Source organism: Aquarana catesbeiana, linkage group LG03 (genome assembly GCF_042186555.1).
Source record: "Aquarana catesbeiana isolate 2022-GZ linkage group LG03, ASM4218655v1, whole genome shotgun sequence".
Lineage (NCBI taxonomy): Eukaryota > Metazoa > Chordata > Amphibia > Anura > Ranidae > Aquarana > Aquarana catesbeiana.
In genome coordinates this window covers 236,968,889-237,113,067 of record NC_133326.1, presented here as the reverse complement: position 1 = coordinate 237,113,067, position 144,179 = coordinate 236,968,889, and positions in this window count along the sequence as shown.

The window sequence follows — 144,179 nt, the reverse complement described above, 5'->3', positions numbered from 1 at the left end:
CTTTGTAATGGTGTTACTTCATACCACTTTTTGCCTTACAGACCCTGTTTTTTTGGATACGCCAGAACCAACATGCATCCCTTTGAATAACTTCAAACCAGGCTCAGAACAGTTAATGTAACTTTACTGGACAAGATGCAGCATAACAGTACAATATGAACACATCCTTGTCCCTAATCGAACTACAGTTGTGCCCAATCATACCTCCATGAGGTAATAGTCCATGCTGGTATTCTCCATGGCTTGGATGTCCTTCACAAATCCTGGTGCCTTCAGCTGACTGCAAGGCGCAACAGTCCCGATACTGCAAGCTGCATGAGAGAACAGAACCAATCAACCAAGAGCCCTGGACCTCAGCTTTCCCACTTTTTATAGCACAAGTTGGCTGGCTGGGAACAAAAAGCCAGGGAACTGAATACACATGACCTAACCCATTCCCCCAGCCTGGGCCAGCCGCTAACTTACTGTAATACCTGCTTACAAGCTTTATTCCCTTATTTTTGCATTAATTTGAGATCTTCTGCTGTAAAAAGAAAGCAAAGAGCTCACATGACCATTCTTGTTCTTTTCTTCTTTCTCAGGACTGGCCTGTGGAGCCAACTGGAGCAAACAAATCAATATAGCAATGTCCACTCACCAGTGATTGAAATTTAGCAGAGATCATTAACACAGTAAATCCCCCAAAAAATATATACATCAGTAGCTGTGTTGGCTGCATTGGCTGAATATACCAAGTTGATTGTTCGATCAACTTGGGTACAGCCAGTCTGCTGGATTTTCTTGTGATTATTGCAAGCAGCTTCTATAGCTACTAGCGATAATCACTGTCTTTTCCCGGCGGACAATGGAAGAGCGGGAGGAATTCTCACATCAACATTATCTGCGTTGATGGGGGAATCGAGCAAATCTCTTTCCTGCAACCCATGGTTGCAGGAAGGAAATTTGCTCAGTGTATGACTGGCCCAACTGGAGCCAACCAGAGACAGTCACTGTTTAGGTATTAAAGGACCATTTGAGTTGCGGCTGCTTGAATACAATAACCAGTCGTGGTAATTCCCCCATTAAAGCTGTTTGCCATGGATGGAGGAATCTATTCAATTTCTCTAGTTCAGTCCATGGGCTGAACAAGAGAAATTTGTGCATGTATAACTAACTTTACTCCTACCTTTACTCCTGCAGTAAATCAGCCTCAATATCTCTCCATCTTCCATATGCATGTGTGTGTCTAGTTGTCTTGTTTGCACAATTTCTTAATTTCCCCCCATCTAAATTTGTCCCATCCCGGCTGCTTTAAGATTGCGCACGCCCGTGCAACAACGATAAACAACATAAATTTTACTGTCCATAGGCGATGTTATAAAAGCCTTTACAGGCTAGCACTTTAAATTTACAGAGGTCTGGTGCTAGAATTACTGCCCATGATCTGACGTTTGCAGTGATACCTCACATGAGTGGGACGATCGCTGTTTGCATGCATGCATAAATGTCATTTTTGTTTCTTTAGAAAAGTCAGACCCCCCCAGGCACTATATTTAAAGACATTTTTAATTTTTATTGTTTCACTTTAAGCATCATTAAAATCACTGCTCCTGTAAAAACAATATTTTTAAAAAAAAGTCATGTCCCTCAGAGCAGTGGTCAATAACTTGCATATAAGCTTTCAAAATGGGGGCTTTTGATTTTTCAAGTTCGTGTCCCAAAAACTTTAATAGAGTTTGCAGCTTTGCTCTGAACTTTTTACGTGTTCTGGAGTTCTGGTGCGAACCGAACAGGGGGGTGTTCGGCCCAACTTTATTTATGAATAGCCGATCAAAGCCGATTCCGACTTTGCATGGCTGTCCGGCCAGCCAGCGGTTGTGCCAGCTGGTCGCTCAGGTCTCCTGGTGGGACGAGGGAGCCCTAGAGAGCCATGGAAAGCGGCGGGAGAGTGGGACGTCCCCTCCCACTGCTTGTAATAGCAATCGAGCGGCTAGTAAGCCACTCCAATTACCATCACAAGAGAGCCTGACTGCCATCTCTAAAAAACGATACAGAGGTGATGCCTGGCATCATCCCGATACAGGCACGACCCCCCTGAAAACTGCCACCCAAGGCAAACGCCTTGTTTGCCTCGCGATTGTAATCCCATCAGGGGGGTACCTGAGGTGGGCGGGAGCAATCTCCTGGAGGGGGCGGCAGGTGCAGGGGGGTGTGTTAATGAGGCCAGCTGTTGAACTACTTCCTTCTAATGCAGGGGTGTTAAACTGGTGGCCCTCCAGGTGTTACAGAACTCCAAGTCCCATAATGCCTCTGCCTGTGGGAGTCATGCTTGTAACTGTCAGCCGTGCAATGCCTCATGGGAATTGTAGTTCTGCAACAGCTGGAGGGCTGCCCATTTGACACCTGTGTTCTAATAGTTTTCATGTCTTAAATACCAAGACAAATAGCAGGAAGTAATGGAGGAGTTTTCTATTGGAGTCACTGGAGGCTAAGGTAGAGGTAGAGGTAGGTGGAGGTAAAGCCTGCTCTAGAATATAAAGAAAGCTTTTTCTTTTCAGTGTAGCACTGCCCCCTTGTGGGATGCTTAGAATTGCATGTTCGTCTGCGCCACCTTGACCCTGTGAACTTTACAGCCCTCCTGACACTCTAGGTTCAGACATGTTGTGTATACCTTTAAATAACACACTGACACAAGGCAGATTGATTAGTTATCTCAGATTTTACTTAATCAAGAGGAGAGACTTCAAAAAGGGTATTAGTCAGCCAAATCTTGGATAAACAGCCAAGACTCGGTTGAAGTCCCTAAAGCAATGAAATGACAGTTTGAAATGACAGATACATAATATAAATCCACACAGAAATAGACAATAAATTAATGTATCTCTAAAAAGGCTACTTGATGCTGTTAAGGATGGGTGAACGGTTCGGCCTGAGCATAAGTTCGGGCTCAACTTTGGTTGTTCGGATGTTCTGCGAACACCGAACAATATGCGGTGTTCGGGGCAAATTCGAAAGCCGCCGGGAACACCGTTAAAGTCTATGGGACACTAACATGAAAAATCAAAAGTGCTCATTTTAAAGGCTTATATGCAAGTTATTGTCATAAAAAAAGTGTTTGGGGACCTGGATCCTGCCCCAGGGGACATGTATCAATGCAATTTTTTTTTTAAACGGCCATTTTTTCAGGAGCAGTGATTTTTTTAATGCTTAAAGTGAAACAATAAAAATGAAATATTCCTTTAAATATTGTGCCTGGGAGGTGTATGCCTGTAAAGTGGTGCATTTTTCCCGTGTTTAGAACAGTACCGCAGCAAAATAACATTTCTAAAGGAAAAATTGTCATTTAAAACTGATCGCGCTGTAATGAATTGTCAGGTCTCGGCAATATAGATAAAATTCATTGAAAAAAAGGGCATGGGTCCCCCCCCCCAGTCCATTACCAGGCTCTTTGGGTCTGATATGAATATTAAATAATATGCGTGGGGGTCCCCCTAAAATCCATACCAGGGCCTTCAGGTCTGATATGGAAATTAAGGGGAACCCTGTGCCAAATTTAAAAAAAAATGGTGTAGGGGTCCCCCCCAAAATCCATACCAAGGGGAACCCTATGCCAAAATAAAAAAAATGGCATTTATCTGAGCATGCAACCTGGTAGGCCACAGGAAAAGAGGGGGGGGGGGCGAGAGAGCACCCCCCTCCTGAACCGTACCAGGCCACATGCCCTCAGCATGGGGAGGGTGCTTTGGAGTAGCCCCCCAAAACATCTTGTCCCCATGTTGATGGGGACAAGGACCTCATCCCCACAACCCTTGCCCGGTGGTTGTGGGGGTATGCGGGCGGGGGGCTTATCAGAATCTGGAAGCCCCCTTTAACAAGGGGACCCCCAGATCCCGGCCCCCCCTATGTGAATTGGTAATGGGGTACATTGTACCCCTACCATTTCACAAAAAAAGTGTCAAAAATGGTAAACACAAGAGACAGCTTGGGACAAGTCCTTTATTAAAAAATTAAAAAACAAAAATGTCCAGCGTTGTGAATTCACACCACCCGAGGCCCCGTGGCTTCCCCGTGGCATCAGAGGGAGGCAGGGTCACCCGTTTATGTCACCAAGTGGTCCTGCCCTCATCTATATAAGAACTGTCACCCAGAAGAAGCGTCATTCGGCGGGAGCCTCCCATTGAGGCAGAACTTGTCCCAAGCTGTCACTTGTGTTTTTTACCATTTTTGACACTTTTTTTGTGAAATGGTAGGGGTACAATGTACCACGTTACCAATTCACATAGGGGGGCCGGGATCTGGGGTCCTCTTGTTAAAGCAGGCTTTCAGATTCCGATAAGCCCCCCCGCCTGCATACCCCCACAACCACCCGGCAAGGGTTGTGGGGATGAGGCCCTTGTCCCCATCAACATGAGGACAAGGTGCTCTGGGGGGCTACTCCAAAGCACCCTCCCCATGTTGAGGGCATGTGGCCTGGTATGGTTCAGGAGGGGGCGCTCTCTCGTCCCCCCCTCTTTTCCTGCGGCCTGCTAGGTTGCGTGCTCGGATAAGGGTCTAGTATGGATTTTAAGGGGGACCCCTACACCATTTTTTTTAAATTTGGTGCAGGGTTCCCCTTCATTTCCAAATCAGACCTGAAGGGCCTGGTATGGATTTTAGGGGGACCCCACAATTTTTTTTTTAATTTTGGTTCGGGGTTCCCCTTAATATTTATACCAGACCCAAAGGGCCTGGTAATGGACTGGGGGGGGGGGGGGGGGGGCAATGCTGTTTTTCTCAATGAGTTGTATCTATATTGCCGAGACCTGACAATTCATTACAGCCGCGATCAGTTTTTAAAGACAATTTTTTTCTTTAGAAATGTCATTTTGCTGCGGTACTGTTTTAAACACGGGATGCAGCACTTTACAGGCATACTATAGACACTCCCCAGGCATGATATTTAAAGGAATATTTCATTTTTATTATTTCACTTTAAGCATTAAAAAATTCACTACTGAAAAAACGTCAGTTTTTAAAAAACATTTTGCCTTGATACATGTCCCCTGGGGCAGTACCCAAACACTTTGACAATAACTTGCATATAAGCCTTTAAAATTAGCACTTTTGATTTTTCATGTTCGTGTCCCATAGACGGAGTTTGTGTGTTCTTCCGAATTTTTTGCCTGTTCGGTATGTTCTGGTGCAAACTGAACTGGGGGGGGGCGTTCGGCTCATCCCTAGTTGCTGTCTATAATACCACTGCTAAAGGGGAACCCCAGGTCGGCCTACTATTCTTTAATCCTAATGAGAGATGAAGTAATATAGGTAATAATGGTGCGTTCCCTTTAACCACTTCAGCCCCAGAAGAATTTACCCCCTTAATGACCAGAGCATTTTTTGCGATACGGCACTGCGTTGCTTTAACTGACAATTGTGCAGTCTTGCGACGTTGCACCCAAACAAAATTGACGTCCTTTTTTTCTCACAAATAGAACTTTCTTTTGGTGGTATTTGACCACCCCTGAGGTTTTTATTTTTTGCGCTATAAACAAAAAAAGACCGACACTTTTGAAAAAAAAAAAAAACTATATTTTTTTACTTTTTGCTATAATAAATATCCCCCAAAAAATATAAAACAAATATTTTCTTCCTCAGTTTAGGCCGATGTGTATTCTTCTTCTACATATTTTTGGTAAAAAAAAAAATCGCAATAAGTGTATATTGATTGGTTATAGCGTTTACAAAATAGGGGATAGATTTATGGCAGTTTTATTATTAATTTTTTTAGTAGTAATGACAGCGACCTGCAATTTTTATCATGACTGCAACATTGCGACGGACAGATCAGACACCTTTGACACTATTTTGGGACCACTGACATTTATACAGCGATCAGAGCTAAAAAGAGCCACTGATTACTGTGTAAATGTCACTAGCAGGGAAGGGGTTAAACACTAGGGGGCGATCAAGGGGTTAAGTGTGTTCCCTCATTGTGTTCTAACTGTAGGGGGGATGGGCTCACTAGAACATGACAGAGATTACTGCTCTTGCTCACTGGGAGCAGTAGATCCCTGTCATGTCACTAGGCAGAACAGGGAAATGCCTTGTTTACATTTGCATCTCCCCGTTCTGCCTCTCCGTGCAATGATCGCGGGCCACCGGCAGACATGGAGTCCGCGGGACCCGCAGGCATACTCGTGCAGCGGGCGTGCGCCCTCTAGCCTGCAGTGACGGGGGGACATAGGGATACACCCATTTGCACAGCCATGCTATTCTGCCGATGTACATCGTCGTGCAGCGGTCGGCAAGCGGTTAAATAGCAATAGGATAACAGTGTTCAGAGATACAAGGCCTTGCGATTATCTTCACCGGCAGCTGGAGCTCAAAGAAATCTAAATGTGGCACAGTGATATAAAGTCAAGGTAAAGCAGCTGGGTCTGACCAGTAGTAATCCTTAGGGTAATCCAGGTATAAGGTGTCTGTATACAGTGTCCTGTGGAATATACTAGTGGCTGATACTAAATTTGTGGGCAGGTGCCCTCTCACCAATTTGGAGAACAGTGTGGGAACTTCCTGAAGCGCGATCCAAGTAGATTCTTCCTTCTGCACACGGGCTGAGATGGTGGTCTGGCTGCTGGAACAGTGAGTTGTCCAATCCTGCTATTTACAGTGCTGCTGTGGAGGTTCCCCTTGTGTAGCAAGTGGCGTTGGCCCTGCCTGGGCAAGAGCTGGTAGCGCCATGTTGCCGTGTGGTATGCCGCAGTCCTCTCGCACAACAGCAAAGGGGGTTTTTACTTGATGGAACTCGGGAAGCAAGAGAGCTTGGGCCTGGTCTGCCGATCCCTTTATAGCCTCTCCCAAAGTTCTCTTCCCTGGAGCAAATGGCTTGCTGGGAGGTGCAGTTCATGAATAGTTCTGCAGATCAAGGATGACTGTTCAGGAAACGACAGTTCCCACAATGCTCTCTGCTTGGCTCAGGAGTATGCTGCATGTAATCCGAGCCCAGCACTAGGGGAATATAGAGACAATCTAAGAAGGCAGACGATAAGTCTGCAGTGCCAGATAACTGTAGTTCGCTGTCGGCTACATCAGCAACAGGAGACATTAATGGTATATTGGTACAGAGGGAAGCTGGAATTTAGAAGAAAAGAAAAAAAGGTGAACTTAGCCTTGAAAGCCTTACCTTATTTGTTCCCTTTCCTCTGTATTGTTGTTGCCTTGTCATCATTTTACTGTAAATTGTAAAGTGCAACTTGGCAGATATTAAAAAAAAGGTTAAACAAGTTAAAATATTTCTTGGCTCAACATCACAAAATTGATTTTTTCTTTTCAGTTCAGAAAAGGATACAAATGACAAGTTTCCTGAAAGCCAAAAATCAGCTTCTACCTAGTTTCACTCATTGGGGTGTGTATAGCAATCTTTTGTGCAGTGCTCTGAAAATGTATTTATTTCTGTTATTGTTACAAAGGCCAGGCTGTGATCCATACAGTATCAGCTCTAAAAAGCCTTGATTCATTAACTTCCCCATAATTAGTTCAGTTCTGATGTCTTGATAAAGATTGTCATTAAACACAGCATGGGCAATGGTAGGCTGGAGAAAACAAAATGCACAGTGTAAACATATTATTGTTATTGATGTCAATATAAAAGTTCCCTTGTGGCCAGGATGCGAGTTGTTGCTTACCCTTAGCTGCTGTGGGGGGGGGGGGGGGGCGGGCGCACAAATATATACATTTCTGCTGTGGGGGTGAGAACTGTTTAATATGTATAGTAAAACCAGGTTGTGAAATGTAAGATCATAGATTCAGTTTCACATTGTTTTTCAATCATTTCTAGCCTACTTCTATTAACTGCTTGCTAGTGGTTGTACTGCGAGCAGGTGGTAGCTCCAGGCTGGGAAACGTACCTGCATGTTGTGGCCTTTCTTTAAGGTTTGGAGCGCACATGCGTGCACCCCGTGCCTGCAAGTTTGGCAGCTGATTTCAGCCAATGATTTTGGCTGAAGTTAGCTGATCGGCTGTGGCCAATTACGCGAGTTCTGAATTTACAAAAACACAGACCTCTGTGCACTGAGGACAGCGATATGGCTTTTTCTAAACAGACAGTTACTACAGTAAAAGCAGCATGCATTACACTAGGATGCACCAATACCAAGTATTTGCGCGAGTATAGGTACTCGAGCAAATGCTCCCAATACCAAAACTGATACTTTACGATTGCAATTTGCGTCAGTAGAAAATGAATGGGCACAAATCGCACTGCAAAGAATCAAATGCGATTTGAAAAGGAATGCGGTGCGATTCCTGTCTGAATTGCATGTGATTTCCCCCACTGCTCCTGTGTGTGTTTGTGTATAGAAAAGGATGAATGCCATCTAGTGGGCAGTTTATTAAAAATTTTAGAATACTCAGTACATATCCGGCCAAATGCAAAATCTGCATAAGTGTCCCAGTCCCGCCGATGATAGCAAATCACGGCTGCTGGAGGTGCTCCCAGGGCTGGAGGAGATGTAGAGATGGTCCACCCCCAAGCTGACATCACTTGTGCCCTGTACGCACAGGGTGCTGGAACTTCTGCTTAAAGCGGAGTTTCGCAAAAAAAAAAAAATTTAGATGTCAGCAGCTGCAAATACTGCAGCTGCTGACTTTTAAAATAAGGACACTTACCTGTCCCGGGGTCCAGCGATGTCGGCACCCTCTGTCCTCGGGTGCTGCCGCCGCCATTCTCACTGAGGGAATCAGGAAGTGAAGCGTTGTGGCTTCACTGCCCGGTTCCCTACTGCTCATGCGCGAGTCACGCTGCGCGTCTATACTGGTCCCCGTTGTGTTGTGGGAACTGTGTATTTCCCACAGCACAACGGGGGTGGGCGGGGAGTCTGCGGCTAGCTGCGGCTAGCTGTACCCGGAAGTGGGTGCAGATACCTGTATTATACAGGTATCTGCACCCCCCTCCCCCCCTGAAAGGTGCCAATTGTGACACCAAAGGGGGGGAGGAATCCGATGAGCGGAAGTTCCACTTTAGGGTGGAACTCCGCTTTAAGCACCTTGCCCCTATGTTGATGAGAACAAGGGCCTGCAACCATCTGTGGGTGAGGTGCTTATCAGAATCTGAAAATCCCCTTTAACAATAAGGAGACACCCAGATATTGCCTCCCCAAGTGAATGAGTAAGGAATAAATAGCACCCCTATTCGTTTACAACAAAATGTGAAGTTAAATTAAAGACACACGGTTTTTGGCAAGCCCTTTATTAAAAAAAAAGTCCCACAATGTACATTTGCCATAAATCATGTTGTCCACCAAATCCCCATTTGGTTTATTCCTGCCAAATAACAGGTCCAATGGTATAAATAAAGGCAGGGGGTCTCCTAGGACACATCACTAACCAAATATGGGCATGACCATATTTAGTCAATGACATCATGGGATGCCAGCCCTGATTCAACAAGTCATCAAACAAACAAGTAATATGTTGAAGCCCATAAATCAGTTCCTTCATTTGGCAAACAGTGATGGTCTCCCGTTGTGATTGAGCATTGTCAGATGTTTATACTGAAATATAAACAGTATTATATTTATGGAATTATGCAAAAATCTATGGTTTAGGAGATTTCCATGTCTTTCCACAAATCAAAAAAAATGTTTTTAAATTTGTTTATCCATGCTAGTTTGAAGACAAGAATGAATACAACAATGTGCTAAAATATACATATTTCTAACTAAAAATTCAGTGTAACGTAATATCAACTATAATTGGTGATATTACAAAAAGAATATACCTTCAATTATCAATTATATGGGTAATACAAATGATGAGAAATTTTACCACAAGTTCTTGTTACAAACACTTCATGACAGCTTAGTAAATAGTTTTCCGTGGCTTTACAGACTATGTAAACAAACTAGGTGTTGAATTTAACACATTTGATTTCTTCTCAAAACAAAGACCTTCAAGCTTCAAGGGGTTGTAAACCCTTGTTTTTTGGATTTGATTGACAACAGCGGGAGCCAAAGGCTGCACTGCTATCAATCTATCCAATCAGGACACGAAACACCAGCTAGAGCTGGTGTGCTCGTTCCTGGCCGGCGAAAGATTGGAGTCAGGTAGAGAAAAACGGGGGTTCAGGGGGGCTGCAGCACCACAGAAGGTTTTTCACCTTAAAGTGGATGTAAACCCAATGTCATCCTTTCTAAACTACTGCCATAGGGGTTATCTATAAGGATATACATGCCTCCTGCATGTATCTTTACCTGTCAAATGTCTCCCCTCTGTCTGTTAATAGACCCGAAAAACTGCAGATTCTGTGGGTGGGTCTGTTGTCTGGAGCTCGGTGGGTGGAGTCGTGATGTCAGTAGACTCCCCGCTCACCTCTACACTCCCCTTGTCAATATGCATTTTCTCCTGTGTATTTCTAACACTGAACTTCTGCTATGATCTCTAACATCCAGTGAAAAGACAGGAAAGTAACCACATGACTTCAGCATGCCAAATCATGCTGAGGTGTGGAACAGCCAATCCTTGCAGAGCTGCTGAAGAAAGGAGTGGGAGGGTATTAAAAAATAATGCCTGTGTCTTAGGCTGGTGCACGAGATATGTAAATCACCTGTCACTCACAGCAAGGGGGAGGATTTTCTCAGCTTGTCAAGATTTATCTCACTGAACAATAAAAGAGGATTGCTCAGAGATGGATTAACTCTCTGTGGCAAGACTGGGTTCAAATGATAGGAAATCTTATACTCTACAGTATGATAAAAAAAAACATTTTCGGGTTTACATCCACTTTAATGCATAGAATGCATTAAGGTGAAAAACCGTGAGGGTTTACAACCCCTTTAAACCTCTTTTACAGTATATGAACAATTTTGTTAACCATATACAAACTTGTTAATTTAACCAAGACTCATTTTTAAATAAGAATACATTTAAAATGAATTTATTTTTAAACACATATCACGATAAAACTGCTGTACAGACTATGGTATTAGCTTTTGAAGAGACATACAAAAATGTGTATTTCTCTTAATATTTGGAATATAATTATATCATGCTGCAGGTAGAAATAACACAATTCCAAATGCTATGCCGTATATTTAAATGGTTTCATTTTGTATATGCAAAAACAATTCAGTTTTCCAAAAGGTAAAAATAAAAGATTAATACTTTACCAGAGATTAAGACTCTTTTGTTTTGAGATATATCGGCTGGGTGTCCCAAAGGATATCTTTTACCCTCATTGCTACATCTCTCCGCTCTGTTTTTCTCCTCTCGTCTCCCCGTCTCAAGATTCCCTTTGGCTATGTGTCTCCAACCCAGGAATGGGTGCGGAAATGCCTTTAACACCGTAAGTGATGCCAAACACGTCATTTCCTGCCCAAAAATCTATAGGGGCAATATAGTGTCCTTACACATAGTTTTCAGTAGTGGCAGTATAGGATTAGAAATTGATATTATTAAATGTTATTTTATATGTCAGATTCAATTTATGTATGACCCTTGACTTAGGCTTAACAGAAAACTATAACATTTCTAGAGCTCTCTTATGTGTCAATTTCCTAGGCTTCTCAGCTCCTATTGAAATATATGTGTTTGAGAAAATATACCCCACACAATTAGCTCATGTTCTAAATACCTTGTGAGTGAAGTCATGATTCTGACTAGAAGCATAACAGCTATTCATGAATATTCTCACTAATAGAACTCCTAAACACACCAACTCATATACATTATCTTAACCATATACCTTTCGTATACCACTTTCCATGATTAATTTTCTAATAGGTAATGAATATGTATATGAATTTTATAAAACAGATAGTTTTGTATGCATTCTTTCATTTCTGAGCATGCGTAGTCTTGCTCTTGCGTTTTTTTCCGGACAAAAACCATACTAATTGAATGAAAGTCGGACTTTGTGTTCACGTTCGATTAAAAATTTATAGTCTGCACATCCAGCTTTTGCCGTACGAAAAATCGGAATTGGCTGTCAAAATCACCATACTAACGAACACAACTAACTGAATGAAAGTCGGACTTTGTGTTCACGTTCGATTAAAAATTTATGGTCTGCACATCCAGCTTTTGCCGTACGAAAAATCGGAATTGGCTGTCAAAATCACCATACTAACGAAATAACGTCCGATTTTCTTATCGTGTGTACGGGCCTTAAATCTAGTCCAATATACTAGCCTGAGACTCTATGGGTGAGCACCTCTTGATCCAGAAGCATAGGTGTGCACAGCCTATTGCATTAAGGTGTGCACCCCAAAGCTCAAACACATGTGTGTGTGTGCATGTGTATATATACGTACGGTGTCAGTAGAGCAGAGGCTGGTGTCAGTAGGGCAGCGGATGGTGTCAGTAGGGCAGAGATTGGTGTCATTGGTTTTTATTTTTATTAATTTATTTTTAATTATTTTTTACAATTTTATTTCTTTTATTATTTATTTTTTTCACCATTTTTTTAGGAGCCCTGTTAGGGGGCTACAGGTTGAGCACCCATGTCCTGCAGTATGTAATTTGGGCATCTCAGAACTTGGGTGTAGCATTTTCTCTGGACATATTTTCAACATTTCTGTAAATCATATGGATGAGCTTTCAAATATTTTGTATCTTTGCTTGCTACTACAAATGGACACCGCAGTGGCTAAGTGGTTAGCACTTCCACCTAGCAGCACTAGGGTTGTCGGTTCGAATCACAACCTGCTCACAGTTTGCATGTTCTCCCTGTGCCTGTGTGGGTTTCCTCCAAAGACATGCTGCTAGGTAAATTGGCCTTATATGAATGTGAGTTAGGGACCTTAAATTGTAAGCTCCATGAGGGCAGGGACTAATGTGTATGTACAATATATATGTAAATTGACAGCACTATGTAAGTACCTCTAATAAATAAAATAACACACTAAGTATGAAATCTGTTAGTTCTATCATTTCTAGTACACTTGTCACTGTACTACTGGGACTACTTTTGCTGCTTACTGTTTGCATTTAGAAAGATGGCAATGATGGTTTAACAGTTGTAAAATGATACCAATTTAAGGGACCTCCTTGCAGTTCAAGTCCATTCTAATGTTTAATTTGTGTTCACTGTACCATGGGTCTGATTTGAGAAGTCAGTTGACCTTTTTCCATCCTACTGCGGTGTCATTCTCATTAAATAAACTGCAGTTACAAGCACAGTGGTGGCAACAGCTACATGAGAGGAGGGTTCATTTATCATCACAATGTAGAAAATAGAAATGGTCTACAGTATTAGATCAGTATACAAATCTGAATCTGGCGAATTGTGTTCTGTGGCAGGATATTTTTTATTACTGATAAACATCAAACATTTTTATGTATGTTAATAACCATCAATATATTACAGGAGCTGTTTTGGATAAACTGCAAGAAAGGCAAAGTTAGATCTTATGTTAATACATTTATTATGATTGCTTCTTAAACTATATTTAAACCAAACTGGATGGGATTTGATTTACTAAAGCACAGTGTATCATAATTAATGTCATTTTACACAGTATACTGTTTTTTTTTTTTTGTTTGCATCTTATTACTACTGATCGTCTCCAGCCTCTTTCAGCCACTTCCTGCCTACATGTACTCGCTGCAATGTCAGCTGCATATATGAAGGACAATGGGAAACCATGCCTTCCCTATTTATGTGTAATGGAAAAATCCTGGAAGTCGCAAATCTCTGCAAAACCCCGTAAGGAGGTGTATGACCGCCTCAGCCCGGGCTCCAACCAGGCCACACCCCCAATGAGTATCATTCCGCCCACAGAGCATAGTCGTGGGGATTCCCTATTTAAGTTGGCACATTCACTTATAGTTTCCACCAGTGGCATGTGTGAAAGCATGGATAATACAGAAGCACAACTTGGAATCTATCATTGCCCCATAACAGGGAGTAGCTGAACAAGGATCTTCATGGCAGGATCACCTGGCATTATTTTTGTAGCACCCGGGTCCTAAACACGGCTGCTAATAAATCTAGTTGTGCTAGAGTTGAACTTGAGGATCTACAGTAGGATACTGCGAGTTGAGCTTGAGGATCTACAGTAGGATACTGCGAGTTGAGCTTGAAGATCTCCAGTTGGATACTTGCGAATTGAGCTTGAGGATCTACAGTCGGATACTGTGAGTTGAGCTTGAGGATCTACTGTGGGATACTGTGATTTGAACTTGAGGATCTACAGCGGGATACTGTGAGTTAAACTGGAAGATCTGCAGTGGGATTACTGAGAGAGAAGTGGTTGCTATAGGAGACAGCAGTTGCTACAAGATACAGATTGCTGCATTCAGCTTAAAGGCCCCTTTTCTGTATCGCTGTCTGCCTAGTTCCATTTTTGTCTGTGGAGTTTGCCTAATTGCTATTGCATTTGCCTAAGGGTGTCTTGCAACCTAACCCTCTCCCCCACCGTTCCTGTTCATTTTTTACAAACAGTGACAGGTGCCCAATCTTTCCACCTTGCACCACACCCACTATGCCTAGTAACCTGCACCCTGAGGAGGAATGTCAATGTCAAGGAATGCCCTTGGAAGCTGGGGAGACCGCTACATTTTAATGAAAGCTTGAAAATGTAAAATGTTTGAATGCACCTCAGAAATTTAATTTACATATTAAAGCTTATATAAAATTCAAGTGGTTGGGTTTAGAACTGGGTTGAGTTTAGAACCTTCTAATTCTAATTTTAATCTTATACTGGTCTCTACATTAGTAGATTCCAGCACACTGCAATTTACCCAGGTTCACATTGGAGCGATTTGGCATGCGATTTGACATGTCAAATCGCATGCCAAATCAGCGGCAATTGCTGCCAATGGCACCGTCCGAATCTTCTGTCCGTATGCACTTCATATTTTGCACATTATGGCAGGGAGGACTCCACTGCTGCCTTTTTTATGTACAAGCGCTTTTTATCATTCTTATCATGTAAGTGTAATTCTTCTTTTTAATAAATCATTACTTTTACGATATCACACTATGTGGCTCTTTCTATATCCTTTATGAGCTACACCTGGGACGATTTTTGGTCACTTCTGGAGAAGATACAGCCTCACGGAACCCCTGTGATCTCTTCATGATGCTAATGTCTTCCCACTATTGCCAGTGAGCAATACAAGTTGGTTTGACCCTCACAGTGTATACTGTTTAGGGTTCAAACCCTCTGGTAAGCCTTCAGCTATATTATCTGAGTGATTTGCACGGGTGTGAAGACACTATGGTGTGATGCACTGGAGTTGATTTATCCATACATTGTTTACCCTGGACATGTTGGAATTGCAATAAATTGGTCATCTGTCGTTTACTTAGAGACTTTTGTGGCCTTTAGCCGGTGAAGGTGGTGCTTATATCACTCAACAGTGGTGACATATTCAGTTCTTCATTCACGGACTATCCTATAATACATTATATGTGTTTGTATTCATGATTGTAATGTGAGATATTTTATTATATTTTCTGTCATACTGCATACAGGGCACTGGCTTTATATCCTGCCATTTTGCAAGTGCCTCAAATCTTTCCTTTAGCGCTACACGTTTGGTTTATTTTTTGATCTATTGGGCAATTATTCTTATGTTGTGTTAGCAGCTTCAATATTTGTGAGTAAGCGCAAAATTGCCATTTTGGTTTTTTTTGATTTGCACATTATGGCAGACTTACCTGCCAAGGTGGCCCCTCCAGTGCTGTGGCAGCCTCATCAGGAAGGAAGGAACATTTCTTCCAGACAAAAATAAGCTATTATTGCAGAAGAGACATAACAAGATTCTTTTGCTGTAAAAGCCTACCTGCCAGCAATGTTTTGTAAAATGGATTTTAGATCTACCTTAACTTCATGGCGCTCGGTCACAGTAGATTTACCAAGACCAAACAGCAGCTGCAGACTAAAGTTGCCACCTCATCCCTTTAAAACTGAACACATATTAATTACACAGGTTCTGTGGCTGATTAAGTGGTAATTAAACTCACTTGGTGCCTTATCTGCATTAAATTAGCCTCAGAACCTGTGTAATTCATACAGTATCTCACAAAAGTTAGTACATCCCTCACATTTTTGTAAATGTTTTATTATATCTTTTCATGTGACAACACTGAAGAAATGACGCTACAATGTAAAGCAGTGAGTGTACAGCTTGTATAACAGTGTAAATTTACTGTCCCCTCTAAATAACTCAACACACAGCCATTAATGTCTAAACCGCTGGCAACAAAAGTGAGTAACCACCCCTAAGTGAAAATGTCCAAATTGGGCCCAATTAGCCATTTTCCCTCCCCGGTGTCATGTGACACATTAGTGTTACAAGGTCTCAGGTGTGAATGGGGAGCAGGTGTGTTCCATTTGGTGTTATTCCTCTCACTCTCTCATACTGGTCACTGGAATTTCAACATAGCACCTCATGGCAAACAACTCTCAGAGGATCTGAAAAAAAAGAATTTTTGCTCTACATAAAGTTGGCCTAGACTATAAGAAGATTGCCAAGACCCTGAAACTGAGCTGCAGCATGGTGGCCAAGACCATTCAGCAGTTTAACAGGACAGGTTCCGCTCAGAACAGTCCTTCCCATGGTCAGCCAAAGAAGTTGAGTGCATGTGCTCAGCGTCATATCCAGAGGTTGTCTTTGGGAAATAGACGTATGAGTGCTGCCAGCATTGCTGCAGAGGTTGAATGGATGGGGGTCAGCCTATCAGTGCTCAGACCATACACTGCATCTAATTGGTCTGCATGGCTGTCGTCCCAGAAGGAAGCCTCTTCTAAAGAGGATGCACAAGAAAGCCCACAAACAGTTTTCTGAAGACATGCAGACTAAGGACATGGATTACTTGAACCATGTCCTGTGGTCTGATGAGACCAAGATAAACTTATTTGGTTCAGATGGTGTCAAGAGTGTGTGGTGGCAACCAGGTGAGGAGTACAAAGACAAGTGTGTCTTGCCTACAGTCAACCATGGTGGTGGGAGTGTCATGGTCTGAGGCTGCATGAGTGCTGCCAGCACTGGCGAGCTACAGTTTATTGAGGGAACCATGAATGCCAACATGTACTGTGATATGTTGAAGCAGAGCATGATCTCCTGCCTTCAGAGACTGGGCCACAGGGCAGTAATCCAACATGATAATGACCCCAAACATACCTCTATAATGACCACTGCCTTGCTAAAGAAGTTGAGGGTAAAGGTAATGGACTGGCCAAGCATTTCTCCAGACCTAAACCCTATTGACCATCTGTAGGGCATTCTCAAACGGAAGGTGGAGGAGCGCAAGGTCTCCAACATCCACCAGCTCCGTGATGTTGTAATGGAGGAGTGGAAGAAGACTCCAGTGGCAACCTGTGAAGCTCTGGTGAACTCCATGGCCAAGAGGGTTAAGGCGCTGCTGGAAAATAATGGTGGCCACACAAAATGTTGACACTTTGGGCCCAATTTGGAAATGTTCTCTTAGGGGTGTACTCACTTTTGTTGCCAGTGGTTTAGACATTAATGACTGTGTGTTGAGTTATTTTGAGGGGACAGCAAATATACACTGTTATACAAGCTGTACACTCACTACTTTACATTGTAGCAAAGTGTCATTTCTTCAGTGTTGTCACATGAAAAGATATAATAAAATATTTACAAAAATGTGAGGGGTGTACTCACTTTTGTGAGATACTGTATGTGTTTGGGTTTAAAGGGATGAGGTGGAAACCCTACTGCAGACTCAGCAATGTAAATAAAGGTTGCTGGCTTGCATTTAGGTTTGGGGCGTGCATGCATGCACCCCCTGCTGCCCTGTGCTGTGTCCAGTCACAGTGTGTTTTGCAAGCAGGTGTCAGCCAATGATTTATGGCTGAGACCTGTTGATCGGCTGTGTCCAATCACAGCACAGAGTCCTGTGTGTTTACAAACACACAGGACTCTGTACACAGAGCAGTGATCTGCCTGTTTCTCCTCCCTGCAAAGCAGGTAAAAGCAGCACGTATTACGCATTACACTTGTTAGGTGCACAGTTAACCCCTTGATTGCCCCTTGATGTGGTGATGCACACGGTCACTGTCATGGCTGCATTTACCGTATCACCACTACCTTACTCCCAGTAATGGTATAGGCTCCCATTGTGCACCTAGCACGGACATGCCTTAACCCTCTCTCTTCTGTACCTGTGTACAGTTTGAGGTCCTTGGTGATGCAGATCTGCTCCCATTAGACGGATCGCTGTTGAATAAGTGCTGACAACATCTTCCTCACTGCAAAAGGCTATTTCACCTGCCTCATGTACATGCTTAACAGGCTGCTTGTGAAACCTTCATTCCCCTTGGTAACCACTTGCTTGGATTTTTAACAGGCTGCTTGTGAAACCTTCATCCCCCTCGGTAACCACTTGCTTGGATTTCCTCTGTGTTTAACTCTTATGAAGCTGTCTTCATATCCCAATGTTCTTTATTTGAATCACAATGTAGACTATCTGTGTGCCAGTTACTTGCATTGCACCCCTTTAGTAACTTGAGTATCTAAAGCAAAGTCAACATTTCAAAGCTTGAGTATTTAAGGCTAAAGTTTCAAAGCTTTACTGAACAAATTAACATGAAGACAACGACTATCCAAAAATGAGAGCAAACACGTTCCTAACATACATATTACCTAACTACGGCTTACTACTTCCCCAGCATACTTGCCCAGGTTAAGTCCATAATTGGATGAGTCCATAGTGGCTTTAATCCTGATTTTGGTAATTCTCTGGTTCTCCAGGCTCCGATAACGGCATATCAGCGTTTCAGCCCTGCATTCCTGGGCTCCAACCGACTCCAGCTATTTCTTGTTCTTTATTTTCTTTCTCCCCTCTGGGCACGGACCCTCTGTTCTTGAACCAGTGGGCTGGACCCAGCAAAGCAGAAAACCAGGGAACACAATTAACTTTTTGCTTCCCGAGACTGGGGCAGTGTAACTGCCTACACCCCCCCCCCCCCCAACACGCAAGCCAGCAAGCCATCCTTGGCTGCATTACACATCCCAAAAATGTACTGGCCATATAATGTAAACAGTACAAAATTACCGAAATTAAAAACAACATATTTAGCATAAGAACAGTATTCAACACTGCATAGAAACACAACAAAAAGTCTATTTAGCGTAGTAATCTGGATCCAGGAGTGATACGACTACTCCTGTAACAGGGTGGGTACCTCAGATTCTGTAGATCACTGGGAAACATCTGTAGGGTTTATCGATTTTAACCTGGTCCATATACAGTATGTCTACCTGTGTTGTATAACTTGTACTTTGCCTCAGTGTCCTCATTCTGCTTTTTTTTAAAAGTTCTCTGGTATGCAGGTATGCTTCTCCCATACAGCTTGGCCGCATAATTTGGGCTGTTCTTCCTCCAGTTATTGGAATAAATCCTTAGGACATATGGGAACATACGGTCATACACCAGCATGACTTACTTCTCCATGTAATGCTCGAGCAGGGCTAGTCAGCTGATCCTGGCTTGGAAGTGCACCTGTCATGCAGTAGGTAGGCATCTGGTGGGTACAGGTACTTACGCCCTGTTCGTTCCACCACTCTGGGTCAGATGAAGGGGAATGAGGATACGGCACTCAGGGCTTCAGAGACAGTGGTAACTCACCATTCAGGTCAAATATCAGACTATCCTTCGAGATCCCCTTGGACTGGTCTTGAGCATGCCTGGCTTGTAAAATTGTCGGGTCTCGTCAGGTGGAGAATAGTCCAGCATGGGAGAGATTCATATATATGGCAACGGAGGGTCCAGAAAAGCAGCACTGGTACCGTCTTGCCGTTCTGCTGCTGGTGTTCCTCAGTTGAGAGGAGATGGCAGCTCCTCTAGCAGAAGCTTGTGGGGGCTTTGTTGTATTTCCTGGCTGGGTACAGGTGCATTGCAGGCCAGCAGCTTGACCCCAGAAACCGTGGGGGGAGGCATCCCTGATATCTTGTCATGGCTTGGCTTCAGGATCTTTCCTGGAGGTTCAAACGTGGATGCATCTCCAGGTTTCAGGACCACTCCTGGGCAGGTTGTCAGGCCCAATCTCACAGCTGGGTTCTTCTTCTAGCATCCACTGAAATAACAGGACACCACAGATGCTGCAGTGGGCCCAAGGAGAGAGTATGTCTAGGCATCTCTTGCATCCTGGATCAAAGGCTCAAAACTCCTCTCAGGTGTCCGACTGGCTGAGAGCTAACCCATAGGCAGGCTGTTGCTGTTTTCCAGTGTCTGTCAGCGTTGGCACCTGTTTCCATGGAAGCTGGTGACTGGCCATGGTGGCTGGTAGCAACGTTTTGGGGCATCTGCACGTCATTCTGCCCTTTATCAGAAAATACGCCAATCAGGAGATGGAGCCTCATGCAGGAGCCAAATGGAAAGCAGACATGTGTTGTTCATGTTCATGCTCTTTATTTTCTTTCTCTCCTCAGGGCACAGACCCCCTGTTCATTTTGTAATACACAGAACCAGTGGCCCGGACCCAGCAAAGTCTGCCAAGCAGAAAACCTGGGAACACAATTAACTGTTTGCTTCCCAACAGGGGCAGTGTAAACGGGCAGCCATAACCTCTACCTGGCTACAAGCTGAATATTTATAATAAAGGTCTGTTTGCAGCCCTAGTGAGGATTGGATAGTTTACGGCCAGTTGATATTTGGGGTTCAGTGTTACTCCTCTGTGAATAACAAACCTTGTTTTTTTTTTTGTTGTCCTCGCTAAGATATTCTAGAGAAAAGCAGAAGCGTTGTGAGAAAAATCATACATGCATGATTATTCCTAGTGTATAATATTTAAAACTAGTTTTAAGATAACATGGTAATGTGCTAATTATAAAACCAAATTATATAATAGTGAACACACAGGACATGTAATAGAAAAATAGATGCCTTGTTAACCAGGCTCTTTAGGGAAAGGATTGCATAGTCTTCATTAATATGCATCTCATAACTCATTTTATGTGTCTGGCCCTAGGTGTTTGAAGGAAATAAAAGAATTCAGTTTGACATAGGGAAAGACAAGGACATTTTTAACTCATTCATATTACTGTCAGTGCAGATGAATTGGATGTCTGCTCTTGGGCTTTTAAAGTTCTGTTTCTAGAGCAGTGGCACATGGGCGTCACCCCCCCCCCCCCACCTCCCCCTGCTAGTCATAAAAAAAAAAAGTGGTCCTTTAGGTGTGTCCAGGTCCTGGACACAGCTGTCTATGGGATGCTGCTTTTAGCTGATTCGTCTATGTTTAGGGATTGTTCGGGGGCAAGGGATGCGCCCGCCAACACTCCCACTCTACAATGATTTGTCCCTTTGGCTCCTGTGCTGAGCTATATGCCTTGATGTGTAATGCGGAGCTATACACCCTGATCTGTGAGGCTTAGCTGTATACTCTGTCCTGTGATGCAGAGCTGTATACTCTGTCCTGTGATGCAGAGCTGTATACTCTGTCCTGTGATGCAGAGCTGTATACTCTGTCCTGTGATGCTGAGCTGTATACTCTGTCCTGTGATTCTGGGGCTGTATAATCTGTCCTGTGATTCTGGGGCTGTATACTCCTGACACTATGGGTGGAAGCAAGTGGAATACATGGGACAGAGTGGGTGTATTCTGTAAGGGGTGGGGCTTATCATAAGTGGGAAGGGTCAAAAATGAAGGGTGGGGTCTGGCGCCCCCCCATCCTAGAACTTCACCAGCCACCAGGCTCCATGGCATTTTTAAAGCTCTAAACTCATATACTGCAAACATCCCTTTCAGTGCAACTTTACAGACTGACATTCATTTAAAACAGCATTGGCCAGTATGCAATAATGGTGAAATTACAAAACAAGTGAAATGTATTTTCTTTTCAAGGATCTTGAGTTACATAGTTAGGCTGAAAAAGATGCATTTCCAGCAAGTTACACTAAAAACCCCAAATTTGCAGCTATTCTGGAAGATGGTAAATATCCTTTGCCATGCGCTATACAATTCTTATTAGGCAAGCTTTGTGCAATCTCCTTTGGATTTACCAAAATGTAATGTAACATGAGATTAAATCTAAACAAACCATTCAAGTTGCAGCAAAGTAGGCAGGCTCTTGATCTACACTGTTGTTAATAGATCCAAAGGAGATTGTAAATATGATTGCATAGTGGTCAACTTTATGGAGCATTGTCCAGTTTTCTCTACCAGGTGAAACGTTGCTGATCACCAAAAGCAATTAGGCAGCTCACTTGATCACCATTTGTCATGTTATTTTTTCTTTAGCGGTGACATTAAAATGAACACCTTTTCATTGAGTTTACTACATGGAACATTAATGTTTTCATGCACATTGATCATAACTCAATCAAACTCCCTTAAAAGAGAAGTATGGGTTTTCCTTCTTTTAAATTTTTTATACTTACCTTGGTGGATGGAGCATCAGACTGATGCTGCAGCTGTCCCCCGGCGTCTCTGCACTGAGAACCGAGCCGCTGAACAACGCTAATGGCTCGGTTCTCACTCTTCTGCGAGAGGAGAATCATGGCATCTGGCGGATCCAGACTTGGGAAGTCAGGATGACACGCTGCCTCAACTGATGGCAGTGACGCCAGCGGAGGGTGGACTTCAGACTGCTCTCTGCTGAAAATGGGTCGCAGGAGTGCAAAATGAATTGCACTCCTGTGACCCTTAGGAGAAGCCCAGCCTAAAAAGCTCAGGGTGGACTTCTCCTTTAATCACCTCTCAAAAATTAATAAATTCAGTTTCAGTAATCTTTCTTTGTAGCTGAGATCCTTCATGTCTACTATTTAGTTGCCATTTTCTGCGTTCATTTCTAGTCCTTTGTATAGAGAAAAGATGGGGGGAATTTACTAAAACTGGAGCACTCAGAGAATCTGATGCAGCTGTGCATGGTAGCCAACCAGGTCCTAACTTTAGGTTGTTCAATTAAGCTTTGACAAGAAAAGCTGGAAGATGATTGGTTCCTATGCAGCGCTGCACCAGATTTTGCACTATCCGGTTTTAGTAAATCTCCCATGATGTGTCTTTCTCTACCTCCTTCTCGAGTCTATGCCTCTTACAATAAATATTCTTTCTTGCTCTAGATGCTTTGGATTGGCTTTCGAGGATTTAAAGCCTATTATCTAACAGGGCATCTAGATAATTCTCCATCATCATAGTAGTTATACTATCAATAGATTGTAAGATGCATGTGTAGGAATTTGCTGTCCTCTACTGTCATCTGCTAATATCACACTGTAATGTAAAATAATGTATGTCACTTCATGATTTGAGGGTTGTTGAAAAAAAGATCCTGGAAGGAGGAAGTGGAGAGAGAGAAGGTCTCAGCCACATGTCCTGTCCATGCTGCTAATACCAGTTTAGAAGAGACGATTATGCCAGTATTTCTATGTTCTAATAGTTTAACTACAGCTGCCCATAGCTTCTTGAGTGTACTGCTTCATTCTCGTGACAAACACAGCATCTCTGTCCTATCACTTTCTCACATGCACAATGCTAGTTAACTAGGACTGCGTTCCAGACTGGTTGAGTAATGGCTGGAGGGTCTCCTCATCACTGCAGATCTTGTGTTCAGGTCCCTGACACAAAGACAGACACTGCATCATCCTCAGTGCTCCTGCAGTGAGACTTTGCTGCAACATTCATCTGGAGGTATCTCTGTAAGTAACAGTGTATACTTGGGTATATGCGCACTATTCCACCAGATCTCCTATGTGGCCCTTTGCTGATAATATCTTTTTGCACATTGGATGTATGCACTATTATTAATCTTTTCCTATATAAAGCTTGTACTATTTCCATACTGGTGTACATCTTTATACTTATGGTTAATATTACATGCCGGTTGCAGTAATTCCTCTGCTTCCAATTTCTTTGATTAGAATACTGGTTAATTTCCCAGGAAGGGAATCCCCTCTGTTTAGAGGGGGCCTGCCCTGGGTGGAGGCCATCAATTCCATTCTTCCACTTAGCGAAGGTTCTGGTTCTCTTATTTATACAGTTTAGTGCAATATCCTGTTTGGGGGGGGGGGTAATTTCTCATAATCCCCCAAAAGAGGGCTAACGTGCATCTTTGTAACCTAAAAGTGGGAAAATTTTATTCTGCTCAACAAAAACCCTATTTTTACAGTAACTACTCAATCAGTCAGTGTGTGCAGGTCCCTGTGTCAGTTAGTGACAACAGCAAGGACTGTATACCACTATATCGTTTTGTGTCATCTGCAAACAGATTATTGATTAAATAGCAAGTGCAAACATCGTGTGAAATACCTCCTATTATTTAACACAGATTCCCGGTAAAAAGTAACATCCACATGGAGTTTGAGAATCCAAAAAAAATGAATGTTGAATGTTACTGCATTTCAAAAAGAGATACTCTCATTTTATTTAGCAACAGCAATATACAAAGAATACATAACTTTTCAGTTGAGCTTTTCCCCCTTCATCAGATGCTGCTCAAATAGTGACACAAAGAAAGCTTATAATGTTTAACAAGCAAGAGCATGCTCACTGCGTTCACCCCTGAGCTGTATTGGATTACTTTGTAAATTATCTTGTTATTGTTCTTGCTTGTTACTTTTTAAAAGCTTGCTTTGTGTCATTATTTGTGCAGTATCTGACGTAATAGCTCCCCTGAAACATTATGCCCTATGTGTCTGCTGCATAATAAGATGATGGGAGCTCTATTCATTTGAAACACAGGAAGTCTTACCATTTATTATTTAAAGTGTTACTAAACCCACAACAGTAAAATCAGTCCATATATGCAGTAAAGTAAAGCAAGTTATACTGAGTTTGAGCCTGTCGCCTCTGATCCTCCCCTTCTTTTACTGCCCCCAATCCATCTGCTGATAGCACAGAGCCTTAGAGGTACTCTGCACATGCTCAGTTTGATGTGTATTGCTAGAGAGTTTTTTGGGTTTTTTTTGGGAGGGTGCATGTGATCAGCACAGGGCCAATCAGCACTGTCCAGACAGAGGGTCAGGGATCATACAGCCTTGTAGGACAGTCAGAGGAGAATGAAAACTCCTCCTACAAGCTTTAACCAGTACTTGGCCGGACACTGATAGAATCACAAGACTGCTATATACTGCTGATGAGAAAAGGTATTTAGCAGTTTATATTTACTAAAATAATTGAATTTCTATGTTCTGTGTACTGTGGGAGACTAGATATATGAATGCAGGGTCCTGGGTTTAGTAACGGGTTCACACTAGTGCGAATTGGATGTGGGTTTCCCCACATCCAATTCGCATGAATTCGCATGACAGGAGATTGTGACCGGCTCTCTATGGAGCCGGTTCACATATATCTGGGGCCGTTTGCAAAGAGTGTGTCTTTGGCTCAGTTTCAGGGACAAATTCAGGCAAAAATTTGGCCCTGATTTATCCCTGAAATAGAGAACAGGGATGCACCGGACCCCCTGTTGCAAACCGCATCCGGCAGCAGTGTGAACCAGCCTTAAGGATATCTCCATGTACAGACATTAGACTTTCCATTATGTGTATATTGCCTAAATTGGAAAAGAGGAAGATAGTTTGTGTATGTATGAATGTAAATTAGGGAGTTTAGATTGTAGGCTCCTTGAGGGCAGGGACTGATGTGAATGTACAATATACAGTATCTCACAAAAGTGGGTACACCCCTAACATTTTTGTAAATATTTTATCATATCTTTTCATGTGACAACACTGAAAAAATTACACTTTGCTTCAATGTAAAGTAGTGAGTGTGCAGCTTGTATAACAGTGTAAATTTGCTGTCCCCTCAAAATAACTCAACACACAGCCATTAATGTCTAAACTGCTGGCAACAAAAGTGAGTCCACCCTATGTGAAAATGTTTAAATTGGGCCAAAAGTGTCAATATTTTCTGTGCCCACCATTATTTTCCAGCACTGCCTTAACCCATGGAGCATAGAGTTCACCAGAGCTTCACAGGTTGTTGCCCCTGGAGTCCTCTTCCACTCCTCCATGATGACATCATGGAGCTGGTGGATGTTTGAGACCTTGCGCTACTCCACCTTCCATTTGAGGATGCCCCACAGATGCTCAATAGGATTTAGGTCTGGAGAAATGTTTGGCCAGTCCATCACCTTTACCCTCAGCTTCTTTAGCAAGGCAGTGGTCGTCTTGGAGGTGTTTTTGGGATCGTTATCATGTTGGAATACTGCCCTGTGGCCCAGTCTCCGAAGAGAGGGGATCATGCTCTGCTTCAGTATGTCACAGTATATGTTGGCATTCATGGTTCCCTCAATGAAAGTAGCTCCCCAGTGTCGGCAGCACTCATGCAGCCCCAGATCATGACACCACCATGCTTGACTATAGGCAAGACACACTTGTCTTTGTACTCCTCACCTGGTTTCCACCACACACGCTTGACACCATCTGAATCAAATAAGTTTATCTTGGTCTAATCAGACCACAGGACATAGTTCCAGTAGTCCATGTGCTTAGTCTTCTTGTCTTCAACAAACTGTTTGCAGGCTTTCTTGTGCATCATCTTTAGAAGAGGCTTCCTTCTGGCACGACAGCCATGCAGACCAATTTGATGCAGTGTGCGGTGTATACACAGGCTGACCTCCCCACCCCTTCAACCTCTGCAGCAATACTGGCAGCACTCATACGTCTATTTCCCAAAGACAACCTTTGGATATGATGCTGAGCACGCCCACTCAACCTCTTTGGTCGACCATGGCGAGGCCTGTTCTAGGTGGAACCTGTCCTGTTAAACCGCTGTCTTGGCCACCATGCTGCAGCTCAGTTTCAGGGTCTTGGCAATATTCTTATAGCCTAGGCTATCTTTATGTAGAGCAACAATTCTTTTTTTTAGATCCTCAGAGAGTTCTTTGCCATGAGATGCCATGTTGAACTTCCAGTGGCCAGTGTAAGAGAGTGGGAGCGATAACACCAAATTTAACACACCTGCTCCCCATTCACACCTGAGACCTTGTAACACTAATGAGTCACATGACACCGGGGAGGGAAAATGGCTAATTGGGCCCAATTTGGACATTTTCACTTAGGGGTGGTTACTCACTTTTGTTGCCAGCGGTTTAGACATTAATGGCTGTGTGTTGAGTCACATGACAACGAGGAGGGAAAACTACTTTACATTGTAGCAAAGTGTCATTTCTTCAGTGTTGTCACATGAAAAGATATAAAAAAAAATATTTACAAAAATGTAAGGGGTGTACTCACTTTTGTGAGATACTGTATGTGTAAAGTGCTACATAAATTGATGGCACTATATAAGTACCTGTAATAAATAAATAAGATAGTGGATTAATTTCCATTTTTAGATAAATGAGAAATGTGTTTGTTTTTAATTCACTTTGTCTGGAGTAGTTTTGGAGCTGCAGTAAGGTTGTCTACAGTTGCTTTTAGCTGCTGTTTGTTTAGGTTCTAAAACAAGCCAGTAACTGCAGCTGAATTACCGGAGCCAATCCAGTGCCACATCCACTGTTTGCCGCAGTGCACTGCATTACCTCTCTCATTGGGACACCCAAAGATGTCCCAAGTCTTTTATAATCCTATAGTGTATACTATGAAAAACTAAAGTGCCCCGTGCTGCTAAAGTGTTCGGGTTTGGCTGGAGGAAAAGGTGGCATCCCTAACTCCAACCAATATGTCAACTCCACTGAGTTGGAACAGACATGAAGGCAGATTATAAACGTAACTTACTTACTTTTACTCCAATGTTGATCATAGGAATGCTGTAAAGCACTTATTCTTATTCTTATATCTTTCCAGAGTGTATGATCTGTCCAGGGCTTTTTTTTCTCAGATAATAGGTACAGGAACCCACCCTCTCTGTCCAACTCTCCTCCCCAACCATGCCCAAACTCCGCCCCAACTAAGTCCCAACCACACCCAAACTCCGCCCCAACTAAATCCAAACTCAGCCCCAACCACACCCAAACCACACCCCCAGCCATACCTTCCTTAGAGGAGAGAATTACAGCGGCACCAAAAAAATTTAATAAGTTAAGGCTTAGAACTCTGTATCACATAAGGCAAATCCCCCAAATCCCCCCCGCTCCCCTCTCATCACAAATCCCCCCAGCTCCCCTCTCATCTCATCACAAATCCCCCCAGCTCCCCTCTCATCTCATCACAAATCCCCCCAGCTCCCCTCTCATCTCATCACAAATCCCCCCAGCTTCCCTCTCATCACAAATCCCCCCCAGCTCCCCTCTCATCTCATCACAAATCCCCCCAGCTTCCCTCTCATCACAAATCCCCCCCAGCTCCCCTCTCATCACAAATCCCCCCAGCTCTCTCTGTACAAATCCCCCCAGCTCCCCTCTCTGTACAAATCCCCCCCAGCTCTCCTCTAATCACAAATCCCCCCCAGCTCCCCTCTCTGTATAAATCCCTCCCAGTTCCCCTCTAATCACAAATCTCCCCAGCTCCCCTCTCATCACAAATCCCCCCAGCTCCCCTCTCATCACAAATCTCCCCAGCTCCCCTCTCATCACAAATCCCCCCAGCTCTCCTCTCATGACAAATCCCCCCAGCTCCCCTCTCTTCACAAATCCCCCCAGCTCCCCTCTCATCACAAATCCCCCCAGCTCCCCTCTCATCACAAATCCCCCCAGCTCCCCTCTCAGCACAAATCCCCCCAGCTACCCTCTCATCACAAATCCCCCCAGCTCCCCTCTCAGCACAAATCCCCCCAGCTCCCCTCTCATCACAAATCCCCCCCAGCTCCCCTCTCATCACAAATCCTCCCCAGCTCCCCTCTCTGTACAAATCCCCCCAGCTCCCCTCTCATCACAAATCCCCCCAGCTCCCCTCTCAGCACAAATCCCCCCAGCTCCCCTCTCATCACAAATCCCCCCAGCTCCCCTCTCAGCACAAATCCCCCCAGCTCCCCTCTCATCACAAATCCCCCCAGCTCCCCTCTCATCACAAATCCCCCCAGCTCTCCTCTCAGCACAAATCCTCCCAGCTCCCCTCTCATCACAAATCCCCCCAGCTCCCCTCTCATCACAAATCCTCCCCAGCTCCCCTCTCATCACAAATCCCCCCAGCTCTCCTCTCATCACAAATCCCCCCAGCTCCCCTCTCTGTACAAATCTCCCCAGCTCCCCTCTCATCACAAATCCCCCCAGCTCCCCTCTCATCACAAATCCCTCAGCTCCCCTCTCATCACAAATCCCCCCCAGCTCCCCTCTCATCACAAATCCCCCCAGCTCCCCTCTCAGCACAAATCCCCCCAGCTCCCCTCTCATCACAAATCCCCCCAGCTCCCCTCTCATCACAAATCCCCCCAGCTCTCCTCTCAGCACAAATCCTCCCAGCTCCCCTCTCATCACAAATCCCCCCAGCTCCCCTCTCATCACAAATCCTCCCCAGCTCCCCTCTCATCACAAATCCCCCCAGCTCTCCTCTCATCACAAATCCCCCCAGCTCCCCTCTCTGTACAAATCTCCCCAGCTCCCCTCTCATCACAAATCCCCCCAGCTCCCCTCTCATCACAAATCCCTCAGCTCCCCTCTCATCACAAATCCCCCCCAGCTCCCCTCTCATCACAAATCCCCCCCAGCTCCCTCTCATCACAAATCCCTCAGCTCCCCTCTCATCACAAATCCCTCAGCTCCCCTCTCATCACAAATCCCCCCAGCCCCATCTCATCACAAATCCCCGCAGCTCCCCTCTCATCACAAATCCCCCCCAGCTCCCCTCTCATCACACATCCCCCAGCTCCCCTCTCTGTACAAATTCCCCCAGCTTCCCTCTCTGTACAAATCCCCCCAGCTCCCCTCTCTGTACAAATCCCCCCAGCTCCCCTCTCATCACAAATCCCCCCAGCTCCCCTCTCATCACACATCCCTCAGCTCCCCTCTCTGTACAAATCCCCCCCAGCTCTCCTGTCATCACAAATCCCCCCCAGCTCTCTCTCTGTAACACCCCCCCAGCTCCCCTCTCTGTACAAATCCCCCCAGCTCTCCTCTCATCACAAATCCCCCCAGCTCCCCTCTCATTACAAATCCCCCTAGCCCCATCTCATCACAAATCCCCCCAGCTCCCCTCTCATCACAAGTCCCCCCCAGCTCCCCTCTTATCACAAATCCCCCCAGCCCCCCCTCATCACAAATCCCCCCAGCTCCCCTCTCATCACAAACCCCCCCAGCTCCCCTCTCTGTACAATTCCCACAGCTCCCCTCTCATCACAGATTTCCCCAGCTCCCATCTCATCACAAATCCCCCCAGCTCACCTCTCATCACAAACCCCCCCAGCTCCCCTCTCTGTACAATTCCCACAGCTCCCCTCTCATCACAAATTTCCCCAGCTCCCATCTCATCACAAATCCCCTAGCTCTCCTCTCATCACAAATCCCCCCAGTTCCCCTCTCTGTACAAATCCCCCCAGCTCACCTCTCATCACAAATTCCCCCAGCTCCCCTCTCTGTACAAATCCCCCCAGTTCCCCTCTCATCACAAATCCCTCCCAGCTCACCTCTCATCACAAATCCCTCCCAGCTTCCCTCTCATCACAAATCCCCCCAGCTCCCCTCTCATCACAAATCTCCTCCAGCTCCCCTCTTATCACAGACCCCCCCCCCCCACACCCACACACACTCTTTGCCAGGTTTCATCTCTGCACATACCCCCCACACACACAGACTTTTGCAGTGCACTCCTCTCTAAATGAACTCAGTCTCTGCAAACATTCTCCCTCATTTTCACAGTGACAGGTCCCTCACCTCTTCTGCCGTCTCCGCTCTCCATGGTATGTGCAGGATTTTCTTTTTCCATCACACTAAGGTGGACCGGAGAGCTCCCCCTACTGTAGCACAGAGCTGAGGAGGTGTTTCAGGGCTCTTCGACTCCGTGCTAGTCTGAGTAGCAGCGGCAGGTAGGGATGGAAGCCCCCCCCCCACCAAATCACTGCAGCAGCTGAAGGTGGGGACCTGAAGCACTCACCAGTGATCGAGGGCAGCAGCCCTGAGTACCCAGCACTAGAACAGAGAAGCCAGTAGAGCAGGGATATGCAATTAGCTGACCTCCAGCTGTTGCAAAACTACAAGTCCCATCATGCCTTTACCTCTGGGTGTCATGCTTGTGGCTGTCAGAGTCTTGCTATGCCTCATGGGATTTGTAGTTCTACAGCAGCTGGAGGTCCGCTAATTGCATATCCCTGCAGTAGAGGAAGTGCGCTGTGCAGAAAACTTCCTCTACTGGCTTCAGTATTAAATGACAGGCTGAAGAGGAGAGGGCTGCCAAAGATTCCGGAATGCAGTTCTGGTGAGTTCCGGCAGAAAAAAGCCCTGGGTCTAGCCAATTCCACTTTTGTTCTTTAACTTTTTCTGGCTGTTAATGCTTATAGTTCAGAACTGCTAATTACTTCCGGCCACCTGAAGGTTTGCATTGTCCTTAATTCTAAAGCCTAAACATTTTTTACCTTAAAGGGGATGTAAACCTTTGTGTTTTTCACCTTAATGCATCCTATGCATTAAGGTAAAAAAACACCTGGCAGTGACCGGCCCCCCATTTTACTTTCCTGAGCCCTGAACTTGACCCGGCGGGGTTCTCGGCTCTTGATTGGATAGATTAATAGTAGCGCAGCCATTGGGGGGGCGGGGCCGAGTCCTGCATTCATGTCTATGGATGCCGAATGCTGGACTCGGGAGCGCGTCCGCAAGGTAACCACCTAAGGGAAGAGCTTCCCCTAGGGGGTTATCTGATGCGGGGAGGAGCCACGAGAGCCGCCGGGGGACCCCAGAAGACCAGGTTCGGGGCCACTATGTGCAAAACGAGCTGCACAGTGGAGGTAAGTATAATGTTTGTTATTTTAAATTTAAAAAAAACGAACCCTTACAATCATTTTAATGCATTCCTCACATTAAGGTAAAAAAAAAAAAAACACTTTTACTTACCTGAGCCCTTCATTCAATCCAATGCTGTGCACGTTTGCAGCTCTTCTCTCCCCTCACCTCCAGGTTTCGCTGGCTTTGCTGGGGCACCAGGCCATTGGCTCCCACTGCTGTCCATCAAAGCCATTGACGAGGGAGTGGGTCAGAGTCCTGATGTCTGTGTCAAAGGATGCAGCAGCGGGGCTCGGGAGCGAATATGCACAAGTGCCCCCATCGGAAGCGGCTTTCCGTCGGTGCACTGAACATAGAGGAGGAGTGCCGACAGGGGACCCAGAAAGACGAGGTTTGTGACCGCTCTGTGCAATGGAATTGCAGGTAAGTATAGAGATGTTTGTTATTTAAAAAAAAAATACCCTTACAACCACTTTAATTTTGTTATTCTCATGAGATGGTTTGATAGTGGATTTTTTTTTACCTTGTGTTCATAGGCGTGCACAGGGGGTGTGCCTGGGCACACCCCAATCACTACGTGCAGTGCAGATTCTCCCTACTGCCCAGGTTTTTGGCTGGCTTCTGCTGACTGCTGTGGGGGATGTTTCAGGATGGAGAGTGGGAAAGGAGCTAGTAAATATGTAATTTACCAGCGCCTTCCTTTTCTAAATGAACACAGTGAACACACTCGCTTACTGTGTTCATTTATAACCGAAGCATAGTAAACTGTAATTACTATGCTTCAGTTTGTGAATGAACAGGAAGCCACTCAGCACAGAACACTTCCCATTCATTCACTGTCCCGTGCAGCTGAGGCTTCCGAAAAAGGCATGTGTGTTTGAGCTTTAAGGTGCACACCCTAATGCAATAGGCTGCGCACACCTATGCTTGTGTTACTAAACCCAGGACCCTGCATTCAATGTATCTGGTCTCCCACAGTACACAGAACAAGGAAATGCAATTATTTTAGTAAATATAAACTGCTAAATACCTTTTCTCATCAGCAATATATAGCAGTCTTGTGACTTCCATCAGTTCCTGGCCCAGCACTGGTTAAAGCTTGTAGGAGGAGTTTTCATTCTCAACTGACTGTCATATGAGGCTACATGACCGCTGATTTTCTGTCTGGAGAGTGCTGATTGGCCCTGTGCTGATCACATGCACCCTCCCAGGAAAAAAAAAAAAACAAACTCTCTAGCAATACACACCAAACTGAGCAGAGTGCCTCCCAGGGCTCTGTGCTATCAGCAGATAGATTGAGGACTGTGGAGGATCAGAGAAGACTGGATCAAACAACCTTTTTACACAATGCAGAGGATTAACCCCTTAGGTTGCACAGTGAGTATAACAAGCATGCTTTACTGCATATACACACTGATTTTACTGTTGTGGGTTTAGTAACACTTTAACCACTTGCCGACCGCCGCACGACTATATACGTCGACAGAGCGGCACGGGCAGGCAAAAGGACTTACAGGTACGTCCTTGCCTGCCCGCGGGTGGGGGGTCCGATCGGACCCCCTCCCGGTGCCTGCGGCGGTCGGCAAATCTCCCCCGGCGATCGGTGGTGAGGGGGAGGCCATCCATTCGTGGCCCCCCCCTCGCGATCGCTCCCAGCCAATGGGATCATTTCCCTGCCTCTGTATTGTACACAGAGGCAGAGGAAATGATGTCATCTCTCCTCGGCTCGGTATTTTCCGTTCCGGGCCGAGGAGAGAAGACTGCAATGTGAGTGCACAACACACTACACACACAGTAGAACATGCCAGGCACACAAAACACCCCGATCCCCCCCCCGATCGCCCCCGATCCCCCCCCAATCACCCCCCCCTGTCACAAACTGACACCAAGCAGGTTTTTTTTTTTTTTTTTTCTGATTACTGTATTGGTGTCAGTTTGTGACAGTTACAGTGTTAGGGCAGTGAGTGTTAGGCCCCCTTTAGGTCTAGGATACCCCCCTAACCCCCCCTAATAAAGTTTTAACCCCTTGATCACCCCCCGTCACCAGTGTCGCTAAGCGATCATTTTTCTGATCGCTGTATTAGTGTCGCTGGTGACGCTAGTTAGTGAGGTAAATATTTAGGTTCGCCGTCAGCGTTTTATAGCGACAGGGACCCCCATATACTATCTAATAAATGTTTTAACCCCTTGATTGCCCCCTAGTTAACCCTTTCACCACTGATCACTGTATAACCGTTACGGGTGACGCTGGTTAGTTTGTTTATTTTTTATAGTGTCAGGGCACCCGCCGTTTATTACCGAATAAAGATTTAGCCCCCTGATCGCCCGGCGGTGATATGCGTCGCCCCAGGCAACGTCAGATTAGCGCCAGTACTGCTAACACCCACGCACGCAGCATACGCCTCCCTTAGTGGTATAGTATCTGTAAGGATCAATATCTGATCTGATCAGATCTATACTAGTGTCCCCAGCAGTTTAGGGTTCCCAAAAACACAGTGTTAGCGGGATCAGCCCAGATACCTGCTAGCACCTGCGTTTTGCCCCTCCGCCCGGCTCGGCCCAGCCCACCCAAGTGCAGTATCGATCGATCACGGTCACTTACAAAACACTAAACGCATAACTGCAGCGTTCGCAGAGTCAGGCCTGATCCCTGCGATCGCTAACAGTTTTTTTGGTAGCGTTTTGGTGAACTGGCAAGCACCAGCCCCAGGCAGCGTCAGGTTAGTGCCAGTAGCGCTAACACCCACGCAAGCACCGTACACCTCCCTTAGTGGTATAGTATCTGAACTGATCAATATCTGATCTGATCCGATCAGATCTATACTGGCATCCCCAGCAGTTTAGGGTTCCCAAAAACGCAGTGTTAGTGGGATCAGCCCAGATACCTGCTAGCACCTGCGTTTTGCCCCTCCGCCCGGCCCAGCCCAGCCCACCCAAGTGCAGTATCGATCGATCACTGACACTTACAAAACACTAAACGCATAACTGCAGCGTTCGCAGAGTCAGGCCTGATCCCTGCGATCGTTAACAGTTTTTTTGGTAGCGTTTTGGTGAACTGGCAAGCGCCAGCGGCCTAGTACACCCCGGTCGTAGTCAAACCAGCACTGCAGTAACACTTGGTGACGTGGCGAGTCCCATAAGTGCAGTTCAAGCTGGGGAGGTGGCAAGCACAAGTAGTGTCCCGCTGCCACCAAGAAGACAAACACAGGCCCGTCGTGCCCATAGTGCCCTTCCTGCTGCATTCGCCAATCCTAATTGGGAACCCACCACTTCTGCAGCGCCCGTACTTCCCCCATTCACATCCCCAACCAAATGCAGTCGGCTGCATGAGAGGCATTTTCTTTATGTCCTCCCGAGTACCCCTACCCAACGAACCCCCCCAAAAAAGATGTTGTGTCTGCAGCAAGCGCGGATATAGGCGTGACACCCGCTATTATTGTCCCTCCTGTCCTGACAATCCTGGTCTTTGCATTGGTGAATGTTTTGAACGCTACCATTCACTAGCTGAGTATTAGCGTAGGGTACAGCATTGCACAGACTAGGCACACTTTCACAGGGTCTCCCAAGATGCCATCGCATTTTGAGAGACCCGAACCTGGAACCGGTTACAGTTATAAAAGTTACAGTTACAAAAAAAGTGTAAAAAAAAAAAAAAAAAAACACAAACAAAAATATAAAATAAAAAATAATAGTTGTCGTTTTATTGTTCTCTCTCTATTCTCTCTCTCTCTATTCTCTCTATTGTTCTGCTCTTTTTTACTGTATTCTATTCTGCAATGTTTTATTGTTATTATGTTTTATCATGTTTGCTTTTCAGGTATGCAATTTTTTATACTTTACCGTTTACTGTGCTTTATTGTTAACCATTTTTTTGTCTTCAGGTACAGCATTCACGACTTTGAGTGGTTATACCAGAATGATGCTTGCAGGTTTAGGTATCATCTTGGTATCATTCTTTTCAGCCAGCGGTCGGCTTTCATGTAAAAGCAATCCTAGCGGCTAATTAGCCTCTAGACTGCTTTTACAAGCAGTGGGAGAGAATGCCCCCCCCCCCATCGTCTTCCGTGTTTTTCTCTGGCTCTCCTGTCTCAACAGGGAACCTGAGAATGCAGCCGGTGATTCAGCCAGCTGACCATAGAGCTGATCAGAGACCAGAGTGGCTCCAAACATCTCTATGGCCTAAGAAACCGGAAGCTACGAGCATTTTATGACTTAGATTTCGCCGGATGTAAATAGCGCCATTGGGAAATTGGGGAAGCATTTTATCACACCGATCTTGGTGTGGTCAGATGCTTTGAGGGCAGAGGAGAAATCTAGGGTCTAATAGACCCCAATTTTTTCAAAAAAGAGTACCTGTCACTACCTATTGCTATCATAGGGGATATTTACATTCCCTGAGATAACAGTAAAAATGATTAAAAAAAAAAAAAAATGAAAGGAACAGTTTTAAAATAAGATAAAAAAGCAAAAAAATAATAAAGAAAAAAAAAAAAAAAAAAAAAAAGCACCCCTGTCCCCCCTGCTCTCGCGCTAAGGCGAACGCAAGCGTCGGTCTGGCGTCAAATGTAAACAGCAATTGCACCATGCATGTGAGGTATCACCGCGACGGTCAGATCGAGGGCAGTAATTTTAGCAGTAGACCTCCTCTGTAAATCTAAAGTGGTAACCTGTAAAGGCTTTTAAAGGCTTTTAAAAATGTATTTATTTTGTTGCCACTGCACGTTTGTGCGCAATTGTAAAGCATGTCATGTTTGGTATCCATGTACTCGGCATAAGATCATCTTTTTTATTACATCAAACATTTGGGCAATATAGTGTGTTTTAGTGCATTAAAATGTAAAAAAGTGTGTTTTTTCCCCAAAAAATGCGTTTGAAAAATCGCTGCGCAAATACTGTGTGAAAAAAAAAAATTAAACACCCACCATTTTAATCTGTAGGGCATTTGCTTTAAAAAAATATATAATGTGTGGGGGTTCAAAGTAATTTTCTTGCAAAAAAAAATAATTTTTTCATGTAATCAAAAAGTGTCAGAAAGGGCTTTGTCTTCAAGTGGTTAGAAGAGTGGGTGATGTGTGACATAAGCTTCTAAATGTTGTGCATAAAATGCCAGGACAGTTCAAACCCCCCCCAAATGACCCCATTTTGGAAAGTAGACACCCCAAGCTATTTGCTGAGAGGCATGTCGAGTCCATGGAATATTTTATATTGTGACACAAGTTGCGGGAAAGAGACAAATTTTTTTTTTTTTTTTTTTTTTTTTTGCACAAAGTTGTCACTAAATTATATATTGCTCAAACATGCCATGGGAATATGTGAAATTACACCCCAAAATACATTCTGTTGCTTCTCCTGAGTACGGGGATACCACATGTGTGAGACTTTTTGGGAGCCTAGCCGCGTATGGGACCCCGAAAACCAAGCACCGCCTTCAGGCTTTCTAAGGGCGTAAATTTTTTATTTCACTCTTCACTGCCTATCACAGTCTCGGAGGCCATGGAATGCCCAGGTGGCACAAACCCCCCCCAAATGACCCCATTTTGGAAAGTAGACACCCAAAGCTATTTGCTGAGCGGTATAGTGAGTATTTTGCAGACCTCACTTTTTGTCACAAAGTTTTGAAAATTAAAAAAAGAAAAAAAAAAATTTTTTTTTTGTCTTTCTTCATTTTCAAAAACAAATGAGAGCTGCAAAATACTCACCATGCCTCTCAGCAAATAGCTTGGGGTGTCTACTTTCCAAAATGGGGTCATTTGGGGGGGGGGTTTGTGCCACCTGGGCATTCCATGACCTCCGAAACTGTGATAGGCAGTGAAGAGTGAAATCAAAAATGTACACCCTTAGAAATCCTGAAGGCGGTGATTGGTTTTCGGGGTCCCGTACGCGGCTAGGCTCCTAAAAAGTCCCACACATGTGGTATCCCCGTACTCAAGAGAAGCAGCAGAATGTATTTTGGGGTGCAATTCCACATATGCCCATGACCTGTGTGAGCAATATATCATTTAGTGACAACTTTGTGCAAAAAAAAAAAAAAAAAAATAATAAATTGTCACTTTCCCGCAACTTGTGTCAAAATATAAAATATTCCATGGACTCAACATGCCTCTCAGCAAATAGCTTGGGGTGTCTACTTTCCAAAATGGGGTCATTTGGGGGGGGTTTGTGCCATCTGGGCATTTTATGGCCTTCAAAACTGTGATAGGTAGTGAGGAGTAAAATCAAAAATGTACGCCCTTAGAAATCCTGAAGGCAGTGATTGGTTTTCGGGGCCCCGTATGCGGCTAGGCTCCCAAAAAGTCCCACACATGTGGTATCCCCATACTCAGGAGAAGCAGCTAAATGTATTTTGGGGTGCAATTCCACATATGCCCATGGCCTGTGTGAGCAATATATCATTTAGTGACAACTTTTTGTAATTTTTTTTTTTTTTTGTCATTATTCAATCACTTGGGACAAAAAAAATGAATATTCAATGGGCTCAACATGCCTCTCAGCAATTTCCTTGGGGTGTCTACTTTCCAAAATGGGGTCATTTGTGGGGGTTTTGTACTGCCCTGCCATTTTAGCACCTCAAGAAACGACATAGGCAGTCATAAATTAAAGGCTGTGTAAATTCCAGAAAATGTGCCCTAGTTTGTAGGCGCTATAACTTTTGCGCAAACCAATAAATATACACTTATTGACATTTTTTTTACCAAAGACATGTGGCCGAATACATTTTGGCCTAAATGTATGACTAAAATTGAGTTTATTGGATTTTTTTTAGAACAAAAAGTAGAAAATATCATTTTTTTTCAAAATTTTCGGTCTTTTTCCGTGTATAGCGCAAAAAATAAAAACGGCAGAGGTGAAAGTAGACACCCCAAGCTATTTGCTTTGAGGCATGTTGAGTCCATGGAATGTTTTATATTTTGACACACGTTGCGGGAAAGTGACAATTTTTTTTTTTTTTTTTTGCACAAAGTTGTCACTAAATGATATATTGCTCACACAGGCCATGGGCATATGTGGAATTGCACCCCAAAATACATTTAGCTACTTCTCCTGAGTACGGGGATACCACATGTGTGGGACTTTTTGGGAGCCTAGCCGTGTACGGGGCCCCGAAAACCAATCACCGCCTTCAGGATTTCTAAGGGTGTAAATTTTTGATTTCACTCTTCACTGCCTATCACAGTTTCGGAGGCCATGGAATGCCCAGGTGGCACAAACCCCCCCCAAATGACCCCATTTTGGAAAGTAGACACCCCAAGCTATTTGCTGAGAGGCATGGTGAGTATTTTGCAGCTCTCATTTGTTTTTGAAAATAAAGAAAGACGAGAAAAAACATTTTTTTTTTCTTTTTTCAATTTTCAAAACTTTGTGACAAAAAGTGAGGTCTGCAAAATACTCACTATACCTCTCATCAAATAGCTTGGGGTGTCTACTTTCCAAAATGGGGTCATTTGGGGGGGTTTTTTGCGACCTGGGCATTCCATGGCCTCCGAAACTGTGATAGGCAGTGAAGAGTGAAATCAAAAATTTACGGCCTTAGAAAGCCTGAAGGCGGTGCTTGGTTTTCGGGGTCCCGTACGCGGCTAGGCTCCCAAAAAGTCTCACACATGTGGTATCCCCGTACTCAGGAGAAGCAACAGAATGTATTTTGGGGTGTAATTTCACATATTCCCATGGCATGTTTGAGCAATATATCATTTAGTGACAACTTTGCGCAAAAAAAAATAAAAAAAATAAAAAATTGTCTCTTTCCCGCAACTTGTGTCACAATATAAAATATTCCATGGACTCGACATGCCTCTCAGCAAATAGCTTGGGGTGTCTACTTTCCAAAATGGGGTCATTTGGGGGGGTTTGAACTGTCCTGGCATTTTATGCACAACATTTAGAAGCTTATGTCACACATCACCCACTCTTCTAACCACTTGAAGACAAAGCCCTTTCTGACACTTTTTGATTACATAAAAAAATTATTTTTTTTTGCAAGAAAATTACTTTGAACCCCCAAACATTATATATTTTTTTAAAGCAAATGCCCTACAGATTAAAATGGTGGGTGTTTAATTTTTTTTTTCACACAGTATTTGCGCAGCGATTTTTCAAACGCATTTTTTGGGGAAAAAACACACTTTTTTAAATTTTAATGCACTAAAACACACTATATTGCCCAAATGTTTGATGAAATAAAAAAGATGATCTTAGGCCAAGTACATGGATACCAAACATGACATGCTTTAAAATTGCGCACAAACGTGCAGTGGCGACAAACTAAATACATTTTTAAAAGCCTTTAAAAGCCTTTACAGGTTACCACTTTAGATTTACAGAGGAGGTCTACTGCTAAAATTACTGCCCTCGATCTGACGTTCGCGGTGATACCTCACATGCATGGTGCAATTGCTGTTTACATTTGACGCCAGACCGACGCTTGCGTTCGCCTTAGCGCGAGAGCAGGGGGGACAGGGGTGCTTTTTTTTTTTTTTTTTTTTCTTTATTATTATTTTTTTTTATCTTATTTCAAAACTGTTCCTTTCATTTTTTTTTTAAATCATTTTTATTGTTATCTCAGGGAATGTAAATATCCCCTATCATAGCAATATGTAGTGACAGGTACTCTTTTTTGAAAAAATTGGGGTCTATTAGACCCTAGATTTCTCCTCTGCCCTCAAAGCATCTGACCACACCAAGATCGGTGTGATAAAATGCTTTCCCAATTTCCCAATGGCGCTGTTTACATCCGGCGAAATCTAAGTCATAAAATGCTCGTAGCTTCCGGTTTCTTAGGCCATAGAGATGATTGGAGCCACTCTGGTCTCTGATCAGCTCTATGGTCAGCTGGCTGAATCACTGGCTGCATTCTCAGGTTCCCTGTTGAGACAGGAGAGCCAGAGAAAAACACGGAAAACGTTGGGGGGGGGGCATTCCCTCCCACTGCTTGTAAAAGCAGTCTAGATGCTAATTAGCCGCTAGGATTGCTTTTACATGAAAGCCGACCGCTGGCTGAAAAGAATGATACCAAGATGATACCTAAACCTGCAGGCATCATTCTGGTATAACCACTCAAAGTCGTGAATGGCGTACCTGAAGACAAAAAAATGGTTAACAATAAAGCACAGTAAACGGTAAAGTATAAAAAATTGCAGACCTGAAAAGCAAACATGATAAAACATAATAAGAATAAAACATTGCAGAATAGAATACAGTAAAAAAGAGCAGAACAATAGAGAGAGAATAGAGAGAGAGAGAACAATAAAACGACAACTATTATTTTTTATTTTATATTTTTGTGTTTTTTTTTTTTTTTTTTTTACACTTTTTTTTGTAACTGTAACTTTTATAACTGTAACCAGTTTCAGGTTCGGGTCTCTCAAAATGCGATGGCATCTTGGGAGACCCTGTGAAAGTGTGCCTAGTCTGTGCAATGCTGTACCCTACGCTAATACTCAACTAGTGAATGGTAGCGTTCAAAACATTCACCAATGCAAAGACCAGGATTGTCAGGACAGGAGAGACAATAATAGCGGGTGTCACGCCTATATCCGCGCTTGCTGCAGACACGACATCTTTTTTGGGGGGGTTCGTTGGGTAGGGGTACTCGGGAGGACATAAAGAAAATGCCTCTCATGCAGCCGACTGCATTTGGTTGGGGATGTGAATGGGGGAAGTACGGGCGCTGCAGAAGTGGTGGGTTCCCAATTAGGATTGGCGAATGCAGCAGGAAGGGCATTATGGGCACGACGAGCCTGTGTTTGTCTTTTTGGTGGCAGCGGGACACTACTTGTGCTTGCCACCTCACCAGCTTGAACTGCACTTATGGGACTCGCCACGTCAGTGCGGGTTTGACTACGACCGGGGTGTACTAGGCCACTGGTGCTTGCCAGTTCACCAAAACGCTACAAAAAAAACTGTTAGCGATCGCAGGGATCAGGCCTGACTCTGCGAACGCTGCAGTTATGCGTTTAGTGTTTTGTAAGTGACAGTGATCGTTTGATACTGCACTTGGGTGGGCTGGGCCGGACGGAGGGGCAAAACGCAGGTGCTAACAGGTATCTGGGCTGATCCCGCTAACACTGCGTGTTTGGGAACCCTAAACTGCTGGGGACACTAGTATAGATCTGATCGGATCAGATATTGATCCGTTCAGATACTATACCACTAAGGGAGGTGTACGGTGCGTGCTTGGGTGTTAGCGGTACTGGCGCTAACCTGACGCTGCCTGGGGCTGGTGCTTGCCAGTTCACCAAAACGCTACCAAGAAAACTGTTAGCGATCGCAGGGATCAGGCCTGACTCTGCGAACGCTGCAGTTATTTGTTTAGTGTTTTGTAAGTGACAGTGATCGATCGATACTGCACTTGGGTGGGCTGGGCTGGGCCGGGCGGAGGGGAAAAACGCAGGTGCTAGCGGGTATCTGGGCTGATCCTGCTAACACTGCGTTTTTGGGAACCCTAAACTGCTGGGGACGCTAGTATAGATCTGATCGGATCAGATATTGATCCGTACAGATACTATACCACTAAGGGAGGCGTATGCTGCGTGCGTGGGTGTTAGCGGTACTGGCGCTAATCTGACGCTGCCTGGGGCGACGCATATCACCGCCGGGCGATCAGGGGGCTAAACCTTTATTCGGTAATAAACGGCAGGTGCCCTGACACTATAAAAAATAAACGAACTAACCAGCGTCACCCATAACGGTTATACGGTGATCAGTGGTGAAAGGGTTAACTAGGGGGCAATCAAGGGGTTAAAACATTTATTAGATAGTATATGGGGGTTCCTGACGCTATAAAACGCTGACGGCGAACCTAAATATTTACCTCCCTAACTAGCGTCACCAGCGACACTAATACAGCGATCAGAAAAATGATCGCTTAGTGACACTGGTGACAGGGGGTGATCAAGGGGTTAAAACTTTATTAGGGGGGGTTAGGGGGGTACCCTAGACCTAAAGGGGGCTACCACTCACTTCCCTAACACTGTAACTGTCACAAACTGACACCAATCAGTAATCAGAAAAAAAAAAAAAAAATACTGCTTGGTGTCAGTTTGTGACGGGGGGGGGGGTGGTTGGGGGGGGATCGGGGGGCGATCGGGGGTGTTTTATGTGCCTGGCATGTTCTACTGTGTGTGTTTGTGTTTTGTGCACTTACATGTCTTCTCTCCTCGGCGCTGGAACGGAAACTGCCAAGCCGAGGAGAGATGACATCACATCCTCTGCCTGTGTGAAACTACACACAGGCAGGGGAGGATTCCGATTGGCTGGGAGCGATCGCGAGGGGGGGGCCACGATCGGATGGTCTCCCCCTCGCCTCCCAACGCTCTCAGTGAAATGCTGACCGCCGCTGGCACCGGGGGGGGGGGGGTCCGATCGGACCCCCCGCCCGCGGGAGGCAGATCACGTACAGGTATGTGATTCTGCCTGCCCGTGCCATTCTGCCGACGTATATATGCGTTAGGCGGTCGGCAAGTGGTTAATAGCCGCTGTCTTGCCAAGAAAGTTCCCCCAGCGGATAAGGACCCCCCTGTACTGTGCATGCGCTGCGCTTGCACAGTACGAACAACTCGGAGCCGCCGAAAGTCTCCGAAGTTGAACAGCTGATCGTCAGCTCTACACGGCGCCTGCGCACTACATTCTGCCTTGAGTCCAGGTTCAAGCCCCACCATCCAAGTGGACATAGAGTTAGAATAAAAATATGCCAAACGAAGCGAGGCTGTGCCCGAAGCGTGGCGAGCGAAGCGAGGCCGCGAGGAGCCCTGTTACAGGCGCCCTGTACAGCTGACTCACAGGTGTTCAGCTTCGGCTATTTTCGGCGGCTCGTACTGCGCAAGCGCTGAACCTGCTCAGTACAGGGAAGTCCTTATCCGCCGGGGGGAACTTTCTCGGCAGAACACCGGCACTAGTGCTAGCACTTTTAAATTACTTTTTTCTTCTTTTAGAAATGTAATTTTGCTGTCACACTGTTCTAAACACGGGAAACACATGCCACTTTACAGGCATACTATAGACACCCCCCAGGCTCGATATTTAAAGGAATATTACACTTTTATTGTTTCACTTTAGGCATTATTAAAATCACTGCTTATCATTGATACATGTCCCCTGGGGCAGGACCCAGGTCCCCAAACACTTTTTATGACAATAACTTGCATATTAACCTTTAAAATTAGCACTTTTGATTATTCATGTTCGTGTCCCACAGACTTTAATGGTTTTCGCACAAATTTTTTGTCTGTTTGCATGTTCTGCTGCGAACTGAACAGGGGGGATGTTCGGCCCATCCCTAGTTATCATTGAGAATCATGGGGTACAATTTGTCAAGCAACTCGGAGGTCCAAAGTCGCCCAACTGTGAAACAAGTCATATATATTTTAATAGAAAGGAGCTCTCATTTATACTTGCATTTACATCAGCAGAACAAATGCAGGAAGTGATGTGTGCACATGGGCCAGAAGCAAATGTGTGGGGATGCCAAACAAATCAATGAACCCCACCCACACCAAATCTAACTACCACATCCGCCCCGCATTGATTAAGCACAAGTACATATCATACCCTTATCCGGAAAATGAGTAGCACCTCCTCTTTGCTAAAGAGGGACCTCGCCATGTCCACCTAGATGGAGATCCTGACCAGCACAGGAAATTCCGGGTGATTACAATGACTTATTCCTGGGTCAGAAGGCGAAACCACACTCTTTTGATCGCTACTGCGAATATTTGATCGCAACCACAATTAGAATTTTATTATTTTTGTTTATTTGCAGATATGCAAATTTGTATTTCTACGTATGATATTTAAAGGCGTTTGATAAGAAATGGTGTCCCTGGGTTAGCAGCAGGTGAATGACAAAAACAAAAGGCCCAGTTTGAGCCCTGGTTCACACTGACAGAGGGAGGAACTCGTTAAGCTGAAATCACACACTTTCATTCCTGCATGTCAGTCCTGACTACAGGGAGAATTTCAGAGACATCTGTGCAGGTTTCTGCACTGATATCAATACAAATTGCACCCCAAAGTCGCACCAATTAAAACAGTGCAATTGTCACCGCTTTGACATGTCAAATCACACCAATGTGAACTAAAGCTGACACATACAACACTGCCTATCCACCATCTGAATTCATTACCTGCAATTCTCCACAGCTGTTATATATAAAGATTCCACCTTTATCATTTACTTGCAGGTGTGTAGAAGCCTAGGTTTACATTTGAGCGATTTGTCATGCGATTTGAGAGATCAAATCGCATGACTATTGGCAGCAATGGTACTGTTCCAATCGATGCAACACCAATTTTGTGGCGCCGCACCAATTTGCTAAAGTAGTTCCTGCACTACTTTTGCTGATTTCAGGTGCGACATCAATATACATTTGTGTATGAAGCCACACGGATGTCTATCAAGTAGCACCTGAAATCACGCTGACCTTGCTACTTTGAAATCGTGCTACTTCAAGTGAAGTAGCGCGATTTCAAAGTAGCACCAATGTGAACCAGGGCAACATTTTTTTTTTTGGTGCACAAATACATATTGAAATAAAATATATGTGATATTGCACTTTCCCAAAACCACCACCCACAAAAACTAAAGAGTAAGAAAAGTAGAAGAACAAAAAACCCCACCACAACAAAGCTCAATAATGTACTTTTATTTTACCAGCAGAAAAAAATATAAAATGTACATTCATTTATTAGCTTCAAAAAAATGTGGACAGATATATGGTGCTACATTTAGCAATGGGATTTTAAGGGCCCTGCTCATAGGAGCTTACAATCTAGAATTTGACAAAACCTTAGAGTGGACACAGCTTTAATTTCAGTGTATAATGGGCAACACATCACATCTGCAAGATTATAGAAACATACTTAACAGTCATTCTTACAAAGCATTCCAACATAATATTACAAAAAAGACTTATTCAAAACACCCACCACCAGCCCACAATCCACACATACATACATTGATGACCATGTTCTGCTGGAAGCTGCATTTCAGTGTACACGATTAAACAACGAGATCAAAAAGAGTAGGTCAGCAGATGCTTCCAAAAGATGTTTGCATGATCAGACAGAAACAATACACGCACAACATTGACAGCATGGCCACATAAACCCACTTTCGATTGAAAAAAAAAAATGCACAAGAATTTCATCAAATATCCCTAGTTGGGCATTTGGCCAAATGAACCCCCCTACTGCAGGCCTTTATATAAGAGAGGTTGTATTGTTAGCACACTGACACACCCAATAGAAGTACACACCCACGAGTATCGTTCAATCTGTCTCTTCGTGTATGTCTAAAGTGATTGCACCTGATGGGCAGGAAAACATAATACTATTCGCAACTGTGTTAGCCCTTGGCTATGTGCATCAAATCTCCAACTACAAGACAAAGATCAAAGTCCATTTGCATCCACATAAACAAAGCAACAGTTTTCTAAGCATATGTACCCGTGCAGTGTAAACCCTAAAATTTGAAATGTCCAAGTCCCTGGGCATGATTAGTGCTAATAAACATTAACATCAGTCCCTGGCTGTAATGAGCTTCCAATATAAAGTCCAAAATTAACTTTCTTACATTAGAACCTATTTTGACAGGGGACAAATTAAATGCCAGCATGTCTTTGGATTGTGGTGCGAAACCCACACAAGGAGAACATATAAACTTCTACACAAGGATTAGCATGTTGGGGAATTGAACTAACATCCCGGGTGCTGCTAGACAGAACTGCTACCCACTTAGCCACCAGGCAGCCTCACACATGTTCTCTGCATCTCTGTGGTGTGAACCAGCCCTAAGTCCATAGCCATGCTCAGTGTCACAAGCAATATACAGTATATTGGCCTAAGTATTGGGACGCTGCCTTTAAAGCACATGAACTGTAATGGCATCCCAGTATTAGTATTGGGTTCAAAACTCATTTGGCCCACCCTTTGCAGCTATAACAGCTTCAACTCTTCTGGGAAGGCTGTCCACAAGGTTTAGGAATGTGTCTATGGGAATGTTTGACCATTCTTCCAAGTGCATTTGTGAGGTCAGGCACTGATGTTGGACGAGAAGGCCTGACCTACAGTCTCCTCTCTAATTCATCCCCAAGGTGTTCTGTTGTGTTGAGGTCAGGACTCTGTCCAGGCCAATCAAGTTCCTCCACCCCAAAATCACTCATCCATGTCTTTATGGACCTTGCTTTGTACACTGGTCCAAATGATTTGGTGGAGGGGGGATTATGATATGGGGTTGTTTTTCAGGGGTTGGGCTTGGCCTCTTAGTTCCAGTTAAGGGAACTCTTAAGGCGTCAGCATACCAAGACATTTTGGACAATTTCATGCTCCCAACTTTGGGGGAACAGTTTGGGGATGGCCCCTTCCTGTTCAAACATGACTGCACACCAGTGCACAAAGCAAGGTCCATAAAGACATGGATGAGCAAGTTTGGGGTGGAGAAACGTGACTGGCCTGCACAGAGTCCTGGCCTCAACCCAATAGAACATCCTTTGGCTGAATTAGAGTAGAGACTGCGAGCCAGGCCTCCTCATCCAACATCAGTGCCTGACCTCACAAATGCACGTCTGGAAGAATGATCAAACATTCCCATAGACACACTAAATCTTGTGGACAGCCTTCCCAGAAGCTGTTCTAGTTGCAAAGGGTGGGCCAAATCAAAATTTAACCCTACGGACTAAGACTGGGCTGCCATTAAAGTTAATTTGTGTGTAAAGGCAGATGTCCCAATACTTTTGGCTAAATAGTGTATCTGGAAAAGACTTACAATGGTGGTGAAACCCTCCTACACATAAATACTATATTTAGACATAGTTGTAGGACCTGGGAGATGAGACATCTTCTCTACATGAAGTTACATGGTTGGGATTTGAACCCAGACCCTCAGAGATACTAAGCAGAAGTTCTAACCTCTAAGCCACAGAGCTGCCACATGTGAGAGCTTCCTACACATAAATACACATAAAAACACATAAATACTGCATTTCTTTGGACATACAGGTGATGGAATTACATTACTCAAGAGTTATTCTTCTTGATTTATTCTGTGATATTTGGTGTTCTTTTGTGGGTGAGAGTAGAATATTACCCTCAAATTTTTGGGAATTACATTTTGATTTCTGATGCTGGTACACATATCACATTTTTTGGGCTCAAATTATGAATATTTGGAAATAATAAAAACCACAACAAATTGTGATTCATTTTAAATTTGCATCAGCAATGGTATTGTTTGTGCTTTGTAAAGACACCTGTGTGAGTTTGGGGTAAAGATTGTTGTGAGATTGAGAGTAACAAGTGAAAGTGACAGAGAAAAATATATTTTACCAAAACATCAAAACATTCCACATTCTAGTATTCTTAAAAAACAAAATAGTTTAAGTAGAAGCAACAATGTTGCAAAGGAAAATTTATTTCAGAGAAAGATACATTTCATCTCAACATTAAAAGGTTTTTTTTTTTTTTTGTGAAAGAATTGTTCCATTAGAATCAATGACTGAAACTTGATTTGGACTAGAATAGAGCAGATTTTCACTTCAAAAAAATGCTCTCTAATTCTCTGCTCTCTAGCTCTAATTTTGGTATTTACTATAGCTCTGGGTAAAAAAGACACTTGAGTTAAATGAGAGTTATTTTCAGGTCTGAGCATGCTCAGTTGTGTTGGCACCTAGTTGTCCAAAACGGGGAATTTTTCACTTCTCAGACTTTTAAAGATATTTCAGTGTACAAATCACTTTTTCACACAGTTTAAAAGCAGATTATCTTTAAATAATATACCGCATATTTCAGTACCATTTAGGCAATTGTATCATGCTCTAAACATTATTTCCATGTGCACTACTCCAGGTTTTAGCAGAGTAAGGGTTTGGGCGCTATTTGTTTTCAGGGAACTATAGTAAATTCGATTTTGGGAGTATTTTCTCACCAGCGCTATAGTGAATACTGTTTTAGCGCTAATTAGCGCTAATTACCGCCGCAGCTCTATAGTAAATGACCCCCTATGTATTGCTTGTGCATTTTGCACTTTAAGCACTTTTACACTGTGTTGTAGTATTTTATTTAGATTATCTATTTAGAGTGAGTGCATTTTAGTAATACATAAAGACTTCTTACTGTGCATGTGCTTCCCAGTGAGCTATAATGGCATCTGCCAGGTTGAACTCCCATGAGCATGTGTGTGAGCTACATCTTCTCTGGCCAATCAATCAGGATGACCAACCATGGTAAAAGTATTTGTCCCTGGTGAGGGAGATTGTGAATGTCACATCTCTGGAGAAGAGGTAAATATAGTTCCACTTTAAGTTCTTCTATACAGTATGCTTGGCAAAAATTGCTATTTCTATGTATGCTTGTGTTTTGTATGCAAACAAAATAAAAAAAAACAAAAAAAAACACAAAACATATGTACAGTAGGTTACGAGCATAATCTGTTCCAGAAGCATGCTTGTAATCCAAAGCACTTTTACAGTGGGGATGGAAAGTATTCAGATTCAATTTTTCACGCTTTGTTATATTGCAGTCATTTGCTAAAATCATTTAAGTTAATTTTTTTCCTCATTAATGTACACACAGCACCCCACATTGACAGAAAAACACAGAATTGTTGACATTTTTGCAGATTTATTAAAATAGAAAAACTGAAATATCGCATGGTCCTAAGTATTCAGACCCTTTGCTCAGTATTTAGTAGAAGCACCCTTTTGATCTAATACAGCCATGAGTCTTTTTGGGAAAGATGCAACAAGTTTTTCACACCTGGATTTGGGGATCCTCTGCCATTCCTCCTTGCAGATCCTCTCCAGTTCTGTCAGGTTGGATTGTAAATGTTGGTGGACGGCCATTTTTGGATCTCTCCAGAGATGCTCAATTGGGTTTAAGTCAGGGCTCTGGCTGGGCCATTCAAGAACAGTCATGGAGTTGTTGTGAAGCCACTGCTTTGTTATTTTAGCTGTGTGCTTAGGGTCATTGTCTTGTTGGTAGGTAAACCTTCGGTCCAGTCTGAGGTCCTGAGCACTCTGGAGAAGGTTTTCATCCAGGATATCCTATACTTGGCCGCATTCATCTTTCCCTCAATTGCAACCAATCATCCTGTCCCTGCAGATGAAAAACACCCCCACAGCATGATGCTGCCACCACCATGCTTCACTGTTGGGACTGTATTGGACAGGTGATGAGCAGTGCCTGGTTTTCTCCACACATACCGCTTAGAATTAAGGCCAAAAAGTTCTATATTGGTCTCATCAGACCAAAGAATCTTATTTATCACCATCTTGGAGTCCGTCAGGTGTTTTTTAGGCTTCCGTCGGGTTGACATTCTACAACTTTCTCGCATCTCCCGACTGCATCTCTGGAGCTCAGCCACAGTTATCTTTGGGTTCTTCTTTACCTCTCTCACCAAGGCTCTTCTCCCCGATAGCTCAGTTTGGCCAGACGGCCAGCTATAGGAAGGGTTCTGGTCATCCCAAATGTCTTCCATTTAAGGATTATGGAGACCACTGTGCTCTTGGGAACCTTAAGTGCAGCATAAAATGTTACGTAACCTTGGTCAGATCTGTGCCTTGCTACAATTCTGTCTCTAAGCTCTTCAGGCAGTTCCTTTGACCTCATGATTCTCATTTGCTCTGACATGCACTGTGAGCTGTAAGGTCTTATATAGACAGGTGTGTGGCTTTCCTAATCAAGTCCAATCAGTATAATCAAACACAGCTGGACTCAAATGAAGGTGTAGAACCATCTCAAGGATGATCAGAAGAAATGGACAGCACCTGAGTTAAATATATGAGTGTCACAGCAAAGGGTCTGAATACTTAGGACCATGTGATATTTCAGTTTTTCTTTTTTAATAAATCTGCAAAAATGTCAACAATTCTGTGTTTTTCTGTCAATATGGGGTGCTGTGTGTACATTAATGAGGAAAAAAATGAACTTAAATGATTTTAGCAAATGGCTGCAATATAACAAAGAGTGAAAAATTTAAGGGGGTCTGAATACCCACTGTATATCAAAGCGAGTTTCCCCATAGGAATTTGTTCCAGTGTCACTGCTAGTGTATGCAGTACAGCATGTGGCCAGAGGTGGGGGGGGGACACTCAGAGACTCTCGGAGACCACTTGGAGATGCTCAGAGACACTCACACACTTGAGAAAAAACAGCTTGTATTGCGAAACGCTAGTAAACCGCGTTACTCGCAATCCGAGGTTTTACTGTACTGGAGAACAGTTTAATTAAAAAAATTCCTTTCTCTTGAGACTTAAGGCTGTAAACCTCACGCATGAAATGTGAACAAAGCATATTCCTCTATAGTGTGCACTTGTCTCACTTAAGTGCATGAAGTCTCATTTCTGTCTGCTGCTTTGTTCCTCTGCTATTTGTATGGGTCACTTCTGACGCTTTTTCCTGACACCAAAAGAAAAAAGGTGACAGAGGAGGGACCTTCAGCATACAGACTGTGATTGAAAACCTCAGCTCTTTACTTGTGTGCTGTGTGAAGGGGGTGTGTCCTTTCCCTCCAATTAGCTTTCAGAGCTCTCCCCACTGAGCTCTGCAGAGTGTATTTTCAGCTCTCCCCCCACTGTTTTCTGAAAGCTGAGACAAGCTTTTTAAATTCTAGCTTTTGAATGGATGTAGAGAAGACTGTAGATTAACACGTACAGCTTACAGTATGCAGTAGGATTTGTTTAATCTCTGTGTATCACCTGAGGCCAGTCACTTCACTGGGTATATGTAAAGGTTTACAATCCCTTTAAGGCTGGATTCACACATGTCCTGTGCAAATTGTATGCCCCTTTTTTACTGCAAATAAAGAAAGCATTTGTTCAGTGGTTTAGGTGCATTTTTGATGCTGTTCTGATGTGAATTTGCAAGGCTCTGGACCACCACAGCTGTGATTTCAGTGCTGGCCAATACATAATAGGTAAAGGATGTCAACTCATGTAGCAGGAGAGAAATCCATACTGAAATCCTGAACTGAATCCTTAACAGAATCCTGAACCGAACCCTGAACACAACTGGACACATATGCGATTCAAAAGCATTCCAATTGAGCTCCATGAGCCTGTAATTCGCACCTGAACCGCACTGAAATGCTCACATGTAATATGAATCAGATGTGGGTCGAAAATGCATCCAATTTGCATGATGGGAGCCTAAGTGTGTCATTTAAACGTTCACGTGTAGCATCATAATAAAGGCATATTTTGTACATATGGGACTGTACCATATGTATGCTGTCTTTCCTGTTTCAGCCACACAAACCTTTCAGTACCATTTTGCCACTTGTACTGTTTACTTTTGGACACAATGGTTTTATATAGTGTACCAAAGAGCGCTTCAGGTCTTTAGAATCGAGTTAGCAGTAGCAGCTCCAATAGTGCTATCCTGAAAAATATGACCTGCCACCACAGCAAGTCTATGTCCTAATCCCTATCTCCCAGGTAAGGCAACCAAAATCAAATTTTGTAAGAAATATCTCTAAGGGGGGCGTGGCTTAGCAATGGCCATGTGAAGAAGCATTTCTGAGGAGCTCCTGGCTTCCCCCTTCCTAACCCGCACAAAGACGGCTACTTCTCTCCTCTCTGAGGCATGCCCACTTACAGGAGATATAGGACAAGAGCTTCGGTAGGCAATAATCCGAATTCCACCCCATGGAGCAGTATAAGGAGCTATTTTAGAGACTCACAGAGGAGATCTCCGGGCGCCATTGCTGCAGCGCCTCGTGTGCACATCTTATCCGAGGCGGACTCACCTTCTTTGCCTGCATCCCCTCCTGTTTCCTCGAACGGCCACCCGAATTCCACTAGAGACTCTCTCCCCAACATGGCTAACCACCCGAGGCAGATGAGAGAAATGCCTGACGATCTCCGGGCCATTCTCCAGGCTCTACCTACTAAGGCGGATTTTGAGGCCCTTCCGTCTAAGTCAGACATAGAGACTCTTATACAACGGGTGGAGGAGGCCCACGCCAGAGACATACAGGAGATACGGGAGGAACTACAAACGATCTCTAACAGAGTGGAGGCAGGTGAGGGATCGGTCTCTGCCCTCACACAGCGGATCGCGGCCCTGGAGCAGTCACAGGAGGCACAGGCAACCACGGCAGTGGATTTACAGCTCCATTTAGAGGATTTGGAGGACCGCAGCCGCCGTAACAACTTGAGGCTGCGGGGCCTCCCGGAGGCCACCGGAGCGGAGGACCTGGAGGCAACTGTAACTGCCATCTTTCAGGGGGTCCTAGGCACACCGCAATTGTCCATTGAACTGGACCATGTACATCGGACACTCGGACCCAGATCATCAGACCCAGATAGACCTAGAGATGTCCTATGCAGGGTACATCATTACACCCAGAAGGATCTCATCCTCCGTAAGGCCTGGGAGCAAGGAGAAGTGTCGTTCGATGGCGCCGAGATTAAAATCCTTCCGGATTTGTCCAGAGCTACATTGCTAAGAAGAGCAATGCTCAAACCGGTCCTGGAGTTGGACAGAAGGCAAGGCTGCACGTACCGCTGGGGATATCCCCTGGCGGTTACTTTCAGGAACAATACGACCTCCTTTACCCTACGGTCTCCCTCAGACTTGCTGGCCTTATTCACTTTCCTGGGGTCTGACCCGATTGAGATCCCCAACTGGCTGACACTAGTTCCTCACCCCGCAGGAAGACCGGGTCTCTCCGCTCAGCGACACCTACCATGCCGTCAGCAACGCTCCAGCAGGAGATCGAGAGCCCCTTCCAACGAGGGTACACGTGAGTCTTAACCTAACCTAGCTATTTAAGACAAGACTACTTTCAAGCCCGAGCATGGCAGAACTCTATTTCCCGTAGAACCTTTTGCCTACGGATTGAAGTGATCCCCTCTATGCTTGAATGATTGACATTGTTGTTCCCGCTGACCCTCAGGCAGTTAAAAGTAGTGTGCCCGACCCCGGGAGACGTTCCTCCTATGGAGTTCATTTATATTTTACATACCAGGTGAGGGAACCAGGAACTTTAAACTACAGCAGACTTGCAACCCCCAGCACTGTATACTGGGCGGGCTTGGAAAGAACATGTTGGAGCTCTGAAAAATTTCCCGGAACAAAAGGAGATCTACAAGACCTCTTCCCTGACCCGTCCCTTGCCTGATGTACACTTCTGCAGACTGGCTCGGTGTTGTTGTCTTGAAACATCTGCCTGTGGGAGGATCGTAGCATACAGCATGACAATGATAACTGCTCCATACCTGACAAACTCAAACATGGTATTGTATGCTGACATGGTTAATATGCTCTGAGATGGAAGTCCAATTGACACAGGCAGAGTTCATTGAGATAGGGGGAGGGACGGAAGGGGACGAGATACGGACAAGCTCTTTTCCCACAAGGAACAAGCAGCGAGGTGGTCTCCAACTATGCAGGACGGTCATCCTGATCGTAGAGGGATGGGGTTGTCTGGGGGCGAGGGGGAGCAATGTGATGACTAACCACCAGGACTCCCCTCCTTTAGGAGATGTGAGTCTAAATAGCATACATAGGGGACGAGGAGTGCAGTTTTAAGTTGACCCTGTTTTGATTTTTTCTTTGGTCTCAAATTTTTAAGCTGTCACCAGGCTTCTACATTAAGATCTAAGGTCATACTATATAAGGCGAAGTGTTGTTATGCTCGGGTAAGATCATTACCAGTTTTATATAGGTTACATATTGCATTATAGTTGCTTATACCGAAGTTGTAGCTAAAAGGTATGAACATGCCATTCACCCACAATTAGTTATCAAAGTCGTCTTCAATTTAATTATGACATATACAGTTCCATAGCGGGACGGGAAAGGGGAGCCAGTGGGTTTATCCCTGGCTATTCCTTTCCACAACCCCACCTAGGCCAGCGCTCGGTTACCAGTTAGTACTGGTGAGCGTCCTAGCACTATTGTGCTACTGACATAGATCACTCTTTATAGAGTCTATAAGTGCGAGTTCGCATTTACTAAGAAATTTTTATCATACCTCTTGATTCTTACCCCCTTACCTTTCCCCTGATATCTCAGCCTTTCTCTAACCCCTCTCTTCCCCTCTGTCCGCCTTTTATTCTCTGAATCTTAACCCCTTGTAATTAAGGGGCAGCATGGAGGCGGTGAACATACTCTCACTGAACACAAAAGGTTTGAATATACCAGAGAAAAGAAAGATGTTATTGCATGACTTAAAACACCACAGGACAGACCTAGCATTATTACAGGAAACTCATTTCAAAAGCAGTAAACTTCCCGTTTTGAAAAACAAATTCTTTCCACAGGCGTACCACTCCACTAACGGTCTATCTAAGACCCGTGGAGTGTCTATATTAATTTTGCATAGAGTCCCGTGGAAATATACAGATATAAGATCAGACCCAGAGGGAAGATATTTGTTTCTTAAGGGGGAGATCGGGGGAGTGCAGGTGACCCTCGCAAACATTTATGTGCCCAATTGTCACCAAGACCATTTTATTCATAAAACTATGGAGACCCTCCTAGAATTTACAAGTGGCCACCTCATAGTGGGTGGGGATTTTAATGTTTCATTGATCCCGACTGACGATACTTCCTCAGGGAAATCATCAGTAACACCTACCACTAGGAAACGAATCTCCAAAACATTACACAGAACACAACTGATTGATGCTTGGAGACTCCTTCACCCGACTGAACGCGACTACACTTTCTACTCAACTCCCCACAAACTCTACTCAAGGATCGATTACTTACTAGTCCCACATGCCCAATTACACGCCCTCCGTGACGCCAAAATAGGGTCAATTACTTGGTCCGACCATGCCCCGATTATGCTAACATACGCACTGACAGAGAATACCACTACTAGAACCAAAACTTGGAGACTAAATGAAAGCCTACTACAGGACGAAGAAGTACTAAAAGATGTATCTACAGAATTAGATAATTATTTCAAAACCAATACCACCCCGGACAGTGACCCCGGAATTGTTTGGGAAGCCCATAAGGCAGTAATTCGCGGAGTTTTAATCAAACACGGAGCACGCATTAAACGAGAGCACACAAGGCAGATTACATCCCTCCTACATGACCTACACCTAGCAGAAGCAAGACACAAACATGCCCAGACAGCAACCGGGGAATCGGAACTATTACAATTAAGAACTAAAATAACCGACTTAATGCAATTTAGAGCAAAAGCCTCGCTTCAAGTATGCCGCAGGGTAACATACGAATCCGGCAATAAATGCGGCAAACTGCTCGCCAACTCATTGAGAGAACAGACCATGGCAAATTATATCCCACATATCACACTACCCTCAGGACAGAAAGTCTCTCACCCACAGAAAATAGCTTCTGCATTTAGAGAATTTCACTCTATAACCTGCAAACACCACCCACACCACCACTGCAGATAGACGACTATCTGCAGAGGTCTGATATGCCTCAATTATCCGCGGAATCCAGTGAGTTGTTGGAGGAACCCATTGCCATAGAAGAAATACAGAAAACAGTTGCGTCCATGAAGGTGGGCAAAGCCCCGGGCCCGGATGGCTTTACTGCCCAATATTACAAAACCTTGTTACCGGCCTTGGGAGAACATATGCGGGGATTCTTCAGCTCACTGGGTTCTGGATCACATATTCCTAGAGACACGTTGATGGCCCATATCACGGTAATCCCCAAAAAGGGGAAAGACGTGACAGCTTGTGGGAGCTATAGACCAATCTCACTACTTAATCTTGATCTCAAGATATTTACGAAAATTCTGTCTACCAGAATCCAAACATATCTCCCTTCCCTGATCCATTTGGATCAAGTTGGTTTCGTTCCCACAAGAGAAGCCAGGGATAATACCATAAAAGTGCTCAACATACTGCATGTAGTGAATCAAAATAAGACCCCCTGTATTTTCCTCAGCACAGACGCGGAGAAGGCCTTTGACAGGGTGGATTGGAATTTCATGACTTCAGTCCTGAGACATGTGGGTCTGGGGGACAGAATGCTCAACTGGATCAGCTCGGTTTACGAGGATCCCACAGCTCGGGTTCGTGTGAATGGAGTACTGTCGGATCCCTTACTGATCAGGAATGGTACCCGTCAGGGATGCCCGCTGTCGCCACTTCTCTTCGCCCTGTCATTGGAACCCTTTTTGCGGACCGTGCGTGCTCACCCGGATATCACCGGAGTAACTATGGGAGAGACTCAACAGAAAATAGCGGCTTACGCAGATGATATGTTGTTCACACTTACCAATCCAGTAGTCTCTGTTCCAAATCTATTACAAGAGTTCCGAATCTATGGCAACCTTTCCAACATGAAGATCAATTTTACCAAATCGGTTGCCATGGGTTTGGGAATACGCCCACGTACCCTAACGACCATTAGAGACAGCTTTAACTTCAAATGGACCACTACAGCCATTAAATACCTGGGCACGTATGTCCCCCCCAAAGTGTCACAACTATTTGATCTGAACTTCCCTCCTCTATTATCCACAGTTAGGACTTTACTCACAAAGTGGAACAAAGGGTTACACTCTTGGTTCGGTAGATGTAACATCCTTAAGATGTGCATACTCCCGAAGTTTCTGTACTTGATCCAGGCCCTACCGATTCATATACCTCCCCACTACTTTAACCAAACTAGTGCCCTTTTCTCAAACTTCATATGGGCAAACAAAAGACCCAGACTCAACAAAAGACTAATCACTCTACCTAAGATATTCGGAGGCCTGGCGGTTCCAGACCTTCGTAAGTATCAGCAGGCGACCCACTTAACCAGATTGATTGACTGGATACGACACAAACACACTAAATTATGGACTCTATTAGAGCAGACCCAAAGCATAATACCTTTAAATAGATTGCCCTGGTGCCATAGCTCATTACCACGTATGTTAAAGAATCAATCATCCTCTCATTGGCGTTACATCAAGAATATGTGCATCCCTTTTCACTCATGCAAAACTAACATCCTCTAACTCCCCACTACGCCCGATATTGGGTACACCAGATTTCACTCCGGGTTACATGGACCCAGTATTCAAATCCTTGTGTGAAAGGGGTTACTCTCAGTCCTCACACTTTTCGGTGAATGGGCAGTGGCCAACGGTAGAAGAGCTCATGAACCCAGCAGGGCAGTACTGTCTGGACTTCTGAAGGGCACTTCAACTTAAACACTATCTTAGCACATTACCTGCCCCTGAGGGCATTGAACAAACCTTGACGACTTTTGAAGCTCTGTGCACAGAGGAAGGAACCTTACCTCACGCGCTGTCGGCCACCTACCATTTGCTGATTACACCACCGGAGAATCACCAAATTCCGGCGTTGGGTGCATGGGAGAGGGACATGCATTGTACATTCTCACCACGACAAAAACAGAATATAATCATCTTTACGTTTAAATCTTCAATCTGTACAAAGATTCAGGAAACAAATTTCAAAATACTCTCTAGATGGTACAATACACCCACAAAACTGCAAAGATTCTTTCCGTCCACGTCAGGGCTCTGCCGGAGATGTGGAGGAGATCGGGGTACGATCCTTCACATTTTCTGGGACTGTCCTCTATTAGAACAATTCTGAAAGATCATACAACAAACGATACAAAATTTCACAGAACGCCCCATCCTGTTGGACCCTGGCTTCTTCCTGTTGCATGCGACTGATATGTCGAGCAAAAAATACAAAAAATCTCTGCTTAAACATTTATTGGATGCAGCAAAATCATGCATCCCACTATTATGGAAGTCCATAAAACCTCCTACCACAGGCATGTGGATTAGGAAAGTAGAGGACATAAGGAAAATGGAGGATCTTATCCTCACAGCCCGTCCCAAAAGTGAATTTTATACCAAAATATGGTCTCCCTGGTTGATTTATATTTTCTCAAATGAAGGTCAGACTCTTTTGAAGAGTGACTGAAGTCACATTCCTGGTTCGGTGTGATACCTTGACTCATTGTGTGGGGGTGTCGCCGCCTCCATGTGCTCTCCACCCTCCTCCTTCCCTCCTTTCTCTTCTCCACCTCTTCCCTATCCTCTCTATAGTTTTCTGTACTACAATTTCATTTTTATTTTTCCTTTAGATAACCTTTTTTTTTATTGTATAAAAAAAAGAAAACAGACGGGAGGAAGGGGTTCCACAGATAAACTTTTAGGATGGCAGAAAAGTTGATTACTGTACCCATTGAATTGCAGAATGTTAAAGGTTATGCAGGGTCTGCTGACCCAGTAGTATTTTTCAAGAGGCTGCGTCCTTAATCCTTATTATTATACTTGTTAATACTGTGGGGCATTGCCCTTTCTTGTGTCTAAATAAAAGTCTGATTTGAAAGAAATATCTCTAAGATAAGGAGAAGAAGCTAGCCCAACTACTAAGGGCTCATTCATACCAGAAGCCATGCATTTTGGACTTGTCTATGCAGTGGGCATGCATTAAGAACTGCATCCCACTACATCTGGTGTCAATGGGCCCCATAAGTTGCAAGGTAACCTCTTCACGCCGAGTGGCTGCATATATGTGGCCCTGTGTAAACCACTTACTGTGCTGAGAGTGCACTTCCTGCACGCTCCCAGCAGGGTAGCTGGTGGTTACTGGAAAGCACCAGATGCATACTAGCAATCAGGAGCTTTCCGATCATGTGACTGCTGTGACAGCCAAGCGCAATATTCCCCACGCATGCATTCAAGAAACTGGCTGTTCAGTAATGCTGGGTGCTGTAACGACCATAGGCTGGAAACCGTGGAAGATCAGAGTGAATAAATGTCATCAATACACCAATGATTCCTCAGAAGGGTCCAAAGCTTTATTTCCGTGGTCACATGATAAACATACAGGGCCCCTTAGTCAAGCAAAGGACAGCCACAGTGGTCACGTGACCCGAATGCCCGCCTCCGTCTCCCGTTATTTAGAACCCTTAAAGGGCCGGGAGGCGGCTGGTGGGAAGGGGTTAAACATTCGTTATGTTGTTTTTCAGAGAAAAAGTTAACATACACTTATACAAAGGTATAACATAGACAAGACATGACAGTTGGCAAAGGCATCCAAATAGGGAAACAATCTAACATCTATTGTTTGAGTATTCTTCAAATGCCTCCAACTGTTGGAAGTCAAGGAATTAACAATCAGACAGCTTCATAAACCTTGTTTGATTACTATTGCTTTATGCTTAGAAACCAACACCAGAAGTAGTCTAGAAATTACTCTCCAGGCCCTCTCAATAAGATAAACAGGAACTTTTGACCAACTTGACTGTTTATGTGACAGCTGAGGTAAGGTAGTGCCTGAGGATCTTATCATGGTGTTTGGACCTTCATCGTTACTCAGTTGTCCATGTGAAGTATCAAATACATTTTCAGTGAAAGTTTTAGCACCTATAAATTTGTCAGATGAAGTTATGAAAAAATACATGCACTAACTATTGCCCAAACACTAGTTTTGATTTTTGGAGTATAAATAAATAAAGAGTTGCACTAATTTTTAAATGAACATTACCTATCTCATAAATCTAAGTTTAATTGTGACAACTGCCAAGGGTGTTAGCAGTGGTGTATTTAGGATTTGTGCTAGCCCTAGGCCTGACTAAACTCCTGCACCCCCTAATTTAAATATGATTCACCCCTTCCTGTCAAGGCCACACACCTTCCTTTTTGAAGACCTGCACTGTCATCTTCATTGGAGGAGGACAGAGGGACACCGTGGGAGGAGGACAGAGGGACACCGTGGGAAGAGAACAGAGGGACGCCGTGGGAAGAGGACAGAGGGACGGCGTGGTAGGAGGACAGAGGGACAGCGTGGTAGGAGGACAGAGGGACGGCGCGGGAAGAGGACAGAGGCATGACGTGGGAAGAGGATGGCATGGTAGGAGGACAGAGGGACAGCGTGGTAGGAGGACAGGGGGACGGCGCGGGAAGAGGACAGAGGCATGACGTGGGAAGAGGACAGAGGGATGGCGTGGTAGGAGGACAGAGGGACAGCGTGGTAGGAGGACAGAGGGACGGTGCGGGAAGAGGACAGAGGCATGACGTGGGAAGAGGACAGAGGGACGGCATGGTAGGAGGACAGAGGGATGGCGTGATAAGAGGACAGAGGGACGCCGTGGGAAGAGGACAGAGGCACGATGTGGGAAGAGGACAGTGGGACACCGTGGGAAGAGGACAGAGGGATGCTGTGGGAGGAGGACAGAGAGATGCCATGGGAGAAGGACAGAGAGATGTCATGGGAGGAGGACAGAGGGACACCGGGACACCACGGGAGGAGGGCAGAGGGAAGCCGTGGGAAGAGGACAGAGGGATGCCCTGGGAATAGGACGTAGGGATGCCGTGGGAAGAGGACAGAGGGATGCCATGGGAAGAGGACAGAGGGATGCTGTGCGAGGAGGACAGGGGGATGCCATGGGAGAAGGACAGAGAGATGCCATGGGAGGAGGACAGATAGTATATAGTGTAAACTATACACAGACCTCAGATCAGCAGCGCGACTCTTGCACTGAAGTCGTGTCCCTCCTCTGTGGCTCCTCCTCCTGGCTGTGTACACTAGAACATTGTAGCCAAGGAGGAGGAAGAGTGTGTGCTGCTGTCAGTGGGGAGAGAGGTGTTGGCTGCTATGGAAAGCCGATCACCGCTTGCGGGACCCCGGTGGCAGATGTCCCGGGTGTCCACGCTAGCGCACCCCTGTCTGGACAGTTACCGGAGCTCAGTGTCGGAACTTGTTGAGGCACTGGGCTCCGGAATTCAGCTGTACTCCCCTGATGGTGGCATTGCTGCGTGCGGGAGGATGGTGCAGGCGCTTTTTTGCCACCCTCTTGCAAAGTGTTGGCCTAGGCCAAAACACAACACTGGGTGTTAGGGTCACTGGTGGTATATTAGATATTCTGTCAATGTGAAATACTTAAAAATCACTTGGTGCCAATCGCTGTAATCTGACAGAGGTGAAATTACCTCAGTTACTTTATGTACTTCAAGCTGGCAATGGCATACCATTTCTGAGCTTATTATTATTATTTAAGGTACTTGTATAGCGCTGTCAATTTATGTAGCACTTTACATATACATTGTACGTTCACATCGGTCCCTTCCCTCAAGGAGCTTACAATCTAAGGTCCCTAACTCACATTCATATACTGTGGCCAATTTAGACAGAAGCCAATTAACCTACCACCAGGTCTTCAGAGTGTGGGAGGAAACCCGCAAAGGCGCAGAGAGAACACACAAACTCCAGGCAGGTAGTGTCATGATTGGGATTCAAACCAGCAACCCTTTTTACTGCTAGGTGAGAGTGCTACCCACTACACCACTGTGCCATTTGCATTTTGCAGGAATAGCTGTGTAAAACATTACAAATAAGTGCCTATACTGTTTAAAATCTAGTAATGTCTCCCCCTGCTCTGCACATGCTCAGTTGCTCTCTATTTTAGGCACTGCTGAGTTTGTAGAGGCTGATCTGTTGACAGCCTTAAAGCTTAAACCCTCCTATCCTTTACAGCCAAGGAAGCTGCTTCTGTTTGATTTGCAACTGCCATGTTGCTGCAGATGTGATCAGTTATGATACCAGCAATTTAATTAATGGTTTGACAGTTTGGTTGAGGACACAAGCAAATGTGACAGTTAACATTCCAGGAATGTAACTGTTTTTTGAAAAAGGCAAATTGATGGGTTTAGTTCTACTTTATGATTTACTGCAAAATGGCAGCCTCCAGCAAGAAGAAACAGGAACAATTCTGGAGGCAATTTACAGTACACACTAATTTTGGTAGCATAATTAATAATGTGGAATGTATGTTCCTTGCTAAAGAACATTATTTTTTTATCAAGCTGTTATGGGTAAAGTTCTGCTTTAAGTCAGCCTGACTATCTAATATTGGTGAGTGTAACTTTTCAAAACATGTTTATTTAAAAGCAACTGACAGACTGTTTGGATGATACATAATAGAATCCACGTGTGGTAGAGTGCAATGTATATTTGTGTATACATAAAGATATATTTATATACCTTTAGAACAATTACAGTACATACAGATATGTTATACTAATCCTAAATTATTTTTCTCCACAGCTCCTCTAAAATGAATTTGTTGAAGGAGAGCCCAACTCTGGCGCCTTCATTTTTACACTTTCAAACCCTTGTACATCTGCCAAATACCTAGTTGTCATCATAGGCTGTGCTTTGTGAACGGCAAAGCACAGAGATGGTGCGGAGGCATATCCCCGGAAATGGTGCCTGTCATAGACACCTTTCTGATGTGACGGGGAGCCAGATTCCTGGATAAGATAAATACAGCTTAGAGAGAAGTATTCAAGTAAGCAACCACTTAACTTTTCAATGGCAAAAGAACAAAACAGTAAGGGGTCAAAAAGTATAAAATGAAGGTCATTTAGGTGCACTTTATTTTATTTTTATTTTATTTTTTTCAAGCAATGCAGCTGCATGCTGCAAGGAAACACTGAACAGGCGGTCAGGCAAAACGTGAATGCTGCACTTTGAGAAACCCAAACTTAAAAAAAGCCTTATGAACAGAAGGCAAACAACAGCCTACTTTTGTTTAAAATGAAGCCTTGCAGCAAAAATGATAACAGCAGTTTAATCTAAAATTTGGCCGATCAATTTACAGCAAAAAACAATATATCTCTAAAATCAATGAAAACCTAAAAATAATACCTCCTGGAACAAAAGCCCTCTTTTTAAAGGGAAGCCTCAGTGTGAAGAAAAATATAAAATAAGGGCCCAATTGACAGAAATTAAACATCAATATACCCCCAAAATACTGCCCTGCCTACCCCGAAACAAAAGCCTTATGGCATAAAATTAAAAAAAAAGGTTTGCTATGGCTGGTTCAGCTGTTTAAAGTGGCCACTGATGGGTCTCCATACAGAGCTGAGTTGTCCAAAATGCAGCAGGGACCATGGCACTCTGATTCACATGTTGTGGCGCTGCCCACAATTACATAGGTATTGGGAGTCCATCCTCAACATTATGAATCAGGCATTTCAAACTACTCTTACTCCTGACGCCAAATGTTGTATTCTGGGTATTGTCGATGATGTGGTGGCAGATCAGTTTAATAGAGAAGCTGTCTCTAGGGTATTGTTTCAGGCACACAAAGTAGTGATCAAAATGAGAACGGTAGCTAGTAGGGTACCAACATCCTCATTCAAGATGTACTCATAGCCTATCAAGGTATTGTGATATACATGAGAACAAACCACTAATACAGAACTTAGATTTAGGTCATATATATTATATATGATGTTCTAATGTGATTTCTCTGTTGTAGAAAGTAATTTCCTTTCTTTAATGTGTATGCACCCCTGAAGAAGAAAATCTAATTTGAAACGTGTTGGTTGTTCAGAATTTTCCATCCTCTGTTTTGGCAATTCCAACTTGAGTACAGTGTCAAGAACATCGTTCCATCATTTTTAACCACTTAAGGACCGGAAGTATTTTCTCCCTTAATGACCAGGCCATTTTTTGCGATACGGCACTGCGTCGCTTTAACTGACAATTGGGCGGTTGTGTGACGCTGTACCCAAACAAAATTTATGTCCTTTTTTTTCCCACAAATAGAGCTTTCTTTTGGTGGTATTCGATCATCTATGCGTTTTTTTTTTTTTTGCACTATAAATAAAAAAAGACCGTCAATTTTGAAAAGAAAAAAACAATATTTTTTTACTTTTTGCTTTAATAAATATCCCCCAAAAAAGTAAAAAAACGAATTTCTTTCATCAGTTTAGGCCGATATGTATTCTTCTACATATTTTTGGTAAAAAAAACGCAATAAGTGTATATTGATTGGTTTGCCCAAAAGTTATAGCGTCTACAAGATTTATATGTATTTTTATTATACATTTTTTTTTTTACTAGTAGTGGCAGTAAACAGCGATTTTTAGCGGGACTGCGACACTGCGGCAGACAGATCGGACACTTTTGACACTTTTTTGGGACCATTGACATTTATACAGCGTTCAGAGCTAAAAATAGCCACTGATTACTGTTTAAATGTCACTGGCATTGAAGGGGTTAACACTAGGGGGTGATCAAGGGGTTAAGTGTTCCCTAGGGAGGTGTTTCTAACTGTGGGGGCAGTGTAGTGACTGGAGGAGGAGACAGATCGCTGTTCCTAATCACTAGGAACAAACGATCTGTCTATTCTCCCCTGACAGAATGGGGATCTGTCTGTTTACATTGACAGATCCCCATTCTGACTCTCTCAGGAGCAATCGCGGGTGGCTGGCGGACATTGCGGCCGCCGGCCACGCGCATCGGCTGTGGTGCGTGCCCCCTAGTGGTCTTAAAGTGACCGATGTACCATGGCAGCGATTCGCCCAGGCGAGCCAACCTGCCACAGTATAACTGCGGTGGCTAGTCTTTAAGTGGTGAAGATGTATTGTAATGTTTTATACAACTTGTATTAATAAAGATTTGTTAACTTTTATGCTATTTAGAAATACTTTTCATTCACTTGATACAACAATGACTCAGTACTGTTAAAGTCACACTTTGAGGGTTTTTTCTTACACAAAGTAGTGTTGCTCTATTGGAAAAGCACCTCTCCTCCTTCTCTTAAAGAATGGCTAGAACATATGATAGAATTACTATCAGATTTGAACGGGTCCTTTATCAGCATAGGGGATGCCCGGCTAAATTTGACAGGGTCTGGTGAGCATGGCTGGATCTCCCTGGCCTAGCTCCAACTGATCTGGTCTTAGATATATTCTTAGGTTGACTTGAAGGGATATAAGGGTGAAAGTGCGGAGGCAGTTGCTGCCACTGCCTGTCTCATCGAGAAATGCAGCGAAAATGGGTGTGTTATCCACCCTATGTATATCGTAAACAATGCGTAAAGCCTCAGTTAGATCATAAGTGAAAGTCAAATGTCAGTGCCATCATCCCAATTAGGTACACTTGAAGGGATATAGGGGTAAAAGTGTGGAGGCAGTTGCCGCCACTGCACTTAGGTTGATGCTTACACACCCTATTCAATGTACACTTCTGTTTGTAGGCTTAGTTACTGGGAGGCATGGTACATATACTTGTGTGCACAGGTGTGCGGCTGCATGTGTGTAAGGTTCTCGTGACTTTGCCACAGGAAATGGGCTTTGACAGTTTTTTAGACCCCGTCATTCGATGTCTGGTCTCTTTTATGTACTGAGTGTTCTGGATAATGTATTTTTTTGCATTTGTTTAAATAAAGTTTTCCTTGATAAACAATAATAAAGTGACCACTGAACTGAAATCAACCACAAAGTAAAGGTATAGGCAAATAAGCCCACAATAATAAGAAAAAAATGCAGCAAATGGGTTGATTGCCCGAAGAGTAGCAATCAGATTTAAAATACAGTTTCTTAACTGACCCTAATGCTTCCCTTCACAGTTTATCGGCTTTCCTTATCCTTTCCCTGTAACATAACAAGGGACACATTATTTGCCATTACTACCCAGCTGAGCTAAGTTCAAAGGCCTTTGCAGTTCATTATGGTTACAAAGACAATGGACCGGGATTTTTTAACCCATGATAGTGCTGAACCCAATCATCATCCGTGGTAGTCGCTTGTCATCATTTCGCAGCCTATAAGGATTAAGTAAATCAAAAGGTAACACTCAGTGAATGATATCACATAAAAACATTTGACTTCTGTTAAGACATTTGAAGGCTAAAATTATCATCTTTTGAGGCAAGCTGTGTTTAAGGTTTGGTGGCTCTTTAAAAAGGAAAGACAGATTCTGGTGGTAGGGGACTCAATTCTTAGAAGGACAGAGAGGGCAATCTGTAACCAAGACCTGAAGCGCCGAACAGTATGTTGTCTACCGGGCGCTCGGGTTCGGCACATCAGGGATCTTGTGGACAGATTACTGGGAGGGGCTGGGGAAGACCTGGCTGTCATGGTGCACGTTGGCACCAATGACAAAGTCAGAGGCAGATGGAGTGTCCTAAAGAACAATTTTAGGGTCTTAGGAGCTAAATTGAGGAAAAGGACCTCCAAGGTAGTGTTCTCAGGAATACTACCGGTACATCGAGCCACACCAGAAAGGCAGAGGGAGATTAGGGAAGTAAACAAGTGGCTGAAGAGCTGGTGTAGTAAGGAGGGGTTTGGGTTCCTGGAGGACTGGGCCGACTTCTCAGTCGGTAACCGGTACTATAGAAGGGACGGACTGCACCTAAATGAGGAGGGTGCAGATCTGCTGGGAATGAAGATGGCCAAAAAGTTAGAGGGGTTTTTAAACTAGGCGATGGGGGGGAGGGACCAGAGACAGTGATAGCCAGGGCAGAAGATATTCCAGAGGGTAGTATTGGGGGCATTAGTGGTAGGTTAACCAAAGCACAAAAACACAAGGTGAGTATAGTAGCAAGTCCTAGTTGCAATCTTGAAACACCCAATACGAGGACAATATGCGACCGGTCTAAACTATGTGGCATGTTCACCAATGCCAGGAGCATGGCGGACAAGATGGGTGAACTAGAGATACTGTTGTACAAGGAGGATTTGGATTTTGTGGGAATTTCAGAGACCTGGTTCAACAGCTCTCATGATTGGCTGGCAAACATTCAAGGGTATACCCTATACCGCAAGGATAGAGAGGGTAAAAAAGGGGGAGGGGTATGCCTATATATCAAGAATAATGTACAAGTGAATATGAGAGATGACATCACTGAGGGGGCTAGGGAGGAGGTGGAATCTTTATGGGTAGAGCTCCAAAGGGATGAAGCTAAGGGGAAAATAATACTGGGAGTATGCTATAGGCCCCCTAACCTGAGGGAGGAAGTGGAGACGGATCTCCTATCACTATTGGATTAGCAGCAAGGATGGGAAGTGTTATCATAATGGGGGATTTTAATTATCCAAACATAGACTGGGCGGAGGGAACCGCGCATTCATTTAAGGCTCGCCAGTTCCTTAGTGTCTTGCAGGACAATTTTATGGGTCAGATGGTAGACGCACCAACTAGAAATAAAACATTACTAGATCTACTGATTACCAACAATACAGAACTGATAACAGATGTGGAAATACGGGGCAATTTAGGTAACAGCGATCACAGGTCAATTAGTTTCAGTATAAATCACACAAATAGGAAACATGAAGGGAACACAAAGACACTGAATTTCAAAAGAGCCAACTTCCCTAAACTACAAACCTTGCTAAAAGGCATAAATTGGGATAAAATATTAGGAACAAAGAATACGGAGGAGAGATGGGTTTGCTTTAAGAGCATATTAAATAAGGGCATTAGCCAATGTATCCCATTGGGTAATAAATTTAAAAGAGCGAACAAACATCCTGGATGGCTTAACTCCAATGTAAAAATGCATATAAAAGCAAAGGAGAAGGCCTTCCAAAAATACAAGGTTGAGGGATCATCCTCAGCATTCAGAATTTATAAAGAATGCAATAAGAAATATAAGGGTGCAATTAGGATGGCTAAGATAGAACATGAAAGACACATAGCGGAGGAGAGCAAAAAAAATCCCAAGAAATTCTTTAAGTATGTAAACAGTAAAAAAGGGAGGACAGACCATATTGGCCCCATAAAGAATGAGGAAGGACATCTGGTTACAAAGGATGGGGAGATGGCAAAGGTATTGAATTTATTCTTCTCCTCAGTCTTCACGAGTGAATCGGGGGGCTTCAGTAACCAAAACTGCAGTGTTTATCCTCATGACACAACACAGGAAGCACCTACATGGTTAACAGAGGACGGAATTAAAATTAGACTTGAGAAACTTAACATTAATAAATCACCGGGACCAGATGGCTTGCATCCGAGGGTACTTAGGGAACTCAGTCAGGTGATTGCCAGACCATTGTTCCTAATTTTTACAGACAGTCTATTGACTGGAATGGTACCAGCTGATTGGAGAAAAGCCAATGTAGCACCAATATTTAAAAAGGGCCCAAAAAACATCCCTGGGAATTACAGACCAGTTAGCCTAACATCAATAGTATGTAAACTATTGGAGGGGATGATAAGGGACTATATACAAGATTTTAGTAATAAGAATGATATCATTAGCAGTAATCAGCATGGATTCATGAAGAATCGTTCTTGCCAAACCAATCTATTAACCTTCTATGAGGAGGTGAGTTGCCATCTAGATAAAGGAAGGCCCGTAGACGTGGTGTATCTGGATTTTGCAAAAGCATTTGACACAGTTCCCTATAAACGTTTATTGTACAAAATAAGGTGCGTTGGCATGGACCATAGGGTGAGTACATGGATTGAAAACTGGCTACAAGGGCGTGTTCAGAGGGTGGTGATAAATGGGGAGTACTCAGAATGGTCAGGGGTGGGTAGTGGGGTTCCCCAGGGTTCTGTGCTGGGACCAATCCTATTTAATTTGTTCATAAACGACCTGGAGGATGGGATAAACAGTTCAATCTCTGTATTTGCAGACGATACTAAGCTAAGCAGGGCAATAACTTCTCCGCAGGATGTGGAAATCTTGCAAAAAGACCTGAACAAATTAATGGGGTGGGCGACTACATGGCAAATGAGGTTCAATGTAGAAAAATGTAAAATAATGCATTTGGGTGGCAAAAATATGAATGCAATCTATACACTGGGGGAGAACCTCTGGGGGAATCTAGGATGGAAAAGGACCTGGGGGTCCTAGTAGATGATAGGCTCAGCAATGGCATGCAATGCCAAGCTGCTGCTAATAAAGCAAACAGAATATTGGCATGCATTAAAAGGGGGATCAAATGCAGAGATAAAACGATAATTCTCCCGCTCTACAAGACTCTGGTCCGGCCGCACCTGGAGTATGCTGTCCAGTTCTGGGCACCAGTCCTCAGGAGGGACGTACTGGAAATGGAGCAAGTACAAAGAAGGGGCAACAAAGCTAATAAAGGGTCTGGAGGATCTTAGTTATGAGGAAAGGTTGCGAGCACTGAACTTATTCTCTCTGGAGAAGCTTGAGAGGGGATATGATTTCAATTTACAAATACTGTACTGGTGACCCCACAATAGGGATAAAACTTTTTCGCAGAAGAGAGTTTAATAAGACTCGTGGCCACTCATTACAATTAGAAGAAAAGAGGTTTAACCTTAAACTACGTAGAGCGTTCTTTACTGTAAGAGCGGCAAGGATGTTGAATTCCCTTCCACAGGCGGTGGTCTCAGCGGGGAGCATTGATAGCTTCAAGAAACTATTAGATAATCACCTGAATGATCGCAATATACAGGGATATGTAATGTAATACTGACACATAATCACACACATAGGTTGGACTTGATGGACTTGTGTCTTTTTTCAACCTCACCTACTATGTAACTATGTAACTATGTAACTATGTAAAATATTTGTGGTAATAAACCTTGGTGTACTACAACTTCTAAATAGCATGACATTGACTGTATTTGAAATAACCTTATGGCATATGTGTGATATGTGCTTTAAACCATGGAATCTTTTGGGAATTCACCTCCTGTTATCTCTTTGTTGTACCAGAAGGACTATTTCATTTAGAACCTCTATTGTATGTTTGTCTCTGTAATGGTTTTACATTGTAATTCAATGTCTCTTTTTTGAATGGACAGCAAACTTAATTATGCGGAAAAGGTAGATAGAATTGTGACATTTTTAATGGTACATTCCCTTTAGTTAGAGGATAATGAAATGACACGGGCTGGGGCAAAGAAATGAAAAGAAGATGTTGTTACTGAAATAATACAATGCTCTACATAACTAGGTGCTTTTGTATATATTCACCTATTTTCAAATGTTCTGTTAGGATATTTGATGGGTACATGTCTCACAAATCATCTCACCTTACAATAAATTAATAATGTCAGTGTCTTCTGTAGTGAATACAAGAGCAGCCATATATATTTTATAAATACATATATATATGCAGTATCTCACAAAAGTGAGTACACCCCTCACATTTTTGTGAATATTTTATTATATATTTTCATGTGACAACACTGAAGAAATGACACATTGCTACAATGTAAAGTAGTGAGTGTACAGCTTGTACAGCAGTGCAAATTTGCTGTCCACTCAAAATAACTCAACACACAGCCATTGATGTCTAAACCGCTGGCAACAAAAGTGAGTAGACCCCTAAGTGAAAATGTCCAAATTGGGCCAAATTAGCCATTTTTCCTCCCCGGTGTCATGTGACTTGTTAGTGTTACAAGGTCTCAGGTGTGAATGGGGAGCAGGTGTGTTAAATTTGGTGTTATCTCATACTGGTCACAGGAAGTTCAACATGGCACTTCATGGCAAAGAACTCTCTGAGGATCTGAAAAAAAAGAATTGTTGCTCTACATAAAGATGGCCTAGGCCAGGGGTAGGCAACCTGGGGCCCTCCAGCTGTTGTGGAACTATATTTCCCACGGTGCATTGAAAGGCTGGTAGTTACAATTACTCCCAGGGGCATGATGGTACTTGTAGTTCTGCAACAGCTGGAGGGCCCCACCTCTGGCCTAGGCTATAAGAAGATTGCCAAGACCCTGAAACTGAGCTGCAGCACTGTGGCCAAGACCATACAGCGATTTAACAGGACAGGTTCCACTCAGAACAGGCCTCACCATGGTGGACCAAAGAAGGTGAGTGTGTGTGCTCAGTGTCATATCCATAGGTTGGCTTTGGGAAATAGACGTATGAGTGCTGCCAGCATTGCTGCAGAGGTTGATGGGGTGGGGGGTCAGCCTGTCAGTGCTCAGACCATACGCCACACACTGCATCAAATTGGTCTGCATGGCTGTCGTCCCAAAAGGAAGAATCTTTTAAAACCAGTTTGATGAAGACAAGCAGACTAAGCACATGGATTACTGGAACCATGTCCTGTGGTCTGATGAGACCAAGATAAACTTATTTGGTTCAGATGGTGTCAAGTGTGTGTGGCGGCAACCAGGTGAGGAGTACAAAGACAAGTGTGTCTTGCCTACAGTCAAGCATGGTGGTGGAAGTGTCATGGTCTGAGGCTGCATGAGTGCTGCCGGCACTGGGGAGCTACAGTTCAATGAGGGAACCAAGAATGCCATCATGTACTGTGACATACTGAAGCAGAGCATGATCCCCTCCCTTGGGAGACTGGGCCGCAGGGCAGTATTCCACCATGATAACGACCCCAAACACACCTCCAAGATGACCACTGCATTGCTAAAGAAGCTGAGGGTAAAGGTGATGGACTGGCTAAGCACTATACCTTACTGAGCATCTGTGGGGCATCCTCAAACAGAAGGTGGAGGAGCACAAGGTCTCTAACATCCACCAGCTCCATGATGTCATCATGGAGGAGTGGAAGAGGACTCCAGTGGCAACCTGTGAAGCTCTGGTGAACTCCATGCACGAGAGGGTTAAGGCAGTACTGGAAATTAATGGTGGACACACAAAATATTGACATTTTGGGCCCAATTTGGACATTTTCATTTAGGAGTGTACTCACTTTTGCTGCCAGCGGTTTAGACATTAATGACATTAATGTGTGTTGAGTTATTTTGAGGGGACAGCAAATTTACACTGTTATACAAGCTGTACTCACTTTTATATATATATGTAAGATTGCTTTTTTCCTCCATTCATAATCGGAATCTGTGGACTAAAGGGAACCTATTAAGTTCCACAACTAACAATACTGGTAAAAATGCAGGCACAAAGTGGCATTTGGCCTATTCTTGAAACTCTGTAACCCGTACTTCTTTGTGTGTGTTAGGGGAGGGGGTGTATCTGGGGACTTCCCCTCCCCCAACCTGCAGACCGACACAACCACTGGACAGGGTGGTGGGGAAGCAACCCTTGTCCTCATCAACATGGGGACAAAGCGCTTTCCCCCTGGCAAGACACCCTCCCCATGTTGAGGTCACATGGCCTGCTTTGGTTCAGAAGTCAGAAGGGGCCAAGCTGCATGTTAAGATGAACGTTTGTTATGTATTTAGATTTTTTTTTGTATTTTGTCTGCATCGGGTTCCACCTTAAAATCCATCCCAGACATAAAGGTTCTGGTAAGGATTTCAGGGAGACCTCATGCTGATTTTTTTTTTGGCATAAAAAGAGAAAAGGGCGCACCAGCCATGTGCATTATCTTTTGTAAAACATTTATTAAATAAAATGATAAAGGAAATTACTCACAAGCAGTAAAAAATCATGTGCCATAAACCTTGGACATCAACTTGCAACAAGTGGTATAGATGATGAACAAAACCTTCCAAAGGTGTTTCCGAGGAATATGTACACTGCCCGCTTACGCGTTTCGAAGGGCTCATCCCTTCTTCATCAGAGCTCAGCAGTGAACCCTCCTTCAGTAGGCCCTGTATATATATAGTAATGAATGCCAAACAAGCCCAATCAACGGATGGGGCGGGGCACATAGGGCTTCTCCCTTCCTGGGAGATCCTCCCTCCTACATTCTTTGCCTGTACAAACAGATAGCCCATCATGATTTAAAAAATGTATAAATATAATAAAAATGGAAATAGATTGATGAATAAATTCATTACTAGATATAGTAAAAAGAAAAAAGAAGAAAAAACTGGTGAGTGTCGCTGTATTGTAATGCAGTTAAAACCCAGCAGGGGCTAGTCATAGGGGTGCATGTTCAGCAGTGATAGATGTGTGCATGTGTACACACACCTGTATATATATATATAGAGAAAGGGATATGTGGGCACAGAAAAGTGCAGAGTGGCATGGGGTAAATGCATCTGTTAGGCAAGAAGGAAAGTTCATGTTATTAGACTTATATATAAACAGAGATCGACACTGTACCTTACATGTTCAGTACACCCTGATCGCTTAAAAGCTGTAATGTGTGTGGAGAAGAGCAGCTCGCCGGTTCCATCTGGATGTGTATTAAGTGTTGGAACGCACGCCAGTGCGTTTGCGTTCCAGACAGGAGGAAGGGGCGGTGCGCGTCATTTCCTCTGTGCCCCCTGCCGCTTACCGATGACGCAAGCGGCAGGGGATAGCGCGGCGCCATGCTAGTAGAGGCAGACACTTCGAGGGGGCGAGGCCAGCACAGTGTAGACCACGGGCCCGCCCCGCAAGTGACTACACGAAAGCACTTCACAGACAAGCCGGCCGTCACACACTAAGTCACGGGGGCTGCTGCACACTGACAGGCAGTGAACACACACATATCTATGTCACAGATCTTTACCAAAAGTCAATAGTGACTAATGGATAGTAAACAGCTTGTATAGTGTTATGCTAAATAGCATTTAGGACTGTCAGCGGTACTAGTAGTACATGTATATGTGTATAGAGATAGATGCACAATATAACAGGATGCACAACCCATATGCCCATCTGCACATTGCATAAGTGCCCACATTACTGTAAACCATGTGGCACCTGAGGCAACAAGGAAAAATTATTATATAAATGAAGGACTAATCCAGGCCAGACCAGAGTGTATGAATATTTTAAAATAATGTAATTAATTATTATTAAAAATTGTTATAAAACAAATTATGTAACAATAAGAATTAAAAATGTTCTTAATAAAAAAAAAAAAAAAAAAAAAAAAAAGAGGGGAGGGGGGGAAGGGTGATTGGATCCACCAGGATGGTACTGAAGGAGAGAACACATGTGGCATGAACAGTAACTGGCATAGTGACTACTTAGTGCTGATGTGCTCATGGTAGTCATCATATACCCCACAACGGAGGGTGGGGGGATTTGAAAAGGATGTATATGCACATATATGTATATGTGTTTTTGTTTTATAGTTGATATTTTCCAGGCGAAAGCCGGGTGGTCCCTTTCTCATTACTGTGTGCAACATGTGTGACGTGACGAACTTATCATTAAAAAACACAGAAGATGCCTATATCATATATGCTAAACATATCAACAATGGTACCACAATAATAACATAACCACATTATGATAGTTCAGTGTAGATTTGATTAACCATAAGACACTGAGAGAAATATGAAATATGCTACACCAAATAAAACTGAAAAGATACATTAGAATGCAACAATCGAAAGTCGACCTAGGGCCAGAAGCAGAAAGGACAGAAAGGTGTATATATGTGGATAAAATGGCAGTGACATATAGAAGCGCCGTGGGTGGATACTATGGGGTCACGTGATTTTGTGAACCTCAGGGTCCTCATTAAGGCCCCCAGGGGTCATACTCCCAAGGGTGAAGATCCAATAGGCTTCGCGTTTGCAGAGCCTTTGGTGTCTCCTACCCCTATCGAGGCCGCCTCCAATGGATTCAATCCCGAACACTTTCATGCCTGATGGATCACCGTGATGGACTTCCTGAAAATGCCGAGGGACTGGATATTTGACACGTGTATTTGTGATGTCACATTTGTGTTCGCCAATACGCACTCTCATAGGGCGGGAGGTACGACCTACATACAGGCGTCCACATGGACAAAGAATACCATATACCACGTGGTCCGTCCCACAGTTGATAAACTGCTTCAGATGATGTATTCTACCGTCTCTGCCAGTGACTGACTTTTTTCTGTGCCACATGTATTGACATGTGCCACAGTTCTTGATACTACATTTGTAGCTACCTTTCTGGTCAAAGATTGTTGACCATGCATTTATGGACCTATTACGGGGCTCCCTCACCATACTGGGGGCTATAAGCCCTCTCAGGTCTCGTGGTTTTCTATATACTATGTTTGGGCCATCAGAAAGGTGCTCACTTAACACTGGATCATGTTTCAGAATATTCCAGTTTTTCCGTAGAATGCTTTGTATCTCAAAGGCTTTGTTGGTGTATTGTGTGGAAAAACGAGTCTGTATGGTATCCTGATTGGTGGAGGAAATGGACGGTGGATCACATGTCGGAATATCATCATACAAGAGGGCATATTTATTGAAGGCAGTCTCAATAAGGGTGGAGTCATAACCCTTATCCAGGAACTTGTTGCGAAGGACCTTGCTTTGCTCTAGGTAATCACATTTCTTGGTGCATGTACGCTTCAGACGGCAGAACTGTCCAAACGGGACATTTCTAATCCATCTAGGATGGTGATTGCTGTCAGCGTGCAAAAAGGAATTGCCACCACTAGATTTGAAATGTGTTCTAGAGAGAATGTTGCCATCAGGGTCACTCCTAAGCTCGAGGTCTAAAAAGACAAGGTTCTCACTATTGATAACGTGAGTGAAGCTAATCCCAAAGGGGTTCCCTCTACAATAGTCAAGGAAGAGGTGTAGTTCCTGATCAGTCCCATCCCAAATGATAAGAATGTCATCAATATATCTGGCATAGAGGACCAGGTTCGCTCCATAAGGGTTATTGTTCCAAATAGATAGTTCTTCCCAGTATCCCATGAAAATGTTGGCATAGCTTGGGGCGAACCTGGCCCCCATAGCCGTGCCCTTAGTCTGCAGGTAGTGTTCTCCGAGAAATGAGAAGTGATTGTGCGTGAGAGAATACTCAATACAGTCAAGCACAAATTTGGCCTGCACTGAGTTGAGTGCACCCTCTTTGGACAAATAATAGTTGGCCGCCCTAAGGCCATATGTATGGTCAATTGATGTGTAGAGCGAGGCCACATCTAGGGAAAGCCATTTGTACCTCGGCTGCCAGACATAATGGGACAGTATTTCCAGCATATGGCTCGAGTCCCTAACAAAAGATGGAAGGCTGGTCACTATCCCCTGCAAAAAATGATCTATATAGCAACCCACATTACTTGTAATACTATCAATACCTGCAATAATAGGCCTACCTGGAGGGTTGGCCTCACTCTTGTGCACCTTAGGTAAATGATAGAAATGTGGGGTAAGAGCATGTCTATTGTAGAGAAAGTGATACTCGCTTTTAGTGAGGACCCCATCCAATAGGGCTTTGTCCAAGAGTAACTTCAGGTCTTTCGTATATTCTATAATGGGATCTTTTTTGAGTCTAGCATAGGTGTCCGTATCCCCTAGTAGTCTCATTGCCTCGGCAATGTAGTCATCTCTATTTTGAATGACCAGACTGCCGCCTTTATCGGCTTTCCGAATAATGACGTCCTGATTCTGCTTGAGGCTACTGACAGATAGCCCCAGTGGATCAAGATGTTTATTGAATTTGCTGCCTTTGGTGTTAGTATGATGGAATTTCCTTTTAAAGGATTCAAAGACAACATCATAGAAAGTCGATATATATTTGCCTTTGGCCCAATGTGGGAAAAACGAGGATTTAGGTGCAAAGGGAGTGTGAATAATGGCTGCATCACTAAAATGCTCATAGGGTGATGGTAGCTTATAGTGTTCCGCTTCTGCATATAGTTCTTCTAAAATGTTTAGAGCAGAGTCATCCTCTGTATTGTTGCTCACAGGAGAGCAGAGTGGTGACTCGGTGATGCTATTAGCAGTGGTTTTCCCGTTATCCCTCAATAGGTAATACCGTTGAAGGGTAAGTTTACGTATATACCTATTGAGGTCGATGAATAGTTCGAATAAATTGGGGGCACTGGGAGGGGCATAATTAAGACCTTTTCTGAGCAGATCTAGCTCAGCGTCAGTGAACACAGAACTGGACAAATTGTAGATTTTAATGGTGGCATGGGTGCAATTTACACTCTGCCTCTTTTTGTGTCCCTTGCCTCCTCTTCTACCTCTTCTTGTTCCTCCTCCCGTTTCCTTGACTTTTTTATTGTTAGCAGTGTGGATGGTTGAGGGTTTAAGATCCCATTCTCCGTTGCGGACCCCTCCATTCCCGCAACTTCCAATTCTAAAAAAGTCAATGGGGGCGTAACATTGGCTATACTACCATTGCAAAGGTCAGATTCTAGATTTTCTAGAATGGTAAAGGGATTATAGGTGGTTATGGATGGATCAAACTCTATCCCACTATCAACAGCCAAGGAGGGGACCCCGGGCCCAGTGATAGTGGGCGGTGGTAGGACTGCACTGGAGGTGGAGTGCTCTCTCCCAGAAAGTGAGGAGCTGGTGAGTCTACTGTCTGTACCTTCAGCTGTCAAAGGCCCAGTTAGATGGGGAGATGAAGCTACAAGAGAGTCTCCATTCCCCGTCATGCGATCCCTAATAGACGGTCGACGTCCACTGTATACACTTGGACTGTTCTTTTTAAGCGAGTGTCTAGTGCTACTACTGTGTATTTTACCATTCTTGACATGGCCAGGGTCATCAGTGTACCTGGTACACTGAGGCTGAGATGGAAAAACAGCCTGAGATGGAATGGTGGGATGGGTAGGCCCATTGATAATGTGATTACTTTTATCACTATTATGCTTTTTATTTTTATTTTTATTTTTATTTCTATTATTATTATTGTTGGTATTAGTATTGTTACTGTTGTGGGGCCTACCCTTAGAATTTTTAGGTCCTTTGGCCTTATCAGCAGGAAGCCTGGGTTTCTTCCAGTTGAACTCCCTATTATTTAGGTAGTCCAACCTGTCTCGCTCGAACTTTCCTGACTTTTTACTGATGAGGTTAGTTTCATAAGCCATCATCTGTTCATTGATTTTAAGATCCCAACTGTCAAAAGTAGACACATCTAAGAATGTAGATAAGCTCTCTTGCAAAGTATTGATATCAGCACGAATTTTAGTTAAATTGCGTTCCCTCTGAACAATAATAAACTGTAACCATAATTGATTGCAATCACGCAAGCAAGAGATCCATTTGACTTTGAGATCATCATCAAGAAAGGAGCATAGTTTAGTAATTCTAAGGCCCCTAGGGACCCGTTTAAATTCTACATATTTCTGTAGGAGTAAAATGTCCCACCATTGTAGCATCTCCTTCTCCAGTAAATCTTTTAGCTCATAAAATAAGGATATCATTTTGTTCTCTCTCAATGGGGTTGGCTCATCAACGGCACATGTTAAAGTATCTTCATTGTTAGGGTTCTCCAGTTCAAATGAGTCAATACTTGTGGTGAATCCTTTAGCTAATGAAGATCTTCTTAGCTGCCTTTCCTCAATTGATATAACCATTGTCAGTAAGACAGAGTCAAAACAAAATTGGTGACGAACCACTCTGCAGCTGGAGACCCCAACACAATCAACCGATATAAAAACAGAAAATGACTCCTGCGCACAAGTGGTCGACCCAATATAGAAGGAACACACTGGCCTTGCTGCCCTCAAGGATGGGGATTCCTAGCAAACAAAGACATAAAAAGAGAAAAGGGCGCACCAGCCATGTGCATTATCTTTTGTAAAACATTTATTAAATAAAATGATAAAGGAAATTACTCACAAGCAGTAAAAAATCATGTGCCATAAACCTTGGACATCAACTTGCAACAAGTGGTATAGATGATGAACAAAACCTTCCAAAGGTGTTTCCGAGGAATATGTACACTGCCCGCTTACGCGTTTCGAAGGGCTCATCCCTTCTTCATCAGAGCTCAGCAGTGAACCCTCCTTCAGTAGGCCCTGTATATATATAGTAATGAATGCCAAACAAGCCCAATCAACGGATGGGGCGGGGCACATAGGGCTTCTCCCTTCCTGGGAGATCCTCCCTCCTACATTCTTTGCCTGTACAAACAGATAGCCCATCATGATTTAAAAAATGTATAAATATAATAAAAATGGAAATAGATTGATGAATAAATTCATTACTAGATATAGTAAAAAGAAAAAAGAAGAAAAAACTGGTGAGTGTCGCTGTATTGTAATGCAGTTAAAACCCAGCAGGGGCTAGTCATAGGGGTGCATGTTCAGCAGTGATAGATGTGTGCATGTGTACACACACCTGTATATATATATATAGAGAAAGGGATATGTGGGCACAGAAAAGTGCAGAGTGGCATGGGGTAAATGCATCTGTTAGGCAAGAAGGAAAGTTCATGTTATTTTTTTTTTGGCATGGGACTCCCTCTTAAATCCATAACAGACCATTAATAAGGATTTCTGGCATTCATTTTTTTTTGGGGGGGGACCCCGGGATTATTTTTGTTATTCTTGCTGTAGGATGTAGTACAGCTAAAGTGACCTTTTGGAAAGAAAAAAAAAAAAAGATAATTTACTGTTCTCTTTTTTTTTGGGGGGGGGGGGGGCAGTACTTTTTTTTACAAAGAAAACAAAGTTTGCAGAGAACTGGCAATTTAAATTGCATTTTTTTCTTTGTAAATGTATCTTTCGCTGTAGTACATTGTATGTATCCTACAGGTGCAAGTTTCACAGGCAGGTGTGCCAGTTCACACTGGGGCGGCTTCAAAGTCGTCCGACTCTGAAGCTACCCTGCACTGCGCAACTTCAGTGCGGCTTGCAAACAACTTCTTTAACCACTTCAGCCCTGGAAGGATTTACCCCCTTCCTGACCAGAGCACTTTTTACAATTTGACATTGCGTCGCTTTAACTGCTAATTGCGCGGTCATGCAATGCTGTACCCAAACGAAATTTGCGTCCTTTTCTTCCCACAAATAGAGCTTTCTTTTGGTGTTATTTGATCCATTTGATGTCATTTCTTGAGGTGCTAAAATGGCAGGGCAGTAAACCCCCCCCCAAATGACCCCATTTTGGAAAGTAGACACCCCAAGGAAATTGCTAAGAGGCATGTTGAGCCCATTGAATATTCATTTTCTTTTGTCCCAAGTGATTGAATAATGACAAAAAAAAAAAAATACAAAAAGTTGTCACTAAATGATATATTGCTCACACAGGCCATGGGCATATGTGGAATTGCACCCCAAAATACATTCAGCTGCTTCTCCTGAGTACGTGGATACCACATGTGTGGGACTTTTTGGGATTAATTGATTTCACTCCTCACTACCTATCACAGTTTTGAAGGTCATAAAATGCCCAGATGGCACAAACCCCCCCCAAATGACCCCATTTTGGAAAGTAGACACCCCAAGCTATTTGCTGAGAGACATGTTGAGTCCATGGAATATTTTATATTTTGACACAAGTTGCGGGAAAGTGACACATTTTTTTTTTTTTTTTGCACAAAGTTGTCACTAAATGATATATTGCTCACCCAGGCCATGGGCATATGTGGAATTGCACCCCAAAATACATTTAGCTGCTTCTCCTGAGTATGGGGATACCACATGTGTGGGACTTTTTGGGAGCCTAACCGCGTACGGGCCCCGAAAACCAATCAACACCTTCAGGCTTTCTAAGGGTGTAAATTTTTGATTTCACTCTTCACTGCCTATCACAGCTTCGGAGGCCATGAAATGCCCAGATGGCACAAAACCCCCCCAAATGACCCCATTTTGGAAAGTAGACACCCCAAGCTATTTGCTGAGAGGCATGGTGAGTATTTTGCAGCTCTCATTTGTTTTTGAAAATGAAGAAAGACAAGAAAAAAAAAAATGTTTTTCTTTTTTCAATTTTCAAAACTTTGTGACAAAAAGTGAGGTCTGCAAAATACTCACTATACCTCTCAGCAACTAGCTTGGGGTGTCTACTTTCCAAAATGGGATCATTTGGGGGCTTTTGTTCCACCTGGGTATTCCATGGCTTCCGAAACTGTGATAGGCAGTGAAGAGTGAAATCAAAAATTTACGCCCTTAGAAAGCCTAAAGGCGGTGCTTGGTTTTCGGGGTCCCGTGCGCGGCTAGGCTCCCAAAAAGTCTCACACATGTGGTATCCCCGTACTCAGGAGAAGCAACAGAATGTATTTTGGGGTGTAATTTCACATATTCCCATGGCATTTTTGAGCAATATATCATTTAGTGACAACTTTGTGCAAAAAAAAAAAAAAAAAATTTGTCTTTTTCCCACAACTTGTGTCACAATATAAAATATTCCATGAACTCGACATGCCTCTCAGCAAATAGCTTGGGGTGTCTACTTTCCAAAATGGGGTCATTTGGGGGGGTTTGAACTGTCCTGGCATTTTATGCACAACATTTAGAAGCTTATGTCACACCCACTCTTCTAACCACTTGATGACAAAGCCCTTTCTGACACTTTTTGTTTACATGAAAAAACTATTTTTTTTTTGCAAGAAAATTACTTTGAACCCCCAAACATTATATATATATTTTTAAAGCAAATGCCCTACAGATTAAAATGGTGGGTGTTTCATTTTTTTTTTCACACAGTATTTGCGTTTTTCAAACGCATTTTTTGGGGAAAAAACACACTTTTTTAAATTTTAATGCACTAAAACACACTATATTGCCCAAATGTTTGATGAAATAAAAAAGATGATCTTAGGCCGAGTACATGGATACCAAACATGACATGCTTTAAAATTACATACAAACGTGCAGTGGCAACAAAATAAGTACATTTTTAAAAGCCTTTAAAAGCCTTTACAGGTCACCACTTTAGATTTACAGAGGAGGTCTACTGCTAAAATTACTGCCCTCGATCTGACCTTCGTGGTGATACCTCACATGCATGGTGCAATTGCTGTTTACATTTAAAGCCAGAACAACGCTTGCGTTTGCCTTAGTGCGAGAGCAGGGGGGACAGGGGTGCTTTTTTTTTTCCTTTATTATTTTTTTGCTTTTTTATCTTATTTTTAAACTGTTCCTTTCATTTTTTTTTTTAATCATTTTTATTGTTATCTCAGGGAATGTAAATATCCCCTATGATAGCAATAGGTAGTGACAGATACTCTTTTTTGAAAAAATTGGGGTCTATTAGACCCTAGATCTCTCCTCTGCCCTCAAAGCATCTGACCACACCAAGATCGGTGTGATAAAATGCTTTCCCAATTTCCCAATGGTGCTGTTTACATCCGGCGAAATCTAAGTCATGAAATGCTCGTAGCTTCCGGTTTCTTAGGCCATAGAGATGTTTGGAGCCACTCTGGTCTCTGATCAGCTCTATGGTCAGCTGGCTGAATCACCGGCTGCATTCTCAGGTTCCCTGTTGAGACAGGAGAGCCAGAGAAAAACACGGAAGACGGTGGGGGGGGATTCCCTTCCACTGCTTGTAAAAGCAGTCTAGAGGCTATTTAGCCGCTAGGATTGCTTTTACATGAAAGCCGACCGCTGGCTGAAAAGATGATGCCTAAACCTGCATCATTCTGGTATAACCACTCAAAGTTGTGAATTGCGTACCTGAACACAAAAAAATGGTTAACAATAAAACACAGTAAACGGTAAAGTATAAAAAATTGCATACCTGAAAAGCAAACATGATAAAACATAATAACAATAAAACAGAATAGAATGCAGTAAAAAAGAGCAGAACAATAGAGAGAGAATATAGAGAGAGAGAACAATAAAACGACAACTATTTTTTTTTATTTTAATTTTTTTGTGGTTTTTTTTTTTTTTTACACTTTTTTTTGTAACTAACTTTTATAACTGTAACCGGTTCCAGGTTCAGGTCTCTCAAAGGCTCGATTCACACAGGGGCAACACGACTTCAGCGCGACTTTGCAAGGCAACTTCAACGTGACTTCAGCGCGACCTTAAGCAATTTACAGCGCTACTTCAAGTCGCCTCCAGGACAGGCGACTTTGGCTGTGGCCAATCACAGAATAATCAGCTCTCTGGGAGCTCTTTTTCCTGTAAAGTCGCTTCAATATAGATGGAGATCCGACTTGGAGGCGACTTCCATTGAATTCTATGGGTACAGGTCGCCTAGAAGTCGGATCCAAGTAGTACAAGTAGTACGCTCTGAAGTCGGAGCGACTTCAGTAGTGTCAATTAAGACGCTCTCATTCACTGTAATGCAAATCTCTTCTTGGGGCGACTTGGGGCGACTTGAGGGCTTACAAGTCGGATCCTAAGTCGTTCTAGTGTGAACCGACCCAAAATGCGATGGCATCTTGGGAGACCCTGTGAAAGTGCGCCTAGTCTGTGCAATGCTGTACCCTACGCTAATACTCAACTAGTGAATGGTAGCGTTCAAAACATTCACCAATGCAAAGACCAGGATTGTCAGGACAGGAGGGACAATAATAGCGGGTGTCACGCCTATATCCGCGCTTGCTGCAGACATGACATCTTTTTTGGGGGGGTTCGTTGGGTAGGGGTACTCGGGAGGACATAAAAATGCCTCTCATGCAGCCGACTGCATTTGGTTGGGGATGTGAATGGGGGAAGTACGGGCGCTGCAGAAGTGGTGGGTTCCCAATTAGGATTGGCGAATGCAGCAGGAAGGGCACTATGGGCACGACGGGCCTGTGTTCGTCTTCTTGGTGGCAGTGGGACACTACTTGTGCTTGCCACCTCGTCAGCTTGAACTGCATTTATGGGACTCGCCACGTCACCAAGTGTTACTGCAGTGCTGGTTTGACTACGACCGGGGTGTACTAGGCTGCTGGTGCTTGCCAGTTCACCAAAACGCTACCAAAAAAAAATGTTAGGGATCGCAGGGATCAGGCCTGACTCTGCGAACGCTGCAGTTATGTGTTTAGTGTTTTGTAAGTGACAGTGATCGATCGATACTGCACTTGGGTGGGCTGGGCTGGGCTGGGCAGAGGGGCAAAATGCAGGTGCTAGCAGGTATCTGGGCTGATCCCGCTAACACCTACTCGCGCCACGGAATGCATTTACCTCCCAGATGCCAGCCAAGAAGAAATAAGCTTCTCTGCTCTGCCCTCGTCTTCCACACTAGACCCAAGTGCAGACCCTCTTACCATGGTACTTATGAGGATGGATGCACCGCATCAGCAACACGCGGCCCTAATAGAGCCCCAGGCTTTCAACCCACTGATATCCGGCCAGGCCATGCACAACTCCATGGCATCCTTCCCCACCACGGGCCAGCCGGTGCTAGATACCACTCTAAAGGACATGCTCATGTCCCTACATTCCTCACTGCTGACTGACCTGTCATCCTTGTTCCACAGAATGTCCGCTGGCATGGGATCACTGAAGAACAGGGTCACTACCATTGATTCTGGCATAACTGAATGTGCAACCACGGTAAATTACCTAATTGATACCTATGCTGAGGTTAAAGAGGAACAGGACTGGGTCCGGGCCAAGCTGGCCGATTTAGAAGACCATTCTAGACGCAACAAAGTAAAGCTGCGAGGGGTCCCAGAAACAGTCTTACCGGCTGACTTAGCTAAATACGCCAAAGACCTTATGCACACTATCCTTCCTGACGCATCCCCCAGGGATATCATTGTTGACAGGATCCACAGAATTGCGAAACCTCCTCATCTAGCAGCGTCTGTACCGAGAGACGTACTCATGCGGATACATTTCTTTCATATTAAAGAAAGACTGATGTCAGAGGCCAGATCCAAATCACTGCTACCCAGACCTTACGAAGGAGTCCAGCTCTTCCAAGACCTCTCCAAATTCACCCTGCAACTCAGGAGGAACCTGAACTCGGTCACGAAGGGTCTCCACAACCACAAAATCCTATACAAATGGCGCTATCCTGCAACCCTTCTCGTCACCAGAAATGGCACCACGCACACAATCAGCGATCTTCACTAAGGCATGCACCTCCTGTACAATTGGGGTATCATATTGGAGCCTCCCATAGCTGGAAACCCACCTCTGCCGCAACGCAGACCCTCTCACTCATGCCACAAAGGTCAAATGGTGTCTCCAATACTGAATAACTCCAGCCCAGATGGGCCTACCATCTCAACAACATCTTTCTCCCTCACTGCACATTGTTGATTTAGTTGATCTTCTCAGTTACTAACTGTTTACCCCCATTGCGGCATAGCTGATTCCAGCTTTTTGTTGTTCACACCTTACAAACCATTAGTGGTATATGACCACACAGCGGAAAACTAGCAGTTTCTACAGTTTTGCATATTACTAAGTTGTATTGACTTGATGCTTTCTTCATAAATCTAGTACAGATCTCACAGCACAGAGATTCCTACCCATCTACCGATCTGCTGCTACGGGCACCATGAAATCACTCCACATTGGGCCTCCAGACAGCTAACTGTAAGTGTTTATGGACCACTCCACCCTCACCTACACCCCTGATCACAAATCATGCCTCTCACCATACTCTCCCTGAATGCCAAGGGTTTGAACCACCCGGCTAAGAGACACTCCCTGTGGCTCACAGCTGAAAAGCTTCGAAGCGACATAATATGTGTCCAGGAGACGCACTTACTGCCCAAATCTGTAGCACTTTGCTCTAACAACAAATATTCCCACATCTTCCGTGCTACCTTTTCCTCCAAGAAGAGAGGGGGTCTGATAGCAACAAAAAAGGATGTAGACTTCCATCTGATTCAAGAAATATCTGACCCCGATGGACGCTTCTTAATCCTAATATGTACTCTGAACAAGTCCACATATACATTGCGCAATGTGTATGTCCCCAACACCCACCAAATGGGATTCATCCGGTCAGTACTACGTAGAGCTCAGAGGGTCTGACAAGGACACTTGCTCCTTTGCGGGGACTTTAACATGGTGAACGATATCCACATGGACACCACATCGGCAGCTAAAAGGCGAGATTCCCCCCTGAAAGCATTCCTTGCAACACAGGAACTATTTGATGTATGGAGATGTCTCCATGGATCTGAGAGGGACTATACTTATTTCTCCCCACATCATAAGTCCTATTCGAGAATTGACCTGTTCCTCACGGACAAATGGTTGTTGCAAAATGTTAGCGCTTCTGTAATCCACACCATGACATGGTCGGACCACGCTCCTATCACAATTTCTATTAACGACACAAAACACCAGCGGAATACCTTCCTCTGGCTTGCCAATACCTACATAATACAACACCCGAAATACTCCCTGGACATTAAAAATCAACTGATTGAGTACGTCAACCTTAATGATGGATCAGTGTCTGACCCCGCTATGGTGTGGAACGCGCATAAAGCCGTCCTTAGGGGCACTATACTAAAATTCCATAAAGTTCCATATGTAAGAAAAAGAGAACACAGCGTATTGATAGCCTCACCTCTCAAATAGCAAGCTTAGAGACTGCACACAAAGCTGACCCACGCCCGACATACTTAGCCCAACTAATGACACTGCGTCAGGAATTGAGGTTTCTTCTCCTCCATTCCTTCGAACAAATCCAACACAGGATTAAAGCCACTTCTAATGCCTCGTACACATGAGCGGACTTTCCAACAGACTTGGTCCGGCGGTCTTTCCGGCGGACTACCTGAACGGACGGACTTGCCTACACACGACCGGACTTTCTGGCAGGCTAAGTCCGCCCGTCTTTCTGACGGACTTTCGCCGGAGTTACGGCGGACTTTCAGAATGAACGGACTTGCCCACACATGGACAAGTCTGTTCATTTTGAACGTGACTCGGGTACGACGGGACTAGAAAAGGAAGTCAATCTCGCCGCTTTTATCGGCGAGATTGACACCTTGCGAGCCCCATCGCGGGGCATACCAGGCCCTCAAGTCTGGTATGGATTATAAAGGGAACCCCCTACGCCAAAAAAATGGCATGGGGTCCCCCCTAAAATCCATACTAGACCCCGATCCGAGCACGCAGCCCGGCCGGTCAGGAAAGGGGGTGGGGACGAGCGAGCGCCCTCCCTCCTGAGCCGTACCAGGCCGCATGCCCTCAACATGGGGGGTGGGTGCTTTGGGGGAGGGGGGCGCCCTGCGGGGCCCCCCACCACAAAGCACCTTGTCCCCATGTTGATGAGGACAAGGGCCTCTTCCCGACAACCCTGGCCGTTGGTTGTCGGGGTCTGCGGGCAGGGGGCTTATCGGAATCCGGGAGCCCCCTATAATAAGAGGGCCCCCAGATACCGGCCCCCCACCCTATGTAAATGAGTATGGGGTACATGGTACCCCTACTCATTTACCTAGGGAAAAAGTGTCAATAATAAAACACACTACACAGGTTTTTTAAATAATTTATTAGACAGCTCCGGGGGGGGTCTTCCTCCGGCTTCAGGGGTCTTCTTCCAGCTTCGGGGGTCCCTCCGGTTCCTCTTCTCCCGGCGTCCAGTTGGTTCTTCTCCGCTCTCTGGCCTCTTCTCCCGGTGTTCCAGTTCTTCTGCTGGCTCCTCCGCTGTCTTCATGCCGCTCTTTTGCCAGTGGAGGCCCGGACTTCTGTCTGTTTGGTTTCTTCCCTCTTCTCTTCTCCAGATGTTGACACGACGGTCTCTCCGGCTGGACTGCTCTCTGAGCGCTCTGTTGTGACTTATATAGGCGGAGACCCCGCCCCCTTATGCCATCACAGTCCCTGGGCATGCTGGGACTGTGACGTTTTAGGGGGCGTGGTCAACATCACCCGATGACCACGCCCCCTAAAATGTCAACCAAGTATGCCGGAAAGTCCGCTCGTGTGTACGCGGCATAACTCTACTTTTAACAAAGCCGGGAAAAAGACTAGCACAAAGACTCAAGGGAAAAAGGACCAAAGCCAACATCACCCAATTATGTAATCCCCATACTAAAGTACAACTGACTAACCCCCAGGACATAGCCAATGCATTCAGTGACTATTATGTTGAACTCTACAATATCAGACAAGACCCCTCCACCTACCAACCCACTGCAGATGACATAAATGCATTTCTACAACAGATCACACTCCCTGCGTTAACAGAAACACAACTGTCAGCGTTGAACGAACCATTCACTGATGAAGAAATCTGTTCCACGATCACTTCCTTACCCTCAGGGAAAGCTCCGGGACCCGACGGTCTGACTGTAGAGTGCTATAAGCAATTTTACGATCAACTAACGCCCCATCTAACGCAGCTTGTTAATAACGCTGCCTCATCCTCGCAGTTCGCGGAGGAATCCTTGAACGCTATCATTATCACACTCCTGAAGGCAGGGAAAGACCCGACCTCCCTTCAAAACTTTCGTACCATATCAGTACTGAACCTCGATGTAAAAATTTACGCCAAGACCTTTGCCAGACGATTGACTGAGTTCTTGCCTGACCTCATACGCAGGGACCAATCGGAGTTCACCAAAGGGATACAAGCACCAGACGCCACTAGACGTATGATTAATCTAATCCAACACATAGAATCCAGCGGAACACCTTCTCTGCTACTCTCATTAGATGCAGAGAAGGCGTTCAACAGGGTACATTGGTCCAACCTTCAGAAAGTTCTCATTAAATTCGGGTTCTCAGGCCACATTTATAGAGCCATCATGGCACTCTATTCCAAACCATCAGCACAGGTATACTCAGCAGATATGTTATCTCGCTCGTTCAACATAACGAACGGTACACGCCAAGGGTGTCCTCTGTCCCCAATTATATTCAACCTGCTCATGGAACCTCTGGAGGAACACGTACGTTCCAACCCTGCAATTATGGGATTAAAGATAGGTAAAACCTCACACCAGATCAGTCTCTTTGCGGAAGATGTGATCCTAATTCTCACTAATCCAACCTCTTCCCTAGCAGCAGTACAAAAAACCCTATCTTGGTTCGGCAGGGTCTCCTACTATAAGCTTAATTCGACCAAATCCCACATCCTAGCTCTTAAACTAGACGCCACAACCAAGAATCTACTACAAATACAATACCCTTTCGCATGGTTGGACGATAACATTTCCTACCTTGGGGTCCTTCTTACGCGTTCAGTCAAACACCTTTTTGCAGCTAATTTCAAACCACTCCTTCACAAACTGCAAACAGAAACCCAGTCAATAACAAAGCTAGAGTTATCTTGGTCCGGCAGACTCGCAGCATTCAAAATGTTCTATCTTCCACAAATTATTTACTTATTCAGGACACTCCCCATTAGGGGAGCAACGGATCAAAAAACTCACGGTTCGGATCATTCCTCGGATCAGGAGTCACGGTTCGGATCATTTTCGGATCAACAAAAAAAAAATCACCCTCACTGTGATATCCACAATCTCCCCCACTGTAATAATATATTAGCAGGGTATGGCAGAGTATTGCAGGGTATTGGCAGGGTATTGGCGGGTATATTGGCAGAGTATTGGCAGAGTATTGGCAGGGTATTGGCAGGGTATTGGCAGAGTATTGGCAGGGTATGGCAAAGTATTGGCAGGGTATGGCAGAGTATTGGCAGGGTATGGAAGAGTATTGGCAGGGTATGGCAAAGTATTGCAGAGTATTGGCAGGGTATGGAAGAGTATTGTCAGGGCATTGCAGAGTATTGGTAGGGCATTGCAGAGTATTGGCACTGCTGACATCCGAACTCTCCCCTCCACTGTACAGATCAGTACACAGAGGGGAGAGAGGAACCGGCGTGATCGCTCCGTCATTTGACGGAGCGATCCCGTGGTAAACGGCCACCGGGTGTACCAAGATGGCCACCGCTCTGGAGCTAGTCCGAAGCCACGGCCTTTCCTATGGCCGAGGGCACAGAGCACTCCACGGATCGCGGGTGTCCCGATTCGCGGAGGTTGACCTGTACGGATCACGGATCGATGACGATCCGTTGCACCCCTACTCCCCATTCCCATACCCAAGTATTTTTTCAAATCACTTCAAACACTACTCAATACCTGTATATGGAAAAACACCAAACCTAGAAGCGCACACTCGACTCTCATGAAACATAAATCAGCGGGCGGATCAGGTTCCATTGATTTTGAGAACTATTACTTAGCGTTGACTCTGGATCAACTCATTAAATCGTTTCACTCAAACCCGAGTAAACTATGGAGCGAAATAGAACATGCAGCATTACTGCGCCCAAATCTCTGTGGGTGGCTGCTGAGCACCCCCCTGGGTTCAAAAATACCATCAACACTGCCTCCCACCATGAAATCCTCGGTTAATGCATGGAAAAAGTTGGCCCACACAAGCAACACCCTCCCCAAAACACATATGTTACCAATCCCTATCGAGTCTCTTCATCACCTATCACCTGACCTAACATTGTCCAGATGGTCCCAGCAGGGTGTCAAATCCATCCATGACTTATTCCAAAGTTCCCGACCAAAATCATTTCCTCTTCTACAGTGCGAATACAATTTGCCACAAACAGACCTATTCATGTATATTAGGGTCAAACACTGCATTGATAATCTACACTTCCCCATATATACGATACACCCCAAAGCATGGGAGTTCTTCACATCCCCAACGCCGAAAAAAAAGGGATATCTCTCTTTTATAATATTTTGCATCACAAACTCAGATTCACTAAGGCAACTCCCCACGTTCACTGGGAGCCTGACTTGGGGCAAACATATACAGAACACCAATGGCAATGTGCACTACACTCAATTTACAATGCAACTAAATGCTCGGCCCTATGGGAACTAGCCCAAAAATTGTCCCTTAGGTGGTACCTAAGCCCTTCAAAAATTGCTCTGTTCAGTAAAAATTCCCCAAACTCCTGCTGGAGATGCAAGTCAGCCAAGGGAGATATGTTTCACATATTCTGGCAATGCAACCTTGTCCAAAAATATTGGAGAACTATTTTCCAAGTCCTGACAGATATTGCCAAGTGACCTATCCCCCTATCACCTGACTGCGATCTTAAACCTCAATATTGATTCTGTTCCACAGCCCCTCAGACATGTAACGACACACATCCTACTAGCTGCGAGACTGAGTATAACCAGACTGTGGAAGACTGATAAGGCCTCCTCAGTGGAGCACACTCTCCAACTAGTCAACACTCATTACAGTTATGAACCAGCTATGGCTGCCAGCGGAAACCGTCTAGCTAAAGAACAAAATCTGTGGTTACCATGGGTTCAATGGGCAGGCGCTGTAAAATTCCTGTGAAGAAATTTGAGTTTGCTCCTAAGATTGGTCATGATATAGCATCAAGCCAGAACTGCACAGTTGAATGTTTTATCAGTTAGTAATATCTTATGCCTAGGTTACATAAGAATCTGTAGACCCAGCTCTTCCCCGGGAGACAAAAGTGATCCCAGTTGGGGTCTCACGGGGGAGAAGAAACCACTATTTCAAGGTAACCTTATTGTTCTACCGGCCGTATACGTTTCTGCTTTCAAAACATTTATTTTGGATGTAAGCCGACTCGAATCATGTACCATGTTTCTTTGTATTTGAATGTACACATTTCCTTGTAACACGTTGTACACTGCCTACAGTGTACTACTTTCCTGTAAACTTGTGGAAAATAATAAAAATTATTGATAAAAAAAAAAAAGTCCCGTCAGGGGGAGCCTCTCCATTTTCCAGTATATTGGGATGTAGGCCCACTCCATTGGTCAACCACACCACTTCCTCTTTCTCTTATAAACAAAGAGCGACAATTTTGAAAAAAAAAATTTTTTTTTTTACTTTTTGCTATAATACATATCCAAAAAAAAAAAAAATCAAAAAATCAAATGTATTCATCAGTTTAGGCCAACATATATTCTTCTACATATTTTAAGTAAAAAAAAATCACAATAGGCGTAGATTGATTGGTTTGCGCAAAAGTTATCGCAAGTTATACAAACTATCGGATAGATTTAGGGACTTTTATTTATTTTTTATTGTTTTTACTAGTAATGGCGGTGATCTGCGATTTTTAGCGGGACTGCTACAGGTATGGCGATTCGCGCAAGTGAGCCGACCTGCCACAGTATATCTGCGTGAGCAGGTCGGCAAGTAGTTAAGACAAACTAGCTGCCCAACCCCCTCATAAGCAAAGCTGTGTAGCATTTTTCCTTGCTTGAGGGTTCAAAATACAGGATTTAAGCTACAATTAAATCTTTTTTTAAGTTATGCTATGTAAATGGGGACATGTAACAAATATAAAGTGGGTGTTAACCCCATTTGGCTGCAAAAGTTGGACTATACTTTAAAATCAGTAATTTTTTTGTTTTAAATAGTTTAGCATTATTGAATGAATGAATGAATGAATGATTTGTAAAGCGCTGCAAATGCGAACTGAATCGCCTCAAGGCGCTGGATGCATTCTCTGATGTCAGCTTCTCAGAAAAGGAAGGTCTTTCGTTTTTTTCTGAAGGCCTGGTGGTTTTCTTCCATGCGGATGTTAGTTGGAAGAGCATTCCATAGTCGAGGTCCTTGGACTGCGAATCTTCGTTCTCCCTTTGCTTTGTAGCGGTATTTGGGGATGGTAAGGAGGTTTTGGTTAGCTGATCGAAGACTGCGATTCGGTGTGTAGTGTTTTATTTTCTCGCGGAGATATGGTGGGGCGTTTCCTTGTACGCATTTGTGGGTGAGGCAGAGGGTCTTGAATGTGATCCGATTCTTCACGGTTAGCCAGTGTAGGCTCTTTAGGGAGGGGGAGATGGATTCCCAGGGTTTTTTTCCTGTTAACAGTCTTGCCGCCGTGTTTTGGATGAGTTGTAAGCGCGCAAGCTGATACTGGGGTAGTCCTACGTAGAGCGAATTTGCGTAGTCGAGTCGGGAATTGATGATTGTTCCCACAACTGCCGCTTTGTCCTCTTCTGGGATGAAGGGGATGAGTCTACGTAGTTGGCGGAGGAGATGGTGGGATCCGCTCACCACTGATCCTATTTGTGCATCCATTGTCATTCCTGAGTCAAAAATGACACCGAGACTCTTGGCTTTGGTGCTTGGGGAGATGGTCTGTCCAAGGATGGTGGGAGGTGTCCACGGAGTCTTTATTTTGGAATTTTTGTTGGCATGTAGGAGAAGAAGCTCTGTTTTTGATCCGTTAAGTTTGAGGGAGCTAGTGGTCATCCAGTCATCTATTAAGGTGAGGCATTTCTGTAATTGCTGATGAAGGTCTTTTTGTCCGTTGATGCGAAGGTAGAGTTGGGTGTCGTCAGCGTATGAATGGAAGCAAAGATCGGTTTTCCTGATGATATTGAGAAGTGGGCGGATGTATATGTTGAATAGTACTGGTGACAAGGGTGATCCTTGAGGGACTCCGCAGGAGACTGCCCGGGTTTCCGAGGTGAATGTTCCTACTTTCACTGTCTGGGAGCGATTCTCTAAGAAGGATGTAAACCATTTTAGAGCAGAACCTGTAGCTCCTGCTACTTCAGTGAGGCGGACAAGTAAAGTATTGTGGTCCACTGTATCGAATGCTGCGCTGAGGTCTAACAGTACCAGGAGACTCTGTTCTCCATCGTCTGTTGCTTCAAGGGCGTCGTCCCATATTTTGAGAAGTGCTGTTTCTGTGCCATGGCCTGGGCGGAAGCCTGATTGCAGAGGGTCCAGGAGGAGGTGTGTGTCCAGGTGGTGCTGTAGCTGCTGTACTACTGCTTTTTCCATGATCTTGGAGATGGCGTTGAGGCTAGTTATTGGTCTGCGGCAGTTAGGGTCCTTAGGGTCAAGATTGGCTTTCTTTAGCAGAGGTTTGACGATGCCTTGCTTGAGGGAGGTTGGCACAGTCCCTTCTTTGAATGATTGATTTATGAGCTGTGTTAGGATAGGGGCCAAGATGTCGGAACATTGTTTAAGCAGTTTAGTGGGGATGATGTCGTTCGGTGATGTGCTGTCTCGAAGGCTTCTGATGATGTTTTTAGTTGTGTCTATGGTGATTGGGGACAAAAAGAAATTCGGTGGTTGAGTGATGTTTGTGTCGATATCCTCTTTTTGCTTTGGTTCAGTGAAGGTGATAGTTGTTTTCTGATGGATTGATTTCCGAATGTTGTCGATTTTGTCGATGAAGAAATCTGATAACTCATTGCAGAATTCTTGAGTATCGTTTCCTGGGGGCTCTAAGCAGGTCGGGTTCATAGACTGAGCCACTATTTTGAAAAGTTCCCGCGGACGGTTTAAGGCGGATGAGATGGTGTCTGAGAAATGTTCTTTTTTGGCTTTGAAGATTGCCTTGTGGTATTTCCCCGTGAGTGCTTTGTAGTTAGCATGGTTTTCCTTGGTAGGATTTCTTCTTCATGCTCTTTCAGCTCTTCTACGTTCTTGCTTGAGTAGGGTGAGAGTACCATTGAACCAACTTGAGTTTTTTTTGCGGATGAGTGTTCTACGTTTTGGCGCCACGGAGTCTGCTGTTTGTAGTAATACATTGTTTAGGGAGTTGAGCGTTTGTTCTGTTGAGAGGTTTGAGTTTAGCAAAAGAATTTTTTTCGTTAATGTAGTTTTGAAGAGATCAGAGTGAAGTTTCTTCTGAGATCTATTCCAGTGTGTTGCTGTTACGTGTTTCTGTTTTTGGAGGATGGTGTTAGTGGTGATTTTAAATTTGATAGCATGGTGGTCCGTCCATGGTAGCGGAGTGTTGTCAAATACGTTGATGTCCATATTCTGTTTGAAGATGAGATCTAGAGTGTGTCCTGAACCATGCGTGGGAGAGTTTATCAGTTGTTGAAGGCCAAGTTCTTCCATTTGGTTGACGCAGGTGGTTGCGGTGGGGTCTTGGGCAGAGTTTGCCCACAGGTTAAAATCCCCAAGTACCAGCAGGTTTTTGGTTTTCAAGGTGTGTATCGAGAAGAATTCAGTGAGCGGCGTGAGGAGATTGGTCTTTGGTCCTGGTGGTCTGTAGCATAGTAGTATGTGAATGGTGTCTTGAGGTGTTGTTTGGAGGTGCAGTGAGAGTGTTTCCATGAAAGGCACTGAGTTCTGTACGTTTGGTTTGGTGAACCCAAGATGAGATTTGAAGATCACTGCTAGGCCTCCTCCTTTTTTTCTGATTCTATGCTCGGTTAGGATACTGTAGTTCTCGGGCACCAGTTCAGTTAGGATGGTGTTGCAGTCAGGTGTTAGCCAGCTTTCTGTAATGAAGAGGCAATCTATGTTTTTTTTCGATGACGAAATCGTGGATTTCCATCCTGTGCTTGACTGCAGATCTGGTGTTGATCAGGGCGCATGCTAGTTGTTGCGGTTGGATCGGTGTCTCCTTGCATTTCCTGGTTGATTGTGGGTTGGTTCTTAGTAATTGTTCTTTTTTTTAGTCTTTTTTGAGTGGCGATCGGTAAAGTTGCGGCGGTGTTTCTTAGCCTGTGGATGTTGTCTGCTGTGTATTTAAAGTTGCACATGATGAGGATGATGGTGTTGCTAGTAGGAAAGGTGTTCTGGTGGTGGTACTGATGTGGTGATGATCCACTTGCGGGGGGATGGAGGGGTCTGATGGCTACCCGATGCTTCTGGAGTGGTGTGGCGATGGGCTGGTGTGGGTGCAAGGTACTTGAGGAGGTACAGCTGCCTACCCCCCTGTTGTTGATCCAGAGGAAGGCAAAAAACCCCTAGCTGCGAGGGCCAATAATGCAGCAGAGGAAAAAATTCCTTCCTGACCCCCCGAGGGGCGATCGGACTGGCCCCTGGATCAACTGTTGGAGTACCCCTGGTGGCTTACCTGTAGGATGGACCGGCGGACGACGGGGGGGGGGGATCAGACACTACTTACTGGTAGGTGGTGCGGTGGCTGCGTCTAGGATGATTGAGTTGGAGTAGCCTCCGGGAGGGGTGATTCAGGTGTGGAGGGGTGCGGGCTCTGTTGGACAAAATGAGAGGGGGGGGATGAGTGGCTGGCTGCAGGAACTAACCCGCAGCCGTGGTCTGTCCCACAGAATCTAGCAGCTAGCCTATGGTGATTAGACTGCAGCTGCGGTGGTGTCCCGGGGGGGGTGCCAGAAGGAGGGATCAGGGATAGTGGGTCCAACCGGGGGAGGGGACCCGGCTGGGGGCTGGTGGCCTCAGATGCTGCACCGGGGGTCTTCAGTTGCTGCACTGACGGCCTGGGTGTGCCAATATGGCCACCGGCTAGGCCTGAGCCGCGGCTGGACGGCGGTGGGTGTACCAAGATGGCCGCCGGCCAGGCCCGAGCCGCGGTCTTTCCTGCGGTGTTCCTGGACGTCCAGCGGAGGTGTGTGGGAGAATCTGGTGGGGAAGGTAAGCAAGGAGGAGGGGGGGCGCCCGCCGGTCGGACAGACCGGTCGGTGAAGGGGGGCAGTGAATTGCTGCCTGCTAGCAGCCGAGCTAGGCCGGAGCCACGGAGTGTCCTGTGCGGCCGGCCGGCTGGCTGAGGGCGGCGTCAGGGAGGGAGGTGCGGGTGGGGGGTCCGGTGGTAGTGCGAGGGGGGCTGAGCCGGACCGCGGAGCTGCCTGGCGGCCGGCCGGTTGACTGGACGGGGCGTGGGGTCCGAATGGAGGACCGTCAAGAACGGGGAGGGGGATCCCGGATGCTGCTACAAGGGGAGCCGCTCGGACCCGTAGAGAGCCCCGAGCGGCCGGCTTGCTGCTATGTGGCGTGAGGATGGGGAATGTGGCGGATGAAGGGGAGGGGAGCAGGTGAGCTACCGCAGGGGGAGTCGGGATGAGTCAGGACCCAAGGATGGAAGGCCGGGATGGGAGGCCGGGTGGCCGGAGCTGCTTACGAGCCGCTGCAGCAGGCTACAGCAGAGGTCTGCTCTCCACAGTGTCAGCACTCAAACTGACAAAGTGTCTCCAGCCCCCCGTTCTATTTTTTAACCCCCCTAGCAGTATTCCCGAGTCTGGCTCGGGGTGGATTTTCAGTACCAAAAGCGGTAACCCCGAGCCAGACTCAGGATCGCATCGCAGGATACATGTAGAGGTTACTTACCATGTCCCCTGGATCCTGCGATGTCTCCCCGCTGTGATCTGCGAGCCGCCGTGTCTCGCTCGATTCGCAGTGCCGAGCTCAGTTCCCTGCGAGTGTTGCGACGCACGGGGACAGAGTTCAGCGCCAAATTCAAAAAGCAAAACACACAGTATAGATACAGTATACTGTAATCTTACAAATTACATTACTGTATCAAATAATTACACATCCCTTTTGTCCCTAGTGGTTTGTCCAGTGCCCTGCATGCAGTTTTATATTATAAAAAAACTGTTCTTTCTGCCTGGAAACTGGAGATTGTCCATGGCAACCAAAACCGTCCCTTTACATCAAAAGTGGTTTTAGACCAGCTAGAAAACAGTGATAATAAATTAGAATCACTTGCAGAATTGAGCGATAGTGATTTCTGGGGAGATCCGTCATCAAACACTGAAAAGTAATGACAGCGACACTTCTGCAACTGAGCAAATTTCAGTGTTTTTGATTTGATTACATTATTGAATAATGTTTATTATTATTATTATATTATTATTTGGTATAATTATTTATAGTTATTTATTATATTATAATTTATGATTTCGTTTTTTAAACTTTATCATACCCGGGATGTCTGCTAGACAGATTTAAGTGAATTATTCCTAAGAATTACAGGTCTGCAATATAAAACGCTAAATTTCCATGCAAAATAATTGTACCGTTTTCAGCACCTAAAATCTGAAATAATCATACCGCTAGGGAGGTTAACATTCCATTGCCTATTACCTTTGAAAATGGGCAGAACTGATTTAAAAAATGTGGCTCCAATTGACTGTATTTGGGTTTGGATTAATATTCAGAATTTCAGAACTTTAGAAGCAGATAGGAATAAATTATAATATGAAAATGAATATAATGATTTTACATTTTGACTATAGATAGGCTCTAACGTACAGTAATAAATAAATGATAAGTGATGTTTTTACATATGACCACAAATGACTAGGAGATCTTTTGATATTTTTGATATGTGTGGTATACTACCAAAGCGATTTGATGTCGCCTCAAATTGGAGTCGTATGTTCATATAGCGCATATGGTAATATAGTTGCATAATCTCTTCTTGGTGTTATATTCAATTTGTTTTTATTTTGCCCTACCTAGTGTATTTCATTTGTTTTTACTTTTCCCTATCTAGTGTATGAGAATAACCTAGAATATTTGGATATATTATATTCCCTCTTCCCTCAGTGCTCCCTTTTTTTGGATAATAGGGCGAGCTTGCAGAGAAAGATGATCCAATGCTGTGCTCTGAGGATAGGCATACTGGTTTATTTGCATTCAAAGTCAGTAATAGCCATCCTTAGTAATACTATTTTTTATATCTTTTTATATATTTTTACATATACTTACATTTTTCTATATGTGTTTTTTGCATACGTGTTTTAAAAAAAAATATTTAATTCGCTTTTCAATGTAATTTGTATTTTTAATACCATTTATTACAATTGTCTTACATAGATTTTTTATGATGTATATTTTGGTCTGGGCATAATAGAAAACAGTTCCCGATCTAGTATTCATCCGGTTACACTGTGAACCGATTGATAAATCATTTCAATCTTGTTTCTGGTGTCACCTTCCTGCGGAGATGCTTATATAGTGTGGTATGTGACGTCTGGCCCCAGTCTCCTCTCCCAGTCGATGCCTCATACGGAGAAACGCAGTGCCGGGCGGAGCAACGGGACCTGACGTCACCACACACCAGCTGGCTAACTTCACCGCGGCTGGGCTGTTTGTTTCATTTTGTATTTTCTGCTATACCTTTGGATGTCGGCTACCCATCGTTTTTAATAAAAGAAGTTTTAATTTACTACACTATGGGGTACCTCCTATTCTTGTAATCTTTCCCCACATATCACGAGTGATCCCGCAGAGGTACAGTTTGCTGCACCGTGACCATAGTGCTTGAGAAGGGTCTAAGGCGGATGGAAGTCTCTGCTTGAAATCAAAACCAGCTGTCCCTGCCTACAAGATCTGGCATATCTGAGCCTTGAAGACCCCCGTAATAGAGGTCCCACGCATCTGGTAAGCAGCCTTTTCTACCATTATCTGGCTTGTTTAACACAATGAAGATTGTATTCCACATTTGAAGAAAGGATTGCTTATATAGGAAAAGTACACACCGTTTGGAATCTTCTTTAAGAACTTTTTATTAGTTATTTGTTCTTTTGATGGACTGCACATTATTGAATTAATTTACTTATCGTTCTTTATTCACGTTTAATGTTCAGGTTCAGCTTTTACCAGTGTGTTTGACATTAGTAGCGCACCCGATTTTATTTATTATTTGGCAAAACTAGATATTCAAGTTTTTTTAGGTTGCAGCACATTTAGTCATCACTATCTTTAACTGCTCCTATTTTTATCACAATGTTGCAGTTGGTTAGGGGTAGGGCAGATTGTCCTTGTTACATGTAATGTACAGTATGCATATAATTTGTGCTTTCACAGTGAAGGGTCATTAAGGCTCTGCAGGGTTGATTTACTAAAGGCAAATAGGCTGTTCATTTTGCAAAAGAAGTTGCATTTTGCAACAGAATTTTGCTCAGAGCTTAGTTAATGGTTTGAAATTTCACTCTACAATGAATACCCAATACTGTACAAGGAAAAAAAAACAGCATTTGTGTTTGTACATGATTGCATAATATAAATCAGCAGTGTTTTACTTCATTTACTAAGCTCACTTTCACTTTTAAGATAAAGCTGTTGATTTACTAAACAAATAGGCTGTTCACTTTGGACAGGAGGTTGCACTTTGCAGGGGAATTTTCTGTATAGTTTAGTGAATGAGGTGAAGCTCCGCTGACTTCCATCATGTTATCATAAGCAAACAAAAATGCTGTTTTTTTTTTCCCTTGCACTTTTCTTGCAATTGATTGGGTAATCTTTGCAAAGTGAAACTTTACCACATTTACTAAGCTCTGAGGCAAATCCCCTTGCAACTTCCCATGCAAGGTGTGGAAGCCTATTTGCCTATAATCAACCCCAAATTGTGTTTAAAAATCTAGGAAACGGTAATAACACCCATGCAGCTAACTATCATGAAACCTCCTGTAAAAGCCTGATGGCCCAAAAAAGAAGTTATTCAACATCACAACTGCTAGTTTTATGATAAAATATGGGGCAGATATTAACATTTGGGTCTTTTATGGAGCCTACTGGTTCAGGTAGGCATAAAGAATCAGTGTTTGGACTTGGAGCAGTGCTGACAAAACACATTGGGAAGGCCAAGGCATTGTCACATTATTCCACACGGAGGAGTACATGCATGTACCAAAGAGGAAGGACTGGCGGTGAGCGGCTCTACAGAGACTTTTAGACTGTACAAATCTGAGTGCTGGGCAGAAGACTAAGCAATGTGAGTGCAATGGTTGTTTTTATATTATTATTTTAATTCAAAAGTTTTAAGCAATGAAAGCTCTGCCTTTTTCATCTTTCTACTTTGACAACACATAAGCGTTATTTGACTTGTGTAGATTTCAAAGACGTTGAACGCAATCTGGTAAGTTACTGCACAAAGGGTAAGTCGGTCTGGCAAAGCACAGGAGGAAGATATCACACTTGTTCTGGCATTTGGCACTTTATTATGGACTGCAATTTTTGATGTATAGCACAATGGACTTTTTCAATGTAAAAATGGAAGCACTGTTAAATTTTTTTAATGCACTGTGTTAAAGAAATGGGCATTCAGCTATTTTTGAGCACTGATTTTATTATGCTTTTATTTAGTAGTACTAAAGTGCTGTAAGTTATAATTACTGTATACTGTAAGTTATGTTTTTCCACTACCATGTGTCTGGATGGGGGAGCTTTTGGGTACTTGTGATAATCTACCAGCAAACTAGTGATATGATGCATGAGGGACAGTGATACTTTGGCCTTCATCCACCCTTTCTTGTCCCTGTACACTCTAGGTAACCTCCCGATCTGTGATAATGTCTCTATAAATTATAAACTATCTTAGTTTTAAAAGACTAAATATTTAACTCAACATTTTCAGACAATTTAACTGGTGAATCATTTTAAAGTAGCAATGTAGTTGCACTTGTTTGTCCTAAGGCAGGTCTGTACTAAAATGTACCTGGTCTTAATTGCTGTGGTGGGTCCTGTGTTTGATAGTGGACCTGCCAACTATCAGTGACAGCCAAGGTCCATTGCAAATTGTACATCTATCACATACCTGGTGCTAGAGGGCAATGGAGTGAGGGCTTCCCTTGCGACTAAGCTCTAGACTCCCCTGGAGGTGGAACAGGATGAATCAGGCTCAGAGAAGCACGGGTTGCTTGCTGAAATTGCTTGCAGAGATGTTCTGACTGGAGTGTTGTCAGATGAGGTGTCCAGGTACTCAGATGGGACACCAGAATACTGTCTGCAGACAGGTGGCACCTGTGGGAAGTAGCAGGAATAAGGCAGAGCAGGAGTCAGGAGAGCAGCCAATTCAAAGCCAGGGTTAGGTACCAGTGTGGACAAGAGCCAGCATGGTCAGGAGGGTAGCAAGGGTCATAAACAGAAGAGCAGGATAAGACAGTCCATATTAACAAGCTAAGGTCAGAACAGAAGGCAGACAGAAGACAGGTCCAGGTGCAAGCCGAGTCAGTAACAGGTATCCGCAGATGCAAGATAACACAGGAACAAATGCCCTAGAGAGCCGAAGAACAACCAGCGATCACAGAGAGGAACTGGCTTCTTTATAAAGGCAGTTTGATGCCAGTTCAGGCTGGCTGTGCACCAGCGTGCATTTGTGCGCACACCTGTGCGCCAGTGAGCGTCCATGTTTGCACCTGTGTGCCAGTGCGCATTTGTGTGTGCTGGTGTGCATTCATTTGGCCATGTAAGATACTGGCAGGAATGGCAAGTCTTTTGTGAGCACCTGCTGCGGATAGAGTCCTGACAACATCCATTCATCTGACCCACATGGACTTCAGGATGTACTTGATGATCAGTGCAGGTCTGTGCAGATGGCCGCCTGATGCATGGAACATTGGTGCATCCTGTACGGGTGGAGGTGGCCATTAGCTTTGGTCTACAGATCGGTGCACCTGTGTAAATGAGGCCTAGTAAATGGGGCCTAAATCTTTGATCGATGAAAGATATATTCAGATTGGTTCCTGCAAGTTATTAAAATTTGCACATTGCTTTTTGCTTTTGATTAAATAAGCCTGATAGCATGTAAAATATACAAACAACACAGCCAAACAGTAAACAGAATTGCTTGCAGCATAATACTGTGCAAGGAGTATGCACATGAAATCATTACTGCAGCTAATAGCTAAAAAAAGAAGTATGCCCCACATACAAAACTGGTACAAATGAATAACGCAGTAACTAGAGTAAGAGCGCATTGTGAAATACTGAAACAACTGGGCTAAACCTAGGTAATGTAATTGGATGAGCTAAAAAAGCTCTTAAACTTTGGGCTAATGTAAAGTAATGTGGAAGGGGATGTTTTTTTTATGTCTTTCAAAACCCTTTAGCCAACCCTTTTTCAGTGTTGGTTAAACCTGACTTATATTAGAATATATGTTTTTTTTTATTTGGTTAGCAGTTTCTCATACTAAAAAGATATACAAGATTTCATTTTCTCTAGTGACAGAACTGCTCATATGTTGTAGGATAATCTGCCTGCATTTCCTCAGATTTAGGAGAATTGGATATCTAAACCAACAAAACAGTCCATAATTCTAAGGTTGTATGTATAATACATTATTGCATGACTCCTACTGTATGTCTCATCCTGTTTATGATGGAATTTCAATTTTTACTTTTTTTGTAGCAAACAAATGTGACCACAGTTCCCATTATCAACATCTTGAAATGTTCTATTTATTCAATAATAATACAGTATACTAAGAGTTGTAGTGAAGAATTAAAGAAAATTCTTTAAATCGACAAACTCGTGTTTGTTTGGGGGATTCTTGCCTGCAGCAGAGGCTATTCTAGTTTTTAGGTCAATTCTGGAATGCCACTGGAGCATAATAAATCAAGTGGAATATTTGGAATGCATTTTACAACATGAACTAATGCTGACTAATCTTTCAGTTTTATGATATTATAACGCTATATAAATATTAACAACTTATTTTTTACTTATTGTAAAGCTTTCTTCTGCTAAACTAGTTATTACATAAAAGGTATTGATTACATTATTTAAAATATATTTTGTGAATATTTTCGGTGGAACAGGAGAGCAATAAGAGTGATTTAGAAAACTGGCAAACAGCACATTAACAAATGAGACATACACAAATGTTTTAAAATGTTATTGTCTGAAATTTTTTTTTTCCAATGACTGAATGAGATGTGAACTGCACAATGTTAGCTTCTAACTCATGGCTTAGATAGGGTAAGTGCGGGGTTGGTGACCGACCGACCAGGGAGGGGGTGCCTGTGACCTGACCGATCGGGGGGGGGGAGGGTAGCGCCCCGGTGGATTGTTTGCCGCCCCCCCAAAAAATATACCACCAGCCGCCAGTGATAGTGAACAGCACCATTAGACCAAAGACTTCCTGCTCAGTTGCCAACCACAGGGTATGTTTAAAGTAGTATTAAACCATCAGCGATTTTTTTTTTTTCTTTTTAGCTTAACACATTGAGCACAATTATAAAAAACATTTATTTGTTAAAATTCTTACCTCAGCACTTGCAGTTTACAACATTCAGTGCTGCTGGCTCCTGCTTTCTCAGTGCTGCTTCTCTGTACCTTCGGTCTTAACTGGAAAGAGTTAGGCAGGTCATACACGGTGCAAATTTCTTTCCTGCTACCACGGAGAAGACAGCTGCAGCCGCTAGCGATAATCACCAAGAGATCATCAAAAGAGAATCCGACAGGCTGGTTGTACCCAAGTTGATCGATCGATCAACTTGGTACATTCAGCCTGTTCAACCAGGGTGAACTGGCCGAGATTCAAACTGTGTATGGATGGCCTTAGCAGTGGACAGTGCAGGCTAGAGTAATGCTGGCCATACACTATACAGAAAATTGGCCGAACTCATTTTCGAAAAACGAACGTTCGGTAGTGACCGTAAACGATCACGCCATCAGGTAAGTAAAGATTTTCGAACGTTAAATCGTTTATGAACAGCAATGTATCGTTTTTTCGTTCGTTTTTTGCATATATAAAAGGAAGTGTCAAAATGCGTTTGACCTCTGCACTGTGGCTTCCTGTGTTTGACGTATATGCCCAGAGGAGCAACATACGTTCGTACGTACGTCGGAACGAACCCTGTGCATAGTCTACTGCACCACCTACAATATGGATGTGGATGAGAGGACCATTGCCATAGTCATGCTTGGAGTGATGGCTATACAGCAAGCAGAGGAACCCAGAAGCAAAAGGCGAAGGTTATGGAGTAAAGAGTGGCTGAAGAACCGTGATGACTTCTCTCATATGAGATTGGTTCGAGAGCTGAAGGAAAACAATCCAGATGACTATCGGAACTATCTGAGGATGCCTGATGAGTCCTTTCAGCTGTTACTGAGTAAAGTGTCACCCCTTATAACCAAAAAGGACACAGTCTTAAGACCAAGCATCCCAGCAGAGCAGAGACTGGTAGCAACACTTCGCTTTCTGGCAACTGGCAGAAGTTTTGAAGACTTAAAATTCACTACTGGAATCTCTGCCCAGTCACTTGGCCGCATCATACCTGAGACCTGCCAAGCCATCATAGGGATCATGCAAGACGAATACCTAAAGGTAATGACACAGTGCTTTTATTTTTAACTCTCAAACACTGTACAGCTGGCTTTTTTTAACTTAGATTTTAGAAGCTCTAAACATATCAGTAAACTCAAACTAGTTCATAACATGTCAAACTGACAAACATAACATATTTTAAACCAAATGTTTGTGATTCACAAAGATGTGTACTGATAATCATGTCCCCAGTTGCTTTGTTGACGATCCTGCTGTGTGAATGGTACGTGCCACTGATGCATTTGTTGAGGTACTTGCAATGATTGTGGGTGTGTGGTTTGGTGCTCAGCTAAGTGTGTATTTGTGGTCAGCTCCCCCCTTAACCCTTTATTAAGAAGTTGAATGAGTAATAGTTCCAGTAATTGTTTTTGGTCTTCTGACATCCTGCGCATTTTCTTTGCTGCAAATGCACCCAGGTCATCATATTCATCCCTCTTCTGATTTAACGCTGCAGATGCTTGTAGTAGAAAGTTGCCTGTTGCATCTTGCCTTGTCTTTCTCTTTTTGGTCATGCTGACTGGTGGTGATGTGACAGTTTGTGTTTCACTGCCCAATAGATCCTGTATAATAAAGCCAATTGTTATAATTTTTTGAGAATTAAGCCTTAAATATTTGTTTAACACATATATTTTTACCTTTGCACAGCTGCCGGCATCTGTGGAGGAATACAAAGCAACTGCCAAACAATTTCACGACTATTGGAATTTTCCCAACTGTGGTGGTGCCATAGACGGCAAGCATGTTCGCATAATGCCCCCAGCAAAATCTGGATCCTTCTACTATAATTATAAAGGCTACTTTAGCATTGTCCTAATGGCAATTGTGAATGCCAAGTATGAATTTATCTTTGTGGACATTGGCAAAAATGGAAGAAATTCTGATGGGGGAATAATTGAGAAAACCACTTTTTTCCATCGTTTAAAAAATGGACTTCTACATCTACCATCCCAAGAGGACACAGTGGAAGGACTAAACTTCACATTTGTTGCAGATGACGCGTTTGCGTTATCTGAGCATGTTTTGAAACCATTTTCCCTTAAAAACCTGACACCTGATCAAAAAATTTTTAATTACAGGTTATCTCGTGCTAGACGAGTTGTCGAAAATGCGTTTGGTATGGCCAACCGCTTTCGTATTTTCCATACAGCAATAAATGTAGCCCCCCCAAAAATTGACACAATAGTCCATTGTTGCTGTGTGTTGCATAATTTCTTAAGGCGTACTAGCTCCACCTACATGCCACAATCCCTGGTGGACCGGGAAGATACTCTGTCTGGGGATGTCAAGCCTGGTGAGTGGCGTAATGATACAGAAGGGTTATTAAACCTAGGCCGTGCCCCACCACGTCTCTCAAGTCAAGTCGCTCGTCAGAATCGCATGGATTATATGCAATATTTTCTGGGTCCTGGAGCAGTAGATTGGCAAAACAATATCTAAATGCTATGTAAATTTGAGTGACTGCATTTATCTCTTATTTCATTACTAAATACAGGTATCATGTAATATTTTTGTTTAAAGAAAAAAATGTACCAAGGTACATGTGCTTTGAATTTTGTATGTATTCTCTTCAATTTTGATTTTCTGATATGTACATATAAAAGTGTAGAATAAAACATAATATGATGACTTTACCTGACTGTCTGCCATTTCCTCAAATGTTCCATCTTCTTCATCTCCTGAAATATTCCCACTGTTACTGTCTAAACTTGATACAGAGGGTCGTGCTTCCTCCTGGTCAGTCAGAAAACGTAGACTCTCAAAATACCACAGGCGTGGCACATATACTTCATCTGCACCTGCACCAGATCTTTTGGATTCATTAATTTTATTTAATTCTTTTTTGAAGATCGTACGCAGATTTGCAATTTTTTTGGTCACATACGATATATCTGCTTTTGCATACACAACAGTGCATAGTTCCACTAATTTAGTATACGCTTCTTTACGTTTTTGACGATCTGAGTAGTCTTTGGAGCGCACTTTCCATAGACATGTAAGGTCTCGGTACATTTCAATGAATTGTGGCAGGAAATGTGGTGACGGAAATTTGTCCACCATTGCTCCTGTAATAATAAAAAATGCATCATTGTTCAGTTGCCAAACTACACCTAACAATTAATACCCTAGAACTATTATACTGGTCTGCTTACCTTCAGTTCGTACAAATCTTCTGTGTATTGGCCAGTGTAATCCTTTGTCTGGTCAGTGGCATCGAACAAGACAACGTTCTGTTCGGTGTGTGTTAAGCACCATACACACGATCGGACCTTGTACAAACTTTCCCGTGGCTTTTTTGGAAAAAGGGCCTTGTCTCTGAACTTGTATTGCATACAGACGGTCTGACGTTTAGGCAACAAACACGAACGTAGTGACGTTACAACGTACGGATGACACTTCCAAAGAAGACGTTAAATTCTTCGGCGTCACGCTTCGGGCTCCCTCTGCTAATTTCTAATTATTAGACGTTTGCTCAGTGCAGATTCGTGGTTTACAGTTCCGTGCATTACTTTGCGTTTCCGACCATTTGTAGGACAACCAGCCATGTTACGCAATCCTAGGAGAGAGCGTGTTGTTTATGGGCTTGGAGTTCTTGCTGTGACTCTAGCCCGGTCCAGGAATAGTCAGAGTAGTAGGATGAGGATTATTTGGGCCAAAACTTGGCTACTTAATCGTGACCAATTTAGCCATATGCCCTTGTTGCGTGAGCTGCAGGAGAATAATCCAAATGATTATCGGAATTATCTCCGGATGACGGACTCCTGCTTTCAGCAACTATTGTCCTTGCTGTCCCCCTATATCATGAAGCAGGACACCTGCATGAGGGCTGCTATTCCAGCAGAGCAAAAGCTCATAGCTACCTTACGTTATTTGGCGACAGGGAGGAGTCCCCAGGATATCAAGTTTACCACTTGTATCTCTCCCCAGGCTCTGGGAGTGATTATTCCTGAGACATGTAGTGCTATTATCCAAGTCCTGCAGAAGGACTATATTTGTGTAATTTTTTGTATTTAATATCACCTTCATGTTTTTATAAAGTATTTTCTAAATTTTGTATTCCATCCTTCCCATTTTTGTAATGTGCTGTGAATGAATGTCCTCATGCATGCTGTAACCTTTTTGGTGGCCTAAATGCATATTTTCCTTCACTAACCTCCCCAGCATGCTCCCTGGGCCCATACACACCTAGCCTAGTAACTTAACACTGTATTTTTTTATGCTTCATTTTTAGGTTTACCACAAACACCCCCTAAAATGTGTCCCAATCTTATTCCTGTCCTTTAAATTCATGCAGAGTGCAAGGGTCCCTTTTTGGTTGTGCAAACACTTATCCCCCCCCCAAAAAAAAATTAAAAAACAGAGTCAACCGATAGAACTACTCTATCTGCTGATTTTGCTAAACACATACATAGTATACCTTATTTTTTTTAGTTAAGATTGCTGCATAAATTCTCAAAAGCATGTAGTGCAAGGGCCTGCAAGATTACCTTCAAAAGGTCCAAACGATACGTTTGTTATGATGAATTTAGCATTATGAGGGGCTCCCACCATCCCTGTGCTGTGTTCATTATGAGGGACTCCCACCATCCCTGTGCTGTGCTGACTTCCTGGGTTTATAACTTTATCATAACGAATAATCATAATTAACGAACATTGTCATTATTTTGTCCGATGTATGTCCAAATGTGTATAGATTTGAACAATGTGCATTCTTATTTGCGGATTTGGCCACTTCTTACCTGTCCACTGGCCTGACAATGTTCTAAAGATGGATGGTCAGGCAAAATAAAACTTAATTTTTAATGCATTTAGCTCTCATGGAAGTGTAGAGGTTTACTTGTCAAAACCAGCTACCCATTCAACTCCCCCCCCCTTAAAAGTTTTTGAATGTGCCACCAGAGGGGGTGAGGGAGTATATAATTACAACTTATCCTTTTTTGGATGTTGGGATGAATGGACGCCACTCTGACGGAGGTGTGATGATGCGTAACGAATTTTAGGATCGTATACAAAAAGGGACCTTAATTTTTCAAAATGCTCAGGACAATATTGAGGGACTAAATTTTGTCTTTGTGGCAGATGAGGCTACATTGCCTCAGGGAAAAGTGATGAGCCTTTTTCCCGACCAGCTGAATAGGCTGTGATGCCAGCTCTGGAAAGTGCATGTGCTGGTTTGGGCTCCCAGAATGCCTGTCTTGTCCGTGAACAATATATGGACTACTTTTTTACTTGCTGATTAATTATTTGACTTCTTAATAAAATAATATTTTCTTTGAACTGCTGTTGTCTGTTTACTAGCTTTGCAAATAGCCTTGATCTTTGTCATTTTTGCCACTAGTGCAAACCAACCTGATGTGCAACATGAGGTGACAATCTCGCTTTGAGCTAACTATTATATTGTGCTGTGTCTCGGCTACACACATTTTAGAGTACACTGTCAATGTAACCACAGCATCTTAACAAATATACTGGTATTGAGCATTGAAATAAGAAACCACACATTGTTTTTGTTCCAAAATGTTTTTATCTGTGCACATTCATGTGCGTTTTTTTAGTTTCACAAACAGGCATGTTCGAAAACAGAACTTGTATAACGAACTGGAACTTACAAAGTTCAACTTGTAATAAATATGCAAATATCACACTTTTTTTTGTTATTATAATTTTTTTTTTGTTTTTTTTAAGCAATATATATAATTTAATTTTTTTTTAATTTTTAAAATTAAATATATATGTTTTTTTTTTTTTTTTGGGAAATATTTTTTTTGAAATTTTTTTTTTCATAATTTTTTTTTTATTTTTATTTTTTTCAATATTTTTTTTTCAATATTTTTTTTTACAAAGATAATCTGTAATTTTTTGTTTTTTGCTTACAAAAATAAACAAACATGTTTACAAACATAACAAACATATCCAAATTTTAATGTGGACATAATCATGCAGCAGGAAATGAAGAACATGATAAATGTTTATGGACGTCAAAAGGGTTTAGATTCTACCCAAAACATCTATCATGTCCTTCATTTCCTGCTGCATTCTGTCCAGACGATTGCACATGGCATCGATTTCGCCGTTCCACAACATGATCTGCCCAATGAGCCTTTGGGCGCTTTCCGTCGTGAAATGGTCTGCTTGGTCTTCCACAACCAGAACATCACCTAAAAATGTGATAAAAAACATGTATTTAGAAATATGCAGGCATACATAGATTACCTGAAGCTGGGGTGTCAGACTCTCACCTGGTGAGGTACACACTCCCACTTCCCCCACCTCTGTTTCCTCAACATCCTCTGTGATGCTGGTGCTGGGTTCAGATTGAGGTTGGGGGTCCCGGCGAGGTTGGGGGTCCTGTTGACCCTGATGTCTGCGTCTTTTATTCCCTATGAGAAATTAAAAAAAGGTATACTTAGCACACAGATATTTATGGCCAGAAATAGGAATATGAAACATTGCTTTCAAGTGGTGTACAATTGTCTGTTTAGGAAGAGAACCAAGTTGAAGACATGATTAAAAATACCTTTTACCCAAAATGCAATACTTACCTTTTTTGGCCAAGTTTTTCTGGTGTCCCACACTAGTGCTCCTGAGTCCAGATGTGTAAACAGCTGCTGAGTGTCCTCTCCTTACATTCCACTGAATCTATTTAGCAATTAATTAAAATTTCAAAGACATCTAGACAACAATGTCTTTAAAATTCGTTCAATCACATAAATCATCATGACCAAAACAGTCATAAGCCTATATCAGTTAAAAAGATCGTATTTATTGGCAAACGATCACTGTTGGTCCTTGCGAACGTTATTTCCTACCCACGAACGTTATTTTCCACCTACGAACATTCAGTATAACAGTCAAGAAAAGCACATGGAGCAGCAGGCAAGTGAAGAATCATAAATGGGACACACGACAAGTACTTACTTTTTCGAAGTTTCTTCTTTATTTTCAGGTACTGATCCGGCTCCCTGTTTTTCAGGTCAGACCAGCGCTTCCTCAGTTTGTCCTTCTTTCTGTGTACTCCAAACTTCCGCTCCAGAGCCTTCACCACATGAGACAATATTTTGTCTTTTACAAAATTTGGATGGGCATATGGGCCATGTTTCCCATCATAATCTTCACGTTTCAAAATCTCCACCATCTCCACCATTTCTGCAAAGGCCATGTTGGTGGCCTTACATCTCCTCCTGGATCCTGTGATTTGGGCCTCTGGCCTTTCCTCCCCACTAGATGCTGACACATGTGTCTCCGCCATGTTGCTCCTCACTGCGCACCGAAGAGAAAAGGGGTGGGGAATATTATAGAAAAAGAACGTCAGAGGCGGAGTTTCAGGCATGCGCCATCTATGTCAAGTTAACACGCGGTACGAACGAATGCGTCATGCCGTTCGGAGAGCGGAGTTTTCACGCATAGGTAGTTTATATCAATTGAATGAGCGTGTGATGTAAGATTACGTTCTGTTTGGGTGTGAGACAAACGCAATCCGAGAGTACCCGCGAAAAGAAGCTATGTTTCTAAATTCTGTCGCTACCGTTCGTACTTTTTAATGACTTTTTTTGCATTTTAAATGTCATTTTGCTGTCGGACTGTTTTAAACAGGGGAAACATGCGCCCCTTTACAGGCATACTATAGACACTCCCCAAGGTACGAAATTTAAAGGAATATTACACTTTTAGTGTTTGACTTTATTCATTATTAAAATCACTGTTCAGGAAAAAATGGCCGTTTTGTAAACTTTTTTGTGCATTGATACATGTCCCCTGGGGCAGGACCCGGGTCACCAAACACTTTTTATGACAATACCATGAATATAAGCCTTTAAAATTAGCACTTTTCATTATTCATGTTCAAATCCCATAGACTTTAAAGGTGTTCACGTGTTAAAACCAATTTTTTGCCTGTTCAAATGTTCTGTTGAGAAACGAACAGGGGGGTGTTCGGCTCATCCCTAATGGCAATTAGCTTGCATATTATCTATTAAAATTATCACTTTTGAATTCTACCATAGACTTTTATAGGTTTTCAAATTTGACTAAAAAAACATAAAAAGTTTGCTATTCAGCGAACAGGTGAACAGCCAATGTTCAAGTCAAACTCATGTTCGACACCAACATACAGCCCATCCCTAATGCTTAAATAAAGGCCTATATTGTGACCAGATTATGAGCTATACGCCACCCATTATGGTTTGTCTTGTGTTCTGTTTTGAAGACATCTGATACTTGTCACCAAAATTATGAAGTCAGCTTTGAATTAACATGAATTTCTTTGCCAGTTTCTCGAACAATACAGAGAGCTCACATGTCTGTGGCAAGTAAAAGATAAAGATTATTGCAATAAAGCCAAGAGGATGGCAGCAATTTATAAACTGGTGCAATTTCCGAAGACTGTGTACCCCAGAGCAACCTACAATTTGCTAAAGACCAAAATTGGGGGCCTCAGAAGTATGTATAACAGGGAACGCAAGAAGATTGACGAATCCAAAAAATAAGGAGCAGCAGCTGAAGATGTCTATGTTCCCAAGCTGGGGTATTTCAACAGCCTCCATTTTTTGTGGGATCAAACTGTACCACGCAGATCTCTCTCTACACTACCCTCTGCATCAGCTGAGGCCACCGATACTGAGCCTGATCCTACACAGGATGAAGAGGAGGAGGAGCTCAGCTTGACCCAGATATAGCATTGTTTCAAAGCGTACCTAAAAATATAAATGATTTAATTAGATGGTAGTAATGCATACAGGGGTGTAACTAGAAATAGCAGGGCCCCATAGCAAAATGTTGTATGGGGCTCCCTGCAAACAGCCCCCCCCTCATAGCTGCCCTAGTGTCAATGCAGCGTGACCTGTGCCCCATACAGCGTGACCTGTGCCCAATACAGCCTGGTCTGCCTGTGCCCTATACAGCCCCACCTATGCAGAGGAAGAGGCAAGCCACCCGGATCAGCAGAGAGCGGGATTGCCCGCTGTACTAGCTTTCATTTGAATTTCCCGTCTTCCCGGGGCTCATCACATAGCCCCACCTCTTGGCCCGACGCCTTTGATGACGTCACATGTCCCGCATTGGATCGACGTTCTATCAAATGCAAAGGGCCAAAAGGTGGAGCTATGTGACGTGAGCCCCGGGAACACTGGAAGTTCTAATGAAAGCTCTTACATCGGGCAGTTCAGCTCTCTGCTGATACGGACAGCTCGCCTCTTCCTCTCCTCTCTCTTCCCCTGGCTGGGAGACTGTGTCGGCGGTGCTCTTATCCTCACTGAGCCCCACTCGGCTGCGGGCCCCATAGCGCCCGCATGGGTCACTATGGTGGTAGTTACGCCCCTGAATGCATAGTAATTTGTTGTGTAAAAAAAGTGAGTCCCATATCAATAGACAGTAGTGGCCAAAAAGGATTAGGACAAGAATGAGAAATGCTGGAGTCAGAATGATAGTCTTTACTATTTGGACACATTCCAAATTAAAAAGTCATGACCTGAAAATTGTTGCTGATTGATGTCCAAAAATTAAAATGATGTTGGTTTTTCACACACAGGAACTTTAGAGCCAAGAAGAGCCTGGGCCCAGCAGCCAGACGACAATTGAGTGCAGAATCCCTCCCCTGCATCCTCACAAAAAAAGGGCCAGGAAGAGCCAACATCTGGATGAGGCCACAGCTGAGTTCTTAACTAGGGCTACTTCTGTGATCACCACAGCACCCGATAGTGCTGAAGAGTTTGGCTGTTTTACTGCTAGTAAGCTCCGTGAGCTTGACGCAGATCAAAGGGAGCTATGTGAGGGTCTAATCATCCAGCTCTTCAGCAAGGCCAGGAAACAAGAGCTAACCACTAAATATCATGTGTGTGATTTGAACAACACTCCTCCACAACAAACCTACCCACCCCAGCAAGCCCACCCACCTGAGCAGCATGGTGGTCAGTGGGAAAATCAGCCCCAAGGATCCACAACAAGGCCAGTGGTCTGGGGAGTTTAGGGGCTAATAATTTAGCAGGTTGTATTTTTTGATTTGAGTATGATTTAATAAGCTATATTTTTTCTTTTTCTGTGTATCGTTTGCTCTTTTTGTTTCTAATTTTTTATTTTTAATTGTGATGACAGAGAACATGTCTAATAATTTAGTAATTTTATTTATGTTGTGAATGCGCAATAACCAAAATGGCCTAAAAAACACAACATTTTTGGATTGATATCACTAGAACACAAATCCAAACTAAAATATGTTTGTCTGTACTCTGTCAGTATCACCAGCAAAGCAGATTTATTATTAAGCCATTAAAAATTCGTTTTGGTCCTTGCTTCCGAGCATGCGTGTTTGTACTTTGGACTAAAGTCCGATGGTTTTTTGCCAGAAAGTTTGTCCGTTCGCAGCCAACAAAAGTCCAATAAAAACAGAAAACATTTGTCCGATGGAGCGTACACACGGTCAGATGTTGCTCCAGAACTGCTAATTTGCATGTTTGTTGTCAAAAAGTCAGATCGTGTGTGCGGGCCTTTATATAGTTGGTGTTGACGATTTGTCATGACGTTTTGACGCGAACGTATTTGGCACGAATATTTCCCTTCCGGGTTAAATGTTTTTCAACCATGCGCAGTAGCAACCATTCGTTTTTCATGGACGAAGAACACATTAAACTTGCAATTTATCGTACGTTCGGCAGAAATTTTCCAAACTTGCCATTCGTTTTTTTTCCACAAACGCCCATTAACTTGCCGAAAAACGAACGAAGTGTCTATATGAATGATTTTTCGGCTGATTTTCTGTATAGTGTATGGCCAGCATTAGACTGCAAACTTAGAGAAGGGAAGAGGAGGGAGGGGCAAAGTAGTGCATTGCCATCCTAGGCTACAGGGCTGTGTGTTTTTATTGATGCACACAGTGTAGGGAGACACAACTGTAGTCCCCATATGTAAGAGTGGCTCTGTAGGATGTTGCAAGAGAAAAGATTCACCCTGAAACAGGAAACATGGGGCACCAGCTTAAACTGGAACATAGGCATGGATTAAAAGATGAAGAAGCTGTATACTTAAATCCGCTGCTGAAAGTGCTAATATTAAACTGAGTTTAATATCACTATAAGTAGCTTGATATAAGGAAAGTGGGGTGTGCTGTGACATAGGGCATGCAGGGGCAAGCCACCATGCAGCAGAGAGTGATGACATTTATTGAACACATACCAACCCTAGGGTTGAAGACCTCTTCTAAGATAAGCATGTCACCCCCACCATGGGGAAAAAAGTAGCGTAGAGATACCCTGCCCAAGTGACACCCTCACTTGGTGTGTGATATTATTACAATTCAAAGACTAAGGCTGGGTTCACACTATTGCAAATTGGATGCAGGTTTCTCTGCATCGCATAGTAGGAGATTGTGACCAGCTCTCTATGGAGCCAGTTCACACATCTCCTCAGCGGCTCTGCTGCAAATTTCACGGGAGCCTTGTGCATCTTTTGGTCCATTTCAGGTCCAAATACAGCCCAAAATTCGGGCTGAAAACAGACCCGAAACGGAGAATGGAGACGCACAGGACTCCTGCTGTGAGCCACTGTGTTTTCAAGTGTGAACCCAGGCCTTAGAGTCATCAATGGCAGTCTTCATATTTCTTTCAGTAAATTATTACTTTAAAGCATTTTAAGCTGAATTTAAAGTGTTACTAAAAACCCAGGACCCTGCATTCACTATATTTGGTCTCCCACAGTACACAGAACATGGAAATGCAATTAGTTTGGTAAATATAAACTGCTAAATACTTTTTCTCATCAGCAGTATATAGGAGTCTTGTGACTTCTATCAGTGTCCTGCCAAGAAGTAGTTAAAGCTTGTAGGAGGAGTTTTCATCCTCCCTTGACCGTCCAATGAGGCTTCATGACCCCCTGACCCTCTGTCTGGACAGAGCTGTTTGGCCCTGTGCTGTTCACATGCACCCCCCCCCCCCAAAAAAAAAAAACTCTCTCTCTAGCAATACACACCAAACTGAGATGGTGCACAGTGCCTTGTAGGGCTCTGTGTTATTAGCAGATGGATTGGGAACAGTAAAAGAAGGGGAGGATCAGAGAAGACTGGATCAAAAATCCTTCTTACACAATGTGGAGGATTAACCCCTTAGGTTCCACAGTGAGTATAACAAGCATGCTTTACTATATATACAGACTGATTTTACTGTTGCGTGTTTAGTAACACTTTAAATGATTCACCGTGCTAATAAACCTTTAGATCTAGTTCACTCTTCTCTTCAACTTAAATGCTATTGGTTTGTTATAACAATTACTGGAAAGGATGCACATCTTCATGAACAGCAAATGAGAAATTAACAGGTGAATTGTTAACCAGGTCAGAAGAAAGTAATTGCGGCTTGCAGGCAAATTACTGCGATTCTTATCTTAACTGCTTATGAGTAAATTGCACTTTAAGTAATAATTATATCTTCATTACATTAAGAATAACCCACCAAATAAACCCACATCTGATATCTGTTTTATAATTTGAAACTACAATAGCAGCATAAATTAGGTAATTGCATGCACATCCTCAAAAAAGTCATGTGTAGCCTGATCATTGAAAAAGCTGGAAGGAGATGGAAAGATGAAGACATTTATTTTTGCACATTAATCGAAAGGAATATGAGGGTATACAGTTAAACATTTGGACATATTGGTAAAATAAATGCCTAGGGTGCAATTTACTAAAAGTATAGTTATTAACAACAGCTGGGAACACCTATGCATCACTGAAAGTAATTCTAACACCAAGAGGTTTTAGTTTCCCCTATCGGGTGGGACTTTAAAGGCTCAGAAAGTAATTTTTATCTTAAAATCTATATATTTTGTATTTAAATAATATTTTAATACAAATGTGTAGATTTTAAGATAAAAAATTACTTTCTAAGCTTTTGAAGTGCCACCCAAAGGGGAAAACAAAACTTTTTGGTGTGAGAATTACTGCCAATATAGGGATGTGGCCTTTATAGAGGAAGAACCTCAAATATATGCTATATACATCACTGAAATATCCAGTAAAGTAAAGAAAAAAATGAGGTCCTTGGAAAAGCACAGTAAAGTTTATAAACATAGAAAAAAATGATAAATCAGTGAAATAAATACATTTTTACCTTAAAGCCAAAATCTTCATGAAGAGCAAATGAGAAATTAACAGGTGAATTGTTAACCAGGTCAGAAGAAAGTAATTGTGGCCTGCAGGCAAATTACTGCGATTCTTCATACAAACATCATCATAAACCTCATTCACCCAGCAAACTTTGCTCTTCCTGATCCATGAGTTTTCCTTTAAACCTCTCTGCCACTACTCATCCAAACATTGGTCATTTGTCACTTCCCTTCTCTTAATATAGTTTGCAATTCAGCCCTTTTTTTCAAAATGCTGTCATGCTTTCTTCTCTGTTGTCCTCCAAGGCTCAGGCATTTTTCTCAATCCTCTTGTTAGGTAATTTCTCATTCCTTATAATTCTATTAAGCTCAATAATTTCTCTAAACCCATTATTTATTACTACTTACTCCATCCCCTCTTCTCATTCAGCTTTGTACTCTGCCCCCTCTTAACCACCATTCTTCTCAGCGTCTGTCATCCTTGCCCTTCCTTCTTCTCAGCTATACTTGGCTTCTCTCCTTTTTATGCTGCGTACACACGGGCGGACTTTCTGACAGACCGAATCCGGCGGACAATCCGACCGTGTGTGGGCTGCATCGGACTTCCGATGGACCGTTTCGGTCGGAAATCTGACGGACTTTAGATTTGAAACTTGCTTCAAATCTTTCCGTCGTAACTCCGCTGGACTCAGTTCCTGGCGGAAAGCCGTTCATCTGTATGCTGGTCGGACGGACCAGATACAACGCAAGGGCAGGGTACTACATCTCACGCTCGCTGCAATAGAAAAAACAAATTCCTACAATGGGACCAAAAAGGAAGTCAATCTCGCCGCTTTTATTGGCGAGATTGGCACCTTGCGAGCCCCGTCGTGGGGCATACCAGGCCCTTAGGTCTGGTATGGAGTTTAAGGGGCACCCCCTATGCCAAAAAAAAGGCATGGGGTCCCCCCAAAATCCATACTAGACCCCGATCCGAGCACGCAGCCTGGCCGGTCAGGAAAGGGGGTGGGGACAAGCGAGTGACCCCCCCTCCTGAACCGTACCAGGCCGCATGCCCTCAACTTGGGGGTGGGTGCTTTGGGGGAGGGGGCACCCTGCGGCCCCCCACCACAAAGCACCTTGTCCTCATGTTGATGAGGACAAGGGCCTCTTCCCAACAACCCTGGCCGTTGGTTGTCGGGGTCTACAGGTGGGGGGCTTATCGGAATCCGGGAGCCCCTTTAATAAGGGGGCCTCCAGATCCCGGCCCCCCGCGCTATGTGAATGCGGGGGTCTTCTTTCAACTTTGGGGGTCTTCTTCTGACTTTGGCGGTCTCTCCGAACCTCTTCTCCGGTTCTTCTGCTCCTCCGCTATCTTCTGCCGTTCTTTTGCTACCGGTGGCCCGGACTTCTGCGTCGCCTTCTTCCCTCTTCTCTTCTTCCGATGTTGACACGACGCTCTCTCTGGCTGTAATGCTGTCTGGGCGATTCGGGTGATGTTGACCCTGCCCCCTTATGCCGTCACAGTCCCCGCATGCCCAGGGACTGTGACGGCATAAAGGGGCGGGGTCACCGCCTATATAAGTCATAGCGGAGCACCCAGACAGCATTACAGCCGGAGAGAGCGTCGTGTCAACATCGGAAGAAGAGAAGAGGGAAGAAGGCGACGCAGAAGTCCGGGCCACCGCTAACAAAAGAGTGGCAGAAGATAGTGGAGGAGCCAGCAGAAGAACCAGACACCGGGAGAAGAGGTCGAACACTGGGAGAAGAGGCTGGAGAGAGCGGAGACGAACCAGATGCCGGGAGAAGAGGCCGGAGAGATCCCCGAAGTTGGAAGAACACCCCTAGAGCCGGAAGAAGACCCCTGGAGCTGTCTAATAAATCACTTTAAAAAACTGTGTAGTGTGTTTTTTTATTGACACTTTTTCCCCAGGTGAATGGGAAGGGGTACGATCTACCCCATACTCATTCACATAGGGTGGGGGGCCGGGATCTGGGGGCCCCCTTATTAAAGGGGCTCCCGGATTCCGATAAGCCCCCCGCCCGCAGACCCCGACAACCAATGGCCAGGGTTGTTGGGAAGAGGCCCTTGTCCTCATCAACATGAGGACAAGGTGCTTTGGGGTGGGGGCCGCAGGGCACCTCCCTCCCCCAAAGCACCCACCCTCCATGTTGAGGGCATGTGGCCTTGTACGGTTCAGGAGGGGGGGTCGCTCGCTCGTCCCCACCCCCTTTCCTGACTGGCCGGGCTGCATGCTCGGATCGGGGTCTGGTATGGATTTTGGGGGGACCCACGCTGTTTTTTCAGCGTAGGGGGTTCCCCCTAAAATCCATACCAGACCTAAGGGCCTGGTATGCCCCACGATGGGGCTCGCAAGGTGCCAATCTCGACGATAAAAGCGGCGAGATTGACTTCCTTTTTAGTCCCGTCGTTCCCGAGTCATGTTCAAAATGAATGGACTTGTCCGTGTGTGGGCAAGTCCGTTCATTCGGAAAGTCCGCCGTAACTCTGTCGAAAGTCCATTGGGAAGACCGGCGGACCTAGTCTGCCGGAAAGTCCGGTCGTGTGTAGGCAAGTCCGTCCATTCAGAAAGTCCGTCAGAAGTCCGCCGAAAGTCCTTCGGGAAGACCGTCGGACCTAGTCTGCCGGAAAGTCCGGTCGTGTGTACGCTGCATTTCCTTCTCTTTTCTCTTTTCCACCTTCCTTTTTAGTATTTCACATTAGTTGTTTTCTTGCATGCTTCACAGCTGCCCTTTTAATCCTTCTCAGTTATCCATCTTGGTAGTTAACATATTGAATTAGAGATACAATGAAGCATTATACTATTAGTAAGGTTTTCACAATAATTACTATTTAAACCCAATAATTTTTTCTAAATGCATCTATGTTCTTATAGGTGCATGTTGGATGCTTTTGACTCTGAAGTTCATGTACACAGCCTTCAGAAATATATCACATATATTTTTTCTGGTGTTTAGTCACAAAGAGCGCCTTGATCTCATAAAAAACATGACCGAATAATCCCCTTTTCTCACAAAAGAAAATTGGTTTCTGCACTAGAAAATTTGTAGATGCTGGAAGGATAGTAGAAATATAATGTAAGTATTGCTTTTTTAATGTTTCCTTACACAAAGCAGGAGCTTTCTTGTAATAATTAATGCTCTGCTTCTCCGTGGGTGGAGATTATGTCAATCTCTGTGTATTTTACAATTCAAGATTAAATCAGTGTATTTTGATTCATTGCACACAGCTATTTGGAGAAATCTCAATACTGAATATTTGAAATGTCTTGGAAATGTTCCTACCACTTTTTCCCCACATAAAATAAATTCTATGTTCACCAGTACAATCCATCCTAAACTAAAGTAACCTAAAACAAGCTGACACCAACAAAACTTACAATGTTACCAAACCCAGTAATATGAAAATAGTTCATCTGCCCCCCCCCCCCCCCCCACACACACACACACACACACACAAACACACGCACACAGTGCCCACAGCTTATAAATCTTCTTTTTACATTAAAATATTGCCACTATATACCTTTTTTGGCTGACCTGCATACCAAAGTCAGTGATAAACTGCACAGTTTCTTCATTGCTGAGAGTTCAGGAAGGTGGAGATTTCCACTGCAGTCTGTATACACGCCCACATGTGTGATGCCATTATCATGTGACCTGGCTAGCTCTGATCAAAAAGTAGTTATTCTCTCCAGCATAAAAGACACATCTGAGCATGTGCAGGTTGGCTACTCTGCCTGTGTTAGCTGGCTTTCCCCAAATAGACAGTGCAGGAGGGGAGGATCTGTACATATAGGATAACAACAGCCTTTTTACACAATGCAGAGGATTAACCCCTTAACCTCCACAGTGAGTATAACAAGCATGCTATGCTGCATATATAGACAAATTTTACTGTTGTGGGTTTAGTAACACTTTAAGGAACACCTTCACTTTTTGCCTGTAGACTGGCAACATAGCATCACCGCAATGGTAGAAAAACAGTGTATCTAATGTCAGGATGTAAAAATCATATATTGTATTGCAGTTATTTCTAACAGACAATAAACTAAAAAGCAACTTTGTACCCAACGCAGCATTACTATAAATAAGAGGCTGATAAAGGAGGTGGTAACCAGCCTCCGAAACATGTTCCCGATTGGCTCCATTGTCACAGGTATCTGATTGCTCCACTGACAGCTTGTCTTCCTGGTGGAGGCTTCCTAGCTGCTCACGCTGACCTCTGCACAGATCTCTGTAGCAGACCTGTCACCTTGGCGGCTTTAGCCCTGCACAGATTCCCCGCTGATGATTTCTCTGGAATTTGTTACATGCTTATTCCATACGGATGTTTGTTACATTTTGTTACACAATAAAAACAAATTACACTATTGGTGCCTCTCTTTCCCCCTATCCTCTTCTTTTGCAGTTATTTCTAACTCCTATTGCTCTGAACGATCATGACTTTTTAAAACTTCCTCTGTGCAGATCCTTACACATTTACTTACCTAAATTCTGTGACATGTATTCACTATGCTCTGTGAGTAGGCATTATTGTGGCACAGAATTCACAGAGTTTGCCTTCCCAACTACAGAGGTGCTGAGGAGAGGAGTTTCAGGGGGTGCAGTCAGTAAAGGAATCACAGCTTACAGGCATCAAGGCATCGTGGGATGTGTAGTCCTTATAAATTAAAAGTAACGCTGCAGGGAATCCAGGAAGTTGTGGAAAGAGATGGCCAGCAGACAGGCAGCACTCACATTTGAAAAGATTTTTCAAGTACGCTTATATTGGATTGTCAAAAATAATTATTGTTTGTCCTACTGTTGCCATGCTGGTGTTATAAAATGAAAACATATGCTGTGACCATAGATTTGCAAATGCAGTACCTCTAAGTAACCAACTAGAAACACACCAGTAGAAGATTGATTCTGATTGGCTGATGGACATTTTACTGCACATTTAGTACTTTACAAAGACCCTTTACTTTTTGTAGAGTTACAAATCATTCACGCGTCAATGATTCTTTCTCAGTACAATATACAAGGTACATACAAGGGTCTGAACAAGGAACATAAAGAAAAGGTTTGCTCCTGTGAACTAATAGTAGTTATGATATGTGCATAGCATAATACAAATTATTAAAGATAAAACTGTACTAAGTCATTAAAGTCAGTAAATAAACTACACCTTTTGGGAAAAATAAATTAAAACTTAAAACTTTTAAACCACACCTTTTGGGAAAAATAAATTATTGAGGGTTTGCAATAAAGCACAATATTGTAGGTGATAAACAAACTTTATGGCTTTATTTATTCAATATGTAAGGAAAGCTTTGGAATGTTGGAAGGAGTTTCAGTTCCTCCCAAGTTACCCTCATATGTGTGTAGAAACTCCTTGGTAAGCCAGTTTTACTGCAAAGGGGTGTTTGTTGCTGAATTACCTAGAAGCTGGCATATTTAGTCGCTATTATGAAACTAGTGTGTATAGATGTGTGAATCAGCCTGGGCTTGGTTCATGGGCCAGTCATTGAACTCATTGTGAGAGCAAAAAATTACAAACTTTAATCCAACCCCACTGCAGTTTGTAGAGGATAAATTTAGAAAATCTTTTTTTTTCCGATTTTAAGGCTGAAAAGCAACTGATTGCCAAGCAAAGAGCATGGGGAGCTGGGGACTGCTATGGAGGACACGTAGTAATGCAAACAAAAGACAGAAAAAATACAGTACAGGGCAAATAGGGACCTTATTTGGAAAAAGAATCACCCCTTTTAAATACATACATAGGAGAGATGCCTTTAAGCTGTTTGTGGTGTTACAGAACAGTGCAGCATCAGTGACACCCAATTCTTGCATCGCATATTTTGGATTTGTAATTCATTTTGTTAACTTTCACATTTAAGAGGCAGTTTTTAATCTGGAATAACAATTAAAGTTCACAATTTCGGAGACAATAGTTCATCATAGTACAGTGGCTGGAGAGTATGTAAGCAGCTTGATTGGTCTGCAATGTAAGGTAGAGAAACAAGGCAGTTTTTAATATGAAACAAACTTGGAATGTATTATATAAAAAACAATACCCAGTAATATTTAAAGGCTTGCTGCACATTAAGTAAGCAGGTTCACAAAGCCACAATTTAAGATGGAGAGATAAGGCAAGTTTCAGTGTGCAGTTTTTCTGAGACAACAGCCAGAAATTTTGCATAGACTTGATGCATATGATGTCAGCCTTTTTTTCTAGGCTGCAAATCCAGAGTTAGAGACTAGACAGGTTTGTATAATGAAATAAAAACTAGAATATATTATTTCTAAGGCAAAAGCCTGACATATACTACTGTGCAAAATTTTAGTCAGGTGTGAAAAAATGCTGTAAATTAAGAATGCTTTTACAAATAGAAGTGTTAATAGTTTTACCAAATGCCAAAATTGAAAGTAAATGAACAGAAGAGTAACCAAAATCAAATCGATATTTGGTGTGACCACCTTTGCCTTCTTCTAGGTACACTTGCACACAGTTTTTGAAAGAACTTGGCAGGTATGTTGTTCCAAACATCTTGGAAAACTCTTGGAAACCTCTGGAAACCTCTGTCTCTTCATGTAATCCCAGACAGACTCGACAATGTCAAGATCAGGGCTCTATGCAGACCATAGTATGTATGTATGTTGATTTGTACAAAGAAAGGCAGGGAGTAGGGAACAGCCGCAGTTAGCTGCTTCTGTCAGCGGATGTCCCAACCCTCCACACACAAAGGGAAACAAGGGGGGACTATTGCGGTACTGAAGGTAGTCAGGAATTTGATAGAAGAAAATGAAAATGAAAAAATAATATAATAAAATTTACATTTTAATGGAAAACAATGTTAAAAATATTACAGTGTCGCATACAGTCGTAATTCATAGCAAGAGCAATCTATACAACCGTACGAATTACACCAAATAATAACAGGGGGTACATATATGACTTATTTTCTCGACCGGTTTCGCGGTATTCACCGCTTCCTCAGGAGAGTACAGTCTAGAATGTAACATGAAAAACATATAATGAATACAAACAGATCTACAGATACATGAAAATTTCTTAATATGATTGCAGCAAAGTCATAATACATAAAACATGTACATACAAATTGGATACAAAAAGGGCAGGCTCACCCGTTCAGACATTCTCTGTGGGATTGTGTAGCCCCATATAATTCCCCCCGCGGCGAACACAGGGGATAGCAAACAGCCTCTGGTCAATAAAATATCTGAATCATTGATTTGTATACAACACTAAACCACAAAATAAAGGAAGAGTGCAATATAGGGGTGCCAGTGAGGTAGCTCTAAGATTTAAATCCAGTGTGCAGGAATAAAGATGATGAGGGGGGGGGGGAGGGGGGAGGGGGAGGGGAGAAGGAGAAAAAGGAGGGAAGGAGGGAGGGAAATGAGGGGAGGGGGAGAGGGGGGGGAAAGGGAGAGGGGGGGGAAGGAGGGGGGGGAAAGGGGGGGGAAGGAAGGTGTGGATGAGGGGTGGGGGAAAGGGGGGGAAAAAGAGGAAAGGGGGGGGAGGGAAGGGGGGGAGGGAGAGGGGGAAAGGGGGGGGGAAAGGGGGGGGGGACAAAGAGGGGGAGGAGCAGGGGAAGGGGAGGGGAGAGGGGGGTGGTCAGATAGTTCAGCGGGACCAGATGCTTTCAATAGTGTGGAAAGCAGGTCAACCTTGCAAGAAAAATGCACACAGGTGTTGGGAGCTAACACTTACCCCTACAGCATTAATCAGTTGAAAGGCAGATGGATTAAAATGAAGGAGAACAAAATAGTGCGGATTATATAATATAAAGAGGTTGAAACAAGCCAGGCGCTTATTGGGTTAACAATGAGAGCCCGCCAGGGCTGGAGCCATTAATGTATACTGGAGAGGGTGATCAACTGCAGCAGCTGTAATTAAAGTTAATGGAAATTAACATCCATGATAATACAAGGAGATTTGCCCACAATTGAAAAAAGTAACACACTAAAATCAATATTACCAGACCATAAAGGGTAAAATTGATAGTGTATCAAGCAGTATCAAATTGGGGGATATTAATCCTAAATGAAAAGGTTTAAAATATCCAGTGAAAACAGATAGGTCTAAATTGACACTGTAGGCAGCCCTGCACAGGGGGGGGTAACAGTACACAAAACTGATATGGACCAAGGGAGAAGCATACAAGGGGAACGCCAACTAGGAATAGGGAAAGGGCACCAGGAGGGGGAGGGAGAGGAGAAGGGGAAAGGGGAAAGCGAGACTTACCCAGAATGGTGGGCTTCAGCTGGCGCGGCATCGGGAGGCTGTAGGCTCTCACAGCGGCCGCGTCCGGCCGCTATAAGAGCACCCCAACCCGGAAGACTGGGACGGCGTAGCAGAGGCGGTCCCTGACGTCACCGGGTCTGCTCGCCCGCACTGCGCAGGTGCACGGTGTGTGCTACTGCGCAAGCGCGCGCTCCTGTCAAAGGGAATCGGATTCCCAAACAAGGAGACGCAAGCAGCCTGGAGGCTGCCAGGGCGAGCATGTGTCCGCCGCGTAGGAGAAGAAATGAAACAGACACAGCCCACAAAGTCTGATAACGGGGGGAGGAGCCTGACCTTGAACAGCAATCTAAATAACAAGACAAAATGAAATAAATTAAAAAGAAAAAACACATATGGTACATTAATTATAGGTGAAAGTGTAAAGATATCAGTCACCCACAAATTAAGGAATAGACCTCAGACAGACAGGGCCAAACAACTGATACTAGAACCTGAGGTGACAGATTTAGAAGGAAAAAGAGAAGAAAGAGAAAAAAGAGAAAAGGGAGGGGGGGGGGGAAGAGGGAGAAGGGGGGGGGAAGTGAAAGAGGAGGGGGAGGGGAGGAAAGGAGGGGAGGGGGGGGAGAAAAAAAAAAAAAAAAGGGGAAGGGGTGAGTGAGGGCATGGGAGGGGGGGAGGGGGACAAGAAGGAATTGGGACAGGATCTCATAAGAAGGCCCTATAGGACACTGACTTGTTTAAGCCGGGCAGAGTGGTGGCGTTGAGTCGCTCGATCCAGAGGGACTCCCTCTGGAGTATCGAGCGGTCCCAATCGCCACCCCTCGGACTGGGTTGGACCACCTCTAATACCAGAAACTTGGCCACGGAGTTGTCAAATCCATGATAAAGGCCGATGTGTCGGCCGATGGTAGTCAGTTTGCCATTTTCTGAGTCGTAGAGGTGGTCACCGATTCTCTGCCTAAGTTCCCGAATAGTTTTGCCCACATAGAAGGCTTTACACACACACTTCATAAGATAGATGACCCCTTTTGTGGCACAATTAGCAAAAGTCCGTGGAACCAAAATTTCCCCATTGGGTAAGACTACCGATCTGCTTTCGAGGACCCATGGGCACCGGGGACATTCCCCACATTGAAATGTGCCATTAGGGCCACTCCTCACAGGTTTAGTGGGATTGTAATGGCTGGCGGTTAGTCTATCACGTAGTGATCGAGCCCTACGGAAGACCACCTCTGGTCTCTGTCTGACATATTTAGAGAGTGTATGATGTTCAGTCAAAAGATGCCAATGTTTGGCTAAGATATTATGGAGTACGTTGTGGTGTGCAGAGTAGGTAGTAATAAATCGTACAGTCTCTGTCGGGGTGGGCGGTTTCCTATCTTTGAAGAGGAGAGAGGTTTGTGAACGTGACAAGGATTTGTTATATGCTTTGCGCAGGGTAGTCGAGGAGTAGCCTCGTAGTAGAAGACGGTCGCGTAGTGCTCTGGCCTGGCATTTAAAGTCGCTGTCGTGTGTGCAATTCCTGCGTAGTCGCAGGTATTGGGCATAAGGTATGCTCTGTACCAGGGAGTTTGGATGAGCACTTGTAGCGAACAATAAAGTGTTCCCTGCGGTGGGTTTTCTGTAAAGGTCAGTTCCTAAGGTCCCATCTGGTTGTTTGATGATTAATAGATCTAAAAAGGGGATTTGTTCGGTCTCAATTTTGAAGGTAAATTTGAGATTTAAATCGTTGTTATCAAGTTGACGTAGAAATTGTAGAAGTTTGTCCCTGGTACCCGACCAGACCATAAACAGGTCATCAATGAAACGATACCATAAAAGGATATCGTTTAGAAACTCCGTGTATTGGTCATAAGCATAAATCTGTCGCTCCCAGCCACCTAGATATAGGTTTGCATATGCTGGGGCACAAGACGTCCCCATTGCGACACCCTGTATTTGTAAAAATAATTGATCATTAAAAGTAAAATAGTTCTTGGTTAGAATGAAGTACAGTAGTGTCAATACAAACTGATTAAGGGGCCAGGTCCTTGTGTCTTGTTCAGCTAAGAAGGATCCAGCCATCCGTACGCCCTGCTCGTGGGGGATACTGGAGTAAAGAGCCTCAATATCAACAGCCACGAGCAGGGCGTCCGGAGGGATCTGGATACCTTCAAGATGTTGCAACAGGTCGGTAGTGTCTCTAATGTAGGACGGGAGACTACGGACATGAGGCATTAAAAAAGCGTCAACAAATTTACTTGCATTATCTGTTAGAGAGCCAAGGAACCAAGGAATAGAAGGTAGGGGTACGGGGAAATTTAGGGACCAAGAACTCCATGGTATCTTTGTCTATGAGGCCTGATAAATAGGCCTCAGTGCAAAGAGCCTGGAGTTCCTGTGCAAAGGAAGATACGTGTGTGGTGGAAATGGGTCTGTACCAGTGTTTGTTGTTCAAAATGGCAAAGCACATAGATTGATATTGATAGTTGGTCATAAGGACAATATTCCCACCTTTGTCTGATTGCTTAATCACGATATCGGGACGTTGCTGCAAAGACCGAAGAGCTCGAATTTGACTGGGGTCCAGGTTTGGAGAAAATTTGGGCCATTTTTGTTTCTTAAGGTCACTAATTGTGGCTCGCAGGAAAGCCCAGATCTCAGGGCAGGTATTCAGATCGGGGAACCTGCGGGATCGTAGACGGAAGGGTTTAGGTAGGGGTGTTTGTCTGAGGGCGATCGATAGATCAGACCTATTGGATGCAGAAGAGGCAGGTACAAGTGTCCCTGCTGAAGATTCGTTTAAGGAAGAGTAAACAGGGTCCTCACCATCTTGTGAGGCTGGGGGATCTCCAGTATCGCCCTCGTCGAACAGGAGCATCAGGTCGCGGAGCGCCCTGAATTCCTCCATAGAGAAACCTTTGGTACGCTCAGCGAGCTCACGCTCCAGTCCCGAGTTGATGCGATCCTTGTCATAGATGAATCTAAAGGTTAAATTACGTGCAAACAAATACAGGTCCTTAATTGTTTCAGTGACCCTAAGTGCATCAAGAGGACAGAAACCCAGACCCAATTGTAGTACCGAGATTTCCTCGCTGTTGAGTGTATAGGGAGTAAGGTTAATAACGTTACGATCCATATAATGTGCAGGGGGAGAGTTTATTGGGACAGTGGGGGTTTGAGAACGTAGGCATCTAGGTTGCTCTGTTGTTTTTTGAGGTCTAAAAAAAAATAGCATCCTCGTTAATTTTCGTGTATTTATTAGTCATTAAACCAGAATTTAGAATTTTTGGAATTGTGCCGTGCAATGTGGAGTGACCAGTTGCCCCTTCCAAGGGGGTATTGGTATCATGTGTGGTTTGTGTAGGTGGTACCTGGGTAAGTCTGGGACCTTTTGGGCCTTTTTTATCTTTTTTGGGGTTTGTGGGTGGGGTGTTACCCCCGAAGCGAAGTCTCTTACGTGAGGCGTTCAGTGCAGATGAAGTGTTAGATTGGATAGTGTTTAAAGAAGATACCGTGGAAGAAAGTGATGAGTCTGATTCAATATCAGTCGTGAAATTTCTGTTATTAGTGCGAGGGGGGCCTCGTCTACCTCGGCCTCTCCCAGGCCAACGGTAGGCCAGGCCCTCAGTGAAGGCAGCTTTATCCTTTCCAAATTTAATCTGTTTCTTGACAATAATATCCTTATTCATAATTTCCAGGCGTTCCCTCAGTTGATTTGATTGATATCAGTTAAAAAAATGCTTTTTCGGTTGGCTTGAGTGGGAGAAGCAATACTGTAATTCTTTGTCAGAACAAAAGCTGCCATTGTTGGTGTATACTATTCCTTCTCTTTTATTAATCCCAAATCTGAACCCTTGAAACCAGCTATAACTGACTCCAAAGGAATTTTATGAGCACTCCATTTCTTGCTCGTTGCAGGAATAGCCACAAGTAGTACTACTTCTTTTTGACCTCTCACTAGAATATCTATCTACCTGGGCCTAGATTTGAACCTGTTTGAACCTGGAGCCTCTGCTGTGTCAGGCAATGTCTCTTCTTGCTGAGCTTCCTGGAATGCTGTACAGTTTCCTACATTTATAATGTATTATTATCCAATTTATTGAATGATCCTGTTTTGAATCGTGTTTGTTTTGAACCCTGAACGCTTCTCCCATGATCTTCCTGATTTAAGCCATGTCTCTGTACTTCCTGTTTGCCAGATTATTGTGCTCTCTCCAGCCAGTATCTCGCTCCCGTCTTTCCTGCTGCCGTCCATATTTTGCTACCACTCGTTGTCAACCCTTGGCTTGTTCCTCGACTATGCTTGGGCCTTACCCCAACCTGCAACTACTCGTTATCGACCTTTGGCTTTTTTAATGGCTATGCTTCTGTTTGATCCATACCTGCTTATCCACTACTGAACCCCGGGTGGCTCACCTCCTGGTGGGGCAATCCTGGTACTAACACGCAGCAATCGATCTCCATCATCAGGAGCTCTGGTGAACATTGGTTAGTACTTACACTCTGCACCTCAGGTGAGCCCACGTCATTCATCAGGGTGACTGCCTGTGTATCCTGCTGGTTGGTGGTAGTTCTGCTACTGCTATAGCAACTAGTCTTCGAGCCTGATCCCTGATCCTGACTCTATCTATCTACTGTATCTATTGATTTTACTATCAATCCACTTGCCCCCCCACCACAAAAGTTATACCCAGCCAGCCTCCTTTCGAACGTTCTAAGCCTGGAGTAGATAGAGTTATTTGAGCACTCAATTCTGCCTTGTTATATGTATAGCCATGTCTCCTTTGTTCTCAGAAAGAGAAGTAGCAGTTCCAAAACATTTAAAAGAAAAAAGCAAGAAAGTGTGAAAGAAAGAGTGAGTGAGACAAACATAGGGTCACTATCCTGCTGCTGTCACCAGTATGTGACCATGACTCTCAGCCTCACCCTGCACCCCAGAAAAAATAATAATCTAAATGGCAGCCAGCTCAGAATGATGGTCACTGGGATTGGATAACTCCACAGGTAACCCTTTATACACACTTAATAGCTGCTACCACGTGTTTTAAACATGTAGTGTCCACAGTATCTGCTGTAGCAATTTTCACTTTTAAGATAGATCTGTAATATATGCAGTCATACAGACATGGATATGACAGATTTGGAAAAGGTTCCTGTGTTATTTTGGTGCCATTTGCAGCGTGACTTGGTCCCAAACAATATGCAAAAATGCAACCAAGTCACATCAAATTTGCACTACAAAATCAAACTGAAAATTTTGACAAAAATTGCATTGTAGTGGTTTGAACTGAGCCTTAATGAAACTAGTAAATATCACGTTATAGGATCTTCAGGTGTCTCATTAAAAACATGAAAAAATGTACCAATTATATGTACCCCTTACTCATTCACATAGGGGGAAGCTGGTATCTGGGGGCCCCCTTATGTTTAAAGGTGGACTCCAGATTTCAATAAACCCTCTGCCCGCAGACCCCCGCAATCACTGGGCCAGGGTTTTGGGGAAGATACCATTGTTTTTATCCACATGTGGACAAACTGCTTTGCCTGGGGGTCGACTCCCCCTGACTCGCTCGTCCCCTCATCTTTCCTGGTCACCCAGGCTGCATGCTGGAATATGGGCCTGGTGTGATTTTTTTTGGGGGGGCTCATACTTTTTTTTCTTCTTTCTTCCGTGAAGTTCACCCTTAAAATACCTAAAGGGCCCGGTTTCAACCATGGGGGAGACCTCACACCTTTTTTACATTCACCTGTCAGTCAGGAACCCCCAGCTGACAGCTGAACATTTTGGGTGGGGATGAGTCACTGCATGTTAGGAAACCTGCAAGTGCTTCTCAGCCAGCTGACTTAAACTGATTTTAAACATCAGACATGAAATATGAAAAAAGCATATTACTCTATAGTGTGTTTCAATTAAGAGCACAAAGTGTAATTTCTGTCTCCTGATTCATTCTTCTGCTATCAGCATGAATCACTTCTGACAAGTGTTCCTGACACAAAGCTTAACAGGGGAAGGACCTCAAGCTGATTGACATCCTTAGCTCTGTTCCTGTGTGCTGTGTGAAGGGGGTGTGTCCCTTACCTCCAATCAGCGCTCAGACAAGCTTTATAAATTCTGGCCTTTATACAGATAGAGAATAGGAGACTGCAGATCAACAGGTACATCTTATGTAGGAGGATTTGTTTCATCTCCGTGTGTCACCTGAGGCCAGTGACTTCACTGGGTATATGTAAGGGTTTACAACCACTTTAAGTTCAAAGGCCAGACAGTGCATTATGATTAATGATTAGAATTCCACATTAATTCTTTGCAAATTCATAACCTTCTTGATCCACTGTGAACCCATGATAGCTACAAGTGCAAAACTCATCTAATGTTTGCCAGTCTTCTTGCTTTCCCTTCTGAGTGCAAAAGCCAGCAATGAGCCTGGGAAGTGGAGAGTCATCTAAACAATCTTCTTATAGAAGCATACAGGCAACTTTGTAGATAGTGTATAACTAGATAGTGACAAGAACACTTTTTAAAAATAACAAAGTTGTGCTGCATTAGCTTATTATTGGTCACAGCCAAACAAGCCTTGGTTATATTTCTCCTTAAACACACATCAAAAAGCATGTCAGCACATAGGGAAACATGCAATGATGCATGACTATGCACCTGCTTAACACTACAAAAAAAGTTCCTCTACACTAAGCCAGATTTTCAAAATGAAATCAAGGGCCCTACTGACCATGCCATCTTTTAACCATACCCACTAAACTAAAACACACACAAAATATTTTTTAACATGCCCTGAAACAATTGGTCCCAGGTGTTAGGGACAAGAGGTAGACACCAAAGGTATAAGGACAAAATGCCTTGCACACTATGAGCAATGTAAAGTAGAGAAATGTTGTGGTTAGGGATGAGCCGAACACCCCCCGGTTCCCAGCAGAACATGCAAACAGGCAAAAAATTTGTGCGAACACTGTTAAAGTCTATGGGACGCGAACGTGAAAAATCAAAAGTGCTCATTTTAAAGGCTTATAGGCAAGTTATTGCCATAAAAAGTGTTTGGGGACCCAGGTCCTTCCCAAAGGGGACATGTATCAATGCAAAAAAAGTTTTAAAAACGGACGTTTTTTCGGGAGCAGTGATTTTAATAATGCTTAAAGTGAAACAATAAAAACTAAATATTCCTTTATATATCATGCCTGGGGTGTGTCCTTAGTATGCCTGTAAAGTAGCGCATATTTCCCATGTTAATAACAGTACCACAGCAAAATTACATTTCTAAAGAAAAAAATGTCATTTAAAACTGCTTATAATGTATTGTCGGATCCCGGCAATATAGATAAAAATACCAAAAATACAAAAAAAAATAACGTGGATGCCTCCCCCCAAAATCCATACCAGGCCCTTCAGGCCTGGTGTGGATATTAAGGGGAACCCCACACCAAATTTTTTTTAAAAATAGCGTCCCCCAGGCACTACATATTCTGAACAGCAGTATATATACTATACAGCCTGTCCTATATACTCTGCAGAAAAACTGGGCCTTAGGTGTTGGTGGTACCAGAACACTGTAACCGCTCACAGTTACACTTGTTGGGGGAAGGAATGGGCCCTGCTGTGAAATATTATATCAAAAATTGTAATTACATGCCCCTGTTAAACAAGGGCAGAAAAATTGGGCCTTGGGTGGTGGTGGTGGTGCCACAACACTGTACCCCTCAAAGATACTCTTGTTGGGCACAGGAACAGGCCGTGCTGTGAAATATTAGATCAAAAATTGTAATTACATGCTCCTGTTAAACAGGAGCAGAAAAATTGGGCCTTGGGTGGTGGTGGTGGTGCCCTAAACCAAAAATATTGCTGGAACCAGCATCATCAAGATTGAGGAGTAAAAGGATAGTCAGAATAGGCAGTCTTCAAGGGATCCCTGATCCATAGCAAATTTAGTCAATTACATCAGCATCAGGTGCTTGATAGCTGCTGATCCAAGACTGATTCATTTTTATAAATGTGAGCCTATCAACGGAGTCTGTGGACAGGCGCACTCTTTGATCCGTTACAAACCCTCCAGCTGCACTGAATGTGCGTTCAGAAAGCATGCTGGATGCAGCACAGGCCAGTAGTTCAATTGCATATTGAGCAAGTTCTGGCCAGTGGTCCATCCTCAAGACACAGTAACCCAGTAGATGCTCTGTTGGAAAGGTCTCCAAGTCAGCTCTTGCTCCTAGATATTCCTGAACCATATAATGCAGGCGCTTGCGATGGTTGCTTGAACCGATCAGACCTTGGCGCTGAGGACTGAAAAATTGTTTAAAGGCATCGTCAGCTGGCCACCTTCTCCACCGCTCTTCCTCTGACTGAACGAAGCCTCAGCAACACGTTGTCCAGCACCAGGAAATGGTAACCTCCCAGGGTCTGGAAATGCGTTACACAAACCTTTCTTCAAGGCCTCCTGAAGATGTGTCATCCTCTGCTCCCTCTGTGAAGGCAGGATGAGTTCTGCAGCCTTACCCTTGTAACTTAGATCAAGAAGGGTTGTCAGCCAGTAATGATCCCTCTCCTTGATACCACGAATCCTAGGGTCCTTTGGCAGGCTTTTCAGAATCAGGGAGGCCATGCAGCATAAGTTTGCAGAGGCATGCGATTCTGAGTCCTCTGGGTCACTAAGGATCACATTATCTGTAACTACCTCCTCCCACCCATGTACAACTCCTTGGGTTTCTGGGGACTGAAAAACATCCATTGAAGACTGCTGCTAAGTGCTATCCTCTACATCCATGCTGACGCAATCCTCCTTCTCTTCTTCCTGTGTGTCTGGCGGGCCCGCAGGAGAGCTATCTGGATAAAGGGGGCATTGACAGGAAAGGAAGTCCTCCTCTTCCTCCCGCTGTTCTGCCTCAAGTGCCCTGTCCATAATTCCACTAAGCGTGTGAGCGTGTGCTCCAGCAGGAAGACTAGAGGGACAGTGTCACTGATGCATGCAATGTCGCTACTTACCATCCTTGTGGCCTCCTCAAATTAATTAATTTTATATATATATATATATATATATATATATATATATATATATATATATATATATATATATTAATACACTGCCTGCACTGACTGAACATCGAGTAAACACTGAATATATAGTCTATGCTAAATGCAGAATATATATATATATATATATATATATATATATATTAGACTGACTGTATATATACAGTATCTCACGAAAGTGAGTACACCTCTCACATTTTTGTAAATCTTTTCATGTGACAACACTGAAGAAATGACACTTTGCTACTTTGCTACAATGTAAAGTAGTGAGTGTACAGCTTGTATAACAGTGTAAATTTGCTGTCCCCCCAAAATAACTCAACACTCAGCCATTAATGTCTAAACCGCTGGCAACAAAAGTGAGTACACCCCTAAGTAAAAATGTCCAAATTGGGCCCAATTAGCCATTTTCCCTCCCCAGTGTCATGTGACTCGTTAGTGTTACAAGGTCTCAGGTGTGAATGAAGAGCAGGTGTGTTAAATTTGGTGTTATCGCTCTCACTCTGTCATACTGGTCACATGGCAAAGAACTCTCTAAGGATCTGAAAAAAATATTTGTTGCTCTACATATAGATGGCCTAGGCCACGGTGGCCAAGATCATACAGCGGTTTAACAGGACAGGTTCCACTCAGAACAGGCCTCGCCATGGTCGACCAAAGAAGTTGAGTGCACGTGCTCAGCGTCATATCCAGAGGTTGTATTTGGGAAATAGACCTATGAATGCTACCAGCATTACTGCAGAGATTGAAGGGGTCAGGGGTCAGCCTCTCAGTGCGCAGACCACTGTATCAAATTGGTCTGCATGGCTGTCATCCCAGAAGGAAGCCTCTTCTAAAGATGATGCACAAGAAAGCCTGCAAACAGTTTTCTAAAGACAAGCAGACTAAGGACATGGATTACTGGAACCATGTCCTGTGGTCTGATGAGACCAAGATAAACTTATTTGGTTCAGATGGTGTCAAGCAGGTGTGGCGGCAACCAGGTGAGGAGTACAATGACAATTGTGTCTTGCCTACAGTCAAGTATGGTGGTGGGAGTGTCATGGTCTGGGGCTGCATAAGTTAATTGAGGGAACCATGAATGCCAACATATACTGTGACCTACTGAAGCAGAGCGTGATCCCCTCCTTTCGGAGACTGGGCCGCAGGGCAGTATTCCAACATGATAACGACCCCAAACACACCTCCAAGATGACCACTGTCTTGCTAAAGAAGCTGAGGGTTAAGATGATGGACTGGCCAAGCATGTCTCCAGACCTAAACCCTTTTGAGCATTTGTGGGGCATTCTCAAATGGAAGGTGGAGGAGCACAAGGTCTCTAACATCCACCAGCTCTGTGATGTGGAAGAGGACTCCAGTGGCAACCTGTGAAGCTCTGGTGAACTCCATGCCCAAGAGGGTTAAGGCAGTGCTGGAAAATAATGGTTGGCAGGCAAAATATTGACACTTTTGGCCCAATTTGGACATTTTCACTTAGGGGTGTACTCACTTTTGTTGCCAGCGGTTTAGACATTAATGGCTGTGTGTTGAGTTATTTTGAGGGGACAGCAAATTTACACTGTTATAGAAGCGGTATAGTCACTACCTTACATTGTAGCAAAGTATAATTTCTTCAGGGTTGTCACATGAAAAGATATAATAAAATATTTTTTAAAAATGTGAGGGGTGTACTCACTTTTGTGAGATACTGTATATCAAATACACTGTCACTAACTGAATAACCTGCCTGCTTAATCTGACTCAAGCTACCTCTCTGTCCACGCCAACAACACTACATACGGCCGCTGTGTAAGCAGCCTTATATAGTGTGGGGCGTGGACTTAGTTCCCCTGAGCCATGATTGGCCAAAGGCACCCTGCCTTTGGCCAATTATGGCTCCCTCAGCAGAGCGTGCTGTGATTGGCCAAAGCATGCAGGTCAGGTGCATGCTTTGGTCAATCATCATACAGCAATTCACTGCTATCTCACAGTGCATTATGGGGCGTTCCGTGGCACTCAAGTTTCCCAAGAATGCCCCATAATGTTCACTGTTCTGCGAACGGGCAAACACCCGATGAACATCGAGCTCATCCCTGGTTGTGGTGCACTAATCAAACCATGACAAATTATCGATGTGGTCAAATTGTGGTAAAGGTGGGAAGGTCTTACTCGGGTATGGGTAAATAAAAGCTCAGCCTACTCTGCAAGATTGTGTAAAACATGGAGTGCAGAGGTCAAGAGTGCATAAGGCACAGAGCACATCAATGGTGTGTAACACAGAACACAGGGTTCAAGCATGAGTGGTGCACAGTGCAGGAGTATATAATGCAAGGAGTGCAGGGGTCAGGAGTGTGTAACGTATGGAGTGCAGGGGTCAGGAGTGCATAATGCTAAGAGTGCAGGATTCAGAACTGTGTTGCACAGTGTGTAGGGGTCAGGAATATGTAACGTACAGGCCTATATACATGATAGAACCAAAAATGAACCCCTTCTCCTAGTACAAATTCCACTAAATACAGATTCTCCCGCAATTCCCTCCAGTGCCGATCAGCCTCCAAATCCCTTCCAGTACAAAGCTCTCTCTCTCCTGTCAAAACACCCCCAGTACAGACCCCCCACCCCTCCACATATCTCACAGTACAGACATCTCTTCACCACAATATATATCTCTGTCCCCCAGTACAGACCTCTCTCACTTCCCCCCCAGTACAGACCTCTCCCCTCAATACACACCTTTTTTCCCCAGTATAGACCCCTCCCCTCCTCACTACAGACCCCCTGCCCCCTAGTGGAGACTTTTCCTCCCCAGGACAGACAGTAGAAATCCCCTCCAATTACAGACCACTCTCTCGTCACTACAGACCACAAACACTCCCAATACAGACCTCTTCTTCCTGAAGTCCTCTTAGCAGATTTCAGATACTATGGCAGGGCATAATAAGGGGGGAGTCCTCACAGCGTCAGGACCTGAGGCAACAGATGTGGATGCCCAGTACTTGCTACACCACTATAATGAACCGCTGGGACTCCGTGGATGCGGGTTTCCTGGGAACAGGCCCCTCAAAACAGAGAAGAATGGTAACCATATTCCACACACACACATTGATCTATATGGACCCCTATTGATAATGATTATATAATGCACAAAAAGAGAGTTTTTGATTCTTCTTTTCTGTTTCCCTAATTTCTTTACCCAATTATCAAAACGTTAGCAGAATAAGTAACAGATTTTACCTTAAATATATAACAAATGAGACATAATAAAACTACCTCAGACTAAAAGAGAATGAATAACCACATTTTTGCTCCTTAAGTAGTGAAATCATTTAGTACATAAGTAGAGGTATGATCTCAACCTGGTGCTTAGTTGTCCACTTGTGGGTGATTAATCTACAAGGGCAGATGAAGGTGAAGAAAGATCTGTGAAAGCAACTCTGAAAAAATATACTCTGCAATTCAACATTATATTGCATGCTTTGCTCTTTCATCCTCTCACCCTGTGTTTAGCTGGCTGTATGAATTTTTCCAACCAATTTTTTTAATAAAACAAACATAACTGTGATACTAAAATGCTGTGTGAATTTGGACAATTTTTGGAAAAAGACAACATGAACTATAACAAAATGGAAAGTATAACTTTGAAAGCTTTTACATTAATATTTTTGTAGACACTCTGCGTATGTTATTGAGTAATGATAACTTGTAATTCTCTACAATATATTTTGTTGAAATATACAGTTTAATAGTTTTATGTGATAAATAGGTCTGCTGCAAGATTAGCTAGTGTATATAGTACCTATAAATGGATCCAAATAGACATCAAGGAGCATGTAGTAACAATGTTTACTCATCGCCGCATGTCCTAGCAATGTGTGAATGTTTTGTTGCTTACTCTGATACGCTGTAACAATGAATCAGTATTCAGTGACACGCTGAACGCTGACTTTTGATAGCATGAATTAATGCTTGGCTGCTTCAAATAAAAATGATGACTCATAAGAACCCCTAGTAAATGAATTACCCGTGAATGATAATTTCATTCTTTGTGAAGAAACACCTGTTAGTGAAATTTACGGTAATCGTGACAATAATTTTGTATGTTAGGATTTATTTTAAACCTGTAGTGGGGACAGTGATATCTAGTGAACTGCCTGCTTCAGTAAATACGTGCCCAACATGTAAATTAGGTTTAATGTTAAAAATGGATACTATGACTGAAATAATGTATACATGTTATTTTAAACATGATCTACTGAGAAATTGAACTTGAATATTTATATTTACAAATAGCATTTCAACAAGGAATAAATAATACTACTATAGACAGAAAGATTTCAGGAAACAAAAATGACCAATGTCATAGTTACTTCATAAAAGGCCCACAGTTTTTAATATGCATAGGGTTTTGTAGGCAGGTGCAGTCTTTCTCCACTGTAGGTGGCACTCTTCTGCAGCAGCACTGCAGTTGGACAGGAGGTCAAGAGGAACAGGGTTCGTCTATGGTTTCCTGGGTCACTGGGAAAGCTATCCAATTGGATGTTGCTGCCCCATGTGTCACTAGTAGGCATCTTGGGTCAGGCAGAGCCTATTTGGGGCCCTGGCTCCCAGGCTTGGCATGCATTTTGCGAGTGAGTAGGTTCCTGATAAAGAGGGAAAGCGTAGAGCTCGCAACTTCTCTGGACATCTTCCAACTTGGGCAAGAGACAGCCAAGCAGCAATGCCAGGCAGCATTTTGCAAGTGGCTGGGTTCCTGATGAGGAGGGAAAACAGAGAGCTCTCAAGTTCTCTGGACATCTTCCCACTTGGGCAAGAGACAGCCTAAGTGCATTGGGGTTTGTAGGCAGGTGCAGTCTACTTCCTCCACTGTAGGTGGCACTCTTCTGCAACAGCACTGCAGTTGGACAGGAGGTCAAGAGGAACATGGTTCGTCTATGTTTTCCTGGGTCACTGGGGAAGCTATCCAATTGGATGTTGCTGCCCCATGTGACACTAGTAGGCATCTTGGGTCATGCAGAGCCTATTTGGGGCCCTGGCTCCCAGGCTTGGTGTGCATTTTGCAAATGGGTAGGTTTCTGACGAGGAGGGAAAGCGTAGACCTCCCAACTTCTCTGGACATCTTCCCACTTGGGCAAGAGACAGCCAGGCAGCATTCTACCCCTCCTAACAGGTGCTGTCAGTTTGGCTGAAACCTCCTTTCTACACGCTGTTGGACCCATACGTGTTCCCGGTTGGGTTGCTTTTCCATTGGCTTTATTGTAAACTGTTGCATCTTACAATACAAGTTCTTGCACCTGGACTGTGTGTGTTATTTCTGCCACACCCACGCTGCACCCCACCTACTGCTTTAACGTTGCACGATCGCGCAACGTTGCACCCAAACAAAATGTATGTCCTTTTTTCCACAAATAGAGCTTTCTTTTGGTGATATTTGATCACCTCTGCGGTTTTTATTTTTTTCAACTAAAAAAGACAGACAATTTAAAAAAAAAACAATATTTTTTACTTTCTGCTATAAAACACATCCAATAAAAAAAAATTTTAAAAATCGAATTTCTTAATCAATTTAGGCCAATATGTATTCTGTTACATGTTTTTGGTAAAAAAAAATCCCAATAAGCATATATTGGTTTGTGCAAGTTATCGCATCTACAAACTATGGGATTTATTTTTATGGCATTTTTATTTTTACCAGTAATGGGAGCGATCAGCGTTTTTTAGCAGGACTGCGACATTGCGGAGGACAAATCGGACACTAATGCCGTGTACACATGATCGGAATTCTCATCCGAAAAGCCTTGGATGGTTTTTCCAACGGGATTCCGCCCAAGCTTGTCTTGCATACACACGGTCACACCAAATTCCGACCTCCAAGAACGCGGTGACATACAACACATACAACGGGACTAGAAAAGGAAAGTTTAATACCAAGTGCGCCACCCATTGGGCTCCTTCTGCTAATCTAGTGTTTATCTCGTGTTAGTAGAAGTTTGGTGAGAGATGATTTGCGCTTTTCAGACTCGTGCTTTTCCGATTGTTGCTGCTCTTCAGTTTGTGCTTATGGGTTTGTATCTGTTCTTCTGTGCGTGTAGTCAGTTCGCATTTGTTTGTCAGTGCGTGCTATTTATAGTACCGTATTTGATTTTCAGTGCGTTCTTGTCCGTTTGTTTCTGATTTTCAGCTCGTTCTTTCAGGCCTTGCTGTTTTTCAGTGCTCGTCGTAGAGTTCATGCTTTGTGGGGGCTTGGTGTTGGGGTTCTTACTGTGACCCAAGCCCAGTTCATGAACAGGGTGGGGAGAAGTTCATGGACCAAGAATTGGTTGCTCCAGCGTGAGCAATTCTCTCACATGCCTTTGTTGTGGGAGATCCAGGAGAATAACCCTGATGATTTCAGGAATTATCTCCGGATGACGGACCCCATTTTTAACGGTTGTTAGCTTTGCTGTCCCCTTATATTAGCAGGCAGGCTACCAGCATGCAGCAAGCCATCACTCCTGAACAAAGGCTAGTCGCCATGTTGCGATACTTGGCGACTGGGAGAAGTCTGCAGGACCTCAAGTTATCGACTGGCATCTCCCCCCAGGCTCTGGGGATCATTATTCCAGAGACCTGTTCTGCCATCATTCAGGTCCTGCAGAAGGACTATATTAGGGTAAGTTTTCTCCTTTAACATCACATTCTATGTATTTAATGTTTGCTAATGTATTGTATTTCTTTCATGATTCCCTAATTACCATGATTGTAATATTCTGGGAATGTCCCCTTTGTGCTCATGCATGCTGACAGTTTTTAAACTTCCTTTTTTGTCCTTCATGCATATTTGCCTTCAATAACCTCCCCAGCATGCTATCCTGGATTCGTATACACCTAGCTTAGTCACTTAACAATGTATTTTGTCAGCTCCATAGTAGTGCTTTACCCTAAACACCCCCTAAAATGTGTACAAATGTTATTTGTGTCCTTAAATTCAGGCAGAGTGCCAGAGGCTTTTTTTGGGGTCCCAAACTCATTTGGAACCCTCCCTCCCCCCAACCGCTAAGTCAACCGATACCGATCCTCTATCTGCTGACTTTGCCATACACACTATACCCACTTCTTTTGTGGTCATATTTATGGATGAATTCCCCAAAGCATGTAGTGCAAGGGCCTGCCTGAATACTTTCAAATGGTACTGTTTAAAGTTTTTTTTCTTCTATTATCTTGCTAGTTAATTGCAGAATGTAAAAATGTGCTTCAATTTGTACAGTGTGTATTCATATTTTTGTATTATGACACTTCTTACCTGTCCAGTGGGCTGCCAATAGTGTAATTAGGGAGGGGCTGGCCAAAATAACACACATTATTTATGCATTCAACTCTCCATGAAGTTGAGAGGGTTACCTGTCCAAAACATCTCCCCCCCTAAAATTTTTACAAAGCGCTATCAGAGGGGGGGATTTTTGCATTTAAATACTCCTTCAAAAAAATGTTATACTGGTGTTGGCCAAGAATGTTTGTGTCTAATCTGCTTGCAATGTTTATGTGCAAAATGACTAATTTGTATATTTTTGTTTGGCTCCAGTTTTCTTCAAAGCCACAGGAATGGCAGACTGTGGCATTCTACTTTGCCGACCGTTGGGACTTTCCCAACTGTGGAGGGGCAATTGATGACAAACACGTCCACATCGTACCACCACCCCATTCGGGGTCATACTATTATAACTATAAGGGGTTTCATAGTATCATTTTGATGGCAGTGGTGTCAGCGACATATGAGTTTCTGTATGTGGATGTGGGGAGGAATGGCCCGGACCGAGTTATATCAACGTCTCCAGAGTGGTGGCTTGGGATTGCCACCTCCGGAAGAGAACGTTGAGGGACTGCCATTTGTGTTTGTCTCAGATGAGGCATTCGGTCTGGGTGATCACGTGATGAGGCCATTCCCCCAGAGGACCCTCATCCCCACAGAAGAGGGTTTTTAATTACTGGCTGGCCAGAGCCAGAAGAGTCATGAAGAATGCGTTTGGGATAATGGCCAGCCGGTTCCGCCTATTTTTAACTGCCATAAATATGGCGGAGTACAAACTAAACCACATTGTGTTAGCTTGCTGCATACTGCACAACTTTAAAAAAAATAATAATCCTAGTTATGTTGCCTCAGTTGGGCCTGAGGCTGGACTTCATGAAACAATGATGGCCCTGGAAGCGGGCAGTCCTGGCTTGCCCCCCCAAAGCGCCCGTGAAGTGCAGGAAAAATATGTAGAATATTTTACGAGTAGGGAGCCATTGCTTTGCCAGACAATTTTGAATAAATGTTCTATTTTATCAGATCTTTAATCTGATAAAAATCTTTATTTTTATTTACTGCTTGTGTTTCTTTTTTCTGTCTCCTAGGTTCTAATAGTGCATTTGTAGTGCCAAGTGGTTTTTCCATTTTTAAATAACACCCATTGTCACTGTAAACACCAACTTAATACAAAAACTGGTATTGAGCATTGGAGGAAGAAGCCACACATTGTTGAGTATAAAACCTTTTACTCCGCGCACATGCACATGTGCGTTTTAAAACTTAAAAAAAAAAAAATATGGGTTTCTTAAAGTTTTACCTTGATTTTTTTTTAGGGTACATAAACAGGCATGTTTCAAAACATACACAACTCAGGAACTTACAAAGTTCAACATTGAAAAACTGAAGGCAATATCAGACATTATAGTGTCCAAAATGTGTTGATATTGCCTTCATCAGATGGAGTGATGTCACCCCTGTAAAAGCCAAATTTTGAAGATGCACACAAATTGGGAGTTAAACTGGGGATTTTCCTCCTGATTCCATACCTAATGTCAACATGTGCTATCATCCATCATGGGGGATCAATGGATACGTTTTGGGGGTGCAACCACTTCTTCTCAGCTACTTGCGTTGCGAGGAAGGGGTTGCAGACAAAAAACGCGTACATTGATATCCCCTGGTGGCAGATAACACATGTTGACACACTGTGTGCATCTTCAAAATGTGGCTTTTAAAATGCATAAAAAATTTTTAAAAACAAAAAAAAGGTGTCATTTTTGGGTATTTATTTAGTACATCAACCATGTTCTTCTCTTCAGTTTGACTTCAATCTCATGTGTTTTTTGCTTTATAAAGTCTAAATCATGACTACAATACATGATGTCCTGGATAAGCCTTTGGGCACTGTCGGTGGTGAAATGAGGAGCTTGTTCTTCAACAACATGCACATCACCTAAAAGAAAAAATACACACCATGTATTATAAATATGCTGGCATACATCTATTACCTGAATCTGTGGTGTCAGACACTCACCTGTTGTGGTGACAATTTCTACCACCTCTCCTTCTTCCACATCCTCAGCTTGTGGTGTTTCCTGGACCCCTTCTTCAGGAAGTGGGGGTTCCTGGAGTCCTCAGACATCCTGAGTCTTTTCTCCCCTATGAGAATGAAACAAAAGGTATACTTAGCACACAGATATTTGAGGCCAGAAATAGTAATATGAAACATTGCTTGGAAGTGGGGTACAATTGTCTGTTTGGGCAGAGTTCCCATTTGAAGACTTGATTTATTCCCCTAACCAAGCTGGAATACTTCCCTTTTTTGGACAAGTTTCACACATGGAGACAACCCAAAGTATCCACTGGAGCACCTGTGTGGGACACCCTAAAAAGTTTGTTCTTGTGTCCCACACTAGTGCTCCCGAGTCCAAATGTGTAAACAACTGCTGAGTGTCCTCTCCTTACATTACACTGAATCAAGTTTGCAATTACTTCTAGTTTCAACACACATCTAGACACAATGTCCTAAACTTCTTTTAATACAAATTATCATGACCAAATGTAGTTAACCCTGTATCTGGCAAAAACATCGTATTTAGTTGGCAAATGAACGATGTTTACTACGACTGATTACTGTGCCCATGAACATGAAAGTCGCCATTTTAAACTGTCCAATAGTAAAGAAAAGCACACGGAGCAGCATGCAAGTAATAATAATAATCGTAACACACGACAACTACTTACTTTTTAGAAGCACTTTCTTGATCCTTCTATACTGATCCTGCTCCCTCAGTTTCAGGTCTGACCAGTGTTTCCTCAGTTGCTCCTTGGATCGTCGTACCCCAAAATTCCTGTGCAGACTCTTCACAACTTTAGTCATGATCTTGGCCTTTCTCTCATTAGGGTTGGTGTAAGGTCCATACTTCTCATTATAGTCGGCCCTCTTCAATATGTTGACCATTTCCGCCATCTCTTCAAAGGCCATATTTGAGGCTTTAAATCTCCTCATCCTGGATCGGGACGTTTCTTGCTCCGGGCTTTCCTCCTCGT